Here is a 144,179-nt window from a genome sequence, read left to right on the forward strand (position 1 = left end):
GCATTAAATTTTTGCCTCTGCACCTCCATAGCACAGCATACCAGCTATTGAACCTTTAATACATCTTCATGTAGCATTTACCTATCCTCTGTTGGCCTTCCATCCTGTCACCCATCGAGAGTGACATTAAATCTTCCAGAGGAAGATATACAGTGATGCTCCTCTGAGCTTTCTAGTAACTTGGGACAGCTCCAAAGACACTCCAAAGGAGGGGGTGGATGGTGGGTGGTGGCTTAATACCAGAGTTATTTCTGTTATATTTCACGCAACTTAGAATTTGAGTTCTGATGCATAAACCAGTGAGTTAATGTGCTTCTGGGTCCTTCTAGAGTCAGTTTTTTGAAGACATACACTTATATTTGGAAGATTGATTCTCTCGGAATCCAGAACTTTAATCTCAAGAGACATCTGTATTAAAGTAATTTAATATCAGAGTCATAGGGCTTGTTTACATGGGGAAACTGACCAGCATTGCTACAGCAGAATAGCTTTACTTCAGTGTAACTCCCCCATGTGGACATTGTGCTCTGGAATAAAACTGACCTCATTTTGAAATAATTACTCTTACTAATTGTTCAAGAACAGACTGTCCACAGGAGGGAGTTATGAAGAAATAGCTGTAACAGAATAGTTACAGCTCAGCTGATGAAGTTCATGGGGTAGGAATGCCTTGTGCAAGGGTGGCACAAGATTTACAAGGGTAAAAACACAGTAGTTGCAGTCAGCTCTGCTCTCATCGACAAACTGGGTTGCTAGTGTTAGCTCTTTCTCCTATACAGAGATTTGTAGTTTCCACAGTGCTCTGGGAAACTGCAGCAATTTTACTTTGATAGTGTTCTCCAAATAACTCAATAAATTCAATATAAAATACAGCTTTGTCTCCTCCCTCCCCTTCCCTCCCTCCCCCTTCTTTTCACTTTCTAAATCAAACTTACTTTTGAATACATACTTCTTGGGTGAAAAATAAACTTTTTATTTTCTCTTACTGTGTTCCCGGACCTGCTGGTATTTGTCAGTTCACTGACCCTTCATGCCTCTCATTACCTCTGAATTAAAGAATACCTTCTTGAAAGATCTGTTCACCCTGGTCACCATATGGTCAGCCTTTACCACTAGAAGGGTGGCAGGATGTCTGTTTTTTTTGTTGTTTTTTTTCCCCTGCAAGGGTAAAGAGCTGTTTGCCGATACCACATTCTGTCTGTTTTCTAAAATATTTTTCAGGCATTGCTGATAGCTGCCTGAATTTCAAATGGCTGGAAAAAACGCACAGAGATGCTAAATAAAAGTAAAATTGTAACTTCTCCCATAAAACCTGCAGTTGTAAAATGTTTTGTGACTTTTCAGAAATCATAAGGAATTGAGGTTTTGTGCAGTTTTGTGCAAGCTGTTCTGTAAAGGTGATAGTTGTATGTTTTAGTCCTAGCTCTGCTAAAGAATCAGTATGTGGCTTTAGTGGAATCTTACATGTGCTCCATTTGCTCTCTCTGTGCACATAGACATGCTACAGACATGCTATAAGGCACGTCTTACAGTTGAAACCACCAGGTAACAGGTGCCATGCCACCGCAAGTGCTAAACATTACTTTTTCCTGATAAGTTGTGGGCAGTAATGAGCTTGCTCTTCCAGCTCTTTAAGCCAGTTCAAAGTTAGGTGGTTGCATTGCCATAGAGATGAGTCTGAGTTAATATGCCTCATTTTCCAAGATGTAGCACTGTCCTAACATAGTCACTCACAGTGCACAGTAACCTGGCTACCTCTAGGAGTGTTGGCACAGCAGGCTTGCAGCCAGACAGAATGCACAGTGTAGACATTAAATACAAAGGTTCCTGGGTGAGGATTGCAAGGGATTTGAAGTAGTCGCCCTCACCGAACTTTTTAATTGGGTTTCCGACTTGCAGAAGAGTACTCCTAGCCAGCGTATTGGGAAGGAAGGAGTGAGTGGAGAAGAGGTCTGAAAGTGAAGGAAAAGTTTAACTACAGTTAAAATCAAAACTAACCCAGTAAAAATGAGGTCAGCTGGCTCACTGTTCTGAGTATAGCAACATGGATGTTTCAAAATAGTGATGACTGCTAGTATACAATAAAAGAACCTGCACTAAATCTAGTGACAGAGTCTGTAGTGAAAAGGACAGAACATGCTAAGGTTGAATGATGTTCGTGTGGAATCACAGAAAAGCAGCTAAACCAGATGGTTCCTTTCCCTTCCCTCAACAAATATCCTGTCTCTCTACCTGTGCTATTCCCAATGAACAGAAAAATCAGTGGAATGCTCTCCGCTCTGCAACAGTTCTTTACATATTGAAATATTGCTGTTCCTTCTCCCTTTTTTTCTCTTCACTGGTTTTCTCTTCACTGGAGAAAACAGTTTCAGTTTACTCAGTTTTTCCTCGTAGGTCTTGCTGTGTATATCTCCACTTGTTCTTGTTGCTCTCTTCCAGACTGCTTCCAGCAAGTTCATCTCATTCATGCACTGCACTTGAGGCTTTACCTGTACTTCACCTAGAGGCTGAAGGGCTACTTCATGTATTCTAAGTACTTTTTATATTCTGGTATGGTTTTTATTTGCACTAGTTTTAATGTGAGGAAAGAGAAGTGAGTGTTTTTGCAAATAAACCAAACTTATTCATTCAAATTCAGACTAAGACTCAAAGTGAAAGCGGGGAAATGGGCTAGACCTGGGCTGCTACTGAGCTTAACAGGAGCTGGGAATAAGGAGTTATTTCCTCCCACAGAAGCAATGTAGGAGGAGAACCAGGAAAATGACAGGAGAAAGAGCAGCAAAGTAAAGTGAGATTCTCTCAGCTAAAGGCAACAGAAAGATCAAGCAGCTTTAGATTAAAAAGGTTGTGTCTTGCTGTTAGAGCTACGATTCAGTTGTTTCCTCTAACACAAGACCCATATGCATCATACAGCTGTTAATTCAGATGGGGTGTTTCTAACTTGGATTAGGAGGTAATAGAGGCATGCAGCCCCCAACTGTATCTAGAGAATGACTGTACCATGACTGCTTGCATTCAGATCAGGCAATCTCTCTGAAGTATCACCGTTTAACTGTGCAATGATTAATAAACTTTTTTTGGCTGGCTTGATGTGGAAAGAAGTAGAGAGTAGAGTGAGGATTAAAAAGGGAACTGAAGAAGATCAAGGGAACCAAGTGGTCAAAAGGACTTATCTTTCTTTTCTGTTATGGAAGCACAGTGTATTCATTTTGCCATGACTTTCATGTTTGCATTTTAGCTGAAAAGGGGCCCCTGTATTATCCATGCTGCAACTTTAGCAAAGCTCTTCAGATGTTATGCTACAGGGTCACTGTGGGTACTTTTGTCCAGCACACTCTTTCCAAGGGTTGACTGTGGCAGCATATTTTGCTGCTTTCCTTCGAAACAGTGTCTCAGCAAATATGAAGAAAGTATTAAAAATAAAAGCTATAGAAGGAGCTCAGGTAGAGCAGAGAAATCTTTTAATATGGCCATGAATTGCTGATTTGTAACAACTGAGGCTTTGAGCACTGAAAACTTTTAATGCCCTTATTTCTAATCTAGTGCAATGCCTCTGTGGGAAGTGAACTCTTAAATCTGCACTTACTTCTGACAAGTTGTACTGAGGCATTGAAGAGATTTTTGTAAAGAAGGATGTCAGACAGATCTGTTTCTTCGCCCTGGTTATTGAGTTCCTGAATTCTGAAATTAGTTGTCTACGTGTCCAGTGATACGATACTTTTCAGTCACTGGATAACTACCTCTGCAGAAAGAGGAGAGAACATTATCCCTGTGCTTCCCCGTATGTCCTCATTTCTTGGCAGATTTGAGGAATACTAAAGTCATTACCAGTAGTAAGTGAAGCCCACTAAAATGGGTCACTCACCGCACTGCTGACTGCCCTGTTTCTAACACGTGGCATTGTGGCAGTGTGAAGAATTCCCTGAGGGAGTATTCACTTGAGATTAATTAGTTGGTAGCTGTAACTGCTAAGCCAATATGCATTTAACATTGTTCTTCATTAAACCAAGAGACAGGATGTTCATTAAAAAGAAGAATGTTTCTTCTAAATTAAAAGAAATTGTAAATCAGACCAACTGCTCGCCTGCTAGACTCCTACAGCTGCTGTGCTGGACGTGAGGGGGTTCAGCGGGAAGAGTTTTTGAACTGCAATCAGGTGGTCAGAATAGTCTCCAAGGTCCTGTCCCGAAGTACTGCACTGCAGGTGTTTCAGTAGCAGCAACTCATGTTAAAAGGTGCCTGGATATTAAGAGGAGGAGAGTAGGTACACCATTCATCTGTGTCTCCTTGGACACAGATACTGGCTGACATACAGAGGATCCCTGGGTTTTTTCTCTGACTCCCTGTGCAATTCAAAAAGCAGTCAGCCCTGTGCTTCCTCAGGCCTCTCACCCCTCAGCTTGCTATCTTCTCTAGATATCCCAGTCCAACATGATAACCTGGGACATCTGATTTGGTAGTTATAAAGCAGTTTGCAACTGTGCCCAATTAAAAGCTCCAATGCGAACCTGTCCTCAGAGGGCTGCAAGATCTGATCAAGGGGGTAAAGACTGGGTTTTCTATCCTCTTAGCTTGGCATGTGGAGCTGTTTCTTAAAGAATTTAAACTATGTAATTGAGGCTCTTTGTTTTGTTTTGTGTTTTTCTTGAAACAGGACTAATATGGAAATTTAAAGATCTAAGTGGTCCCTTCTGAAAGTTCCTAACATTGCTATCAGTATCATTCCTTTTTATAAACAGAACTGTTACAGTTCTAAGAAATAAAGTATTCAAAGAATGCACTCATAAAAGATTACGCATACAATGGAATTTTTTAGCCTCAATGGGAACAGAAGGCTTTGTGAGAAGTGTTTGTGTGCAATGAACATAATGTTTAAATCAATTTTTAAGCTATTGCTAATGAAACACCACCCTTTGAATAAGGGGCTACAAGGCATGCGTCTTACAGATGCACAACATATCAGTTCCTGCCCAGCATATCAAGGCCCTAGGGGTTTAGAGTGTGAAACAACTGTTCAAAAAGAACCATGCTAGAAGGGGAGGGGAGCAGGGAAGCAGCCTGAAATGCAGCTTGGCGTGATGTGAGATTTATTCCCGTAGGTCGTGTTTTTCGTAGTTTCATCATATGATTTGGCAATCCTGCAGAGCTGGTGTTAAATACATCATACGGGAGTGCGACAGAGATACTTCTGAGCCTTGGATGAGTGACAGACCTCACAGAAAGGTAGTTACCTGACAGTTCCTATCTGTTCCACTTTTGTAGTCCAGCTTTTGTTTCTGTTGTGGTCTCCAGTCTGTTTCTTCAACCATGTAACCAATCTGAGCACAGCTTCAGGGGTTTCCTTTAGGTGGGGCATGGCTGGTGACACTGCCCCTACTCAGCTTTTTCAATGAACGGGGAGGTTCGGGCATTCTTCAGCCTTTAGCTGCATCCTCCCTTCACATACATTATCTGCTGCTGGAAGTCCTCCAGGCAGATACCCTTCACAACTCAACCCCAGCATCGCTCAAACTTAGCAATACAGCAATACAGTTTAGGATGAACTGGTTATTCTGAAGGGTTCAGTGAATGGTTCAGATGGGTATGTACCTTCCAGCCTATGAGTTGCTTCCAAAACATTTCCTCAGAGAGCTGTGAAAGTTTGTTTCTTGAGTCTGCTATAAGGTTCATTGCCAGACAACATGGGTTCTTGGTCTTGACTGGATAACTCTCAAGCTTAAAATGAAATTTCAGTGTGGGCATGCAAATGTTTCCGTTGCAGACAGACCTTCTCACAAACATCTACAAAACCTTGCCATCGGAAACGTTCTCTTGCACACACAGTTGTTCCTACGAACTTTCATGAATTACAAGCAAAATGAGACACACACAAAAAAGCCACTAAGTAAATTTAGCAGCTCTTTATTCAAGTGCATGTTTAGATCGACTGTTGCACAATAGTTGCCCAGAACTACATGGAGCTGAGTATCTCTGGTATGAATTTATCTCTGGAATTTCCACTGGTTAGCAGAGTTTGGTACATACTCATGTCAGCAAGGATAACCCACTAGAAAATAAGCCACTGGGAAATACTACATCTAGCTAGACCTTTCTTTGGTCTTTTTTTTTTTGGGTGGTGTTTTTGTTTAACTATCACTGCATCTGGTGAGCACATTCAGACTGGGGAGACCAAAAAAAAAATAAAAGCATGGAGAGCAAGTGAGAAGTTCCTGGAATGTTACAAGCTGCTGTGTCACTGGGAATGGCAAGGCGGGCAGGCAGAAAGCTCCTCTCTCCAAAGCTGACACTACAGTGGGAAAATTTGATACTTATTAGGTAGCGAATTGACTGAAGCCATAACTTTGAAGTAAACGTACAGTTGCAAACAAATACTGAATATCCTGGTGCTCTTAATTAATTTCTCTTCCTCTTAATTCTTATACCCTATGCTTTTTAAGATAGGCTTTCTGAACTGTATGCTTTGAAATCTTACCATCCAGATGGCCTTATGTTTTGTAGACCTAAAGGTTACTGTACATTTAAAAACTACTTCAATTATTTTTATTTTAAAGTGATGGTCTCACTTAGACAATAAAACAGATTATTGTCTAATTACAGTTTACAGATGCTACTTGGGATGAAGCAAAGATTACCTTGTATGCATTAACAAGAGAGAAATTATTTCATTCTTCCATCAGCAACAAAGCTAGAGCTGTCCTGAATCCTCAGAGAAAGCAAAGCCTGGTTCCCATGCTGTCCTGTGCACTGTATTTCCCAGAGAATGCTGTCTTGTGGCACATAGAGCTCCTTTAGCCTGCAACTGTATAAGCTGTTGTCTAAAACAAGAGGATGCATTGTCCTTAGAAAGAGCAGCAAAGCCTGAACCGTGAGAATAGAAAACCTCTACCCTCATCCTTCACACATGGACTTCTGCCATTATCAGCATTGCATAAGCGAAGTGCTTCCTTTTCCTCTCCCTTAGAACTGTGCTCTCTGAGAGCTTTTCAAAAGGGGGAAAAAACAAAACCCAAAACTTAAGGGAGGTGTTGAGGGGGTCTAATTTGTATTGACCATGTCTTACCTTTCCTTACCCACCCCTCAAAGGCCTGACTGGGGCGTGAATTAGCCTTAAAATTTACTCATTTCTGGCTGGATTAATGGTTTGGGGCCTGATTCCCAGACCCACTGAAGTAAGCTGAAAGGCTTTCCTTAATTGATCCTCATAAATTAATTCATTAAAGAAGATTACCTCTCCTGACAGTTTAGGTATTCTTAATACGACTATGCTGCATGGTAAGCAACAATTTTTGCTTCATGCCAGACAAAAGTTAAAAAGATTAAAACATTACTCATTCCAGTCGAATGGAGGGAACATGAAACAAAGCAGTAATCCATGCAAACATACCTGCAGGTTTCTGTAAAATTAGAACTTGTGGACCGATCCTCTTGCTACGAGTGCAAACTGAACAGATCCAATGAAATCTGTAGAGTTCTGGTGGTGTGAACAAGCGTAGTTACTTGGTTGAGTGTTGTTCCTCCTCCCCCCTCCACCCAAGTGCTAGTAGCTGTTTCGGTGACCAAAAGAAAAATGTTCTGGTTTTTAACACAAATGTGCATATTTTTTTTTGCCTGGTGTTTTAAAAACCACAACTGAGTTACAATGGTTTTGGGGTGTATCTGCATGGTGATGGTGGCTCCACCCAAACTCCAAGCCACAGGGGCTGGTGACAGCTCAGACTGGCGGCCATTTTGATGCACGGCTGCCATCTGGCAGCTCGGGCACCAAGCCCACGCTAGCGTGGCTGAGCAGCTTCTAGAGCAGCGCGCATCCAGGCGGCTGGAAACGCAGGCAGAGCAAATTCACACTTGTCCGCACCTGAGTGCGGAAACATCCCCTCTGGGGCTTTAACGGCCTCAAAACCTTCGGGTTTCAGCGGAGCATAGCAGCTCATCACGAATAGTTTGCAGCTGCTGTTAGGGGAATCAAAGCACACTGACTTAATTTTCACTTAACATCAACCGCAGGCGGGCTCGCCAGCTTATTAGCAGCGCTTGGCCCACAGAAGGCTGTGAAAAGGGGGCTGCGCTCTGCGGAGCGCCGGTACGCAACGCTGTGGAGTTAACTATTGCCTCCGAAGAGAAACCCGCCGTTCACTGTAGGTGCGGTAGTACGACGTCAGTTACGCTGCACCAAAGCGACATTGGGGAGCAGAGGAGCCGCAGGGGAAGGCCTGGCTGGACTAGAAACCCTTGGCACGTCGGTGGCTCACAAAGCTCCGGTGCCACCCCGCGCAGGCCGGGTCGCCAGTGGGGTTCAAGGCGGCTTTCACGCAGGTGGCTTCATTAGAACTGCGCAGACGCGTGTGGGGCGGTGGTGTGGGGCTGTGTAAGTGAAGCAGGCTTAACTTGTTCCTTCCCCTATCCTTATGCAAGTTGTTTGGTCACGCGTGAAAAGCGTCCTTTCGTACACGCGGGAAGCATTTACGTACACGGCCCCGCCTGCTGCTGAAAGGGCCCGGCCCGAGGCTGCCGGCCGAAAGGGGCAGGGGGGGAAGCGCCGCATCGGGCCACGGGCGGTGAAACGGCGCCCGCGAACGCGGGGGGGGGGGGAGTGTGGGGGGGGTTGGGGTGGACACACGTGCCGGGGGCGGTGTCGCCGCCCCGCCGCGTGATGCCGCCGGCTCCGGGCACCGCGCGCCGCGCACCCCCCACCCGCTGCCGCCGCCGCCGCGTCGCGCACGTGCGGCCGCCGCGGCGCACGTGCGGCCTCCCGCGGCGCCCCGCCAGGTGGCGCCCTACCCCTCCCGCAGGTGCCGCGGCGGCGGTGGAGGGGCCTGGGCTGCCGGGGCGCCGGTACGAGCCCTTCGGAGAGCGTCCGCGAGCTGCCGGGGGCACGCCCCGGGTACAGGCGCCCGACGGGTGGCGGGGGAGCCGCCGGCCCTGCCCCCCGCCTCGCCTTCCTTCCCCCCGCCGGTGAGTCCGGCCCTGGGGGAGGAAGGGCCGAGGAGGATTATCTGCCGCGGGGAAAATTGTTCCGTGTCTAGACGAAGTCATAATGTTGGGGGATCACTACAGGAGCTATTCGCCGTGCTGACGTCTAATCTCCTGGCAGCCTGACTGACGCAGGTCCTGGGGGCGGTCGGAGGGGGCTGGAGAAAGAAAATTTTCAGCTAAACAAAACGTGGCCCTGTCATTCAGGACTAGACGCACCGCAGAAATACGAGTATGTCAGCAAAGCTTTTTCCTGGGAAAGCTTTGAAGAGGGGGGGAAGAGTGACTTTACGTAAGGGCCTGAGGATGGGGGACCAGGTTCAGATCCTTGTTCTGGCTGAATCAAGTCTCTGCTCGGAGCAGGAGCGCAAAACTGAAATGCCCAGTTTAAAAAAAAAAAAGGAATAAAATTTCAAATTTCAAAGTTTCAGGAAGACGTTTTGATAACTTCTGCTTTTATGAAACATCACTTGGCTTTAATTATATCCAAGGCAAATTTTATTTGGTAATCTAGAGGGCTGCCGTCGAATGGAATCCTTGCCCTTCTGTCGGCTCTCATGGCGATTGATGGCATTTTTTCCTCATCATGGTGAGAGGGCTCTGGTTTCTTATCAGGCTGCTATATTTATGTATGTTCCATATCTGTTTTATTATTTGCTAGTTACCATAAAAGCTGAAGTAAATAAAGCTTGATTGCTTGATGGTTGCTTATGTGCAGATGGGATACACTTTTTATAATTTTTAAGAAATATTGTATATGTATAAAACATGTAAGTTTCACTTCACTATTTTAGGTCTAAGGCCCTGAGAGATGCAAGCATTGCCGAACGGTGCAGGCTCTTGTCTCACTTTGCACTAATTTTACAGTGACTGATAAGCACTCTACTGTATTTCTTAGAAAAATCTGAACTTCCCAGAAATGTCTGAGGTATTACAGTGGCAAACCAACTCAGTTTTGCAGACTTTTGATGATTTTGAACTTGATGACAAACACAGATGCAAATGTGTAATGCAATGTCTAATATAGGCTCTCTTTTAGTTTAGTTGATTCCTCTGGTATGTTATTGCAAAATGCTCTTCACAGCTGGGGTTATCTTCCCTGTAACCATTCATAGGTTTGCACTATTAATACATGTTCATCTCTTCCCAGACTAGAGGCTTGAACAAATTCCTGGGGACCCGTCACAATGACTCCCTATAGGGCTGTGAGGAAGTTGCTTCTCTGTGCCTGGTAGTGGGCTCAGCTGTAAAGTGGGAATCGTCGTATTTATCGATGAGAGAGGTCAAGACTTGTCAGTGAAAAAACGTGACTGTAAATTCAAACCTTTAGGAACGGATGAATAGGCCTTATGCTGTCTAGAGAAATAGAATGAAAACCCCACCCTTTTATGGCGACTGATCTTGTTTCTCTGAAGCCTTTTGGAATAGAACTGAAGTATTTCGCATATACAGAAATCTACACAACGGCTATCCAAGCTTGTAAAGTGTCAGATGGGCCAAGCTCACTAAATATGTGCAAGATTCCAAAAGCGCTTTGGAAAATTCTTCTTTTCCTTCCACTGGCAATACTGAAATTTTCATATCCCTGTGTAAAAATGTTTATCATGCATTAAATTATTACTATATGGCATTTATAAAAAATATTTCCTTCCTCTCACTACTCCAAAAAGAAAAATTAACTTTATCTATACACACTAATTTTTACCTTTGAAGCATGCAGCTCACACACTATGAACATTCTCTAATCAAAATACTATGTAAGAACATATGCGATCATGATCAAATTATTTGGCTAACAGTAATTTCTACAGCAGCAGATTAAATAGACTCTTGTTTCCACAGGATTTTTATAATGAGAACAAGGGTGGCGATTATGGTTTTCAGTTAAAAGTACAATTATTTTGTTATTTACCAAGCTGCTGCTTTCAGATACTCATAACTTTCATGGCTTTCAGGCAGAATTATTACGTTCTTGCTTATAGACAAGCAAAAAATTTATCAGGAAACTTTCAACAGAACGTATCAACCCTTTTTAAGTCACACTGGTGCCAAATATTAGAAAACACAGCCACAACGAAGGGTGCTTCTGCTGCTCCTACCGAAACATAAATGTGCATGTGCCTATCTTAATAGTAATTTAGCTGCATATGCTATAACTTGCCTTTTTTGTGGCTCTCACTGAGTCCCAAAACTTTGAAGAATAGGTTTTAAAGTTACGACCACTTGCCTAGATTTTTCAATACCTTATTATTTGCAAGAAGTGTCAAGGACAAAGGAAATACTATGCTTTAGGAGTGTCTCTGTACTTATTTTACCTGGGCACGGCTGGCAAATTGTAAAAAGAAAGGAACAAATACAGCTCTTTTAAAATATATTCCCTATCTTTCATGTGTTTTGATGTTGGTCTTCCTTCTGTAATATTTAGCTTTGATTTTCAGAGTGCAGAGAAATGCTTTTGTGCAATTTAAAGGTTAAAACTCTGACATGTTTTCACAAACACTTTAGGAAAGCTGTGAGTTTTGGTGCTGCTGCTGCTGTACTCAATTAGAAGAACAAGAACAAGTGTTAGGATGAAGGCTCCCAGCTTCTGTTTCCCACTTGGTTATCATCCAGCCATACAAATATTTCCGTAACACAAAAAATAGGCATCCTTTTGGGCTGGTTATTACAACCATTCCACAGGTGGGAGAACTGAAGTTCAGGAAAGGATATGGGTTCACAGGGATATGGGTGAGGAAGGAATCGGCAGCTGAAACAGGATGCGGCTCCAATATAAGCAAAGTTTTAACCCCCCGTATGTTAGCTGTTTCTTTACCCCCAGGCAAATTACTTTGTCAGTCCCTGCTTTCTTACCTGAAAATGGAAAGAAAAAAAGAAGTGATTGAAAGATAATACCACTCAGTTGTTTAATATAAAACTCTTCCTTTGCTTATTAGCCATTTTATTTGTTGACTATATGAAGATGCCTAAGGAAGACACTGTGGTAAATTGTAAGTTAACACATTATATAACACTAAATTCAAGTGCAGAAAGTTTCAGTACAGTCTGTGTCTTTTTCATATGTGGCTCGGTCTTCAGGTTTCAAAGAAATACACAAGCAAGCCAAATTTGAAAAAAATTTTTTTGAGTTTCACACTGAGAAACTTATTCAACCTTTCCAGCAGCTTAGAAAGCCATGCTTTTGAAAGTTTTTATGTAGGTTCCACTTGTATTGACATTATTAAAGTTGTTAATCATTGCTTTTCCTTCTGGTCTGAATTAGAATGCTGCCCTCTCAGACCCTGAAGATTACTGACTGCTGAGCTAGAAGGTGACTCTCTTGAACATTTCTCCTATTTCTTTATTTTCCTTCTGCTGTTTCTCCAGTGTCTCAAAAAATCTTTTTTAGTATACTGTCTCTGCAGGTCCACCCAGTTTGTCCATGGCCTGCAAAAGATAAAGCAGGAGCACTGTAGTGAGAAACTTGTTTCTGGTCTGTCAGTCTGCTGCTTGTGAATTTAGCTACGTATTGAATATGTATGTGCCAGTTTAGTAGCTCCATGAAAGGTTTGGTACCCCACGTATCCTAGGAGAGCTGTCGTAGCCTGTCCCTGCTTCATTTTGGTTGTGCTGCGTGTGTAATTTCATAAATAAACATTTATTCACAGAATGTAAATTTGGCTGAATCATTCTGCATATGTGAATCATTTATTCTTGAACAGAGTAACATTCAGTATTCAGTAACTTAAATATTATATAACCACTTCAAAACTTGTCCATTTGAAGGAAAAAAGAAAATACAATTGTCTTCTGGCCTCTTTCCTTCATTTCCGTAGAAGCCTTCTCAGTTGTGATTCCGCTTTGAAACACAAAAACATTAGCTCCATTTTATTCAACAGAGCTTTAGCTTGTGTTTATCGAAAGCATAGTGGAAAAAAATAGCCTTTTACTGCCTTTTGCTTCTGTTATCATTTAGAGCTAGCACTGCTCTGAAAGAAGGACTCAAGTTATGTTGTGTCACATGCAGCATCAAAGCTGTTTACTAAATTTTTAGCACTTACAACACAGGAGCAAACCCACTGCTAGAGACTTAGCAAGTGTCACTGAGTCACACTAGGAATATTGGTTTGTGTGCCCAGCCTCTCTGGTACTGTCAGCAATATATGAGAAAATAAATATTTCACATAGTTTGCATAGCATGGGCTGTGTTTGCACACTCTGTGAATGATTATGATTAATTGCAAGTCACTGCAGTAAGCAGGGAGCTTCATGGAGACACTAGGGTCCATTTTGCAAAACTGACTGCAGTGACTGCTGGTTGCAGATGTACATATTTGTAGTTGTACGTTTGCACACATGGGGATTTATATTAGGACAATAACAATCAGATGAAAAGCTGCAGTCCTAGACTGTGGAGGGCCTTGTGTGATGTGAGACAGGAAAAGCTGGTAGTTCAGTGGCACAAGCATGATTCACTCAACGCAAGCAACGGTGACCTCTGAAGACGGTAGGGTAACAGGAGGAGGGATTTAAGTATCTGAGTGTTTAAATATAAATTTCCCCATTACTTCTCTTACTTCTTGGAAGTAGTAGTTTGACCATGTAACAAAAGGCTTGTTGATGAAGGATCAGCTTTCCTGTGCTTCCTACCTGGTTTGCCATCGGTTTACTCTGCTCTTACAGAACATGAAAAGCTTGGTAAGTTCAAGGAGATGGGACATTGCTGTTCCCTTCTGTGTCACTGCGAGTACCCCTCTAGGCCTCATGCCTTCATCTTTTTTGAGTTTTCTCACAGAACAGCAACCTGTCAATCAGTTGGGCTTACCCAGCAGGCTCTCGTGTGTTTCTGGTAACTTGTTCTTACCTTGGGCTAACAAATTTGTGACTGAGTGTGAATAAAGAGGCCAATCTGCTTAAGCTGTTTAATTGTAACGACAGGGGCAAGGCATAACATTAGAGAAACAGGATATTAAAATTACGCCAGGTTTGTACATAGTTCACCTTTCCAAGGGCCTGACTTTCCTCTTCCCAGGTTTCCTAATAGGTCAAATTTCCCCTAATTTCTCACATAGAAGAGTCTGATTTCTTAGTCTCAAGACATAATCTTTCTCACTTTCTCTCAAGTGTACTTCTTGAAAAATTCTTGAATCCCTGGATTCCTGCTCTCCCTGCAAGGACTGCTTATCTCTTGGCAAAAACCCTCCAGTTTGTCTACTACAGGTTCTGTTAAAAAAAAAGAAAAAAGGCTCTTGCTTTATGTCTCAGGTGTATGGTGAAGAGTGTTAATCCAGCCCCACCTTCACTTTCCAGCCTGACTGTCCTGCTAGTATATTAGTTCAGTATCTGTATACAGTAAACAACACACTAAGTCAGTACATAGGATACAGGAATTATCATGGGCAGCTCCAAATCGGAGGAGAGGTTTGTTCTCTGCTTTGAGTCAAAAAAAGTAAATGAAGAAAGCAAAATGAAATTATTGGCATTCACTCTCAAAAATAAAGTGAGGAAGGTATAAATACTTAGGTAGAAACAGTTTGCAATTGCTTAGTCTGTGATGTGCCTCCCTGCTATCTTTCAGGCTGAGCATAGGATTTAAAGTATCTAGGTGATTAAAGATCAAGCCTGTTTGAGACCTAAAGGAATTTTGTGCATTTAAGTCCTCTCTGGACACTTTGGGCTATCCTGTCGTGCTATTTTTTTCAGTTCCTAACAGTAGAAAACTGGAATGTAACAGCTTCTGTGAGCTAAACTGTATGTCTGCTATGGTGCTGCTGGGCTCAAAAAAGCAGAGTAGGCCAGATGCATGTCTAATGTGGCTAGGCTCAACGATCCTGAAAATAGGATGTGGTTTGATCCAAAGTGAGAGATACTAGCTTAATTTTCCATCCACAAAAGAGTTCCACTGTTCTGTTTACATTAATTCTCTGAGCCTTCCTCAGCCTGAACACTTGGTACAGTTCTTTGGAAGGGGGTAATTCACCCTCTCCCTTCACAGCATATTTCTCTGCAGACTCTCAGGTCTCCAAGAGCCCCCTCTGATCCCTCTTAGTTTACCTTTGCAGACCTTGGCACTCTGCTAACTATTCTTCCTGGCCAAAAAGTTCTGGATGTGGCTCCCAGCAGGGCCATTCAACACTGCTGTTGAGTCAGGCAAAGGGCTGAATACAAAACATGTGCTGCTCCTGCTCCTTGTTACACAAGCTATGCTTCCTGCCTCCCCGCTGCCCAGCAGAGCTTGCAGTGCAGCTCCTAGTTAAGGAAAGCATCTGAAAAAAAAAAAAAATGCTGTTATCAGCCTAGGACTTTAAAGATGCTCTTTAAGCTGTTCAGCTGTCCCAGAGTCCAGCTTATTTGATCCTCTGCTGCTTCAGTAATAACACCTTCTGTTTCTGGAACCTAATCCAGTTTTGTGTGATCAACCTTAGGAGGCAGGAGTAGATAAGGAATTGGAAAATGTTTTTTGTTCTTCCACTAGGCAATTACCTATTATATTGTGATTTTCCAAAAACGGTGCAGTCTCTATTCCTGAAACAGTATGATACGATATTACAATGTGTACCATGTATACTGTTGTGTAAAATAGTGCTGAGAGCAGTATCCTACTTTTGAAAATGTGGTCTGCTACCCGGCAGAAACTTGATGCTTTTCAAAGGCAAACATTTGAAAAAATATCTTTATGTCATTGTCAGCAAGGTGGTGTATATGTCTTAAAAGATAGGAAGAAACTAACCAAAGGCAAAAGAAATCTCCAAGGTCTTCACAGTTTGAGAGAGCAGAGGTTCATGACTGGTGGTATTCAGGATGCCAAAGAACCAAAGGCCTTCTGCGGGTGAGGCTGAGCACAGTAATGAACCTTGAGCCCTCCACAGCAATCTGGAAGCGATCTCAGGAAGGGAGCACTCCACCTGCTGAGCCCAGTGAAGGGACAAAGCTGCTACAAGCAGCCTCTCTGTAAGGAAGGGAGAACAAAGTTGCAGTGAAGCTCAGGGAAAGGTCCAAAAGACAAAGTGAAGGTGCTGAGGCTAGAAGTGGCCATGTAAAGTGAGGGATGATGGTAGCAGAGAAAAAAAATACCGTGAGATTTTGAACCAAGCATATGACTGGCATTGATAGGAACACTGCAGAGAAGGGGAGGGGGCTCTGCGCAAGATGCACAGCCATGAAATTGAGAACATCTGGCTTTTACGGCTGGCTGTGTGACCATGGCAGAGTCTTCTCCTTGTGTCTGAATTATTCAGCTGTAATCTGGGAGTTTATCTTGTGAGGAGTATTCATATTATTTTGGTATTTGCTTGGTAAGATGTAAGAAATAAATAGTGAAATCTTCAGCAGAAGACTCAGTGAATTTGAGAACTACACTGACAGACACGTAGGTACTATCCTGTCATTGACAATACATTCTTTCATGCAAAAGCAATCGATTGTACTTACTCTGTAGTGCTCTTTATCAACCTTGGTCATTTTAAAGGTATTACATACATTCACAGCTCAGATTCTGTTAAATCATTTCTGAACTTTGCAGCGTTCTTGCTCTAAGCTCATAGGTACAGGGAATATCCTTAATATTTTCCATTGTGTCAGGTGGGGCAGACACTCTTTAAAAAAGCTTTCACTCTGCCATTTCTCCTGCCAACATCTCTGAATGCTGAATGAGCTAAATTTCATATTTAGGAGCCAAAATAAATATTTCTGCCACTTACTGCTCAGTGTTAGTCTGATTCCACTCTAAGCTACAGTAAAGATGTTCCTGGAAAAAGAAATAATTGGCTGATGGTTGTCTTTCAGAATGTATTAGAAAGCTGGATGTATTCTGACCATCAGGAATACAGGATTCAAGTGAAAATAGATCAAGAAGGTTTCTGTAGTGTGTGTCTGTAGATGCCAACACGCTGGGGAGTATTTATTTCAGGTAATATGAGCTGTCTTACAATATAGACAATTAGTTTAGCTCCTTATATAGGCTTTTCGTGTGGTCAGCAGGAGATCAACAGTTGCAGAAGGCAGTTATTCTACTTACCTTTAACATCTATGCTGGGATCTGGTGAATTTCCCTGAAGTGTCTGTCTCCCTTCGTTGACTACAGAGGAGGCCTATACAATCAGCCAAGTCTAGACACCTAAGTCACTTAAGTGACTGCAGTTATCTATGATAAATCCACCTGGTACTGTAAGTATATGTACATATGCAGCCCAGACAACTTGGAGAGCACAGAGAATGTGAAGTGGCGTGACGTGGTGTGGCATAGAGGATTTATTGTTACACACAGTGCACAGACGACTTCCTGTCAGCTGTGGCTTATCCCAAATTTGTCCCATTTCTGCAGCCTAGAACCTTGCCTCCCAAAGTGGAGGATAACTCTGTAACCACATATGCGCCCTTACACATCAGTGACAGCTGTTTCATCTGCTGTGTGATGTAGGAAGTTTGTGTGTATGCTCGGACATTACCAGTCATACCCCAAATTCATGCTAAATTACTATTCGATCACACTGCATCTATTTCAGAAAACAGGTTCTCAGGATGTCACCGTTTTCCACAGACTGTTTCAGGTAGTCTGCTGAAATACTGGCTGCTTTTGCAGATACAAAGTCAGTTGCACAGGATTCTGAGGTAGAGAAAAACTTCCTTCTGAAATAAAACCAAACCAAAATGATGAAAAATTAACCTTATATCTGTAAAATGTCACAATCTGAATTTCTTGCATCTCTGACTTTCCTAGAACTAGAACAAAGTGTTCAATTCCATTAAAATGAGGTATGGTGGACCGTGGCCCTTTAGGGCTTAGGTGGTGGCAAATGCTAAGTAGAACAGGCTGTATCTGGCAGGCAGAGTGATTGTTAGGTAAAAAAAATATTACAGGTCTCTCTCTAGGCAATTTTCCTTGCAGATTTGTTTGATCTGCATTTATGCTGCAAGCCAAGGATTTTGCATAGTGCTGAATACAAGTAAAGGCATACGTTGTACACTGTGGAGGAAAGAAAAAGGAAAGGAAGAACAGGTGCAGAGAGGGGAAATGGACTGTTTAGGTCTCCCCACACCACAGGCTTCAGCATTTTTACCCCACTATTTCTTGCATTCTATATTCAGTGATAAACCAAAACTGTATCTCCTCACAAAGAGAGTAATGTCCAAGCTATGCTATAGCTAGTCCTAGCTACCTCAATATAGCCTGGCCCTCTAGATTCCTCTTCCACTGTATTTTGTACCCTCCCTCAAAAATTCTTCTGGACTGAACAAAAAGCAACTTGTTAGACAACACGTGCTAGTTAAAAGAACAGAGGAAAAACACTGAAGATGCAGGCAGTGTGGTTTTTTTCACAGAACTGGGAGAAATGGCATTGCGTTATCTGGTACTTTTGTTGTAGAGATGAAACAATATGACAAGTTTAGCAATCCCAATTTCATGCTTCAAAATGGCATCAGATCATGTCAGGGGCAGCAAGAGGTGCCAGCCCAGAGGTGGCAAAACAGTAGAGATTTCGTAAGACTTGGTTTTAATTCACGTAAAATGGGCGCTTCCAAAGAAGGCTCAGGGCAAGATTTAAAGACAAAGGAATAACAGCAACATTGGCCTAGGAAACCTACAAGTAGTCAGAAAGTAGGACAAAGACAGCAGTTTGAAGGAACGGCTAAGGTCCCACAGGGTTCACAGCATGCCAAGCAGAGAGTGAGGCACTGGTTTGCTTGTGTATAGATAATTGTGGTGGGTTGACCCTGGCTGGATGCCAGGTGCCCACCAAAGCCGCTCTATCACTCCCCTCTTCAACTGGAGAGGGGAGAGAAAATATAATGAAAGGCTCGTGGGTCAAGATAAGGGCAGGGAGAGCTCATTCACCAATTACCGTCACAGGCAAAACAGACTTGACTTGGGGAAATTAGCTTAATTTATTACCAATCAAATCAGAGTAGGGTAATGAGAAATAAAACCAAATCTTAACACACCTTCCCCTCGCCCCTCCCTTCTTCCCAGGCTTAAATTCACTCCTGATTTTCTCTACCTCCTCCCCCTGAGTGGCGCAGGGGGACAGGGAATGGGGGTTGCCGTCAGTTCATCACACGTCTCTGCCTCTCCTTCCTCCTCAGGGGAGGACTCCTCACACTCTTGCCCTGCTCCAGCGTGGGGTCCCTCCCACGGGAGACAGTCCTCCATGAACTTCTCCAATGAGAGTCCTTCCCGTGGGCTGCAGTTCTTCACGAACTGCTCCAGCGTGGGTCCCTTCCATGGGGTGCAGTCCTTCAGGAACAGACTGCTCTAGCGTGGGTCCCCCATGGGCCACAGGTCCTGCCAGGAGCCTGCTCCAGCACAGGCTTCCCACAGGGTCACAGCCTCCTTGGGGCACATCCCCCTGCTCCGGCGTGGGGCCCTCCCCGGGCTGCAGGTGGGTATCTGCTCCCCCGTGGGCCTCCATGGGTGCAGGGGCACAGCTGCCTCGCCAGGGGCTGCACCAGGGGCTGCAGGGGAATCTCTGCTCCGGTGCCTGGAGCACCTCCTGCCCATCCTTCTTCACTGACCTTGGTGTCTGCAGGGTCGTTCCTCTCACATATTCTCACTCCTCTCTCTGGCTGCAATTGTGCAGGGGTTTTTTTTTCCCCCTTCTTAAATATGTTATCCTAGAGGTACTGCCATTGTCGCTGATGGGCTCAGCTTTGGCCAGTGGTGGGTCCGTCTTGGAGCTGGCTGACAGTGGCTCTGTTGGACATGGGGGGAAGCTTCTAGCAACTTCTCCCAGAAGCCACCCTTGTAGCCCCCCCCCCCCCCCCCAAAAGAAAAAACCTTGCCACGCAAATTCAATGAATAATACTCTTCTCAGTGGCTGATTGAGGGGGTATCTGGTGAGTCTGTCCTCTGGATATAATCATCACCTCAGGGACAGCAACCTACAGTAACTCATTTATAATTATCACCCATTTATAAATACAGGAACCAGGAGTTTGCTAAATGGTGGACATTCAGTTGGAGCTCAGAAGAGCAACCCACAGTGTGAGTTCATTCTCACTTAGTGGCAGAGGGGAGGCAAATGAGCATTCCCACAGAGTGAGAAGTTCTGAAACTGCAGAAAATTCCCTCACCTTAGTCTTCAGGTTTTGGGGGGACAGCCCATTTGTGGTGATCTTTCCCCTCTCCTCCCTCTCCTTCCCAGTTTATCCAGACAAGTACTGCTCATTACAGGCTATTCAAATGCCAAGTTTCTTATTTTGTTGTTTAGCCATCCTTGAATAGTTGTCCTGGAAAAACTTTCTAACAACAGGCAAAATGTTCAGTACGTTTCTTTCTCACACACGTAACTCAGAAGTGTCTCAGTAGATTTTTTGGGTTTGTTTTTTTTTTTTAAAAATGTTCAAAATTGCCTTTGGTCAAATACCAAACAAAGACTAGGCCAAAAAGACTAATATGTTACAAAGTTAAGGTGCTATCATGGAAATTACTTGTTAACCTATGCTAAGATAGGTATTAATGATGTCAACTATAACATGTCAGTATCACAGGTGTGGTTGGTAGCACTATCTGTCAGTCCCTACTCTTCCCATAATAAGACCTTGCTTTTCCTAGCTTTATAACTTTGTCAAACTTACACAGTTTGGGCTGAAAATTTCCATGTCAGGTGTCTGCCCAAGGCTGATTATTTTGGAAAACTCAGTTCAGCCATTTCCAAAAATAAGACTAGAGGAAAATATGTTGGTTCTGACCATGTCTAAAAAGCTGTGGCAAACTTTTCCTTGAAAAGCTCTAGAACTCCAATGCCTTAAGGCACAGATGTAGCATTTTCTGGGGCAATGAGGCTGAAAGCAGAGAGGAAAAGCTTCATGTCAGTAATATAACTTCCATTGTTCCACTCAATGCTGAGCATATATGGACATCAAGTTATAAGCCTCTAAGAGAGCACATTTTGCATGGTCTCTGAAAAGACCTGCTTGAATATAACAGTTTAGTATTGCCAAAATCTGTGTCTGTACAGGCCGTTTTGCACCTTGGGGCTTGGCAAGACTTCCTTTGCAACTACAGATGTATGCTATGTCTCATCTAGGTAAGGGCAAGGAAAAGAGTTGAACCTGTATGGGGGACAAGAGGAAAAGATTCAGAGCAAAGAGGGGAAGAAGAGTACGGCAGAGAGAACAGAACTGCTTGAGCTTGTGACTCAGACAAGGGCAGAAACGGGGAAGTGGACAGGGACCCAATATCTAACAGTTACATGAAATACGAAGGGAGAAATTAGCACTGGTGGAGAAGGAGACTGGAACAGAGGACTGCTGGGAATGAGGAGGCAGATCTGGTGGTAAGACGTTCTTTGAGATATGAACTGGCATTGCTGGGAAAAAGAGACTGAATGAGGCTAATGGAGATGAAGGGGGAAAAAAACACTGAAAGTGGGGCCCATGACAGGTGATGGGAGTAGATAGGGAGCTGAACAAGGAGACGAATGTGAATGATATTCAGATACAGAGCTGGCATGAAGGAATTATCTGTGGCCAGTCAAGGAGACAGGAATAAGGAAAGAAGATCTAAAGGAACAAAACTATGACTTCCTGAACCAGAAGATGGGTGCTAGGTTTGGAGTCCTGAGGAATGGCTTCAGGGAATGGACTACTGGAAGAAGAGAAACTCTGCAGACCTGCCCCTAGACATAAGCAAAATACTTAGGAGAACAAAGTCTATTTACTTGCTGCCTATTTTGCCTATGCCAAAGCCCTGAAAGGTTGGCAGGCTTCTGAAAATGATGGAGGAGGTGGGGTATGCAAGGCAGCATGTTCTTCTCCTAAATCGCTAATCTCCCAGTTTCAGCAGGAGCAGGATGTCCTGCTCTTCAGCACTCACTTCAGCAACTTGACATGGGTCACATCTTTTCTTCCCAGGCCAGCCCTGAACAAGCACCAGCATTATCCCTAGGGTGGCAACAGGCAGATTTTGTCAGGGCCCTAAGCACGTCTTCCTCTTTTCTGTGGGTTTGGCTGCCTGGGCTCAGGATCTGTGGACACTGTGCTTTGCTAGCGCAGTGTCCGCAGCCGGCCTTGAATCAAAGAGAAGCCTTGATGAGGTCGTGCCTGCTTTCCTCAGGAACTGCCTTTAAGCTGAGGGTTTTGCCCTTGGTTCTTGCCTGAGCTCATTGCAGCTATTCCCATGCCTGACCATGTCTCTTGCTCATCCACACCTGCAGACCTGACAGCCTGGCTTGACCTCAGACCTGCCTCATCACCATGGACTTGTCTGGCAGTCTGGGCTCTTGACAGAACCTGGCTACCAGCACCAGACCTGTTCTGCTCCTGTTTGGATGCTGGAGGACGGCACCCTTTCTTGGGCAGGGCACTATGCCTGCTGGCCTTCTGTCACTCCAGCTCCTGGCTCCCCTTCCTTTATGAAGCAGCACTACTCTTGTTACTCCCTGACAGTTTTAAGAAATCTTGAGATGGCTCTGGACATCATGGAGGATGTTAGAGGAAACAGGACTTACGTAAGCACATTCAGGGAAGATAGGCACAGGCTGTGCCCAGACATAGGCTCTTTGAGAGCCTGAGGTGGTACTAATACTGGAGTCTCAATATTCCTCTGCTGTCAGCAACTACCTGTGAAATGCACTAACTTTTCTGATTTCTACCATGAAATGGAAATCCTAGCAGAAATGGAAATACTTCTTTTCCTGTGGAGAATTAATGTTTGTAACACTCTAAAGATACATACTAATGTAAGTTATTATTTTATTGTTGCATGTTAGTTATCCACAATAGGAAATGTGCTGTTCAGATATCTATAGAACAACACCTCTGAACTAGAAATATAAAAACCACACAGCTTAAATAGGGTAGGAAAGTGAACCTGTAAGTAAGGCCTTAATATAGCCAATCCAGCAGCTAAAGCTCGCACATGAGAAGGGAGACCAGTATGCTAAGTGCTGTGTGTTCTTGTCTACAGAAATGCAATCTCAGTAAATAAAACAAAAGATAGGAGGGTAAAAGATGACTGGGAGGTGCAAAGACATGTGAAATAATATCAAACCAGCTGAAAAACTAAATTATAATCCAGGTTTTCTGGCTCACATATGGATCACACTGACAACAGTCAAAGACATGAAAAATGTTATCATCTGAACTATCCGCCATTTTCAGGTGGTCTTTGACCTTTACATTATTAGTTAGTTGTTTTTTGATAGGACAGACTGGGAGTCTGTCTTGAGAGGAATCGGAAGGGAAGGCATTGGGGGTTGTCTTTACAAAAGAGATCAGGGTGCAGAACCATAAAATTACATGCTTTTCATTGCTGGGTAACCCCTTTGGCTTGATTTGACACTTCATTACTATAGTTTCACACCACTGTAGTCATGGCAGTAACACTAACAAAGAACTGGAATTAAGCCTTGGCAGATCAGGAAGGAGTGTTCTGAATGTGGCTAAAATTAACTACATTTCTGAACATTTATCCTAATATTCTAGGGGTAAAATAGTATGTTTTCGTAAAAATTTATCACGTTGACACTTGCTTTACCATTGAAGCAAGTTTTTCAAGTCCTGGTCAAAAATGGAAATGTCACTACTGTATGTCAGCATTCATAAACTTGATTTCGATAGAAACACAATACTGTGTTTATCTCCAATAAATATGAGTGGAGTGCCCAAGGCATTAGTGTCTGGAGTGAATCCTAATATTGTACATTCATATTGTAGTCCATGAAAGTAATTTGTTTCTGGCAGTATATTAGGTGATTATTTTATGCAGTAACCCAGGTTTGACATAAAAAGAGAAAATCTTATTAACAAATCCACAGCATAGTTTGTGTCAACAAGTGCATAGCTGATTTAAAAAAAACCCAACATACCTCTGCTATACACTACTGACATTCAGATGGCCAGTCCTTTTCTGAGTACTGGCAAAATGACTGCTTAGGCGGGTAGGATGTATTTGAAAGAATTAAAGAAATGAAAGAATCAAATTAAAGAAATGAAAGAATTAAATAAAAATAGTGGAGTACAGGAGTGTATAGCAGGTGTTGACTTGTAATACAGGAAGAAGAAACTATAAAGCTGTGTGGTGTGGCATACACAGTTTATAAGTACAGAGGTGGAATATTTTATCTAATGGGAACATCAGGAAAGAATTGCACAGCTAATGAGTGCCAGTGACAACTTTTTTCAAGCTTACTGTTATGTATTTGTTGTGTGTATACTAGCAAAACTACTTCAGGAATGTTTTTTAAAATTGTATTTGCAACTTAAAATAAAAATATTAAGAAATAAATAGAATAGCAGTGATGTTAAAATTCAGAATTGGATTGGAGTTGGTACTTAACCAGATTTTGAAGTATGTGGATTTGAACCACTCAATTTAGAGGCAAAAAACGCCAAACATGAAGCCCCTACCCTCTGAGAAAATTCAAATTAATTCCATAGTGTCTGGCTGAGGCCCAGGCCTATAGTACAGTATTTGCCTGCAAGCATGTACACATAAGGAGAGAGGGGTGAAAGGGAGATCCTGTTTTGTTACACCGGAGATATCTGGGGTAATTCAAGTGGAATAGGAAGAACCATGTATTTACAGCTGCATGACTAAGTGAACAATATGGTCCATGATCTCCAGAGTGTTAAAAAAAAAGAGGGCAGTCTCTTGAAAGTTCTCTCTGCTTTCATACTATTGAAATTATATAACATTTAATAATCCTTTCTTTATTTGCAGACTTATTTGTTAGGTCCAGGAATTATTATTTCTTCTTGGCAACAGCAAATCCATCATTCTCTAATTTCCCCACCTTGGAAATTGCATTTTTTTATTTTATAGTTGGCATCATCCTCAAAAGAAAACAAACAAGCTGCTAGTCAGTGAAAGAAAGGAAAAGAAACATTAAAGAAAGGAAAGGAAAAAAATCTTCAAATCATGTTTAGCCCCATCTGGCCCTAGAAAAACATGGAAATGGGTGATGGAGTACAGTTTCCAGGATGGGCTGCCTTTCAAGGGAAACAAAATCTGGATATTTCTATGTCTAGACCACAGAAGAAAAAATGCTTTGGTGCTAATTAACCCATCAGAAGCTTACAAACCCTGAGTGGTGCTCGGCAACGTATGTAGGGAAGTTAGCAGATTTAAGCTGCCAAAGGAAGTGTGGGAGGGTGCAGCCTGGGAGTCAGGAGATCTGGGTCCTGCCGCTTATGCTACCCCTGGCTTGCTCTTTGATTTTAGGTGCGTCAATAGCTCAGCTTATCTCTGCCTCATTTTTCAACACTGTAGAGTGGGGTTGTGACATTACTCTCCCTCCAAGAGCTCTCTGATATCGGGAGAGGAAAAATGCTGTGAGGCAAGTGCTAGGTCATGCTCTCCTACATGGTATATAATTTGTCTGGCCATTGTCTAAGTAGAAACCACAGTCTGTAAGGTTGTATGCTGTAGTCAGATCTTAAACAGTCACTGAGTAAGCACTCCTTTAGGGCCAGCTATATTGCTAAAAGGGTAATGTGTCTGAAAATAGTCTGAAACCAGGACAATTCCATGCTTCTCTCGCAGTGCACATTTTCCGAGAGGAAAATAGTATGTTTGTTTCTAAAGGAGGTTTAGAGGAATGTACTGATCTTAGCCCCTCAGAAACATATTAATTATGCTTTAGGCTGATTTTTTTAATGACTAAAGCATGTGTACCATGAGCCTGCCCTTAAAAATAGTTTCAGTATGGATGGAAATGAAAAAGTAGAAATGGTATTTCACCCAAGCAGGTGCTGCCTTTTGATTCTTCCCATGCTTCTCAGCCCATCCCTGCAACCACCTGCCATTCTGGTCCTGCTGGTTGTGAACAGTGGAGATCATTCCCATACAACTGCTTTTTGAGTTAACCAAATACGGACTAGAAGACAGAAAAATCCACATTAGCTGCATCAAAGAGAAAATAAAAATCCAGGCCTGCCTGGGTCTGGGAAATAAAGTGGTCGTCTAGTATCTCAGTTTTTACCTCCTGCTCCCTTGTCAGCTCCCTCTAATGCCTTGGCAACCCTCCCACTCCTCCTTTACCACAGCTGCCAGCTCAGGCCTGGCTGTACGGATTTCACTCTCTGCATTACCCCCTTTCCCATTTAGAAACACATGTTCCTCATCTGTTTACGTGCCACCTTTTTTCTGCATTGGGCTGAGCTTTGACAAACTGGGGATTTCAGAAACTGCTAGGGAGGGAAGAGAAATTGGTGAAGGCTTCTTTGGTGATGGCTAAGGGGAACTCTCTGTTAGAGCTTCTAAACTTAGATGAATCTTTAGTAACACAACAAGGTAATTAATGCACACACAGGGAAGGAAATTGGGAGGGAAGGGTCAGCATCTCTGTACCAGGCAGAGAGCAGCTGTGTTGGATCAGAGCATTCTTGTCCCTCTGGATGGACAGTTTTCCCTACAGGACGGCACCGAGGTGGCAGTGTTATCTGCTTGTCAGAGTTGGCGGGGAGAGGAATAAGGGATGGGGAAATACGGGTTAGAGCAGGTGGAAGCAAGAGCCAGAATATGTGCAGTCTTTTTCAGACCTCATGCAGATCCCTTGGCTTTCTGGAATTTGGCATTTCTTCTATGTTTCTAGACATTTCACACTAATAAATTAGTTCATTGTGTTCCTAGCATCTACCTAGCTGATGTTTAGGTTGTCACCCACTGATTGGTAGCTTGAAAAGTGCCCAAACAAAACTTTACAGTCACACCAGGTTGAGATGCCTGTTTAGTGAGAATGCTGGCTTAAATGTTTACATAAGTATTGGTACCTTGAGGTTCTAGATTTGGCTGGTAGGATCTCCTACCATGCTTCTCTCCACTTTCTTCCCCTATATTGCCTCTCTTTTTCTCTTTCCATCTTCCTAAAGTGTATTTTTATCCTTCATCCTGCATCATTTAAATCTGTATTTTCATTCATTCTCATTCTGAATCTCATCTCTCCTTCCTTGTGCCTGCATCCACTCCTACCCATCTTTGTCACTGAATCACAGAGTTGCACCAAGTAGCTGAGGTTGAACCTCTCTGGAGGTCTCTAGTCCAGTCTGCTTGTTCAAAGCAGGGTCAGCTAGAAGAGGCTGATTAGGGCTGTGTCTGGTTGGGTTTTGAATATACCCAAGGATGGAGACTCTGCAAGCTCTCTGGGCACCTGTTCCGATGTCTGACCACTCTCAGAGTAAAAAAAAAATATTTTTCTTACATTTTAATGGAACTTTCTGTATTTCAGTTTGTGCCCATTGCCTCCTGTTCTGTCAGTGCATACCTCTGAGAAGAGTCTGGCTCCCTCTTTTTTCACTCCCTCCCCTCAGGTATTTATACACATTGATAAGATCCCCCATTTGATAAGATCCTCCTCTTTCTTTTTTATTCCCTCATTGGTTATCATATCCCTTATTGGTTATCATATGAAATGTTAAGACAGTGAGAGGGCCACTGCAGTGAAAAAGCCCGAAGAAGTACTGGCTGACTACTGAGATAAGACTGCCTGGAGTCATAAGACTGCGTGTGCTTGGGAGACAAGTGCCCCAAGGCAGAAGGATATTGTCAGGGGAGGAAATAGACAGAGCATGGCCAGGAGCTCTCTCCTGGACTTCTCTGACAGTGGTGACAGGGAGTTGAACTCAGTATTCAGCTCAGTATTGGCTTGAAGCTGGAGAAAGGGAAGCGGTGCCAGAAGAAAGTCTTCTCTGGAGAAAAGGAGCTCTAGACAGAAAGGCAAATAGCTTAGAGGGGAATAGGGTCAGGCATCTTCTCACTTCGCGATTGAGAGAAGAAAGGGACATGGGTTGTTGTTTACATAGAGTAGATTACTGCAGCTATGTGGATGGTGGCAGAAATTTGAAGTTCATATGGGGGACACAGGGAGAATAGTATCCAGATCCTAGAAAATACTGTTGGCAAAACAGTATGCTGGCAAAAAATTGAAGGGAGCTTTGATAACAGAACTTTGATAAAAAGTGGCATTACATGGTGCAGAACACATCGGTGCAACAAGGGTGTCAAACACCAAGCTGCAAAGTTCAGGTTTAATTTAACATCCATTGCTACAGTATATTTTAGCATTTCATTTTCCCTCGTCAAGCTAGTCTCCAGTCTTAAGATATGAGAGTTACTTGCCCTTTCCAAAGACTTTGTAAGTTCATAAGAGGGAAATCTTTAAATCATATCCTGCTAATACTCATGCCAGGAGTGTGAACAAAGTGTGAACTCCAGAGGAGACAGTAATAAGGGAAGTCAAGTCAGCTGACGTTTTAAATCTGGTAAGCAGATTTTTAAAAACATGCTAAGATTTGATAATATGAAGGAAACTTCTTTGAATTTGGAGCTTTGTTATAATTTATTTTAACTCCTGAGTCAAATACAGCATGCCAGCATATCAAACTAAACCTACATAAAGCCAGACTGTCAAATTAATAATGATTTATAACCTGTGAGATTATAAAATTACAATTAAAGAAAATATAAACTTTGAACAGTCCAGCTGTGAGTTCAGCTTTGGTCACTCAGGAAACTAACTTTTGTCCTTATCATTCCAAAAACATTTTCTTGTCTAAATGGGAAACGTTTATTTTAGATTAAGATTCAAGTGTATAACTTCATAGGGGAAAATGCAAATATTTTGTTATTCTTTGTAGACAGATGGTCTTTCCACTCTTCTCCAAATATAATGTGTATGCATTTGTAGTATGTATATATTCCCAATGTAAACCCTCACAAAGTTAGGTCTTCTGTCAAATAAAAGTACTAACTTCAGCCCACATTTCCTCCACTGAAGATTGTGCTAACAACTGATTTTTGGTTCAATAGCTGAATATTTAAAAAGTCAGATCTGAATTGAATTTTCTATTCCTGCCCAATGTGAATAAGTGACAGGGTTTTTGTAGGTCAAATTAACATTTTGACATTTAAAAAGAACAGGTAAGTGGAGATGAATGACTAGACTTGAGGAATGTGGACAAAACCAGTGAAGAGGCTTTTGGGCTCTGAGATAAAAAAAGAGTATTCTCCCTTTTGGCTTTTTCTTCGCTTTTTGTACAGCTGTCACAGAATGCAGCATTCTGTTAATGCTCAAATGAAATGTCCTGTGTGCAGGAAAATACTTATTTTCCCCAGTTTTTCCTCTAAAGTAAAGAAAGTAAACAAAAAAATTGGTTCACTCTAATATTTAAAAAATTTTCTGTCAAATGAAAAGCAATTATTTGCTCATTCCTACTGACTAGCTTCTTATAATTTGAGTGGAAGTAAGAAGATCCACCAAGCAACAGCAGTCAGTAGTAATTTCCCAGCTATGTACAGAGAGCTAATACTTGATTTTGGGTTGATTTGAAGCAGCTCATCATTCCCACAAAATGCCCCATGACCTATTAACTTCTAATTTCTTTTTTCTCTGAAAAAAAATGTTACACTAAGCTATATAATTATGCAGCATCATGCCTGTTAATGTTTTATATCATTATTATAGAACATGGTGCTATATTTTATAATAATATATTGCTCCTTCTTCCCAAATACTTTAATATTAAGTAGTCATAGTGAAATTAAGCAGGCTATGTTAAAAAAGTTAAGTTATGTCATGTGATGTTGAAAAATACCATATTTTGCTCCTTTAGCATCATTCTGTTAAGTAAATAAAAAGGTGAACAATTTCTTTCACATAGCAACTCTGCTCATAAATCTGTTTTAGGGACATGTTTGTGTAGGTTTATCATTTCCTGAAAGATGAAAGCACATCACGGAAGAATTTGGAAAAGGCAGATTAGAGACCTTTTAAATAGTTTGGTAAGTGGAATTCTAATTTGGTGATTCCTACTAATTCCATTGGAACCAAATTTCATTAGAAGTAGAAATAGGCAGATTGTGTGCAAAAAATATTTTGAATATCTGTTTAAACAAAATACAAAATTTTACACAGAAATTATGATGGCCCCTATTGGTTTTCCACCAGTATTTGTACAAACCAAGAAATTTAGTGTGGAGACTGCTGAACAACATAATGAATTGTGGATATACATGTGTTTTAAAATTCTCATCAGAAGTATTCAGATCCCACTTTCACATGCGTTTGGAAGGGTTATCTGTTCAAGCAGTGAGGTGAAACCATGTGACTCGCGCAACCATCACATAGGAGGAATGAAAATGTAAAGCAGTAGTTATTTCAAATATGCTGTGACCAGGTTACAGGTCAACAGTAGTTTGCCTAACCTATTTCATGACATTGAAGGTCTCTACAACCTGTGAACAGACAAAAAGTGCTAACTTAGTTGAATTCATAGTCCATTGTGAATAGTTACATCTGAATGAAGACCAATGTTTGGCCTCATCTGTGCAGGTGGATAAAATCATGCTGGAAACCATTGCTGCTTACTTCCTGTTTATAAACTTAGGTCCTTCGTGTAGTACTGATTTTCCTCTGTTACACATGTCTCTACAGAGGTGTTGCAGTTACTTTGTGAACTACTGAAACTGGGTTGGCCAATTTCTTAGCATTCCAGGACTAGCTAGTATTTATACTTCTCCCATGTTTTCCTGAGTGCTAATGTCTATTTTTCAGTTTTACTTGTAGCCCATCATCGTACTGTACAAGAATCATTTAAGTCACATTAACATCGGCAGCGGTTTAGAGGTTGATAGGATACAGTCCTGTTGAAATGGTTTTATGCCTTCAGTAGTGTGGTCCAGCCATTTTGCATCTCACCATATGATGTCCAGCTGTTTCTTTCCCTTACACTGCTATTCACATTCATTTTCCCTTTGTGATGTAATGGAGTGACATTTATATGAGCAAAAAATTCTTTACATAGCCATGGCTATGTAAAATCACCATGTTGTAGTTCATAGGTAGCAGCCCTGCTGTAAGATGCTTTAGAAACATGCAGATACTACAGTGGGATTTCACTACACTAATGACTGCACTGTTCAGGATCTTTGCCATTCTGCTTGAATAGCTACTTTTGCCATTTTTTCTGGCTTTCTGGGGGTTCAGGAGAGAAAGACAGCATGCAGAGGGACTCAAAGGACTAAAGTCAAAATGACTTCCAGTCCTGATTCACTTGGAGTCTGCGAGGATGCTCAGCTGATGTTGCCATTACAGTTCCTGAGGCACACTCAGTGCAGTGTTGTGGAATCAGCTGTATTAAGATAGTTATCTAGTTCTAAAGGCAATTTTAAGCATCTGAATTTAGGTTTTGTTTATAATATCAAAAAGCAAAAAAAGTGCACTGCTTGTAGAGAAATAGACACTGCAGAGCAAATTCCCAGATGGTTATTTATCACTCAGCATGCTGAGGGTTTGCATGGGCATTTCTGCCTTCGAAACATTTGTTTTGGAAACTCTTGCCCCATTGTGAAACACAGAAAAGGACATATTCCTGTTCCTCATTATTGCATATCCTTTGGCATTGCTATTGATATTGCTTGAGTGCCACAATGTGGCTGGTGCCCTTCTATCATGAGGGAAAATACTTCTGGCTTCAAATGCTGTGTCACATGTTTTCTCAGTGGTCAAACTACTCTTTCTCTCTCACCCTCTCATTTGTATTTGTTGTTTGGGCTTTCTTTGTAGCCTCTCAGTAACACCAGTATTCTTACAAAAACAAGAGTGAGGTCCCGGGCTGCTTGAGGCAACTAGAAGTTTTGCTTAGATGTCAAAGAATGCATGAAAAAGGACTTTTCCACATAGGGAGAAGTCCTGATAAAGTGCAATTATTTTTGTTCCTGTTATGACTGTAGGGTAAGATTCTTTCTGGATCTCCTGTGGGACTGGGATAGTGCAATGGAAAAAGCAAAGAATTATGGTGAGATTTTTTTAAAAATGTCTTGCTCTGTTAATGTTGAGGAGGCCAAAATAGGTATGTGGTCAGCCTGAGGAGGTTTGTGCTTGAATTATTAAGGCTTCTGAAAAAAGGAAACTGAGATCTGATACCTGCATAGCATCTCACAGAGATTGTGGATCTGACAAAGACACGTGTAACATTTTGCTACTCTTGTGACACAGTGCCACATCTCTGGTGGCCTGTGACCTGCCATATCTGTTATATCTCAGCAGACTTTTTGGTAAGCGTGGTTATTAGAGATGCCAAGTTGGCTGTCTGTGAAGCTGATCTGAATCAGAAAGACATGGGTTTTCTTGAATTCCTTGTGGGGCATTACTGAGCTCTTGTGTGTAAAACCTGTAGGATCACTAACTCTAGGTCTGCTCAGGCTCCTGTGGAGTACTGTACCAAAATGGACCCCAGACACAAGATGTCTGTCACAGCTGGAATTTTCTTAAAATCTTGAAGACCTTTTTTTTGTTTGTTTGTTTGCTTTAATTTGGGGTTTGTTTAGTTCTGGGCTTTATTAGAACTCCAGATAGGGTTTGTAGCTCTTATTTCCAAAAATCCAAACTATGCCCTACAGTGATTATTTTGCAAGATAAAAGCCATATAAGGTAATTAAAATAAAATTATAATAAAAATAATAAACCCCAAGTACTTTTATTTCTCTTTGGCTTATGACAATATATAAAAAAGCACATTCACCTTTATGTAACTATACTTAAATGTGACAGATGTGCAGGGAGTGGTAATGGTATCTTGTCTGACTGACTAAACGGTTCACTTCATTTGGACATGGAGTAAATGAAAACAGTTTTGGCCCAAGATGAAAATGGTTAGAACACAGACTGATCTGTTGCCTCTTCCGCAACAGGATGTTACTAATAAAAACCAACAGTGAGTATTACTCAACATTGCATATTCACAAATATTGGTTAAATAATTTTAGTTCCCATTAAAATGTGCCTTTGACATCATAACACATTCATTGGAATTCATCAGTAAATAAACCACTTACATGTGATTAAGCAAGCCTACAGGAATGTCAGTCTACCTTTCATCATATTTTAGATTTTCCATAATGACATTTTGGCAAGTAAACTTGATTTTTGTCTCCATAATTAATGCACTTTGAGATGATGAAAGGCATACCAAAATCTCTGATGGGAGCAGTCAGACTTCCCCTGTTTAACCAGCCAGCTCCATAACAGATTGAGGACAACTCCCAGATCCAGGGTCTCTCTGTTCTGGTGGAGGCTCACAGCGCAGGTCTTAACTATCATGGCTTATACTCACTTCAGAGTTTACTTTGATGGCCATTTTGATGAAATCCAATATTGAGCCTATATGACTGTTTTTATTCCCCTTTTCAGCAAAGTTTGCCAATCATAGCAAAATACACATCTGACTATTCAGAAAGGCCTGTAAGTCTTCCTAGAGGTTGTAGGTGTATCACGGACACACATTCCTGCAAGGAGTGCTGCATTCGGTCTCATCAGGAATGTCTGCTGTTGCAGCAGGACGAGGAATTGCAGAAAACGGCTGTTACTTGAGAGAACAGACCAGCACCTGACATTAACCACACAGAACTAGGTGAACAAAAGCAACCAAGCAATGCACTAAGAGACAAGGATGCAGAGACATTTCATAAATCTGTAATTCAAAAAACAGTTCAGCACACATTCTAGGCTGACATTCAGGTGAACTTATTGTATTCAAACCTTTTCCTCTCTCTTCATCTGTGCCTTTGTAGGGTTGCATTCAGCAACCACCAGAATAAACAAATGGTTGAGGTAATAAAATATCTTGGAGTAAGCTCATCGTGTAAAGGAACTGCTGATGCTTAGTCTCTGAGAGTGTTGAGAGAACAGAAGATTGTTGATGGGTTGGAGGAAGACACAGGATGCCTGTTGAGTATATTGCTTCCTATTCAAGTTCTCAGCTGGATGCCAATATCAGGAATGTACTTTTTCATTTGGCCAGGAGAGTCAGTCTTTTTTTCTTCTGCAAGTGGTTGTTGGCATGTGAACCTGAAATCAAAAGAAATAAAATGGAAGAAGCCAAGTACTTCATGTAAGATTCAAAAAATAGTGTTAGAGACACGTACAGCATTATACAGTTACAATACTTTAGCAGTATTCTTATGATACAATAGAGAAAAATAACCGGCCCACACAGTTACCAACTCTATATCTATTGCTGGGATTTGGTGGAAGAAGTGCAGTTATCCATCAGCATCCTCATTCTGCTTCCATTGAAGTCATATGGAGTTTTGCCAATGGTGGAAGAACAGGATCTGGGAGCCTATAGATGAGGAAAAGACAGCACTTGAAAAGTTTTCTCAGCATGTTAATTGGATAAGACCCACTGTTTAAAGGGCAGTGGGTGGCCCAGGAGGAGGAGTTTCAGAGAAGAGATAGAAAGTGGATTCAAATAATTTGGGGGAAAAGGTCTTGTATAAGAGGAAAGACTAAGCTTTTGATGGACATGGTATGTCTGATCTTTCTGTTGACTAGTGACGGTGGAAGGTCCCACAGAAAGAAAGTCAGTAATGAAGTCTAGGTTTGAGTTTTTAAGTGTGGTGTTTCACAAGGTGTTGGTATCGGAGAGATGCACCAAACAAATGAAAACAGATTTGGATGGCCAATTGATGTTCGTAGCTGTTGGCCCAAAGGAGCCAGACCTGAAGTGAGGGTGGAGGAAGATAGGTGCCTTGGAGACAGGAAAAGCACTTTTGTTCATATATCATGGGTTTAGGAAGAATAACTTTCAATCCTTGTAGACTAAGTCAGGTGACATTGTCTCCTTGGTCTCCTATTAAATCCTTCCAAGAGGAGTGCACATCAGTACTCTGCGTAGCTCTGTCTCAGTATTGACAAATCACCAAGTCGGTTTCCCTGTTGTCATTCCCAGGACTATGTGCAAGACCTGTTGCAAGCATTTGGAAAGTTGGCATCTTATCATTCTCCCTGCTCAGTGGAAAGAGATGCTGTAGTTATCCTGAGGAAGGGGTACAGTCAGGGAAAGGGGGTATGTGAGGACCGTTCACACATAAACTAGGAACAAGACGGAAGAATGAGCTTGACTATTCAACCATCTTCATTGACTTCCATTGGGGGGTCTGCTGAGAACATCAAGAATGGTGGCATATCAATTTAGGATATGGTTTTTTTCCACTTGCAAATGACAATTGCCGAAAAGGATATATAGCTCAGGAATTTATCAAAGCCACATTAAATTTTTCTTGTCTGTGATCCATAAAGGCATCAGGAACATGCCTGCTGGATACACAAACTATAGTTTCACTAGTCTCCACATAGTAGTCAAAACACTATAGATAAGGACATGGAGACCTGAACAAGTCTGGTCTTTGCAGCACTGTTGTCACCATCAAAAAAAATCCACTAAATTCACTTCAGATCCTGTAGGAGAAATCATGGATAGACTGTATGCATGCAGTTTGTACATCTTAACTGCTATTGCCTTCTTACCTTGATAAAAATGGGCAATTGACTACAAGTACAGGCACCAACATACTTGAATCTATCCAATACCATCACGATGGGCATGAGTATAGGTGTGTAGGACAACGTATGCACAGAGAGAGACTGACTCCTGGAGCACCAGCATTAGTCATATGGAAAGAGACCTGAGGGTGCTGAGTATAACAGTGGCAGCCTTTGAGAAAGCAGAAAGACAGGGGTACTTGCGTAGTGTAGTAGCATTATACTGGCAGCCAGAAAAACTGACAGATTTGAAGTCCTACTCTGCCATTCTTCTCTCTGAATGCTTGGATACACTACCCGACCCTTACATCTCATTTTGTAGAAAACATAAAAATATCTGTTGTTTCTGCAACCTTTGTATTTCTGGTTTGGGAATCCTGAGAAAAGTGGATACAAGTTAATATGCTTTGGTTTGAGGTGGGTCTGAAACTGCTGTTTTAACAGTCAATCCCCTTAAAAAAAAAAACAAAACCAAAACCAACACCTCATCCACACTGGGCTATTGGCTTCAAACATCTTCAGCCATGCAGTGAATTAGAGTGCAGAGGCCAATATCATAGCTTGAATCCTTTCTGGTTTCAACCAGGGTTCTGATGGCAAGACCAAGGTCTGAAACCTAAGCACTCTGCTTTTCTGATGTTTTTCTTTAGTTCTTTCCATATTGATTGATTTCACTTTATGCATGTCCACTGGCAAGGATTCAAGGGAAGATAATCAAAAGACAGAACAGGCACTGGTGCTGCATTATCCTTCCCAGATTAAAATGCTTGGAAATAGCAATATATATTACCACTTGCAACAGGACAAGGTCAGAGCACAGGATACAAACTACACTCTTTATAGAAATACTATATGAGGACACAAAGCTATGTGCTAACAGCAGAAACTCCTAATTCACCTTTTATATCCCTTTTAGCATTCACAGAGTGGGATACAGTGGAGTTTTATCTACCAGAAGAGCTAAATTAAGTGACAATCTAGTATTTCTGAATGACCGCATGCCCTTCATTAAACCGACGGATCATCAAAGACGTCTGTGTGTATCATCCTGTTATATTTATCTGCCAAGAAGCTTGGCCAATATATTTGTCAGTTTTATAATGGAAAATCAGTTTGTGTATGGTAAAGAACTTATGTTTTCTTCTTACCAAATTTTTAACATTTACGATGAAATGGTATGCATCTCATCTACAAGCTAGGGATCAACCACTATTGGATAGATGAGCATAAGAAAAAAATTGGAAGGAACTTCTGTTCCACTGCTATCTCCCTTTGGGATCCTTCCAGCAAACACATATTTAAGCACTTCTATAAACCTACCGTCTCAGAAGAAATATCAACACCAATTGCATTTCATCCTCTTTTACAACCTGATAATTGTATGTGCTTTTTCTGGGACTCATGAAGCTCCATTGCAAATTGTAGTCACTGTTTTATATTGCTTGATGGCTTTTCCAATTAGCCCTGGTTAAATCTGATATTAGCACTGTGTATGAACTGCAAATGGGGATATACATATTTCATACTGTGTATGAAGCTTGTTAAAGAGCACAGGCTTGCAATACTTATTGCAGTGTTGGAAAAATCCTATCTTACCCCAAAGAATATGGGAAATGCTTTTTCTATGAAGTCTCTTAGCTGTCTAGGTTTAGATGCACAATGATGCCACACAGTTAAGGCAAGACTGAGCATGAGAAATGTTCTCTGTTCTTCACAAACATACCTCCTTCTTGAAAGCCGTTTGCTCTGTGGAAGATAAGAGAGCTTTTGTGATTTTGCCCACAAGTTTACCATACTACTTAAGAGCTGCAATGGCTGCCTGAGGAGTAAGTTCCTAAACTTACTGATTTGCAGGTATACACGCTGATCAGGGAGAAGGGTTATGAGAGTGAGAGTGAAGGCCACATCCTGCTGCTCTTGGTGATGTCCTGTACTGAGCACGTACTCTGTTCAGCTGTCACAGAAGTGGCTGCACAGACACACAGCACACATCATCAGACCAGAACTGTGTTCACTTCTGCAAGGAGACCAAAATTAGCAACGTAATCCTGGTTTGGTCAGATTGTATGGATGATTTCAGGCTTCTCTCAGTTTAGTTCTCTTGCTTTCTGTAAAGGTTCAGCAACATAAGCTGGAGTGAAGCAGAAATAAATCACAATCCACAGCTTTCATTTGTTTCCACAAGCAAATTTAAGTGCTTTTGAATTCTGATGCTGCAGCAGGTGTCCTGCAAATAGTACAGAGGGCTATGCTAGTGTGAGAATCACTGGCAAGTGCTCTCTTCTTAATGTCTTCTTCTGTACATCTACATCTGAGGAACTGTGCTATAAACAGCATGGCTTTCATACAGAGTAATTCTCTTCACGCCAGCTGTGCAGAACATGCCTTTATGCACATAAAGTTTCACACACACAGACAACTCAAGGTGGATTAAAAATTGTTCAGGATATTCCTTTAAAAAAATATAATATTCTGCAGACTCCAGAGAAGCAGTTCAGTGGCCCTAAGTTCGCAGTCTGAAAGTAAACAGATACTGAGTAATTTTCACTACGGTACTCAATTTAGCATGTCCAGTATTGACAGAAAAAATTACGTAGTCTCCCTGAAGACACTCTTATGTGTGTAATGAAAGTACTACAACTAACACAATGGTATAATGACCTAGAGTGTAGCCTCATGTACCCTGTTTTTTTATCTGAACCCCCCTTTTCTGTAAGAATTTTAGAAGCATGCATCCACTACATTTTCAGTGGAGATCCATGCAAACACAGTATCCAACTGCATGTATGTGTTCTTTGGTTCACATATAAAGCATATGAATTTGGATTAATTGTTTTTGTTGCCTGGGTAACTTCCACATGCATTGTTGTTTTGTGAGGTCTGAGAGGAGGAGTTGCTGAGGGAAAACTAGAGGCAATATGGTGTAAATGTGTCTTATAAAGTCATATTGCAAAAAAATTATGTGCCAAACAGCAAGTACCTTGAAGCCAAGCTTAGCTTTAAGTACATGAATAGTTTTTCATACAAAGTGACTAATGTCTGGTCTTACATGAGAGAGAAGAAAAAAGATGGACCCCAAGCTAGTAGCTAATTTTTGCTTTTTAACCTAGAATACTTATTCAGATATGAAGCCTGCTAACTGTACCCCACCTTCAATATTTGGCTGAAAACACTGATGAGCACTGTGAGTAGGAAGTTTTATGCCAAGCAAGCCAGCCACAGCTTAAGTAAAAAGGAACTTTAGAATGGGATAAGTGAAAACAGACACTAATACTGTTTCAGTCTCCGCTTCAGAGCCGTGTGGTTCTCCAGGAATTGTAAGAAAGACACTATATATGACCTTATTGCAAATCAAGTACTGTGATTAAATGAGTAATAACTTCAAGGCATTTATTTTTCTGTGAGGATGAAAAAGAACCTCGTAAAAAAGAAAATTCACACACTTGATAAGGTGAGGGGAAAGCCTGTCACTTGACTAGAATTGTGATGACTTTCTGTTGGACTTTACAATGGCTTTGATTTTTGCTTTTGCAATGAATTAAGTAAGAGGAAATTTGATTTGGACTTTCCAAGTTGCACTGCCAGAGACTTATGACAAAAACAGATTTTCAGGAACCCATTTGAAGGAAGTATATTCCACTGGATCTGTAGGACTTCCATGCTCTGAGAGACCAGCATTTGTTGAAATAATGGGAACATTGACTCTTCCCTGGTCCAACAGGGGGCCTACTTATAGATCCCATTCTGGGAGATTCAGTGCTTACCTGTGAGAGCCAGACAAATGCCTGGAAGCCAGCACAAATTAACAAACACACACAGTTTACACAGGAAGATGCATTTACTCTTCTTGTTTTAAGTTAATTTCCTGGCCAAATAGTGTATGGAAACAGCAAAATTTAATCAAAACTGAAGGATAGCAGGGAATGCTGGCTAGCAGGTTTAAGGGTCTGTACTTACCTGCTTGTTATGGGGCTTATATTGGCAGATGTATTTCCCCTGATCTAGATTCTAAGTTTTGTTCAGCCAGCCAGGAAGCAGAGACATACAGTAATATTAGGCACATGGAGTAAGAAGGGACTGTAATTTTATTGTCGTAAAATGCAAACTTTTCTATCCTTTCCTTTTCTGACGTAAGGTGACAGCTGTTCAAATTTTAGGGGAGAGAGGGAGTTTGAGCTTCATGCTTTACTGCAAGATTCACTCATTATCACAAGACATATCTCATACTCTGGTATCACTTAGCAGGTCAGCGCTATGGTTTTTCAGGGACCTCTCTCCACACTAGATGGAGCTGACTGGCATTTGATGTTGGCCAAGTGCTGCTCATGTAACTCTTACAAGAATTATTCCTCTGAACTACATAAACTGGGGCCAATAGCTTCTTACTGGCCCCAGGTGAGGCTGATCTGTTTTTTATATATCTGCTTTAGCTGTGGTGAGAGAAACCATAGTGCCTTGGCTAAAATGTCTCTCCTGTGCGCTAACCACTCTAATAATTTTCAGCGGTAGGATTTAAGGATACACTGTTTTCTTGAGAGGAGTGGGTCAGTGAAGTTTTGCCATTCCAGGGTAGCCAGATGGTATGCAGAGACTACTTCATTTTTGTCACTGCTGACTCCCTCTGTAAGAATGAAATTCCTTAATAGCTTCCTGCATGCAACTACAGAGGGAGAAATCAAGTTTCTGAGATGACCCACTCACAGTCCTAAGAATGAAGAGCATCTCCCCAGTGGTTTCATTCCTGTGTACTAGTTACTTTACTGTATGTCCCACTGCTTAGGGTATGTGCTGGGTACTAGAACAGAGGCTGTGTTAGAAATAAAACAGATTTTTTCTGGAATATTCCTGCAACACAAGAGTTTTCTTAACGTGTGTTTCTGTTCTCTGTGTCTCCCAGGACACTCAGTAGACTTCTTTTATGTCAGTAAGCCCCATCTGTTTTTCCTCTTCAACTGCTGTGTGATGGAGGGATTCTTTGGGTTGGTCCCATTTGGATGATCCTTCAGCTGTGTTCAGGTTTAGGTTTCCCAGGGCACATGTTCTAGGCTCATACTTCTGTCTGCTCTAAATACTTTTATCTTCTTTTGTGCATAAACAAAAAGATAAGGAAACATTTAGCTCTCACAGATACTGGAATTTGTTGCAAATGCATTCCACTTAATACCTAATGCATTTCTAAGTGATTAGATTTAAAAATCTAAGAAGATTTTTAGTTGTCTGTGTATCTGATAGATTTCCAGGTTGCATGTTCATCTGTTAAGATGGAAATAACATTTGAGCTGGAGAGTCCTACTTGTAGGTTTTCAATGACAAAAAAAAGTGCTTCTAAGCCTACAAACACAGCTGGTGCGTTGCCAATTTGTGGCATTATTTTCTTCTAGACTGAAATTCTCACTCATGCAGATTATTGCCATCAATTAAAAACTGACTCACTCCTTGAATTCCTTTGCTTTTTAAAGTAATGGTCGGCTTGGGATTTCTGAGGTTTTCATCAGATTTGTCTTTATTTTGTCATTACTAATTGTTTTTTTCTAAGTCTTTACAATCTTTTATTTCTGACTTGCATGTAAATTGAGCTTAGAAAGGCCATGCCATCCACAAAAAATGCATAATGCATTGCTGTGATGCTTGTTATGTAGAGTCATTATACTGTTTTTTATATAGTCTTTTATTACATGCAAAGCTGTTAAATGCCCACCTCTTCAGTTCAAGGTTTCCTAAGAGATCCCTTTATAAGTCTCTATTTTCATTTGAATTAACCTTGCCAAATTTGAACTGTTTATACTGATATTTTCCATGTCTGTCTTAGCCTGAATTTTTTGTTTTAATGTTTCCGATTAAATAGTACAGATGTTTCCAAGAACAAGATTAGGGAAAACTGCATTGTTTTTCTCCATTGTTGATTTTTTTCATAAGTCCATCAGGAATCTCTAGAGTCTTTCATTTTATGGAGCAAAGATTTGAAGCATTAGGATAAGGGGAAAGCCATGAGGAGGAGGTGCAAGAAGAAATGAGATGGAATCAAGCCCTAAGGGATCAAACGGTCTATCTAAACAATGCTCGCCTCCTGAATGTTGTTTTGAACCCATGAGTCCCAAGTGTTTCCTTTCCTTTGCTCTCTGCAATTGGTTTTGAGATGTTTTGGAAAATGATTATCACCACCTTTTAGGGGCATGGTGATGTCACTTGGGCAGTCTTCATTCTGGCATTTCCTGCTTTATTTAATGCTTGGGATTATAACTAACATGATTTTAACCTTTTTTTCCTTTTGTATGGGTATGCATGTATCATGAGGGTATTCCAAATGCAATTAATGCAATGCAAAGTTGAGGAAAGAAATGCACTTCCATAGAGAGCTCGTATTTTAGTGCAAGGGCTGATGCAACGTCGGAAGAACAGTAGTGCAGAAGGTGTCAAGGGCAATACAAAGCTTAACAAAAGAGGAATATAAAATAATTGTTATTTATTAATATAAAGCTACTACTTAGCTATAGACTCTGTCTAGGGAAAATGGAAGACTGAAAATAGGGCTCATATGGGGACTTGTTTTCAGATGGCTCTTACCAACATAATAGTTTGTAATGTCATGTGTAAATAAAACTTTCTAATTCCTGCATCCATCTCTGATAAAAAAATTTGATTTCTTTTTTAAGCTTTGACTTATGCTGACTTATGCTGACTTATGCTAAGATAACAAACCTCAGTATGTATTATTTTCATAGAGGACATTTTCTTACATTGAATTTTCAGTCTTTACAGAACACATAAAGAGTCATTATTCCTCTGCAGTCAGAGACTTTATATCTTGCAACATATCACATATTCTAGTCAACAGAATACCGCTGTTTTCTGCAGAGGTTGGTATTTTTCCCTGGCAACTGTGCATGACACACATGGTTCAGTCTTGCACCCTTCACTAATTAGAGTCTTCTTCCAAAATAAATGTCAAAGCATTAGCCAGGAAAAAAATAAGATGCTACGTATGTGGGGGGAACCCCTGCTCTGTAGTTCAATTTTTAGGAGAAATAGTGTAATGGAAAAGAAATTTGTCAAAGAAAAATGTTTCACAGATCTAAACAGATCAATAATACAGGGACAACTCAGGGTGCTTTTTGCTTTTTTTTTTTAAAGGCCAGGAACTTTATTGTTGTTATACACCTCTGCTAATACTTTCTGCATCCTTGGCTCGCATAGTCCCATATGCCTGCGGGGAAGACCTGGTGCCTAGAAAACATTTCCCCTTCATGTAGTCCAGCATTTTCACAGATCTGCATTGCCACAAAGCATAGCCAAAGATCAGTGAAACTTGTATTTCCTGCGAGGAAGATCTCTGAGTCTGGAAACGGTTCAGAAACACATGGAGGCCAGAGTTCACATCTATTGAACACAATTTACCAAGTCAGATAGCCAGACAGGACCTGCAGCCCTACCAGCATCAGACTGCTACCCAAACCAGTTGTGTCCCACAGTGGCAGTAGAGCAGCTGTTCTCAAAGTTGCCCAGCCTAAGGATAGACTGTCTAGATACAATGAAAGGGACAAGCCTGAAAAGCCCAAAAGAAGGAAAGAGAAAAGGCTGGGAAGAAGGCTTATTGGGAAAGACAAGGCGGAAGGCAGGAAGATTGAGGAGACACAGCAAAGACTCTGTAATGGCCCAAGAAAAAAACATAGAATCACATCATGCATGTGCAGATCTAGACCAAATTAACCTTGCCTTTGACATTTCCCAATTTTTTACTTTTTGACTCTATTATTTGTTTTAAAAGGGTTTTTGTTTGTTTGTTTTTTTTTTTTTTTAAATTTGGAACTATACACAAATGTATAGAATGAATCAAACTTTCAATAGAGTGTGTGGAAGGTGTATGTTCCTTTGGGTTGACATGCTTGTACATGCAAGTCATATCTGTGATATGCATTTTCAAATGGAAGATTTGAATGGATGTAAAATGGCAGAGGTGGAAGATAATGTGATTTCTTGTGATTTCAGCAGAAATGTATCTTTTTTTGTACATCTACACGTTCTTCTCCATGCTCTGCAAAAGGATAAAATAGGCTGAAAATATGTTAAAAAAACCCTCTAGTGTGGCAAGCAGGAAAGGTTTCTGAGCACAATGGTTAAGCATAACTCGCCATCTGAAAGAGAATGTACTTTGGTAAAAAAGCACAATGGGGATAGTTTGGAAGTGGAGGAGAAGACAAGCTATTAGGGCCATCCTGCTTGCTACTTCTGTCTTGTCCATCTGGCATGGACCATGGTTAATTTCAAGTCTCAAAATACTAAGACACAGACACATCCTGTAGAGCTTCCTTGCATAACCTGCTGTTGCTCTGCTCTTGCTCTGGTTGAGTAACTGAGAAAAGACAGAGAGGTAAGGAGTGTTCCTGCTTATCTCCAGGTCAGTTCTTTTGCCTGTTTTTGTATTGGTTTAACTAGCTAGCTAGATGGGCTAAGAATGTAACTCATCAGAGAGTTCAAAATCATAGGGCAGTTTTTGCTTTTGAATCAAATTTATCTATTTGGCTCAGAATGCTATATGTCTATTACAGGGATCAAGATAAAATGCAAGCCCATTCACTCCTCCCTTTTCCTTCTGTCTCTTTTTTTTTCTTTGAAACTTGCTAAAATGAATACCAGACGGTATCCTTTGACAAACGGGTAAAGCTTCCTGTGGGACGTTTCAGAAGCAGTTCTCAAGTTCTCATGGGAAAATCAGATTGCAAATGAGCAACAGTCCACATAGAGTTTAGTGTTTAAATAAATTCTTATCTTTTTGTCTTAACATTAGCAACTATCAATAACAATAAGTTGTTAAAACAATGTGAAGAATTTAGGACTGAAACTATTTGTTCATAGGGAATAATTTTTATTTGATTTGTTGTAGTGTGCAGGTACCATTAGTGAGTGAATGAAATCTGGAATTTGCAAAGGGAAATGGGTGCCAAATACCCATTTTGGTGAGATTTGAATACCTTAAACTCAATTTGAAATTCCCAGCCACAGTTCTTAAATATGTTGGTTTAGACTATAAATGTTAAAAGATACTCCAAATTTTTTAAGAAAGTTGTATTCCTCTAAAGTGATAAAGGATCTGAGTGTAGGATAGTAACATGAGTTCCTTTCAGATGTTTTTCCCCCACACATTTGCACTCTGGAGAATAGGGCTGTCTAAGCCCCAGATTCTTCCCTCCTCCAATCCAAGCAGTCCCCACTCCCTTCTTCCAGATGAATATACAAGACTTCACATCCAGGCTTTTTTGCCGTCCATCAACTCATGACAGACAGTCATGACTAGTGTGCCCTAAATGTCATGTAAATGTTAGTCTTAATCAGGCAGCCAAATACAATATTGTGCTACAGCTAAAAATGAATTAGAGAACCTGCCACGCACACTTTTAAAAATTTCCCTAGAAAGGAAGGTTTAGGGAAAGTTCAAATACATAGAATACGTAGAATGTAGTGATAACAGGATATGCCTTTTGTTAACTGAAAAAATGAGGAAGAGTCAACATCCGAAAGAAATTACACCTGTTTAAAATGTTATGGCAGAAGGGAATCCATTGATACTGGGTAAGAAGGCCTACCTGTCTGTTCTCCCTGGGGAACATGAAAACAGGATAAAAAAAAAAAAAACCCAACCCAAACCATCTCCATAGCACAATATAGGAAATTAAGAAGGCTCAACATCTCAAGGCACTGCGAAAAAAGAAAAGAAGTAGCAGGGAAAGCCGTTGCCATCATTTCACTTCCACATTATCAATAACTCTGTTTCACAAAAATTGGCCACAACCACCTTTTCTTTATCCTTACCCTTTGCCACAGTGTTAGTGATGAGTGGTTGGCCCCTTTTATAGTTGAGCTACCACTGTAGCAATTAAAGCATTCTCTGTTTCTTAATGGTCTATACTGAACTTTGCAAACATCTAAGAAAGCTATCCTATAAATAATTACACTATATTCTGAGCAACCCGATAGTTATCTAAAGGGGCAGGCTTTCTCGTGGTTAGCAATTCCCAGTTCCTCCTCCAAAAAGTGACAGCAAAAATGACACTGAGGGTCCTTGATTGTGTCTCATTAATTTCAAGGTCAAAGCTCCAACTGACTGGTTACTGAATATGGTTTTCCCTTTGTTCCCCATACTCAGTTCCAAATGCTTGCTTTGTATGGCACGCGTGACACTTTAGCCTTAGTGAGAGTTGTTACTCGTGTGGTGTGATGCCTTTCACTTGTATTCCAGTCAAATCTAGCTGATTTTGGTTTGTTATTATGTTCTCACTTTATGTTCTCCTGCTGCATTGATAATTAGGTGATGTTCAGTATGTTTGCTAACAGCTTTTCCTAGCTCTGTGGATATCACTATTCTTTGCAAACTGTTTTGGGGGTGGAGCTCAACAGCCTTGCTCTGATTATAATCTGAAGGTTTTTGAGGACGTTTGTCATTTTTTTGTATGTTCAATACAGACTGAAATATATTATCCTGTTAGCTGTCTGAATGCATACCCCTTTTTTAATGGCATTTAACCAAATAGCTAACCGTATCATCTTACAATTAGTTTCTTGTAGGAAAAATGAGAATTAACAAAGTTATTTCATTTTGTAAGGAAAGTCAATATCCCTTTTAAAATGCCAGCAATTAGGCAATAAAAAGTTCCTACATGTTATTTCCATTTGGAGAAACAACCTGATGATGGTAGGGTACACATGTGATGCAGTCCTGCTTATGCATAAAGGATGTACACAAATCATGTTCATCTGACTGTATTTGAACAAAAGCAGTTACTTGGCCTGCAGCTCCACGCCTGTCCTTCTGGCAAGCCGCAATCTAAGAAGCTGGTGCTTTGCCATGCTGTTTGTCTCCTTCTTTCTGTTTTTCTCCTTGCTGTTTACAGTACACACCTAGGGCCAAATCCATCTCCAAATCCTGATAGTTTCTTTTGTTTTCTTGCTTAATAGAAGGGCACTGAACCTTCTCTGCTTTTGCCTGAGTATAAGTGGCCCTTCCCAGTTGATTAATTATAGGGAGTTTTGTGATTTCCTTTAAATCACAGATCTATCAAGTAGTGTCTCATCAACTACTGGTATTCTGGACAATTGTGAAAGGTTTTGCCTATCAATTTCTTTCTGAAGCTCAGACTGAAAAGTATTTTAGATTTTCTAAATGTTTCGGTTGACTTCCCACAAGATAAAAAGAATTTTAACACTTTTAATATCTCTTCAGTATCATGTAATTCCAGGAGGAAAATCAGATTCCAAGCCAGGATCTCTTACAAATAATTTGTTGCCTTTCGGTCAAAGAGTTGTTTTGGGATTTCAGCAGTCAAAGGAGCTAATCATCCAGCTCACTTAGCCTGGGAATAAACTCACCCTCACTTTTTCTCTGCCTGGCTTTAATGGTGTTAGAGATACAATGGCAAAAGGCAGGTTTGTTTACAGGTCCTTTTAACATGAATTGATGGTACAAAAGGCTATAGCTCTGGTAACACTTCAGTGCATCGCATTTGTAGTATATTGGCAAAACTGACAACTCTCATGAAACTACTAGATCTGTATTTGCTTAATTCAAGCTGTGATAAAGTTAACTCCATCACAGTATAGTCCTCCCAGGCAACAACTGATAAAACAAGTCTTTACAAAGTTCAAAGCACCTATGTTTTACTGAAAAGTACTTATTTTTTACTGATGTTGGCATTAAAAATACTTAGTTTTTACTTGATTCAAGTTCCTCGATGTAAGTAACATTGACATTAGGTTGAGAATGTGTTGCTTTTGTTTGAGGAAAGGTGGGAAAGAGATAAGAAAACTCACCCAGTATTAATTTGGCAATCCATATTTGAAGTCTGGGTACAAATATTGACTGCTTCCTGTTGCTTGCTACCTATACTGTACCTCTGACTAAGAAGTACTCTTATCTGAGGTTTTTTATGTGATGCATGCAATCACGTGTAATCATAACTTTCCTCTACGTATTTTGCGAGTGTTTTCACTGTTTCTAATACAGACCTAAAACTCATCCTTCTTTCAGCTGATACATTCAGAGGATTGCCTTTTGCCTTGGATGTATGATGTAGGAATGAAAGCTAGCTTCATCCACCGTCTTGCTGGGCAGTGGGTGTTCAGTCTATTTTGTCCTATAGTCCTGCCAGTAGCGATCATGGACCTTCATTGCCCTCCTAAGAAGATTTCAAAAAACAATACTCCAGAAGCAATTCAGAGCCACTATGGGCCTAATTCCTAGTTTATCTAGGGGGATTTTATTCTTCTTTGGTAGAGTGAAGGGCCACAGAAAATCCATGTAAGTTAAAATCACTTTAAGGCTTCTTCATACTGCCTGAGCAGTGTCAAAATATTTGGGACTGGATTCTCACATGCCTCATAGCTCTTAGGAATCAAGTAACTTTTCTGCTTTCTCTGCCTGAATGAGAAGATGGTGCAGCTATGTAGACTAAAGATATACCAGGATGCTTTTCGTAGTAAAGTATGAGAACTTGCACTTACATGTGGGTCTGCAGCTGGCTGCAGTCAGCCACATCCCTCCCACTTCTGACCTTGGTGTCTAGTTGATACTGTTTTGTAGTTAGAAATACAGAAGACACTCAGTAAGGTGAAGCAATGAATCCTGAGTCTGGCCAGTTTCTCCCGGGTCCTCTTTTTCTTCTTTCTTACCATTCTGCTATAGGTCCTGCTCTACTAGCATGATCTTGAGCCAGGCCTTTCTACCTCATATGATAATCCCAGCACTGCAGTATGATACCTGTCTTTGTCCTCACTAGGGAGGACAAAGCATAAGGGGTTTGCCTTATGCTAAACTCCACTTACCTCTGATCCCTTGTTCTTGGATTCTGACTAGTCATGGGCCACAATACTTGACTCTGCCTGTAGACCTGGACTCTTCGTGCCTTACAGCATGGTGGAGCTGTCAATGTTTGCTTGTCTTGTGGTTGTTCCATTACATCAGCCACAAAGTTATGCAATAGCTAAAAAGATGAAGAAATGTCAAAGAAAAAATCTCCTTGGAGCTCTGCATGAGTGTCTCATCTAGACATCAAAACAATCTACAGAGAATAACACCCATTAACTGCTGTCAGTGAAGCAGAAGCAGGAGCTGCACTTGTTCCTCCTGCTAAAAAGCAAGAACAACATCCCTTTGCTCTTGCATGTATAACTGGCACAGCAGTAGTTCTATTAGTTTTTCCTTTGCCCACCTGTGTCCATATTGCACTTCTTTCTTGGCATACAGAAATGGCGTGGCAGTTGCATTCAGAAGATGTTATACAACTGGATTCACAACAAGGAGACGCATCAGCTATGTTTTCTCCTGAGAGTATTTTTTTTCAAATTGTAACTTCCTTTTCATCTTTGACTCCTAATCCTTCTGCTGCATAAAAGCCTTGACAAGGCTTGAGAAAGACTTGTGTGTTCTGGTGTAGGAGCTAGGAGGATGTTATCTGATTGGCAAAATAAGCTGACAGCAGAGTATCTCATTGCAGGATCCTCATCACCTAACACCTTTACCATACACAGCAATTGTTAATACACAGTACAAATGAGATTTGTGAACCTCTCTTATAGGATCCTTCTGGATGCAGTGATATTTTATGTGAGGTTTAGTGTGAGGGACTGTGAAAACTACAGCAGTGCTTTCCCTGCACTTTGAGGAGACCCCAGTTTGCTTGTGAAGTTCAGTTCAAGGTACAGCATTTATTATAGAGGCCTGTTTCTGATGGCACAAGCACATACCATGAGTCCCACTGAGTGGGCCAAAGATCATCCATAATAATCTCTTAGGAACTGATAGCTAGATGAAAATTAGTTTCCAAAACAGAAAGGTCTTGCTGTTACTTAATACACTTTTAGCACAGAGGGGCATTTGTTAACATGTGAGTCTTTGGCAGTAACTTCTTAACCGCCTTTTCCTGAACCTCTCGCAGTCAGAGTTGCTTTCTCAAGCTAAAGCTAAATTACTTATGAGCACACAAACATAGTTATTTTGTTAATGCTTTGGATATTAGTGTGAATGATACCATGGCCCTAAGCAAATTTCTCTTTGGGTTTTAGAATTGTGAAGGAACAATAAGACCAATGATTTAAAAAGGGGTTAGTTATTGTAATTCTTATGTTGTGACTTTGCAGAGCTTGCTATTTTTACCAACTAAAACGCAGTGAAATTCTCAAAAGCAGTTTAAAATAATAAACTTGTCTTAAGTCAAGAACAGATCCTGTCAACCTATTGGCTCCCACTTCTGTTTTGAAAGGAGCACTGCTGTACCAGCAGCCATTCTTCTGGTATGAGTTTCCCATGGGTTTTCACTGTGGGCAATCTGTAAGTTTTGACAGATCTTAGACAGTGACATTATTGGAATTAACAGCTTCTGAAGGAGTCCTGTGGAACAACGTTTACATTCTTTACACCTTGTATGACAGATTAGCATAAAATCTTTACCTCCTAAGAGTAGCTGTTCTCCTCATTCCAGCAGAAGTCACTGAGAAAGGGGAGAGAAGGTTAAAAAAAAATCCCCATTTCAGACTATGTTGTTTTTTTTCCAAGAAGTGACATGGTCTATAAGAATTTGGGTAATGCATGTACATGGTTCCTTGCCTTTATATCGAGAATTTATGTAGGATGAAAACCAAAATACGCAGCATCTGTGTGAAGAATGTATGCTTGTCCTGGGGAGTTTTGACACAGAAGGAATCTGCAGCAGTGTGTGACATGGTACCTGTGGGCTCGCCCTGCAGTGCGTGCTTCCCCAGAGGGTGTTTAGCTGCTGTTGCAGTGCTCCTTGGACTGTCTTCTTGGACCGTAACAGCTTTACCACAAACAAATCTGACAATAAAGTAAGCCATTTGGATGTATAGGTGCCCCATGGTGGAGGGCCACCAAGCAGCTTAGCAAAAATGCTTTGCATACAGAATGGTAAACAAATCCTGGAAATACGAGCATAAAGGATGGTCTCCCAACAAAGTTTGCTGTGGGTCCATGGAGGGAGGACCACATGCATCTGAAGCACTGCAGCCCTATTCCTGGATCTAACCTGTTGGTTACTACCTTGTTGCATCCCTGTCAGGAATAGGGAGCATAGGAACCTCAGCAACGTACTACCCAGAATGTAGGATGTCATCTAGAAACTGGGATATCATCTGTACTACCGAAAAACCTCCCTCCATCTTCTTCCTGCCTGGAACAAATGGCATCCTATCACAACTGACTCACTGTTCCCCTCCAGTACAGCTCTCTAGAGGATGGTGGTCAAAATGGCTTGCAGATTTTACTTCGTGTCAGTGGTGCTATATCAGACTTCATACAGAAAGATTGCTGTCCCTGACTACTAGAGATGCAGCTCAGGCTTAGGGCCAGATGGAATCTCTTTGTTTCAGTCTGCACCATTAGTGGGGCTTCAGGCTGAACTGTACCCTCACAGACATGTGTCAACTCTTTTTTCCTTCGTCAGGTTGCAAACAGGTTCAAGGTACCTGGCTTGGGGAATTACTCCCAGCATGATATACGAAAAAGAAAGAAACCACAGAAAAATGTGCATGTACATACAGCAAATCTGCTTAGAAAGAGGAGATCCATCAAAAACATAAAACCACACAGTGACAACTTTTAAGCCACTTTTCAGCATAGACCTACAATATCCATTGCCCTTGTTCATTCTGGGATCAGGCCAGCTATGGTGACCAGAGCAGGCTGGCTGGGGGTATGGATTCATCGATTCTTTTCCAGAGCTGTAGTCAATCCTCTGGATCCATTTTAAGGCAACAGCAATAGCAATACCCATGTATTTGAACAGAATATTTGGATTAGATCCCAAATGAGCTCAGCCAAGTCAATTAGCATCTTTGCTATGTCTCATCTGTATTTGGTTCAGTAATACTTTTTATACATGGCATCTGGGAGTGGTGATTAATGATCAGAATGTGTTCTTGAAATTCTTGAATGAAAGCTGCTACATCAGTACAATGTCTAAATATTTTAATGAGTTTGTCATTTTTCCTCTCAGTGCCAGTATTTCGTACATTGTAAACTCTTCAGCACAGCATGAAACTCCAATCCCATTAAATTTTATTGAGCGACTTAATAAAAATGAGTTAAGTTCCAAAAAGAGAAAAAACTTAAGTATGAGCAAAAAGAATAGTTTTGTAAGCCTGTTGTGGGTCCATGCAAGGATGCCTGGGTGCGTATGGAGCCCTTCTTACTCCATTGGTGCAGGCTACCCCTTCTTGGCACATAAGTGTTAGTCACAAAGAAATAACTACAGAAGATCTTCTTATTTCTTGTGCGGCTTGTATTATAGCAGCAGTTTATATTTGCACAGGCAAACCTGCATTAGAAAGCACTCCATGTGCCCAAAGCCTGACTTGCAAAGAGAGAAATCGAAGGCAAGGAATGTTAAGTGACTTTCTGGCTCCATTGCTGAGGTTGCCAGAGGAATTGTCAGCATTCCCAATACGGTAATGGCTTTTGCCATGGGAGTATTTTGTGGCAGGGAATTGGTCTGAGGCTACTGAGTCCATATTAAGTCATCTGGTAGTATGCTGAGCAAATTCAATAGATTTGGGGCCAGTAACCTACAGACAAATAGAAGTAGTGCTCCCAAGTTCAAGTGCAATATTTACCTTTTGGAAGACTCTGTATCTCCTTACATGCTTCTAAAATAATGCTGAGTAAGTAACAAAAAGGTGTTCATAGGTATGAGCCTTTCCTAATTGGGTTTCATCTATTTTTAATATTTAAACAATCTTTTCTCATTGTTGCTTCTCCTAACCTGTAAGGTCACAGAACCTGTGGGCTTCTTTGCTCATAATGATAGCCCATGATACTTGGAGAGAGGCAGAAACAGCTAAAAATAGTGAAACTCTCCTCTACTCAGCCCCCTAGGAAAATATTTTGATAAGCCCAGGCAGCAAGCAGAACGGCTTGAAAAGGAAAGTAAGACATACCTCTCTGAATCTGAACAAACCTTAGGAAAGCATGGCTTAAGAAATAGACTACATTTAAGCTTTTATTTTATATGAATCAATTTGCCTATCCAATGTAAAACACATGTCATAATCCACTCAGGTAATAGGAACAAGGGAAAAAAATTTCTTTCTGTGATCTTGCTGCTTTCTCTGCACCCAGATGTGACCCTGGCAAATGATCAGAGACTTGCTTTACATTTTGTTGGTCAGCAGTATACGTCAGTAAGGCTGCCAGGGAGCTGCTGTTTTTTCTTCTTGCATTTCCACACTGAGACAGAATTATCTGGACCACAGGGTGTCCACAAAACAACAACAAAAAAATCAATTTTATATGGAGGTGGCAAAAAAGAATACACTGTGGCTCAGATTATCCAGATACTCATGATTTTTGGGTGCCTTACCCTTATGAGGAGTAGTATGATAACACTAAGGAAGAGGAAGGGGTTAGAAACCAGGGAGCTAATTTTCTGGGATTATGCACTATTTCAAGTTGTATTTCAAGACCATCTGACTTCAGTATCTAGCTTAAATGCTGTGCCCATTGGAAATTCGGTGCCTGCAACATGGTTAAAACTGTCAGTTTCTGATCGCTTCTGCAAACCCTGTCCCACAGTTTTTGGTGCAGTAGCAAAGGTGCTTTGCAGCCCCTTGTATGTGTGGCAACACCACCACAGTAAGAATTTTTGTACTTGGGTCATTTAGGTGGCATTTTATTAGCAAATCCTCTTCTTGTAAATTTAGGGCAACTTCCAGTGTTATAGCTGAAAGCCTGTCTTTACAAAATCATGACTAACTACATGCATGTCAGTTCTGTGAATCACATGCGGTTTTTTCCATGGTTTATAAAGTGCTTATAAAAAAAAAAACCCAAACACAAGCTATTTCTCAGAATAATTCATCATGAGTACAGTGAGCAAGAGCTTATCTGCAAGTTAGTGCCCTCATCTTTCAGGCCTTCCTTGAGAAAACTTGCTGTTCTATAATTCAGGTCGAAGCTGGATAATGGCTTACCCATCAGGAAAACATAAAGCATCATATGTTTCAGTGAGGTTTTGGAAAGCACCCCTTTCCTGTGTGCTTTATGTTCTATTCACCAAGGAGCTCATGTAACCAGATATCAGGCCATATGCTGGAATCTGACTGTACTAATGTAGCAAGCAAATGGCTGTCAGAGTGCAGGCACTGTATTCAAAACCCTATAACACAACCAAAAAACCCCAACCCAACCAAACAAAAAACAATGACCCAAACTCCTGACTTCTATCACAGTATTCTAAGGACATTTTTCAAGAGGACTGTTTTCCAACAGAGAGAACTGGAACACATATTGAAAACTCAAGTCAGTATATTTTGGTGAAGGCTGAAGTGAATTTTGATATCTGCCGTTGACCCTGACACTGAGTCCTCTCACTAACTTCAATTGCATACTGGTTTCTTCACCTGGTTTCTTATCTGTTAAATGTGAAGCATGCTTTCAATGAGGTCACTCTAACACTTAGGTGTTTTTAAGGATAAAATTTAAGTGCTAAGTATTGCATATTCAGTAGGAAATTGAATCACAAAGTGGTCTTAAAATACTTTTGACTGCATAGAAATAGCTAAGAGTTCCCACTAGGAGAGTATTCCATAGGTCATGGTTCTTATTTTGATCGTGGCACATACAGAAAAGTCATCATCATGTGTTCACAAATGCTGTAATTTACTGGAGCACTTGTATTGGGCTGGTACATTCTGTGTTTGGTCAGACAGCTCATCTAGGATTACATACCTTTTCTATAGTCTAGGTCGGTATGGGAGAAGCATGCTTAATGGGTTGGTCAAAGTGAGGGACCTACACAAGATGGATCAGAAAAAGCAGCATGCACTTCCTAGCATGTTTGGAAAAGACCTGGAGTAGAAAAAGCAGAGCTCTAGCCTACCTTTCCAAGAATTCTGAATGTCAAGTGAAGCCTGGAGCTAGAAAAACATTTTAATAACAGCCAGCCTGTTATACGCATGAAGCTGGTATTTTACAGGGCATTAAATATTTTTGCCATATTTGTAGTCATTTTCTCTTGTTGGTGCCAATTCAAATACATGCTTCATTTTCTGATCTTTGTTGCTTCTGACCAGCTCCCTGTTCATAGCTTTCCTAGCCTGCAGTTCTTAGGGGCATCTCATTTTTTACTTAATTTTCCTCTTGATACTTCACTAATTTGTTTTCCATAACATCTAGATCCTTTTGAAGTTACTGGTTTCATCTGTACTTTTTTTCTGTTCTCTTTCTTTCTGGTCTCTAGTCACTTTTCATCACTTCCATTCATTTATTATGTTTTTTCTTATTAACTTTGTTTTCTATTTTTGCCTTGTGGAATCTGTATTTATGCCCTAACCTCTCTCATTTAGTATTTTTCTATTCTGTCTAAGGAAAATACAGTCACAAGATAAAAGGGCACTTCTGTCTCACACATTCCTCTCCCAGGAGACCAGGATTGTTCCCATCAGTGCAGGGTCTGACTTGTTCCTTGCTGAGGTCAATTATATACCAAATTTTCAAGCCCAGTTTTCAATCCCTGAAACAGAAGGAACAAATCTCATCTCAAGTATGATTTTTTGGTAATGATATAAAATTAGTTTGAGATGGTCATCTCAGATAATTAGTTGGTTAGTGATTGATTAAGGTGAGTAAAGGAAAACGAGTGGAAACTAAGGGATGATCTAGAGGAGTAATAGCCAAGAAAGCTGTTGCCAAATAGCTGTTATTTCCCTGGTGTCCACATGGACACTTGCCTTCTAATTTCATTAAGTTTTGAATGGAAACTGTTTTGCTACTGTGAAGATTTTGAAGCTGTGGTGGAAGCAGATTTTTATTTTTGCCTACTGAAATGGACAGCTTTGTGTCTCTAATCTTGCTGTCAGAAGGGCCAAAACATTTAAATTTTTGCTAATTCAGCAAACTTCATCTCTGCATGTATACTGAAACAAGTGTACCTGAACCCACTCAGTAACTTCCCTTATTCATGTAAATTTAAGCACACAAACTTGAAACATTCAGCCCAAAAGCTCAATACTAACATGAAACCCCTTAGCTTTTCATTCTTTCTCTTAGCCAATGTGCTACAAATTTTTCTGTCCTATAGACAGAAGTGAAGACTGTAAGAACTCCCCCTTCAAAACAATGCAGAAGGCAGATGCAGCAGCACACTCATCATCTCCAGTCTTGGGCATTTTAAACGTCGGCCCTCTTGTTGCAGGGTGAAGGCAAGCACAGTGCAGCCATCACCTCTTGTATAAGATTGTAAGGGCAGAAAGCAAAGAACTGTTCCCATTCCCTGACAGAGTGGATGGGAGAGGGAACTCTTTGCAATACACAGAAATAGTAAGCCGGGCGGTACTGCCACTGTTGCAATTGCTTTTCCTCAGTTCTGGACTAACTAACCATAAGGCTGACAGTTGCATGGGAGAGTTAGCATGAATTATGAAGTGCACGGAGCCCTTATACAATGTTCTTGCCAAGACTTGCCTGATAACTTCCAACCTACATACATACAATAATGCCTTGTGACACAGGGAAAAAATATATATGAAAATGCTGTCTCTCCCTTAAAAAAAAAAACGTTTTAAAAAGGAATATGGAGTATTTGAGAAGAGCTCAGCCAGGACTGCTGAACACAATGTCTCACAGGAGAGCTCCCGTCCTGTTCATACCTCCTGACTGGGAGCCCGCACATGCCTGGAGCTCCTTTGCTATAAAGGCACACAGAAGATCCCAGCGTGGCTACTCCAGCTGAAGCTGCAGGCAGGCAGCCAGTCTGCCCTTCTGTTGCACCAGCAAGGGCATTCTGCATCTCTCTGTGTTTAGATGAATCTTGTTTCAAATGAATTGGAAGTTGCAGTTATAGCTACCTGAAATGATAGGATAGAATTTTTGTTGTTTTTTCCCTTTCTGGTAAGGGGGGAATTTCTGCTTGCTTTAATTTGTTACTCAAAAAAATATACTGATAGCTCTATATAACGATGGGAACAGACTGTAATGATAACTCCATCTGCTGCATTTGAGTGTCCTTTACCCAGAGCCCGACACTGCCCCAGAGCAGCAAAGTCTGCATGTGCAAGCAAATAAGAGAAAACTCTCATGGATTTATCTAAGAGCAACGTCCTGTAATTCCTAGCAGAGTGAACATTATGCTGGTAACAAAAACCTTAGTAATTAAGGAGTCCTTAGGATTTTTATACAGAAATAGCTATGTTGGCAGATGTGGCCCTTCAGATTTTCTGTACAGAAGACGTTATACTTCTGAAAATACAGAATCTGGGGTCAGGAAGCATTCAGGCTGGATAAGAAGATGAAACAAACGTTGGCATTTGAATAGTAAATAATACAGTACAGGAATGACATCTCACCCAAGTTAAACTTAGGAGACGCAGTTTTCAGAAGGCTGTTGCAATTGCAACCTTGCTGAATAGTGGTTTATTTTCTGTGTATTTGAGCAATAAGAGGGTTTATTAATCACTCACATCTATATTTAGGTTGATGGTATTTGGTTTGGGTTTTTTTTTTTTTTAAGGTATGAGCACCTACACTTACATGAGTGAGGTCCATGTAGCATGCATAATTTAATGCCTGACATTGTCTTAGAAGTATGGAAAACTATTTTTAAAAGGCAATAATTAACATTTTATTTGAGGAAAAACTTGGAAAGAGCATAGTGGTTCTCTTTCTTATAGGATAAAAGTCCTGTGATTGGCTTTTTAATTTTGTCATAGCAAAAGCAAAATGTAACAGCTGAGAATTTGTTAAGCAGAACACAGCTGCCAAAATCCAGTTCTGATAAATCTAGAATCAGCTAGCCAACTTGAGATCTAACTGCCCTCATCATGTATATGTAATTTAGAACTGTTAACAAAAAAACCCCTGAGAATTCAGGTCTGTAATTTATCCGGTTGCCCAATGCTAATAATGACGATGACTGAAGATACTTATATCTCCTTTTGGTGTATCTGCATATTATTCAGTTGTCACAAATCATCCGACTGTATTTCTTGTAATTCTGGTTATCTGAAAACATGAAGTAATGTTCAAAGAATTCAGAATGACAGTGATTCCATGTGGCCCAGGAAACTGATTTACCATCACCAATGTTATACGGAGGGGGAAGGAAATTGCATTAAAAGTATGTAAGGGAGAAAGTACATGAAAAGGGAAAATGTTGCCTGTGTTTAGAAAGAACGAAAAATCTAATGTACATCTCTCTGTGCAGTCATTACTGCAGTCTCAGTAAAACCTGAAACATTTTCAGAACTGCAAGGATTGGAGTTTTATTGGCACCACTGCAAATGCACATACAAGGACTCACTTGTAAATGTCAGTGTTTTTTCTGGGAAATAACCTACATCTGCAGATATTTTAAAGAGCACCGACAGAAGGTTGTTGCTTAAACTTCATCTATAATATTTAAATGCCAGATCCTGAAATAAGTGCAACAGTAGACAGAATGCTCTAATTCAGGTTGCTCCTCCTCTCATGTTGAATTCAGGGAGAGATGAACATACTCACAACTTTAAGATGAACCCTGGAATAGAGTTTATGGGGAGGAAAAAAATGCATTTCTCTGATTTGTGTCAGACTCTGTGCCAAGACTAGGGAGATGCTTAAGTATGAAGATGTTAATGGACATAAAAGATCAAAATTCATAAGCAATTAAAAGAATCCTGTTGCATCTGGTTCTGACTTTAGGCATGCATAGAAGGTGTCTGATCAAACATCTCCTAGAATACGTGTTTTCTAAGTATAACCTAAGACTGTTCGTGTTGACAGACGTACTGCCCTTGAGAGGTGCTGAAAGCCCCTGGGACTTGAAGAATATCCTGAATTTCCACTGTCTTCAGTAAGAGGAGAAGAAGATACTCAGCACCAGGTAGGAAGTAAGAGACACCTGATTTACTGTACAAAAAATGAGAAATCTTGAGATGTATCAGGGGGGCTTGCATTCCAAAGTCTTGCAAGTCCTTGTGAATTCAAAATGAATTTTCATTTTTCCTTAGGTAAAGAATCTTAGGAATATGCCTGTCATCAAGCTCTGAATTAAATATGTCTTATGATAGTCTCATTGTATCGGTATTAGATTACTTTCTTGGCTTTCCATGTCTTCATGATGGTGCCAATTATTCCTTCTAATTCCACCACATATTTTAATTTAATAGCCTGTATTAGCTGAAGTGCAGTGATTGGAGTATAGAGAAGTAAAATTCCTGCATTTTACTCTTGCTGCTCTTTTTACCCCATATATGTACTACAGCTAGTATCACTGCTGACATTTATAGTAGTCATGGTGTATTGCTCCAGATATTGGAACATTTCCAGCAGGGAAGCATGCTGCATATCTGATCCTATTCCTAGTAAAGGATGTGGAATTGCACCAACATAAATACTGATATAAGTTCTCTCAAATAAGGGCATCTGACAGACAGCAAATATTTCTTTTGTTTGTGGAAGGAAGTAAAGCTCAGAGAGGGTGTTAGGATTTCTGAATCTAGTTTTGGCTGTGTATCTACAAGAATCATCTCTCACAAAGTATGAATTATGTACCAGGTATAAAAAGTTGTGCCAGGCTTTAGGAGCCTGGCAGAGAGTAGCACAGAACATATTTAAAGCACTGGCAATTAGTCAGCTAATGACAAAACATGTTTAGGTGTTAATGAGAACTCTTTGGTTGTGGCCTAGCTAGGATGCAGTTAATCCACCAGTAGTTCTATACTTTGTCTTTCCTGTGGAACTGTTGTCCAAAACTGATGCTGCTGTAGACGTCCATTGTAAGGCCCTACCCTAACTATGCTTTTGTTTAGTGAACAGATTGCCTGAGAGCAGAAGTCTAGGTGACCCTAACTAAGTTATACAATATGCGTTTGTTTAGTTAACAGATGTCCAAGAGCAGAAGTCTAGGTGATGTATTACTGACTTGATTAGTAAACCATGAAAAGTTGCTTAAGATCTGCCAAGAAGGAAATTAGGGGAAGGGTAATTCTGGCAGGGGGAGATCGCAACCACCAACTCATAAGCCCCCTACCTCAATTATACCCCAGACTCAAATTGAAGGACAACTGAGCATGCTCACTAATTTAAATACTAGACAAAGAGATTTTCACCCATCATAGCACTGCATATGTATTAGGGAAAGAAATATGGTAATGAATGTGTATAAATAGATGCTAACTTGATGATTTGGTGTGCTAGCTTTGTGGAATTAGCACCAGCACCCGTCTCTGCACAGAAATGAAATAAAACAGTACCTCGTCTCAATGTGTGAAGATTGGCTTATTGCACACTGAGTAAACGAGCCCTATTTGGGACAAGAGAACCAAGTTGCTGAGATCCCAAAACAGAAATGGATTTTCAGAAAGGCAGTTACATACAGTTGAAACCACAGCATGGTAAAGAGTTAGCCAGACAAAAAGCCCAGCAATCTCATGCTGGTGAGAGAAATAAATACATAACCTAAATACCTAACAAGTGGAAAATTATGTTGTTTAAATTATTAATCTGTATGTCTCAGAGAGATGTGGTAGTGTGGTAGCTCTTTAGTAGAGGATGGGAAGTGGACACAGAGGTCTCAGATCGTCTTGACTGAGCCCTTAAATTCTGCAAGCCAAGCTGGAAGTCTAGGTATCATGTCAGCTCTTGCAATGACGTGGGAGGGCACAGCAGGAGGAGAGGACACAGCAGAAGCTAAATGATGGTGTATCAAAAGCTAAAGTCAGACACAGAGGGAGCAGAGTGAACAGCTGTCTGGCACTGAGAGAAGTTGGTGTTGGTTTTCTTTTTTTTTTTTTCCCTGCTAGTATGAATGCCAAATGTCAGAGACAGTGAATGTAAGGGTTATTGTCTATGGCTACTCCCATGTTCCTGAATGTGCAAGTAAATACTAATTAAGGATAAATGCTTAAGACCTGGAAGTGAACTAGTGATTCTTTGGTTAGTAGTGATTCTTTGGCAAGTAGCTGATACTTTGCCTCTTCACAGTAGAAACAGTGGAGGAAATGTTGCTCTGTCCTGCAATCTGGCCTCTCTTCATATACCTTCCAAACAGTCCGTGAGAACAAAAGGCCAGGCCTACAAACAGAAAAGCTGCTTTTGCATATCATCACTACTGATAAAAATAAACAAAGCCTGCTCTCACTTCACTCCTGCCACAAAAGCCTTATGGGTGTTTTCCATATGACAGAGTTTATAGCGCACATACATAAAAACTTAGCACCTGATTTTTGAAATGCAGGTAGCAAGAAATAAGTTTGCACATTTTTGACCATAGTAAGTCTCTGAGACACTTCATAAAGAGTCTCCAGTGAGATGATTCACAGTACCATAACAGAAACCTTCCGCTGAGCCCCTCAGGGAATTCAAAACTGCACTGACAGTAATGAACTGTATCGTTCCCTGTGGGTTGTCACTTCTTCCTGAGAGATCGCTGTCCCTGGTGACTTTTCTCCAGGTTTTCCAGGCAAACTCTCTTCCACACAGTATGTGGTTACTGAAAGCTGTCCTCAGATAGTCTGCAGGATTTCCCAAGCAGGCATTCCTGAAACTGAACTGGGATTACCGAATAGCTAATTTGAGAGCCCAGCTACAGTTTAAAATAAATTCAGTCCTGTCCTCGATGCTTCCAATTTTAACTTTTACACTCAAGTGGTATAAATTATTGTACCACAGCCTACTAGCTGAGCCTCTTGTCATGCAACTTTCTGGCACTTAAAAAAATAAAATAAAAAGGTTGTAAAGAACCATCACAGAACATCAGGAAACTGTGTTTCTCAGAGCTCCACAGCGTGCAGGTGTGGGAGCGCAGCATACCCTGTCCTACCCAGCCAGCAACAGATGCCAGCTGATGAGGAACATGTCCTTGGCATTATACCTAGGCTGCTGTTTTAAACGTAATGGTAGGTGGCTGGTAACTGTGACCAGATCTGACCAGCTCAGAAGTGACAGAGCAAAAGCACTGAGTTAGGCGTCTGTGAATAAGGTGGATCAAGTCACCTGTTTGGTTAAAAGAGAAGGTGGGTCAGTGCAGCTCTGGGTTGGAGACTGTGCTACAAAGTGACTAACCTCTATATTGCCTGAATGAGAAGTGAGCAACCTGTGTTTATCTGTCTTTACACCTGATTACACCACAGGGCAAAATGCAGGACAGGCCTCTTTCGCACCCTCTCCCCTTGCCCACGATCCTCAAAGGCCAGATGTGGCCCGACCTTTGCTCTGTGTGGGATATGTCTGGAAGGCAACCAAAGAGAGCTGGAGCTCTGGCATTCTGCTGTCCTGGTTCTGCTGTGGGCTGGTGGGGATGTAAACAAGGGTGGGGAAGGGGAGAGCTTCCGCCAGCTGCCAATCCAGTCTCAGGAAGGCGGGAAGCCGGAGAGCCGAAAACATTACAGCATTGTCTTTTGGAATTGACTGAACATGTGCAAAATCACAGTCCTAATGATAAACACTGTAATAAATACTGGCAGGACATGAACCCAGCCTCTGCAAAGGCTTCTTTTTTTAAATAATTATAAAAGCAGCTGAAATCACATTTTTCTTTATCACATCTTTAAAGTTTGTTATCCTGCACCCCTCTCTAGATTGCCGTATGGTGAAAGAAGTGGCTCTTAGAACTGTTTTCTGTAGAACTGTAGTAGACATGAATACCAAACAACTTCACAAAACCACTAAATATTTGGCAACCTTCTAGTCTACTGTAATTTTTAAAAAATGTTCAAGACAAATGTTTATGTTGAAGGAGGAAGAAATCCCCAGGATAGAGCTGTCAATGAATGGATAATTTCAGCTTTCCTATATAACCCTGTTTTATAAGCAATGCTTCATAAAGAGTGAATACTCTTCTAATTAAACTTTTCTAAAACCTTAAAAAGCGTTTGAATTTTGAGTGGATGCTGCTCTGGCTTTTCTGGCATGTTACATACAGGACGTCTGGCCAATTCTCCAGTCTTCTCTCAGATATGTTACCGATCCAAAATATTTTCACCAGACACCCTGAAAAGGAATCACAAGTTTGCCAATTTCCATTTCATGTATCTTCCTTTGAAAATTACAGCTCATGAGCACTGGCGATTTGATTGCTCAATGTCCAAACTTAACTCATTGGAATAAAGTAACAACAAAGATGCAAAAGATGATGCCTGGCCTCTATGAGACAAAATTGCTTACCAAAAAAAAAAAAAAAGTTGTTATTTCCAACTCAGAAGTTAGGCCTGGGGGGATTGGTGCTCTTAAACCATTGATGAAGTACAGATCAACAATCACCAGTAGGCCTTCATCAGCAAAGCTATTGCATTATTCCACTGACATTTCCCTGAACCTGCTCAGGTCTCCTAAGCAAAAAAGCAATTCTCAGTGTCTTTACACTGTGTAATTTTCAATTTTCTCAATTCTCTGAGCTCCAAGTCAGCACTTTTTTGAGAAACATATATGTCAGAAGAAAAGTTCTCAACAAAGGTCTCATATTCTGATTTCCTTGGACTTTACAGCAAGATTTCAAATGCTGTTGAAACTGCCAAAAAAGAAAAATGTGTGTTATAGTATTACAGATGATAACATAGTCCAGTCTGGGTTTTTTCCTTCTAACCAGTGCTGTGAGAGCTTAAGCGATGTTATTTCACTAGGCCAGGAAGTCTAGGCCAGAACTTCATTAAAATACAGCTGAAATGGCCTGTTACATGAACTGGGCTCCACAAGGGAGTACTTGGGAGTTTGGCAATGTAATGGTCCTGCAAGTTGGTTCATTGTTCACTAAAGCTGTAGCCTGTGGCTTGAACATCTCTTGTCCTCTGGAAAGGGATAATCTTACCTAGATGCCAAATAAGGTGTCTGGTCCTCATATCAAAAAGATCTGCTCTGGGTCAAGTAAAAGGCTTAAACTCCATACCTATCATCCTTCCTGCCCCAGTTCATTGAAGACAAATGCTGATCCACCACCCCAGCCCATTGCATCCTAAGGAGTTTGTCCTTGCCGGTTCCAAGCTGGGGCTACACATTCAGGCCACCTCTTCTCCCTCCAGAAAATGTCCTGGATGGAAGGAATATGGAAAATGGAAAAGAGCTGTGGCTTTAGTAGTGAATCCCATGGGATATATGATGCTATGGTAGTCTGACTCTGGAGGATAAAGGTCCAGCTGATGTTACTAGAAACACTCCAGGAAGCTGGTAAGGGTGATAGCTAGGCCAGGTCCAGTACTCCAAGTATGATTGCTCAGAATTAGGGGATATTTAGAGCTGAAGCCCAAGGAGGGACCGTTTAAGGAACGAGCTGAGATTTGTAGAACTGGGGAGTGAAGTGACAGTTGTTTAGAAGAGTACCACAATATAACCAAAGCCCCGAAGTTCCTGAAGTTCAGACTTTGGCTGAGATATTTTGTCCAAACTCATACTTTGAAGGTGCTGCAAATCCCATGTAACTGTAGTCAGTGAGAGTTTCAGGAGCTGGGTATTCTAGGGAAATCCCTGCTAGGCAGACCAGCCACAATTTGCAGGAAGTGATACAAGAAGATGAAATACCCATAGAGCTGAAAGGTTTATCAGGTCAGGAGGGCACTCTCTGGGTTTGTGTATGGTGGTAGCCTGGCTGCCTCTGACGTTCCTGAGCTCTTGCACCAACCCAGTTCTTCTTGAAGCCTGCAAACTTTTTCTCAATCCTTGCTCAGTGTAATGTAGCCGCCCCATCAAGAAGCCCAGGCAGGAATTGATAGGGAGTGTATGGGTGATTTCCAGTGAATGATATCCAAACATGCTCTGAATAGTAAGCTTTACATAGTGGATATTGTACTTGAAGGGGAATAATATGACGGCTAGTGAGGGAGGGACTGCAAGCCCATGGGCAATCATCCAGAATTGTAAAGGAAGGGTATCTTTTACAGTACTTTATATCAGTTTATAAATATCATCAGAGGGTTAAAGTAACTGCTTACAGACAGATCATAAAAATAAAGGAACCCTGAGGGGTTCCAGGAGCAGCTGTAATGGTGGGAACATAGTATTTTTTATTTGTAATTGGATACAGTCTACGTTAGTTGTGCAGCAGCCTCTCCATTTTGTGCAGTATGAAATGGGAGGGGACAGTGTCACTTCTGGCTGTGTCATCCCAGCAAGTGCTCTGTTTTCAATAAAGGGCTTCAGTTCTAAAGAGTATCAGCTCGGCACATTTCACTGAGAAAAAATAAGACATTACTTTAAAATGTTAAAAGCTGTTATTGCCAAAACATGGTCTAGAGAACGGTAACAGGCTCTGTGTTCAGAGCAAGAGCAAGATGGATATCCCATGTCCAGCTCTCTCCTTTTTTTCTGCCAGCATCAATTTGTGCAAGATGAGTGGATGAAAAATTATGGAAGTCAAGTATGGGCAAATTTTTTATCTGGTTCCAGGTGGCCCAGCTCTTTTCCAGCTGGTGACAGATTCTTTGGCCCGGCTACTTTGAGCTGACAGCCTGTAGCCCTCTTTGCACGGCTATTGGTACCTGCACAGCAGTGGAGGGTCTTGCCATGTCCCTATCCTGGCCAGCACGCAGGGCTGAGCTTCCTTTTCCTCACAGGGCTGGCACACACAGGCAGGATCAGGCCACCCAATTGAAAAGAAAAAAACAACAAATACCCAAATTATATAGGGGATTGTTACAGATTGCCTGGCTGGGGGCTTTGCAGCTGCTAGTAAGTGTTACTGCTTCTCAGGAGGCTTGCACTGCCTTTACCAAGGTGTTTCGTAAGTAAAAGTCATGGGGTCTATTTAATACAAATTGGATTATTTCTCCACCAAAGCGCAGAACAGACGGATTGTCCTTTCGGCCTCCTGGGTTGTTTCTGCCGCCGCGCAGCCGCCTGCAGGCCTGTGCTGTGGGTGAGTGCCAGCAGAGCACTGGGGGGGATGGCCGAGGGCCCCGGGCGCCGCCACTGCCCCAGGCCCCACCGCCGCCCCGGGCTCCCCCATCGCCCCAGGCCCCCCCACAGCCCCGGGCCCCACCATCGCCCCAGGCCCCACCATCGCCCCGGGCCCCACCGTGGCCCCAGGCCCCACCATCGCCCCGGGCCCCACCATCACCCCGGGCCCCACCGTGGCCCCGGGCCCCACCATCGCCCCAGGCCCCACCATCGCCCCAGGCCCCACCATCGCCCCAGGCCCCGCCGCCGGTCTTCCCCGGCCGCCCTCTGCCGGCTGCCTGCCGGGCTGCCTGCGCTTTGGCCGTCGCGGTACCCTGCTGCTCGTTAGCCATCAAGGGGAAAATTACATGTTATGGGAAGGGCAGATGAGAGTCGGTGACCCTAAACCACCAAGCAAAGGGTTTTAAAGGGGTTTTTAAAGCCAGAGCTTCCAAGCGCACACCCTGAAGTTAAACATTCAAATCCGTGTTTTAGGCATCAAAATAAACAGGGGTCTGATTTTTAAGAGGTGTGGAACAACTCGGGTTTTCCACCCAATTCCCCAGAGGCTGTAAATTTGTTCATTTCCTCTAAAAATCTGGCAGCCTCTTTACATCTTTAGGAATGGAGTTGCAGTCCCAGTAATCCAGGGAAGCCTGAGAGCGTCCCTCAAAACTTTGCCGAGCAAGGAACTGAGGGCTGAAATCCAGAAAAAAAATGAGGCCCCTAGTCTGAAACACAGCAGGAATCTGGGTGCCTGTGTTCAGGAGCAAGACAAAAACAAGCAAGGAAAAAGAAAACCCAAAAAGCAGGTCCTCTCTATTTGGTCACTTTCTGGCCTTGCCAGTCTTGTGTGGCTTTCCTCAGCATTGCAGTTTCCACATCACAGCTAGATCCTTGGGGGTGAGAGTGCTACCTTGGGAGAGGACAGAAGTGGGGTCAAACCTCCCGGATCCGTGGGGCTTCTCCTTTCTGAGCCTGTGTTCCTTCCTGCGATAGGAAACAAAGCACTGTTCTTACCTTTGTCCATCTTTTTTTCTAAAGAAAACAATAGCAGTAACCCCAGGTGCCAAAAGGGACCGATCACGTGGCTAAAACCATGAGACTTCTGCTCTTCTCACATAATTATGTAAGTGGCGGGACTGTAGCGACTCTTCTCTTTTGATCATTTCTGTTCATTCGGCTTAGGCAGCTCTTGCTCAGCACACTCTTTCTTCTTACTTGTGTTCCTGTGCACTTAACTTTTCACCGTTTGCTGAGTAAAGAACTCACTTGGGGCTATGAATTCCTGTCCTGAAAACTCGGTGCCTAAAAATCATGTCAGCAACTACATTCCCCTGTAGAACAGATCCTGTGACCAGGAGTCCTAACACCTAATTGTCACCATCTGAAAGGCAGTTGCATAGTCTAAAATGCTTCCCTAGATCCTCTGAGTTCATTTGCGAGAGGCGGAGGCCCCTGCTAAGGGCAATTCTGGCCAGTTATCTCAGATACCTTTCTGTTGTAAAGGATAAATTGACCCCAGGTCATCACTCCCACCACTGACAGTAGAGGAAACCTAGATGACTAAGTTGGATCAGATACCTGATTGTTGGGTGGTTTAAAGTCAAGTGCTGTAATTCCATCCCCAGGGTCTGACAGGAATTTCCGCTATAAGCAAGAAGCCCATTAGTTCAGAACATCTAAGGAGGGCAGACCTGCCTGCCATCCTGAAGACAACTGTCAGTTGTCACAGTGAGAGTCATTAAAAAAGCAGTGTGTGGATGGAGCTAGGACAAGCATTTCCAACCAGCATAGCATCTCTCCTTGCACATCGTTGTTCAAGGCAGTAGGGAAGAGTTCAAGTCATCCGTGCTCCAGGAAGATGAATTCACACTGGAAGACATCTAGAGGAGAGTTGGTAATTAAAATGAGAAGTGAGGAACCTGTTTTATGGGGAAAGATTAGAAGAGTTGGGTTAGTTTGGCTTAGTGAGATTAATTCTGAGAGTAGAATATGATTCTTTTCACATACAGAACATTATGGAAAGGGAAGATTTATTTAAGTTAAATTAGAACATTGGTAGAAGCACAAATTGGTATTAAGAGATCACAAATAAATGCAGCATGTTTCTAAAACTTGCTTTGTCCCACAAAATTTGGCATATCTCTTCACAGCATTTATGCTGCAGCAATCGGGGAAAGACAATGCTTGCTAGGATATGTTACAACCCCATCTGAGTTTCTCTCCTTCCTTCCATCTCTCCTCAACATGAAAATCAATGAAAAGGGTTGTATAATGTGAGAAGCCTGCAAAAAAACCCCTCCAAATATATTGGCTACAAGTCTTCTTTTGGAGACATGATTATTCTTACCACTTAAAGAAAAAAATAGCCTTGTGATAGCCTTTGGAGTCATGAGTATTGACCCTAGTGACTGATATATCTGGCATTAGCAATCTTGGTCCAGCTGGAATGCATGCTTATTTTCTTATTGGCTATCCAAGTCTTGAATGAGCAAAAGGTGATATTTTCTTGATAAAATTACCCCAGCTCAAAGGCAGTTTTAGGGTCAGAACCCCTGGGAGGGAGCCCTTCTAGGAGGAGATATGTTACCTCCTTTGCTAACTAGATTGATCAGGTTGATTGCTGATATTCCCATGGAATTGCTGATGCTCCCTTGGATATTTTTGTGTTAGACAAAACGTGATCATTTGCCAAGGAAAGCTAGGTCACTTCTTAAATCCTCAGCGCATACTCCTCGGCTGTTGGCCATTTGGGGTTTTCTCTTATCAGTAATACTCTTAAATATCTCGGTTGATAAGACTTTATTCTCAAAACTAATTTACAGCCAATTACAGATGATGCCTCCATTTGTCATTTATTGATTTGGTGTTACAGACAGTGTTTCATTTCTCCTTTTAATTTTTAGTAACCCAGAAAGGCAGCCATTACACATACTTCATCTGTCCATGCCCTGTGTCACAGCCAAACTGAGAGATGCTGAGCAATGCTGGCACAATCCCCTTCTAGAAAGGGGATATGAGGAAATCAAGGTTGACACAGTTTGCATATCAATGTGACAGAAAAGGAAGTAAGGTGAAAGGGCATTATCCATTCCTATTAGCTCCTGACATCCCTTTCCTGATACATTTCACCTGCTGTGTTTATGTCTAATGGGTTATACTCAGAAGATGTGTGCAGATGAGAAGAGCTGCACAAAGAATAATGTTTGCAAGACTTCAAGAAATCAAATTGGAATTAAATTTCTGCAAGGTGAGCAGATGAAGCCAGGAAAAAGCATAAATCATATGGACCTTAATTCTGCTTTCTGGGGGAGAAAACAAATTGAAAACACACTTTTATTTTATTTTCCTAAACTAAAAGTTGCTTAGAGCTACACTGCTGAGCAACATTCTCCTGTCTACTGCCCCTGTGTTAACACAGGGAGAAACTACAGTTCCTACAGTTAAATTGGTGGAGTTATTCTGGCTTCCTGCCAAGGGGAGAGTTTGGCCCCAGTAAGCATAATTTCACCAGAGCAGTCAAGGAAGCACAGGATGAAGGCACGTGGTGAAAAGTGTGCTAGTTAAACCCACCACTCGGTAAGTTTTTTATTCTTAAGAGTATGACTTCAAGGTGGGTGTCAGTGCTGCGGATTGTGCAAATGGTGGGGTTAGGATCTAGGAACTGTGGGTGGGCAAGCGCCGCATGGTGATGATGGCTGAGGCCCGCAGGTGTGCTGGATCTGGTTTCCCACAGGGACTGAGAAAGCTGCCCACTGCCTGAGCAGAAATAGTGTGAGAGCTAGGCTGGCAGCTGTCCACAGAGAAACCAAGGCAGAGAAAGACCTTCATAAATGTTGCCAACAGCAGCATCAAACTTGCTAAACCTTGGGTTTTTGTACCACTGCAGAAGATAATGGTCTTATATAGCATTCCTCTAATTCTGTAGCATTTGAGGCTTGGGATGCACTTGCTCTGGTGAGACATGAGTGAAACTTCAAGCAGTGGGAGCATCACTGAGTTGGGCCTTTACTCCACAGCAGATTCATGAGCCTTGCATGATGAATGTGGAAGGATGAAGTATATTATCCACATGCAATAATAAAAATGTATCATCAGCCATGGAAATCTTTTGAAAAACTTATTAGTTTGGGTAATAGGTGTCAGATAATGAAAATATATTAATATAGTATTTACATACTACCATCTCTTAAAAAAATTTAGTTGTACTTTAATAATCCTTTTGCAAAAATGCAGTGAATAATGGGGATGTGACAGACTGTCTTACATTTAGGTTACACATGCAGAATATCCCACCGTTATATTGTATCCAGTATAGTATTAAGTATTGGCTTGCCAATGTGACGCCCATCTACAAGAAGGGCCAGAAGGAGGACCCGGGAAACTACAGGCCTGTCAGCCTGACCTCAGTGCCGGAAAAGATTATGGAGAGGTTCGTATTGAGTGAACTCAACAAGCAAGTGCAGGTCAACCAGGGGATCAGGCCCAGTTCATGAAAGGCAGGTCCTGCTTGACCAACCTGATCTCCTCTTATGACCTGGTGACCCACCTGGTAAATGATAGAAAGGCTGTGGATGTCATTTACCTGGACTTTAGCAAAGCTTTTGACACTGTCTCCCACAATATTCTCCTTGGGAAGCTGGCAGCTCATGGCTTGGACAGGCATAGTCTTCACTGGGTAAAAAACTGGTTGGGTGGCTGAGCCCAGAGAGTTGTGGTGAATGGAGTTAAGTCCAGTTGGCAGCCGGTCATGAGCAGTGTTCCCCAGGGCTCTGTTTTGGGGCCAGTCTTGTTCAATATCTTTATCGATGATCTGGATGAGGGGATTGAGCGTGCCCTCAGTAAGTTTGCAGATGACACCAAACTGGGTGGGAGTGTTGATCTGCTGGAGTGTCGGATGGCCCTGCAGAGGAACCTGGACAGGCTGGATCGATGGGCCGAAGCCAACTGTATGAGGTTTAACAAGGCCAAGTGCTGGGTCCTGCACTTGGGTCACAACAACCCCATGCAGCGCTACAGGCTTGGGGAAGAGTGGCTGGAAAGCTGCCTGGCCGAAAAGGACCTGGGGGTGTTGGTCGACAGCCGGCTGAACATGAGCCAGCAGTGTGCCCAGGTGGCCAAGAAGGCCAACAGCATCCTGGCTTGTATCAGGAATAGTGTGGCCAGCAGGAGAAGAGAGGTGATTGTCCCTCTCTACTCAGCACTGGTGAGGCCGCACCTGGAATACTGTGTCCAGTTTTGGGCCCCTCAATACAAGAAAGATATTGAGGTGCTGGAGTGTGTTCAGAGAAGGGCAACAAGGCTGGTGAAGGGTCTGGAGCACAGGCCTTATGAGGAGCAGCTGAGGGAACTGGGGTTGTTTAGCTTAGAGAAGAGGAGGCTGAGGGGAGACCTTATCGCTCTCTACAGCTACCTAAAAGGAGGTTGTAGTGAGGTGGGTGTTGGTCTCTTCTCCCATGTAGTTAGCGATAGGACGAGAGGAAATGGGCTTAAGCTGCGCCAGGGGAGGTTTAGGTTGGAAATCAGGAAAAATTTCTTTATAGAAAGGGTGGTCAAGAATTGGAAGAGGCTGCCCAGAGAGGTGGTGGAGTCACCATCCCTGGAAGTGTTCAAAAAACGGGTAGATGTGGCACTTTGGGACATGGTTTAGTCTAGTCTACCCTTGATTGGTTTAGTGTGGGCTTGGTAGTGTAGGTTAATGGTTGGACTGGATGATCTTAAAGGTCTTTTCCAACCTAAACGATTCTATGATTCTATGATTCTATGATTCTATATGTTTAACACAATTCCCCATATACCATGGCGTGCCAGACGTAAAAGGTGCCCACCTTAACAGAGCATTTTGGTGTTAAGTTGAACTTCCCTGCAAGACAAGAGTAGGTGAAATTACATTATTTCTACCTTATTTTCCTAGGTGTCTTGGAGCAGTTTCCTCTTGGAAGCCCATGGAATTGTCTTCTCTTTTGATCAGCTTTCTTCTTCTAGTATCTCTGACTGAAACCTTTCTAGGTGTCTCCAGCCTCCTGGTATCAGCTTTTTCTCTTATTAGACAACTAGTTAAAACTCTGTTGCAATTCCAGGTTACTTTTGGTCTCTACGCCTGTCTGTCTTAGAGCCGTGCCAAATATCACCGATGGATTTAGCCACTAACTTTCTCTGAAGCCATTTCGTAAAGGGCCCAATGGGACCCCAGTAGCTGAACCTCCCACAGTTGCTCTTCCAGCTCTGGTGCCACCCCATCAACTTCAGGTCTCTCTCAGGCAGGCAGTAAGGGAAGATGCTGATACAATGAGCATAGATACAAAGATACTGCATCCTCATGGCCCCTGCCATGCCTCCTGGATACTGTTCGCAGTCGAGAAAGAGATCACTAATCTTTGCTAGGCTTAGCACTGAAGTGGCTCTAGTTTCTGGACACTGTAACTGTTAGCTTGATATGCTTCCATTCACTGCTTCCCTTTCTGCATCATCTGTATCCAGGGATACTGGGTACTGCACTAAGTCTAGCACCATGGCTTTAACTATTCCCCAAAACTGCAATAAAAATGAAACAATACAGCCCATACTTTGATGTTTCTTTCTAACTAAATCCATGAAAACATGGCTTTTACCAGCTCTGGAAATTTTCCCAACAGCCTTCCTCATAAAATGCAATATTTAGTTGACTAATGATGACAGCATTTTAAAAACGCTTTTCAGAAAAATGTGAGGAAGTGGAATGTATTTTCCCATCAGTACAATTAATTTCCAGGTGCCTAGAGATGAACTTTGTCTGTATGAACCAGGGTCATGAATGGACACCTAAGGAAATGAGGAATTCATGCATTTATTGATCAAAATATATTAAAAAAAGCATTCTTTTCTAGTGGGCCAAAAAAGGCTTGAGAGGCAGACAAAGCAAATAATTCCACTCATTCCTTCAAGACAAAATATAGATCAGTGCAGACATTGTGCTGAACAGAAAGTTCTCCAGAAATATTTCAGGATAATGGTTTTGCAGCATTCTCTCCAGTACAGGCTCTCCATGCTCATTGAGTTAATGTTTTAGATTGATACTATGAATTATTGATATTTGCAAATTTTATTCTCCATAGATGCTGCACTGAATTTCTAGGATCTTCCACAGCCCAGACTTTGGCCATGTATTTCTTTCAACCTTGAAAGAGAACGGATGACAGCTCTGGGAAGCTGTCCTCTAACAGGCACAACATACACACCCACAAAGACTTTTTGGTGAGACAGCTGGCAGCACTAAACTGTGCTGTGTTGATCAATTTGTAGAATCTATCCCAAGACATGGACACAGCAGAGACAGTTCAAGAAATGGGTGGTACATGTTGAGGACAAGGCATAATAAACAAGGAAGATAAGTTGATTCAACAGATGTCTGAACCCCCCTCCCCTCCCTCTGCAGGTAGGATTCCTTTTTAATGCTCCAGGTTTAAATCAGAAAGGCTCATTTTGTCAGAGCCCCTTGAATGTGGAGTGACTCTGGTCACGCTTGCTTTGTTACAATATATAAGTTTGCTGTTGGTATTACTCCCAATTAATGACAGTCTGTGCGAAATCTTGACTTCAAGCCATATGACTTCATGATCAGGCAAAATGCTTTTGATCTCATTCAGTAGCAACTCATCTCAGAAATAATTTCCACACTGTATTCTGCATGATCACACTATCTGTTAGATCCATTTTTACGTCTCACAAATGGTTGACAATATGCCACAGGAAAAAAATACACCAAATCTGGATATATCTAGGTAATAATAAAAGAATCAGTCATGATGTGATACATGGTTCATATTGGTATGACTTTTACATAATAACTGATTAAGAGGACTTCAAGAAGAATATCCATGAAGAGGATACAAATTAAATCATTTTTGTTAACCAGTTGTGCTGCTGAAAGGGACACTAAGGAACCCTACTTGTAATAGATCTCCCAAAAAACTGTGAAACCATCTCTGCCACAATAAAAATACATACGTCAGAGAAGGAAAAGGTGTTTATTTTAGAGAGAGATGTAAGCCCTAGCCCTTCAGAGATTTTCATCTGGAGAAAATCTTGACAAAGTCATCCTGAAAGGCCATGCCAAAACTAAGAGTAAAATCCAGATCTCACAATCCCCATGACAACAGTATTGTACATCCTCTTATGCACTTTTAGTAGGTGGCTTCTGCCTATTACCTTGATGATAACTGGGCACTTGAAAACTCAGTAGAGAGAAGGTGGTCAGACAGTCATTGCTCGAAACATATTAGGAGCGTGTCTGTACTAAGAGTGAGAGAGCTTGTTAAAAGATCTGAAAGTGATGATGCAGTTGATGTTTTACTTGAGTCAGTTCTGGAAGAAAGAATCCTCCCATGGCAAGCACAGCAGTTCTCAATTGGTCTCTGAAAGCCCTCCACAAAAAGTTTTTATCTTGCAGTTTAATTGTCACTTCAATTGTCACTTTTGCAAGAGTGCAAGAATGAGTGTCTTCTGAATATGAGAATGTGTACTTATATGATGTATAAGTACTACTATATGATGTATAAGTACTACTGCTGGAACCACTGTTTCTATTGCTGCTACTAAGAAGGTGTGTTAAAATTCGTTGATCAAAAAACCCACATCTGCCTATAGCTGATGCTGTAAAGTCCAGCTATCAAAAATCACTATCCTTGAAATCCAGCTTCGCTGAAGGGGAGGCAGACTGAAATGCTGTTTCCAGAGGGGCTCCTGTCATCTGCATAGGCCCTTTTCTTTTCCTAGGTTGTTTTAATACAGCCAGCGTTTTTCATGTCACTTTCATGTGACAGATGGCAAATAGCATGATAGTGACATCTTAATAGTTTTATATCAGATAAGCAAGGGGGTTATGGGCAGAACTTGTGGCTTGGTGCTGTTCCACACAAATTGCAGTATATGGCTAAAATGCTGTATTTTCCTGCACTAGCTTTAGCTGCTTGTATCAGTTAATTAACAGGTTCTACGTAAAATGTTTCTGATTGTTTTCTCTGTCATCTAGCTTTTTCTTAAGGTATTAGCAATACCTAGCTTGTGTATAGTGCTTTAATCAGCAGGCCTTGTGGTCCTTTGCTGAGAGATCCATGTCATTTGCTCTGAGAAATGGAGGTATATTAGGAGTGAGGCAGTTGCACATCAGGCGATGAAGACAGCAATTCAGTATTCTGTTTTAATAAAGTTGGCACCATCCTTTCTGTCCATTGGAAGGTGAGAGAGTTTCTGTGTTGAAATATCATAGAAGACCTATGATTAAAGGTTGCAGTAGAATGTATGCATGCAGGAGGGCCACATTCATGCTGATCGAGCAGCACTTCATTCTGACATTCCCTCACATTTTAGTGCTTGATTTTGTTGTCCTAATAGTGTTCTTCCTGGATATTTTCTTTAATCAAAAGTTCTACATACATACTGCACCATGTTTTCCTAGTTTAAATCCACTCAAGTGAACTATAAAAGCATAAAACTGGAGCAATAAAGTGGTATATTGGGCCTAGACTGTATAAACAAATCTTTGTTTTGATGTTAGTGAGTGATAAACCAGCACTCAGAGTAAGTTTCAAAATATCATTTGGTTATTAGGCAAAGTACCACTGATAACTAACTAGAGACTTCTGAACTTTTTCATAATATGAAGTATCTCTTGATAGAAACTCCAGTTCAGGAAAATGTTACAGTATGTTCTTAAGTCCCACAGAAGACAAAGCACATCCTTTTCTGAACCAGGGCCAGAGGGATTGCCTTATTTCCTCTTGCCCTCCCATTCACAATCGCATAATGTCTCTGTACCAACTCAAAAATTGTATACGTGGAAAAATGTGTGGGTTCTATTACAGGCAGTTATGGATAAGTGGTTCTGTCCGTTCTGAAATAAATTAATCATCCTGTCTACGTTTGTTCTTTGTTTCATCTGCTTATCCCATCTGTTCTCTTCCTCACTCTCTTCCAGCTCCCTCTGTTTTAGCAGAGTTTCTCAGTTCAACTGAGATCAGAAGTTGGCTCAGCATGTGTTTGCAAATTCTACTGTATGTGTCTTAACATGGTTTTGTTCAGGGGTTTGTATTTTTCTTGTAAAAATGTTTTTCTCTAAAAATGGATGCAAGTCCCAGGCCTTATGGCCTCCCTTTTGTGGGAAGTTGTAACATTTCCCGCTATGGGTGGTCAAGTGAGGCAGTGTTAACAGAAACCTGACTGATGGAGTCTCTCCGTGCTCAATACCATTCAGCTTCCAGTTTTGTGGGCAAGACCTGCTCGACAGAGAGCCACGTTTAGGGAGCAGAATGTGGGGCCTTTGTGAGGCAGGGCTTAGAGACCTTATGCCCCTCTCAGCTCCTACTCTAGCGCTCCACCCCAGAGTGAACTTTGCACCACATCAAGTGCTTTGTATATACTCTTGAGAATACGGCCAGATGTGGCAGTTTTATTTGTTTTGCTTAGGTATACATACCCTATTCATGTAGCTCTGAATACAAACACTCATCAAAGTAGATTAAATAGACTAATGCCATCCATAATAAAACAAACCTTCTAAGTCAGTGTTTTCATGACATTTCTAATTCAAACATTTCTGTATGGCTTAACCTGTACAATAAGCAACCAGTTTGCTTCTTTTCTTCATCTGCTATGACAGAATCTTCAATATAAAGAAAAATGTAGCAAACCAAATATGTCATGATTCACTTGAAACATGATTTAACGTTTCTGAAGGGCCACGCATTTCTGCCCTGCTTCACTGTCCTTGCTAAAAAAACCCTAGCTTGCTGCACATGCATGATATTTGAGAACTGTTGTAGGTTTGTAGAACAACTTGATGTGTTCCAGAACCGAGCACACTCATAACAGTCATGTGCAAAGCCACAACTCTTACTGATGCATTTGGAAAGCAGAAAGTTTTCCAGTGCAACTGAAGGATCCAATTCTGCTCTTCATTATGCTGCCGAAAAGTGAGAGTAACTCCACTTGAAATCAGCAAAATTGTTACACTGGATTAATATAAAAATCAGACATGGGTTTCTAGACGTAACGTTTTTCAGTTTTAACCGTAAGACCATGAGAAAAAACCTTGAAGGTTGCAACTCTTTTGTTTCTTGCCTGATCCCTCTCTTCAGCCAGTTGGCCTTCAATTCATCCAGTCTCTCGGAGGCAGCCAGTACCGATTTAATTCTGTCATTACATTCATTACTCTTGACTATTCCTTTTTATCCCACATTGTCCAGCACATATCCCTTCTGAATTTGGTTCAGTGGGTTTCCTCTTCCATGCTGTTTGTTACTGGCAGTTGTGTTATTAACAGAGAGAGAAAGAAGCTCCATGCTATAAGTTCCTATACATAGTCTAGAATAATTTTGAGTTGCCATTACTGTCCTAACCCTAGAAACCCTAGCCTGGCTTGGCAGCACAGCCCAGCTAGTGATCACTAGGAGCTGGGAACCATCTGACCGTGCTCTGTGGGGCAAGAGCCCTCAGAGATCGTAGCTACTAGAAAATCAAGGGTTTTACTAAGTATGTGTGAAATGTATGTTTTAAAAAAGCTTTCACAAAGACAGCAAAAAGGACTCCTGGCAGGAGTGCCCCTTCCCCTGCCAAATTTTATATACATGCTTTAAAGCATTAAACAAATTGCATACAAGAAATGGTCTCAATTTTTTATATGTGGGCAAAACTCATATTTCCCTAACTTTCTTCTCAGAAACAACTGAACCATGACTCTTGAAATTTAAAAACACATGAATAACAACAGCCTGGAGCAAACACCAGGCATGGAAAATTTCAACTGAACTTGTAAAATTTTAACTAAGTTATAACAGGGTCTTATAGTATGAAATGTCAAAAAGTCTCTTAATAACAATAGAATAATGGTGAAGCAACTCCAGTATTTCTATGGAGGGTTGATCAGGGAATGAATAACATCACAGGAGGAATAAATGGAAATAAACAAATGGTGGCTAGTAATAGGTAGCACACACAAGCTATAGGAGTTGTAGAAAAGTTTAGAAAGCACTTCAGTGTCTGCTTTTCTTAATATATTCTTTTCTCATCATAAGAAATGTTAGTGGCAGATTTAATAACCTTTAACCTCATCTTTCCTACAGTAAGAAAAATATAAAACACACTGGAATGTTGCAAAGTGATGATAAAGTGAGGAATGCTTTCTAACATCCAACTCTTTTCATGCGTGAGGAATAATATGTTGGGTGATCTTTTGACTTTGTCATTCCAGTCTGGTATTTTTGTAAACCAGGCTAATGTATGGCAGTTAACTCTGTGGCAGCCACTCCCATTGCAGTGGTGTAAGATCCCATTTCTCCCATCCATGGCAAAGAAAACTTTCCACTGCAGGAAACAAAACTACCTGTAAATCAACCTTTCTGATGCATCGTAACGTATGGTTTGTTAGATATGGATGACACTACTAGCATACATCTGGGCCATAGCACAGATAAAGCTTTCTGAAACCCTGTCTTGCACTTGGTTTTTCCATGTATTTCACCCACACTGGATGCATTCTCTTTTCTACTGCTGAAACATGAAGAACAGATTCCCGTTCTTTTCTCTCCAAAAGGAGTTTTGCATCAGAGCAAAAAATAACTAGTAGTTCACAAAGATGAATAGGCCCCAGCTGAAGTTCTTTGTCTAACAGCTTACAGGTAGTCTTTCCTTCTGAGGAGCAAAGTGTGTTAGCAATAAAGATGGGGTAACCATTTCCTGTCATGGTCTATACTATACCCACACTGTGGCTTATGAAAGGTCATCAGTCCCTGGGGCTCTCAGTCCTGAACCTACCAAAACCACTGAATTTCCCTGTTTCTTGGGACCTGCTCTTGCCTAGGATTTGGGAGTAACTCTTTACGCAGATTCTTGGTCTCTCTTGTTATCTATCTGCCGTGCAGATGGTTTGTATGGATATATACAAATGAGACACTTTGGCCTTCTCATTAGGCAGTTCTTGGGTAGAATAAAATAACCTGGGACAGCTGTACACCTTCTTTCTCACCTGTTCTTGGAAGAGCTATTTGTGTCTTTAGGGGATTATCTGCTCAGGCTGGTCCCTTCCAACCATTCTGTTCCGTTGGCCAAATTTGCTCCCTTATCCTATACTATGGGTTTTCCCCCAGATCCTAGAGATTTATCTTAATAGACAAAAAAAGGCAGTAACACAAGACTCTGTGCAAGCAGCTTTAAATCCAGCTGGACCTCAGAATAGACACTGGTGCAACTTTCAGCATTTTCAGCAGTAATCAGAATCAGTTAGAACATACAACAATAGAAAAAAAAATGTATTTTCTTCTCTTGAAATAGAAAGGATTAAGTCCCAGTCCACACAGGGTACAGTCCTTTAGGCAGCATTGCCTGTCTGAAAGTCTTTATGAAAGTGGAGCTTTGTGGTATGCCAAATGCAGAACATTCTGAAAAAAGAGTAGAAAAGCATATTCCAAGGAAAGGAATGTAGTTATATTTAATTCCCTGAGAATATTTCTCTAGGTTTGGGCTTAATTTGTCCTCCAATATACTTTTCCCCAAAAGGCTTAATTTAATTTCATACTGTCTCTTTAACATGAAACAGTGGAATCCATCATAATATTTTCCCACTTGCCAAGATTCTAAATGTGCGCATTTATTGAACAAGGTAAAACCAGATTGCTTTCTAGTTGGGCAGCAGACATGGCAGATATGTCTTCAGAAACTCACTGGTAAATGGCTCGGACCCTCTGAATCCTGCATGGTCTAGCATGCAAGATGTTGGGAGGAGAGCCAATGACACTCTAAAGAGTATTTATCAACAGAGATATCTTTCAAAAAAATTGGTTCATTTTCACTACGGTTGATGTGCTACTGACCTAGCCAGACATGACACAATACATTTCAACCCATCTTCCAGCCAAGACATGTTAATTATCTGCTGATTTATTTATACTATGATTATTATTTTTTTACAATTGGACATGTTCTCACAAAAGACCATACTTACTGGATATCAGTCAGTGTTGTTTTTTCCCACCCTCAACTGGAAAGCTGCATTTTCTGTGAAATATTTTAGTGCATTTTCAACCTGATCTAATTTTGATGGCAGAGGGACAGTATCTTTTTCATTGTGTTTTTTGTTGTATAACAAAAATCCTACAAGGAGCATCAAGTGGCCAACACAGTAATGGCTGCACACAGTCATTATTAGTAATCACTACCATTTCAGGAACTGATATCCTTAAGGACTACGTTCTATTTTACTCAAGGAAAAAAGTCAGGGGAAAGGACTGTGACTATTACTTTAAAAAAAAAAAGCCACAGTAAATTTAGTATAAGCAAAAATTACCATCTTGATTTCAAGCATTGCTTCATCAAATTATTCATCTGTGCTTATTATTAATTTGTGCTTGTTTCTGCCTAAGGAAAAAATGGCTTCTTGCAGTAGAGTTTCTGTGTATACGCTCCTTCTTTTTCACATCCTTTTAAAGCCTGAGGCCTTGCTTTTGGTTTCACTTACATTTGGGTTTTACTCTAGCCAGCTAATTTAAAGAAATGTACATCTGCTGTTAATGGGTCACATTTGCCTCTGTGCACCAGGAACAGCAAGCAGCCATTAATCCAGGATAACTTGTTATTTAACCCAGATTTACAGCTGCGTATTGTCAGTGGACTTCCCCTCTCAGCTTGGTTGTGCTGCAGCAGTGTTTTTCAAAGTGAAGGTCATGGTCCCCTTGAGGGCTGTGGAAAGGATCAAAGAGTGCATTGGAAGTTGCAGGAGAAGTGGTGTTAATCACTAGCAGCCCCAGCTGTGGTTCCACCAGTTTTGCTTTGACTGCGGCAATGGTGCGAGTAGTCATCCTGTCCTTCCTTTTGGCTGTCAGCTCGTCTCTTGCACACCAGCCTCTGGGTGGCTCCAGTATGTGCCTGTGGAACCAGATCAAGGGGTCGACCTGGCTGATTAAATCCTCCGCCAAGCAAACGTGCACTCGGTCACAGCCACATCTTTTTGCAAGCCCAGTTCACCATACAGACACAAAATACAAAAGTGCCTGTTGGCTTCATGCAGGCTGCAGCACAGGGTAAGAACAAGCAGCTCTGCAGAGGGGAGTGCACAAGCTGTGGACACCAGTTTAAACAATATAGCCACCAACTGGGAGCGTGTAGCGTCAGATCATTCAGAGTGGGGCAGCTGTAACTACTTCCTGCAGTTTTTAGACTAGCCAGGAAACTACAAATTGTCTTTAATTGCAGACAGTTTGTCTGCATGGAAGATGTGAGCATTTAACTAATACAACATATATGAGCAGACATTCTGGGTCAAACTAATGTTCTTATTAGCACGGTATCCTGCCTCCAACATGAGCCAAGATGTGTACAAAGAAAGCACTTTTCCCAAATAACCTCCCTGCTGCCAGTCACTCGCAGCTCAGGGGCTTTCTGAGCTACATGTGGTTGAATTTAGCAATCCTCAGTGGATTTTTCTTCTATGAATTTCTATTCCCCTGAACCCATGTAAAATGTTAGTATCTGCAATGTCCAAAGACAGTTTATGCCTTCATGTAGTAATTGCAGCAAGTCCTTGCTTCTCTGCCCTGGAGGAAATGAGCTGCAGCTCACTCATGGAGTCACAGCAAGACAGATGAACCAAAAGGGGTGGATGGGATTGCCACAGTTCCAAAAGGTTAAAGAAAACGCTTTTTATTCAGAAGAAGTAACCCGATCAGTGTGTACATGAGTAGTCTCTTCAAGAATTTAAGAGACTGATCCTTTAGCTGATGGGCATTGGTTTGTCTTTACAGACTTCAACAGCAGCAAATTGCAATTGAGCTTAGCTTTGTAAGTGGCCATCTACTGGCTTGTAACATCTGCTTTTGCTGCTGGGGGTGTTCTGGGGGAGGGAACTGAACAGCAATAAATAATAATTTGCTCCATGCATGTTCGTCACAAAATCAGAAAGTGAATAGCTTAGATTGGCATACGATGAGTCATTTATTAGCTAAACAGTGGCAGAGCTCTCTGGTCATTGATCAAATATTTCAATATCCAGAATTCAGTGTTTGATTTTTGCTCATTGGATCAAAGCAAAACCCTGCCAACTTAATTTCTGCCAAGGATCCATCAAGCTTTTGTGCTGATCACATGTTGCAACAAATTGTACAAATTCTTTGTGATGGTGCATTTGTCTCTGTCTAACAATGACTATTAACCGGATAGGTATACAGTACAAGCATAAAACCTGTCCCATTTAGCTTCCAGTTTCTGTAAGTTGTTGATTTGGTTTACCAGATATTGGTTGAAGTTACATCTTCAGCAGAATGTGTACGACCTTTCCTTTTGGTAAACTCACATCGCAGCCTCCATTCCTAGCTCACAGTAGCAAAAATGTGCCCTTCAGAGGCTCATTTATTTTCTCTTACAGAGTGTGTCTAAGACTGTGAAAAACAGCAGTAACCTACACGTCACCCTTGAGGACAGAAGCTGGGAAAGCTCAGAAATACCAAGCCAATGATTTCTAAGTGCATCTGATCTGTGACATGATAGATGTGCATGTACAATGAGTATCAGAGAGGAAACATGGACTGTAACATGCATGTCAGAAGGTGCTGTGGGTTAATCCTGGCAGGCCACTCAGCCCCATGCAGATGCTCGCTCACTCCCCCTGCAGCAGGATGAGGAAGAGAATTGGGAGGACAGAAGTGAGAAAACTTGTGGGTTGAGGCAAAGACAGTTTACTAATGCAGTTGTGTGTGCAAGCAAAGCAAAATAAGGAATTAATTTGCTGCTTCCCATGGCAGGCAGGTGTTCAGCCATCTCCAGGAAAGCAGGGCTCCATCACGCGTAATGGTGACTTGGGAAATCAAACACCATAACTCCAAACGTCCCCCTTTCCTCCTTCTTCCCTCAGCTTTTATTGCTGAGCATGACGTCATACAGTCTGGGATACCCCTTCAGTCAGTTGGGGTCAGCTGTCCCAGCTGTGTCCGCTCCCAACTTCTTTCACACCCCCAGCCTGCTCGCTGGCAGGGCAGGGTGAGAAACAGAAAAGGCCTTGACACTGCATAAGCACTGTTCAGCAACAGCTAAAACATCCCTGTATTCTCAAGGCTGTTTTCATCACATATCCTAAACATAGCACCATAGGAGCTGCTATGAAGAAAACTAACTCAGTACAAAAAGTCTGTATTTTCTCTGTACACTGGGCTGGGAATGCGTTGATTTGCACATCATCACTTAGCAGTTGTAGCGTTTGACCACTGGGAGGTCAGTACATACCCTAAACATTAAGGAGAAAATAAAACAAAAAAGTCAGTAACTAGTGTTGGGTAAAAGCCATGGAAGTATTAAGATGTTATCTTCACCACTTACCTTTTATCATCCAAGTTAACTAGCTGCTTCCTTAGCTTCACCAATACTTCCTGTCAGTGTTCAGAGAAAGGCTCCTGGAGGGATTGATCCAGAGCATTGATGCTCTGAATTGCTCTTGGAAGAGCTGCTCTGTCTGCTCTCACCAGAGAGAGAACCTAGGAAGGCCTTTGGCCTGCTATTTTAGGTGCATAGAATTGGATGGCTTTTTCCCCCTTTTTCAGGGGGTCTAAGTGACTAAAAATCAGAGAGATTCAGTCTCCATATTGATTTAAGCATTTTCAAAATTGTATGTGTGTTTCCAGTATGATATATTTGAATTTAATCTGTGTTGTACTTCCGTATTTAACAGCTCTCCAGTCTCTTTGTTTAATTAATATACAACATGCTTCAGCAAGATACCTCAGAGTCCTGTAGTAGTGCTCTTAATCTGTGTAATGATAAGGCTGACAGTGGACTAGGGCACTGGATTAGAACTAAAAAGACATAAGTTCTGTTTCCAGCTCTGCTGCTAACCTACTGGAGGATAGCAGAAACGTTGCTGTCCTAGCAGTGCTCACTTTGGCTTTCTTGCATGTAGAATTGGGATAAGAAGAGTGCAACCATAACCCTCAGTGAAATGTATTGATGGAAAATTGAGATAATAAATTTTACTCTAAGGTTTAGCATTGTGGACTATTTGCATAGGCTCTCTAATCAATCAGATCTAGGATAACTCCTCAGCTCTACGCTCCAGGTACTCCTCTGGCTGCATCCTGATTCCCAGGGATACACACTGTCACACCTCCTCATTAGAAATGCAGGGAACCGTGTGTGTGAGGGGATCAGAGCCAGGTCACCAGGCTGAGCAGTCAAGGTACCAGGACTGTGAAGTGTCTCATGGAACATACCTGATACAGGTATTGACTGCTGTGAGCATGTGTGCTAACTACACGCATGCACACACACTGAGTGTACACACGTATTAACACCTAGCTAAGGCTAGTTGGGTCCAGAGATCAAGACCTCTGCATTTTCCCAACTGCCTTTGTTAGGGGATGAAAAGAAGGGATGCAATTAAAGTCGTCTTTTTCATTGGCAGCTGTAGTGGTACTTCGTTACTGTTGAAGTACACCTGTGGCACAGAGAATGTGTTCGGGAAATACCTGACATACTATCTTCAGGGTGGCAGCGCCTGAGGTTATCTTGAAATCTTGCAGATGTGAATGATGTAGCTATGACATAGCTGCTGTGAGCAGCCCTTTGCCTGTTGGGTTGCACACAAAAAATGCCAGCATCCCCTGCTGTAGCAAACAGCTGTCCTTTTGGTAAGGGTTGCATAATAGCAGGAAGCTGTTATAACCTCTGGGACCCTGTTCATTCAGATTGTGGGCTCTGAAGAGCAGTGCACTTGAAAGGGCACAATGGTAACAAACCTTTTGGATGCTAAAAAATAATGTCTATGTACTGAAGGCAAATGTCACTTCATATTTTTACTGCCCCCAGTCCTCTCAGTCTCCCTCACAGATGATGTCTAACTTCTAAAACCTAAAGAACTTGCAAAATTTTCTTTTAATCATAGACCTTTTCTTTCAGTCATACTAACCCAGGATATTTCCGATGTGTTCATTTGCTCTAAACTGCATTGACCTGAGGTGTAAGACAGGCAATAAGCAGATCTGAACTAATGGCAGATTTCAGATCCAGTGTCTTACCAGAGCTAGACATGGAAGCTTCCCAGCTCTCTATGAGATATTTGATGGCACTCTGAAATCTCTAAAAACTTAGAGAAGGAGTTTATGAAAAAAAGAAATTCTTGAATTTTTTTAGAATTTTCTAAGCTGTGTTAACTGCGGACTCTATCTCTGTTTGAGATCTGTAGTAGCTGTAGGTAAGAGAATAAGAAAATTTAAAAACCTCAGCACACTTCCTGTACATTTTCCTTCAAAATGCACAATAATCTTTGTTCAAACATACAGAATACTTGATGGTCAGCCTGATAAGTTGTAGATTTTAGCTGTACCTGTTTAAGATAATTCACATAACTCACATGAGGTTTGACAACTTCTAAATAGAGTTGGGAGAATAATGGTTTTTTTACTCTGTGCCTGAGTGGGAAAAGTTGAAGAAATATTATTTAGATTCAATTTGGAGGGCTCAGAAAAATAGAAACAACAGACAGGTGTTTCTGGATCACTCCAAATGTCTCATTTACTCTGAAATAAAACATTTGGATTCATTTGTCATCATTGTTGTTTTTTAACAAGCTTTTTGTCCTTCCTTACTTATAAGGTAGGTCTTTCTAATGGAAAAAGGACATTTTAAAACCAGAAGTAAATATGTCAAAGCAGACCACTCTGGATCTCCTTAGACAAATATTTCATACAAAGACAACTGGGGAAATAACCTTTAGTCTTCAAAACTCTTTCAGTTCGTCTTGGCACAAATTTTGGACTGTTTCACTGCCTCCAGAGCTCCATTTCTTCTACCACATCTACCGTCACTGAAAAAAAGAAAAAAAACAACCCAAAAAGAAAAAAGAAAAAAAAAAAGCCCAACTCTGTTCAGAATAAACCCATCCAAATTCATGCCAGGAAACAGGAAAACCCTTTTGCCTTATCACTATGTTCTGAAAACCTGCTCATGCCGGTACTATATGCTGTAATGATGTAGATTCATTACAGCAGTTGTTTAAATTGCTTCATCTTGGTCTACACTCCTGGCTACCTTTGAGCAAATCTGCAGCACTTCTGCATACACAGGGGACCTGCTCCATATGATGACCCAAAGGATCTAACCAGCTTCTCTGAAACTACAGAAGTGTTTGTGCAGGAGTAGGCAGCTGCTGCCTTGCACACAGGGTCCACAAAGAACTTAGCCAGAGCTTTGCATCATGGCTGATAGCATCAGCTAGTCTGATCCAATACCTACCTATCTGCTGAAATCAATGACTTTGAATTAAATGTAGTGAAGGGAAGCACAGTAGGACAATAACATGCTGCAAAAGAAGCCAGCCTTGGACTAAGGGCAACGGTGAATGTTTTGCAGGAGGAATACAGCAGCACTTCTGGGAAGATCCATTCCACAGGAAAATTCTAGGGTGACTGGCACCAGCTCGTTAGGATGACAGTCTGTCTGGGAGAGGACAGACCACAGCCCATGCAACTAGCTATTACTGCTGAAACAAATCAGTTTGTTGTTATCACTAAATACTGTATCACAAATGTTTCTTAAATTCTATCCTTACAGGTCCAGTTCCTAAAATTGCATGATGTCTTCAGCTACTTTTTATGGCCAATAGGAAGTGCGTGCTAGACTTGCCATATTCATGCTCTCCCATTTGAAGAGGTTGCTCCATGTGTGTGGAATGGAGGAAGTGGATAGGAAAGATGGGGATTTCTAGGATACTTACTACTTTCTTGAGCCCTTATTAAGCATGTGCACATGGTGCATCTCCTTCATCTCTTGCCTTAAGACGTGGGTTTTACACTTCATTTACAAAGCCTTAAAAAACCCCAAGAGAATCAAAAAAAGCAGATGTGGAGCTTGACTGAAAGAACTCAGAAACAATAATACTTTTTCTCAAGTCTGATTATCTTCATTTTACTCGCATAATGAAATGAGAAAACATGTTTTGAAATAGAATTATTCGGAGTCAGACTAGATGCAGGATGTGTCATTCATCTGAGATGTAGAAACTTCCTGACTTATTTAGGAAAACATTGCTTTAAAGGGAGTTCCTCAGAAGAAAGCAATTAAATGTCATTTAGAAAAAAAAGCATATTGCGGCATAAATGATGAAATACGATTGCAAAATGTATAGCTTTCTCTCCTGGATTTATTTTTTCTGGTTGGACCTTCTCCACAGACCTGGACATATCCTGAACAGCAACGGCTAATCTTACTGAAATGTGGGAAAGTTTTTAGTGGTTTTGGGTGTGGGAAAATACCTACCAAAAGGACAACTTCTTGCTGCTCAAATCAGACTTACAGAGTTCTGATCTGACTCAAATTCCCAAGGATGAAAAACAAGTGCATTGGAAGCCCATAAAAATCAACAGCAGTCTTTCTTTTTACTTCACTGACCTTTAAAAATGACTTTGAGGTTGAAATCCTGCCCTCACTAACTTCAGCAGTTCTTGGATGAGGTCCACATAAAAGTGTTTACTACCTCTGGAGCATTTCTTCAAAATATGGGGAGCTTCCCTGTATTTGCCATATGCCAACCCCATTGGCAAAGTGGAACCAGAACTCAGACAACTTTACATTGGATCAAATGTATTTATTGATGAAAGTACTTTGAGCAGTCCTGGTGAATGCCTGCATCCTTCCTAAGAAAATCTTGCAGATGCTGAGGGTTTTTTTTCCCTATGCTTGATTCTGCCTAAGGAATTTCTGCCCTCCTCTTCCATGGGGCTCTGTGCAGGCACAGCAATCGACACGGCTCCCTGCTCCTCACAGGTCAGGGCTCCTGGCTGTGGGTTGGAAAGGTGTGATGTTTTAAAAGGTGCTACACTACCCTCTGACCTGTTTTTTTCTCCTTTAGGGGTGGGAGTAAAAACCTGGATACTTTTCCTAACAGCCAATTATTGTATTAAAAAAATGAGAGACTGAAGACTACATTTTCTTCCTTACGTTTAAGTGAAGTACTGTCTACCCATAAACAACTACAGTGGCAAACAAACAAACAAAAAAAAATCTGTGCATATACTTTTGTTAGGTTGATTCCTCACTGCTTTTGTGGCTACTACAGAGACTGTCCTTTTTCTGGTTTCAATATTGAAGCTGTACTTCAAAAATGTAGTAAGGTACTAAATATAAAAGCAGAAATGTGTCAGCCTCAGCCCTCCACTCACTTGATCCCCACTAGCTGCGACAGTGGTTCATACGCTTCAAGTGGTTGCGGTTAAAAACGCTTTTATTTCTATCTAAAGTTACCACCAATAACACAGGGCCCTCTACCAGCACTGTTGCAGGGTACAAGTTCTTGGAAGCCATAATAACAGGATTGTTTCTCTTCCTGCTTGTATGATCATTTTAACCTTAATTATAGCTCTTCATTTATTAAAATAAATAACTCAGGAATATAATAAGTTTTAAATTCCAGCTGTTCAAACAGTCTTTTTATTTCCTTTGTGTGCATGGTTTGGTGGGCAATTTATTGTATCAATTTTCCTTTTTTTTTTTTTAAACTAAGAAATGTGCAATATATTTTCCAGATATGCTTGGGAACTATGTATGGAACCACCACTGGTTCAGTGCAAGGCCATAATGAAAAATGAACTTTGCCCTTTTTTTAATAGCACAAGTGATGTATGATGTGCATTGATTTCTGATTTGGACAATGATTTACAAAGTATGCTTGAGACTGCCAGTGTGCAGCTTAATATTCCACCTGTCCCTCGCTCTTCCCTTTGTGAATTACTTGCTTGCCCCTTTTCCCTGAACTTGGCTTAAATACTTACTAGTGTCCTCTGTGCCTTCTCCCAAAGGGTAACTACTATTTGTCCTTGAGATAAACACCACACTCCATTTAACAGCCTCCTTTGTGCTAAGAAACTCTATTTCCTACATCAGACAGCTTACAGTGAATGGGTGGGTGTAGATTCAAGGCCAATCCCTCCCCATCCTACTCCAGTGAAGCGAAAGGAGGGCTTCCTTGTTCCCATCCTCTAAAGGAAGAGGCAAGAGGGCAGAGAGGGTCTGGCCTCAAATTGTCCTCAGTCGCTCTGTTAGTCCTGAGGAGATGCAGGGAAGGGGAGGCAACTTGCAGCAGCAGAGAGATTCAGCAGTGTTGGTTGGTGTCCAGGGATGATTCAGAACACAAGTTACAAAAATCTGCTTAGGAGCTGTTTATGATTTTAAAACTTTTTTATACATTATTAACTCAGACTGGAAGGACAATAGGATCACTGAATCCAAATGGGGTCTTTAAAAAGGAATTGTCTTTCTTTTGTAGTTTTGTGTCCTTTCTTGTTATCACACCATCTCATACATCAAACCAAGCTAATGACTTCCTTGCATTCAGTGCTGCAAAACATAATGACGCACAGTCCCAGCTGTAAGAAGATAAGAGACAAAGGAAACAATATTTTGCATCTACTAGGGAAATGGGACACAGAAATATGAATGCCTTGATTTTCATTAGCATTTAAAGTTGGCAGTACATTTGTCTGGTCTTAAAGTGGATATAGATCACTTTAAAACCCCACTTTAGTACTGGAATAGTGTAAAATGTCCTGTAAATCAAACTAAGCATAGGGTCTTCTGCCCATTTGTCTTCTGACCACAGACACTGTAAAACTCTAATGTGGTCAAGAAAGCCTGCAGCTTTCCTGCACATTGACAGGTTTAAACAATCAGAACGAGTGCATATAAGGTCTGCTTCAGCTAGCTTATATATGTGAACGCCAGTTGCCTAATTATGACTGTAAAAGCTTCCCATATCCTAAAAATGTCAAAGCCTGTATCATTCACCCCAAATCACCCTGGAATTCTGAGTCAAATTTGTGAAAGGAGCCAATGAGTTCTGCTTCAGGATTTTAAAAATCAGATGTGTTTCATTTTGAAAGCAAAAAGAAAATCCTTGTGAAGTTGTGGTTCCTCACAGGACTACCCTCTCAACCTCTGACTCTCCTGATTTTCTCTGCATGGTATTCTCCTTCACACAGACTAATTGTCAGCACATTCTGAGTGTCATCCATCTTCCAGCATACTATAAGATGCTTGCAGAGGAAAACATACTATTATTGTGAAAGATAATGTGCTGTTCCACGGGAGATACTTGGTGGAAGGAAGAAGGAAATAAAGTTGGTCTGAAGCAATAGCTGAACATTTGCAGACTCTGTTTTGCACATTTGCACAGCCTGCAAAACAGGAGAAGTCCCAGCAAGTTTCAGTTATATTGGCTCTCCTATATTATGCACCCCGTGGTCTAGACAGGTCTGATCCACAGTTCACGAGGAGTCATACTGGGAGAGACTAGATTAAAGGCAAGGAACAAAAAGAGGCAAAGGGAAGAGAGGAAGCTTTCCTAGCTTTTGATGAGGAATGATGAGGAATTTACCTGACCTAGTTAAAGCCATCCCTGCTCACTGCAGGGGGGTTGGGCTAGGATCTCTAATGGTCCCTTCTAACCCAAAGCATTCTATGATTCTATGCTTCTAATGTCTAATATGAATCATAAAAGCTGCCCTGTCTTCAGAAATGTTTGCTTGAAGCTCCAAATCCTGATAATGCTTCATGAAAAATATTTTAAGCCGTCTATCTAGAGGCAATTGTGTGTGTGTCTGTGTGTATGTTGTGTGGTCTGTATTTTAGTTCCTCACCTTGGAACAGAAGTTCTTTTTTATGTTTATGAAGAACTACTCATATGGTAATGATACTGGTGTTACAAGCAATGTCCTGAAATGCTTGTAACGTAAAACAGAAGCTAAAATGTCCAAATATCAAGACGGGCAGAGGGCTTGTCTGGAAAAATTTAGAAAGTTGCTCTGAATAATGTCTAAGAAAAGATCCCCTTTCCACTTAGACAGTAAATAAACTAGAATGAAAACAACTGCTGTCCACAGGTATGGCAAAAATAACTGACTCCTGTGACAACCATGAACAGATGCATGAGGAAACTTTCTTCCCAGGGTTTGCAAAGCACTGCTTTAGGGCATCAAAAAGCTTTGCAGCCCGGACTGATTGCTGATGTTCTACTGAATACCACACACACACTACCAACCACCAGGGAAGTCAGGGATAAAGTGATTTTGTCTGAATCCCTTCCCCTGACTGCTTTGCACACATCAGCACACATCCAGTCCCATGCAGGACTTTCCAAATTGCAATCACACATTGTACTTCCCCTGAAATGTGCAAGCCATCTGCCACAACTCTGTTTGGTTTTGAGCCATTTCTTTATGAATAGGTGCTTATCAGTTTCTTTTGTTATTATTTGTACTTTGAGGTAGGCGATGGGGAGTCCAAGACCACCAATGCTGTCTTCGTCTGTCCAGATGCATACAGAATTATTTTCTATAAATAATGCAAGAAGTTTCTGAAAAATGTATTCCTATTTATATTTCTGTTGGATTTTTTATTAGTTCTGGCTTGTGTATTTATTTTTTAATGTGTCAATAAATAAGAATAGTGAAGTATTGTAAGTATATTATGACAAAAGTGCTAATAACTTCAAATAAAAAAATCTGGTTTATAAAAAAGGGTGAAGACAGAGTTTATGATTCACTATAAATGTATGCTAATGTTTGAGAACCAATGTTTTTAGCAAATGTTCTGAAGTATGTGAAGTACTAGTAAGCAGTACCTTTTTCCCCCTGTGGATGGCTGAGATGGCCATCATTGATATATGGGAGGCAAAAGGACAGTTTTGTTTTGTTTTCTTCTGTTTTCTTTTGTGTTGGTTTTGAAGAAAACCCTGCTGAAGAAATGGCCTTTTTATTCCTTTGACCTGCATGAGCTGAGGACTTGGTCTGCTCTCCCATAAAGAATTCCATAGCCAGTAATTCTAATCCCCAAATCACTCCCCCTGAACACTGCCTAAAAGCCAAAATATGTCTGTCTTTTCACATATTGTCCCAGTGGAGCACAGCTGCTCTGTGGGTTGTGGACAGAAAGGTGATCTGATGCACACTTCCTTTGTGCATGCATATGAATATATGCATCTACACTACTTTTTTCCACAGGAATTATCCTGAACATAGTAGAAAGATAAATATGCTATTCTCTCACAAAATGGAATAAATAGATAACCTGGAGTATTAGTTTGATAGAAGTATCTCTCACTTCCCTTTGAAGGTCGCAGGTTTATGTATGTGTGTGAAATAAGATGTAAAATCAAAGAATCATAAAATAATTTGGAGTTGGAAGGGACCTGTAGAGCAGGGACAATTTTAAAGTTATTTCAGGTTGCTAATTACCTCACCTGATCCAGTTTTAAATACCTCCAAAGGCAGAGAACCCACAACCTCCTTGGGCAGTTTCTTCATATGCTTCCATATTTTAAATGGGAATCTCCATAGTATTTTCACAGTGAATCTAACCTTTCACATCCATTAGCAGAAGAACACAGTTCAGCTCCTTGTCCAGTTAATTCAGATTTTCCTTTTTCAGAAGACTTCAGAGTAAGGGAACATGTTGGGCATACCAGTGTTTAATAAATAGTCACACAGATAGGAAGGCAGTAGACACAACCTCTAGGCTTAAGTACCACTAGTCAGACAGACTGATTCTAGAAAATACCTTTCCAAAAGTCTTTGGAATTTTTAAAGCAAATTGTAATTTGCTTTTCACAAAAAATTGAAAGTGTTCAGTTCATTTGGGGCCCACTTGCCAGGAATATTTTAGTAAATGAACTTCTTTTGAAAAGAAAAGAAAATTACTCACAGGAAATGAATTTAGAAGTTTTAGCCAGAAACCTGAACCTGAGTTTTAAATTTATCCCATGACCATAATGCTCTGTTCAAAGAAATAAAATGTTGTATGCTTGCAACTGACAGCAGTGCAAACAAATGACAAACTGAGACTCAGTAAGTAATGAGTAAGTTCAGGAAGATGGCATCCTTTCTGTGAATACCTTTCAAGCAGAAAAAGCAGCAATATGGCCAAGCTCAATACTTGTAACACTTTTTCATACCCCTGTTACATGGGTGCAGTCTGGACAACATGTTATTTTAGAAAATTACAAAACCAGGTTGGCTGCTTGGGAAAAGGGTCATCCAAGTTTCTCAGTGTTTCTTTCTTAGCCTATGTTGTTTGCACCACTTCTAACACTAATCACTAGGAAAATCTCTGCTATATACACAAAATTTGCAATGATCTTGTCCTGAATGGAGGCAGTTCCTGTAATGGTGTCCAGAAAATAAGTGAGTTTTACCCAGTGACCAATCCCAAATGCAGGCTGCTCTGCTGTACCAAACCACTGCTGTTCACTTTTTTCCAAATAGTTTGCAGGAGGGAAAAAAAATGCTTTGAAATGTTTGGCAGCACTTTAAAATCACTAAGGTCAATTCTTATATGTCTACCCATAAAGCCAGATGCCTTAGGATCATGAATGCAGTTTACGGATATCTGAGAGGCAAGAGGAAAGTATAACTGATGCTTTTTTCTCTCATCTCATTTGAAATGTTCTTTTGCATGTCTGCATAAATTTTGAGGAGATGATTTTAAAGCATGGTATCATTTAAGGAAGAGAAGGAAGCACCTCTCCTACTGTAGCAGGCCAGAATGCCACCCAGTCCATCCTGTGAATGGGCATGAAGTACTGGGTTTTTAACTTATCAAACATCTAGGAGTAAATGTTATTGTTTTCCTCCTTGGACAAGTGTGTTTCTTTCTCATGAAGACAAAAGAGGAGAAAGACAAAGCCAAATTTTCTGTCAGATTGCATTTAAGTTGGTTTTGAATTGAGATCTTGAAAGACTGCAAATGTTTAAAATACTGAGCGGAGTATAGATACAGGCCTGATAAAGTTACACTAATGCAAAGTTCTGGACTGTATCATGCAGTGTCACCACCTGGATGTGGCTATGCTTTCTTTCCAGACAGAACTGATAGTACATGTAGGAGTCAGCACCCAAGCACGTAGCAGTGCAGTATCACATGTAACTTTGGGACTAAAATTGAAGAGTAAATAGAGAAAGTGTACGGTGGCATGATGGAATTACCCACACTGGCATCCATGCAGCACATGAAGGCTATAAAATCCATGATAGTATGATGTAGCTTGTTTTATCTAGCTGGGTATAGGACTTTGTTATATGGTGTGTGAGTATACAGTATGGCAGAGTTTGGGGCTTTATGTCTTATCCATAAAGATGCCTGTAAGTTTGCAAAAAATAGTGATATTTAAATAATACCAAAGCCTTGCTGTTCTTTCTTTTTTCACAAACAGACAGATGTACTAAAACCTGCAGGAGAAGCAATAAAAATGAGAGAAATTTCCGCAGGTGTTTTGCCAGAGGCCTGTGTGCATTACAACTCCACCTGTGTTTCTCTAATCCAAAATAATATGATGTCCTCCTTAATAACCCAAAATTAGAACCAGAGTGGCAGACAACAGGGGAGATCAGTGGGAGAAAAGTAACCTGGGTCACGTTTAGATGCTGACCTTAGATCTGTGACTTTAGATCTAAGAGTACTCTTAATGAGGACTTCATAAATAATAATGTTTCATGAACAGCATTTCTATGCATTTGCATTCTTTATCTCATAAAATTCCCCACAATAACTTCAGCTCTGTCCATGTTATCTCTGATATTTCCCTTGGAAAGAAACAGCGTTGCTGTGACCAGTCTGGGGCTATATATATTATCAGTGAGTATGTATGTACTCTTTGGCAAGGTTGCTCCAGTTAAATCGTATTGATAAGGGCTGAGTTCTGCCTGCATTCTCTCAGAGTCTCTCTTCTATCCAGCAGCATTTGACACCAGTTGAAGGAACTTCATTACCTACTTCTCTTTGAAACTTGGTTGAAATCAATCACAAAACTCAAGTGATTGAGCTGGGCAGACAAGACTCATAGACAACACTTTTATGTAAGTCACATTTCCTTACAAAACCAGGCAAACCCCCCAAATTTTGTCAGTTTCTGGGCTTGCAAGAAGACAACTGAATTAAGTTCTAAATGTGTTCAGCTGAAGGCATGGCTTGGCATCAGCATATGTATAAAAAGTGGTCTTGTTTACAGTGGTCTCAAAAGTTTTAATGCTGACCCCATAAATGTCCTTTCACACTGTCATGACTCTCCTCTTTTAATTTGAAATTTCCCTGCCTATGAAATTAGAGCGATATAGAGGAGTAGCAGCTCAAGATTGTGACAGCCAAGAGGTGAAAACTTTATGGATTTTCTTACTAAAATAGTGGGGCATGTATGAGTGAATTAATTCTTAATGAAAAGATTACCCTTCCTGTTCAGAAAACATTTCGTGCAAGGTAATATAGTCCAGGCAGGAAGAACTTTGAGTCTTTTTCATCGACATAATTTTTACAGACTCTAAAAAAATCTAAGCTGATGTTCCAGACTAGAAAAATCAGTGTCCTCACACATGCTGAAATTTGGGTGTCTATGTCCAGAACTGCTGAGCTTAGAGTGTGTTGGAAGCTTCAGGCAGCTTCCACTTTTTCCCCAGGCCAAAAAGTTTGGACAGGTTCAGAAAGGTATCAGATCTCCAAAAGTAAAGATCTTTAAGTTGTAAGTTTACATGTGGCTTGTTTTAAACTCTGCTGCTACATCCTGTAAAACATACTAGGACTGCTGTTACTTCTTTATTGGCTTGTAAAACTTTATCATCTCTCCCAAATCCACAAGAGCACCATTTACTAAGCTACTAGTTCCTATTTCCCAAAAGACATCAGATACCTATAAGGAAAATTTAGGCTGTTACTACCCACTGATATGTGCTGAAACAGTCTGTATGTTTGCAATGAGATGATCATTATAAAGTTGATTACCTGGGGACTGCTAGGGTTGTTTCTGATGGCTTGGATGCATAATGGAGGGAGAAATTCAAGCTAACACAGGCTTACCTAATCTTTAGGTAAGGATTTTGATGAGTGATAAATCCAGGCCAGCTGACTTCACATACCTTCCCTAGGTTTAGCTAACAAAGTTAAGCTTTCACAGTACTAAAGTACTCGTGTGACTACTGCCTGATTCACTAGTGCTGGTGAATGCACTGCTAGAAAACAGCACCGGGAAATTCCCTGGCTGAGGAGGTGAGATACAGCAGCACAGGCTGAAAAGGGATGTATCAGCTGGACAGCTGACATAGCCCGGGGGTTGATCCTGAAAATGGCTTTGCTTTTAACAGCAAATATGATCCAAAGCAGGTAGGAGTTTAAACTAGTTGGTGGGGCAAAGGGAATTACTATTCCTACTGTTGGGAGGTCAGCTGTCCAATGGCAGTAGTTTTGGATTTATCAATCAATTTGCTAACCTGTTAGCATCTAAACTTCCTCCAGGTACCTCCTTTTAAGGCTATATTGTCAGCCTTTTGAAAATGGTCTTTGTTGCATTCTGGAGGAAGCTTTAGGAAGTAGAATACAGGCCAAATGTTTTAGCAGCAGAGAGATGTGGAAAGTGTGGGTTCTTTTGCCAAACCTTCTTGGCTCTTCTGTGCTGAATTTGACTCATTTGTCTTATGTTTTGACCTCTGACATTGTTCTTTAGGGGCCTGTATTGCATATACTTAAGTTGCTGGTGCGGCTGAAGACTCAGTCACAGCAAAAATGTAACGGCTTACTCATCAGGGATGTCAGGTTTTCAAGATCCAACTTATATTTTAGTAGCCAACACCTTTCTTAGCTGCAATTGTGCATCTCTTGGGCCTGATGTACAAAGGCAGCAAACATTATCATAAAATGAATTTTTCCGTTCTTTTCAATGTGGACAGAAATGGTGAATGGACTTCATTAAACTTTTAAATCTCCCAGTCTCTTTTATAGCGTGATTCTCGTTAAAATGTTGTGAAAGTTCTATTCACCAAAAATAATAATAGTAATTTTTATTCCTTTTAACACCTTTCTTCCCATGGTGCTTCAGAGACTGATAAACTAGATGTAACGGGTAACCACAACTGAAATGCAGCCAATTCTGAGGTGAAACACAGCAGCTATAAAATGGCAAACAATAACATTTCAAAATGGGTTAGGAGAGGACAGGAGGAGTAATAGTATATGCAAGTGAAAATTATGGGGGAATGTAAGAATACAAAGCAGGAATTTGGTCAGTACATACCGTATTTAAAGCTCATACTAAAAATAAGAATTGCAGGGGGAGGGTTAGTAGCTGAATGTTCTTTTGATCCTTCATTCAGCTTGTTGCCAAGCGCGTTCAGTGTGTGATAAAAGCAACTGAAATGTTTGACCAAAATGTGAAACATTATGATTTTCTTTCACATCATGCCTATTACTAGGAAATTATAATTATTTTTACCAGTAAGAGCTGTTCTAAGCAAAATAAATAGCTACCCAGGAAGAGAAATAGGCATAGGGAGGATCCAGCAAGTTCAAGCCAAGGAGCACTCTGTGTTGGTTGGCTCTCTTATTCGCCTTCACGCCTTGTCCACGGAGAGAGAGATGTGACACTAGCTTGATGACACTAGGGCACCAGAGTGTCCTGATGGCTTTCTATGTTATCCCTCAGTATTCTGTAAGGAAAATGAGGTATCCAACCACCCACAATTTAATTTGCAGCTGTTATTGTAAGAGGCCCTAGACCTAAGGCATCTCTCAGTAAACGCTGCCTTGTCTGTGTTCTCTTCTATCCATTCTCATGATTTCCATGCAGTACCTCTGGGGCAACATAAACAGCTCTCTAGTCAGACTACGAAAACTCCCATTTGCCCAACCGCCTCATGGAAGTGCATTAGTTTTAATTATTTTCAGCAAGGTAATATTGGGGTTTGGACAATGTAGGCCCAACTGTGTTACTAGTCTTTTCCTGGCAATTTTTCTTTATCCGCTTATCGCATTTTTGAGGCAATGCTTAGCAGCCCCTGGTGCAGAGCTCCATGGTGCCAGCCCCTGTACAAATGTCCAGCTCACAGGTGCTGTCGGTCAGTATGTCTGTTCCAACAGACACAGCAAACTTTCCACTGGCAAAGGAAGCTGGTCATGGCAGCTAAATAATACCATGTACAGCAAAATCTTGACTTCAGGTTGAGATAAGACACCCCAGCGTGGTACATCCATCTCGCCTAGGTCTGGTTCAGCAATAGAAGCAGACCTGTACCCCAAGCAGTTTTCCCTGAACAGCTCAGGGCACTAAGCCCAAGCGAAGGCAAAGCCCCAGAGAAGGGAGACCAGGGCTGGGCGGAGCCGCCTGCCTCCCACATCTACTCCCCACCTGCCTCTGCTGTCTGGGGGAGCCCAGTAGGCACCCTATTGGGAGGAATATTGGTAATTCCTATGGTTAATTTCTCTCCTTCTCCTGTCCACTGGGCTGGTGTTGTCTCTGGAAGCTGGAGGAACACCTCCAGAGCTAGCTGGGGAGGGAGGGTGAAGATGGGAACTGCTCTACTGTTGATACAGGGTTGAATTTTGCCTGGGCTGAGGACAGAAAAGGAATTTTTGGCTTTGTTCCTCCCCTCCATTATTAGGACAACAAAATTTGATTTTACATATGTTGCTAGGAAGTCTGGAACTAGCTTTCTGTAAGCAGTAGAGCTTTATGTCTTTTTAAGTCCCTGATGTTGTTTTGCTCTCCCAAAAGAAAGCTGGCTTGGTGTGTAGCCTGAAATTCAGATGGATACTCCATGTTGTTAAAATTATTTTGCTGTTAGTCCAGCTAAAATGTGAGGGAGCAATCTAGCGATTGGACACATATTAGACCCTTCTGATAGCCATCATAGCCTCCAAACCCAGATGTCTCAGACCAAATTGTCTAGCAGATGAACATTCATTTCACGGGAAAAGCATGCTGCTCAGTCTGTGTAGTAGGTGTGATGGGAAATATGCTGTATTGGTGTCCAGCTAGCACAAAGGCCAACTTAGTTCTCTTTGCTGCATTGACATTCTTCAGCTTCTTTTCCACATTTTTTCTGTTTGTTCAGACAATCTGAATCTCAAAATGATGGAAGGATGCCTGCAGCCTCCTGGGTAAACTGGTGCTGTTGGCAGTTCAGCCAAACACTTTGCTATAGCTTAAGACTCCACCAGAAATCCAAAGAACTCAAATGTCCGTACACTCCAGCCCAAGCAGACAGTGTGTAAATGTTTAGTCTGAGGTATTTTATTATCTTGTTTCTCTTCTATTTGAGAACCAACATTTAACCTGTCCTCCTGTCCTGGATTTTTACTTTTTTTTTTTTTTTTCTCTTCAGTGTTTGAAAAATATAATGAAGTCAGTTTGCTGAACCTGTGTCCTCCTAGTCTCAGTGAAAGAATAAAAATTTTAAAATTCTCTAGGTTGAGGGGGTGGGAAATTATTGCTATGGACTCTGCTTCTGTGAAATCCATTATTTGGGGGGGAGGGGAGTCCCTCAGGCAGAATGTTTTCAGAAAAATGTTTGGGGTTTTTTTAATTGTTGAGGATTTTATTCAATATGGACAAGAGAAAACGTTCTTCCATGAAATGTGGGAGAGGTTTCAATGTAAGGGGCAGCTGGGAAACATCAAAGATCAAATTAAAACCTTCTGAACTGGATTTTTCATGGTGGTTGGTGATTATTACTTATTGCAGTATATGTTAAATTGTCTTTGCTCACTCCTGATGATTTAGCTTAGAAAGGTTTGAGCAGTGGAATTGATTCCACTTGGAAAGAGGGTCCCAGACTTCAGCATAAGACATATCTTTCTGGTCAAGTATTTTCTGCCTTTCCTGGCTGCAAGTTTTTCTTACAATGAGATGGCTGGAAAGGAAGATCTCATTGTTATTTATTGCAGAGATTATGTGGGTGCTATTTTTTAGTTTTACAAGGTGACATAATGATGTCTGTCTTAAAATAAATGCTTTTTGAGAACTTCATTTTCACAGACATTTTAGATCAAACCCAGCTGAATCACTGGGCCAGCAGCCACCCCAAATAATTGAGGCCATTAATTTCAGGAGAATGACTTCAATGTCCAGTTTGCCCAGGAAGAGGAAGATTCAAGATTAGTCACCTAAGTTAGGATGTTGAGTTGTTATTTAGGTTATTCAATTCACTTAAGGTGAATTAACTCAATGCCAGTATAATTGGAGTACCCAGCCACGTACCAGGGATCCAGTGAACCAAACCTCATTTGTCCATTTTCATCTACAGTGCATCTTCATATTTTATGGTTGTGGTGACCAATAGTACCAAAGCTTATGAGCTTTTAGACTTATTTGAATGTAAATATTATCGAGAGATCTGAAGGAGAGGAGCAGACTCCTCATTTAGTAGATTGCTGTGCTATAGCTGCTAGTGAAAAGAAAGGATCTTCAGCAGCATAGGTTGTGATGTTCACCAAGTCATTTATTCAGTACTGACTTTGGGACTAGAGACCAGCAATTTGAGTCACTCATAGCCTTTATCCTGCTCTTCATCCATCCAAGTTCACTTTGCTGGGAGGTAAGATTTGACAAATGCTTCAGCAGTATTGTTTGTTAAGTCGGTATTCAACAAGTTGGGCAGAACTGCAACAACTTATAACCATGAAGTCTTAAAACCAGCATGAAAATATTTTAAAGCTTCCACCAAGGTGGGTGATTTCTCTGTTCACTAAAAATTCCCTATGGTATAAGAACAGGCAGGATTAAGATTTAAGATTAAACCAGGCTTGCTAGAGATAAGCCTGGGGGTGGCATGCCAGTGTTTGAGGGAAGGTGTGCTAGCGAGGTCCTTCGGTCTGCTGTCTCAGTGGAGGTGGGGGATGGAGATCCATGTGGCAGCAAAGACGCAAGCATTTTTGATGTGTTAGAAACCATGGAAGCACCTGAGAATGGGAGTAGAAGCCCTAATTCCTACGTGACCGAAAAGGTGGCGGGATCAATAGCCCACTGAAGTGCATCTACATCCATGCACACAGCATGGGCAACAAATAGGAGCTGGAAGCCATTGTGCAGCAGGAAAACTATGATATAGTTGCCATCATGGAAACATGGTGGGATTACTTGCACAACTGGAGTGCTGCGATGGATGGCTATAAACTCTTCAGAAGGGATAGGTAAGGAAGGAGAGGCAGTGGGGTAGCCCTCTATGTTAGGGAGTGTTTTGATTGTCTGGAGCTTAATGATGGTGATGATAGGGTTGAGTGTTTATGAGTAAGAATCAGGGGGAAGGCCAGCAAGGCAGATATCATGGTGAGAGTCTGTTATAGACCACCCAACCAGGATGAAGAGGCAGACAAAATATTCTGTAAGCAGCTGGGAGAAGTCTCACAATCGCTAGCCCTTGTTCTCGTGGGGAACTTCAACTTACCAGATGCCTGCTGGAAAGACATCACAGTGGAGAGGGAAGAGTCTAGGTGGTGTCTGTAGTGTGAGGAAGATAGCTTCCTGACACAGCTGGTGAGTGAGCCAACAAGGGAAGGTGCCCCACTGGACCTGTTGTTTGTGAGCAGAGAAGGACTTGTGGGTGATGTGATGGTTGGAGGCCATCTGGGGCACTGTGATCACGAAATTGATAAGAGTTTTTGGTTCTTGGAGAAGTAAGGAGTGGGGTCAGCAGAACTGCTACCTTGGACTTCCAGAGGGCAGACTTTGGCCTGTTTAGGAGCCTGGTTGGCAGGCCCTTGGGAGGCAGTCCTGAAGGGCAAAGGAGTCCAGGAAGCCTGGACATTCTTCAAGAAGGAAATCTTAAAGGCGCAGGAGCAGGCCATCCCCATGTGCCAAAAGATGAGCCTGTGGGTGAGAAGACCAGCCTGGCTGAACAGAGAGCTTTGTCTGGAACTCAGGAAAAAAAGGAGAGTTTATGACCTTTGGAAGAAGGGGCAGGCAACTCAGGAGGACTACAAGGATGTCATGAGGTTACGCAGGGAGAAAATTAGAAGGGCCAAAGCCCAACTAGAACTTAATGTGGCTACTGCCATAAAAGACAATAAAAAAATGTTTATATAAATACATTAGCAACAAAAGGAGGGCTAAGGAGTCTCTCCGTCCTTTATTGGATGTGGGGGGAAACACAGTGACAAAGGACAAGGAAAAGGCCAAGGTACTCAATGCCTTCTTTGCCTCAGTCTTTAATGGCAAGACCAGTTGTTCTCCGGGTACCCAGCCCCCTGAGCTAGAAGACAGGGACAGGGAGCAGAATGAAGCCTCCATAATCCAAGCGGAAATGGTTAACAACCTGCTACTCCACTTAGACACACAAAAGTCTATGGGGCCAGATGGGATCCACCGAAGGGTACTGAGGGAGCTGGCAGAGGAGCTCACCAAGCCACTTTCCCTCATTTATTAGCAGTCCTGGCTAACGAGGGAGGTCCCAGTTGACTGGAAGTCAGCAAACGTAACACCCATCTACAAGAAGGGCCAGAAGGAGGATCTGGGGAACTACAGGCCTGTCGGTCTGACCTCGGTGCCAGGGAAGGTTATGGAGCAGGTCATCTTGAGTGCCATCATGTGGCATGTACAGGACAACCAGGTGATCAGGCCCAGTTGGTGGGGGTTTATGAAAGGCAGGTCCTACTTGACTAACCCGATCTCCTTCTATGACAAGGTGACCTGCTTAGTGGATGAGGGAAAGGCTGTGGATGTTGTCTACTTAGTAAAGCCTTTGACACTGTTTCCCACAGCATTCTCCTGGAGAAACTGGCTGCTCATGGCTTGGATGGGCGTACTCTTCGCTAGGTAAAAAACTGGCTGGATGGCTGGGCCCAAAGAGTTGTGGTGAATGGAGTTAAAGCCAGTTGGCAGCTGGTCACAAGTGGCGTTTCCCAGGGCTCAGTACTGGGGCCAGTTCTGCTTAGTATCTTTATCAATGATCTGGGTGAGGGGATTGAGTGCACCCTCAGTAAGTTTGCAGATGACACCAAGCTGTGTGGGAGTGTCGATCTGCTGGAGGGTAGGAAGGCTCTACAGAGGGACCTGGACAGGCTGGATCAAGGGTCTGAGGCCAACTGTATGAGGTTTAACAAGGCCAAGTGCTGGGTCCTGCACTTGGGTCACAACAACCCCATGCAACACTACAGGCTTGGGGAAGAGTGGCTGGAAAGCTGCCTGGCCGAAAAGGATCTAGGGGTGTTCGTTGACAGCCAGCTGAACATGAGCCAGCAGTGTGCCCAGGTGGCCAAGAAGGCCAACAGCATCCTGGCTTGTATCAGGAATAGTGTGGCCAGCAGGAGCAGGGAGGCGATTGTTCCCCTCTACTTGGCGCTGGTGAGGCCGCACCTGGAATACTGTGTCCAGTTTTGGGCCCCTCAATACAAGAAGGACATTGAGGTGCTGGAGTGTGTTCAGAGAAGGACAACAAAGCTGGTGAAGGGTCTGGAGCACAGGCCTTATGAGGAGCAGCTGAGGGAACTGGGGTTGTTTAGCTTAGAGAAGAGGAGGCTGAGGGGAGACCTTATCGCTCTCTACAACTCCCTGAAAGGAGGCTGTAGTGAGGTGGGTGTTGGTCTCTTCTCCCATGTAGTTAGTGATAGGACGAGAGGAAATGGGCTGAAGCTGCGCCAGGGGAGGTTTAGATTGGATATTAGGAAAAATTTCTTTACAGAAAGGGTGGTCAAGCAGTGGAACAGGCTGCCCAGGGAAGTGGTTGAGTCCCCATCCCTGGAGGATGTTTAAAAGATGTGTAGTTGTGGTGCTTAGGGACACGGTTTAGTGGTGGACTTGGCAATGCTAGGTTAACAGTTGGACTTGATGATCTTAAAGGTCTTTTCAAACCAAAACGATTCTATGATTCTAAGAACATGAGCTTTTTACTTTTATGTTTATAAATAGGACAGTTCTTCCTTGTTGCTCAAAACCTTTATTCCTTATTCCGCTAAGCCTTATTCCTCTTGTCATTGTACAAACCTATCTCCATTACTTTACTTAGCAGTAACACAGAGGCTTTGTGACACAGGGGTGTTTTTCAGGCAGGGTAGGAAAATTCACAGGCTAAGTACTGCTCTGTTGGGTTGAAACAGAAAGCTATTTAACTTTGTTCCCATGTCACATGATGCAGGAGCATGAGCCAGAGGTTTAAAGGGGGTGCTAAAGCCTTTCTTGCTACCCTCACTAAGTAAATCCATGCTGCCAGCTTCTACTGTCAAGATGGGTTACATTGCTTTAGTGTACTTATTTAAGTATTGACCCAAAGGTCTACTAAAGCCAGTGGGCTCTCCATGTAGCCTTCAAGAGAAAGAAAACTTAAAAAAAAAAAAAAAAAAAAAAATTTGCTCTTCTTTCCATACAAACCCAGGCAAATATTAGAAAATTGTTTTGTGAATTTTCATTCAAAATTTTAACTGGATGCTTAATACAAAAGCAATCAAGATAGTTCTCTGCCTTGTTCTACCCAACATATGGACAAAACTTCTTATAAAGTGAGACTTTGTTAGTCCTTCATCTGTAATTATATAGGAGCTTCAGAAATTGAATCCTGCCCCCCACAGTTGTAATGGCTTTCCTTATGATCTGAGAGTTAGGACATATGGCTGTGCATCTGGAAACTTTTTCTACTTATCTCCAAGATCTTAGTACAAATGATACTAACAGGTGACCAACCATGGAAATTATGATGCTTGGACTGTGTCTTTGAAAAGGATGTTTTGAGTGATGCATGGTTATAATTTTCCAGATTGCATTCAGATGTCAGAACTGGCAGTTGCTTCCCCAAACAGCAGGTGTTCAAGCTGACAGACAAGATGGTAATAATAACCAACAGAAAATTTTATGAGGAATTCTATATAGCACAATATCCATGTTTGACTACATGCAGAGTCATTAGGCAGTGAAAGTTTTATTAAATCCGCAGTCTGACAATAACAGAGACTGAATTCAGTCACTGAATTTGAGGAAAGTCAGTAAGAAATGTGTATGAATGCTCCCTTATTCCTTATTAAAATGACAAAGACTTTCCCAGTGTGATATTTACCCCAGGGCTGTTCCGTGTGAGCACCCCTGTAAGCACCCCTGAGACAATTATCTGTCCTAGCTCCTGGGATTGTCTCACTGCAAACTAAAGTGAAGAAAAAGATAGCAATAATATATGAACTGTGTCCCTGAAAAGTTCTGAGACATAGACAAGGGTACCAGAGGCAAATTCACAATTTGATGTATTTTTAACCAGAATAAGGCTACATCAAGGTATTCAAAACCTTTTGTATTACAGCTCACATAGAAATGTCATGGGATAGTCTAGAAAGAATCAACACAGTATTTCAATGCAAACTTGGCAGAACAACCACAAAAGAAGTGTTTAATAAAAAAAAAAAAAAAAAAAAAAAGGATGTCTCTGTTTTCAGACTGTAGAAAAGATACAGGACTTCTTCTAAACTGCTGGATGATCCTTCTGACAGACCTGTGCTCCTATCCTGACACGTACATACTAATTTAAAATATACGTTGTTGAAATTTCTTCCAGGACAACGTTAAGCTAAAAAGATGGGTAATCCAAAGAAAATGTGCTTGCGGTCCAAAATGCCTGTTGTTTCCTCACTTCAAATATTGACATTTGTCTGGGTGCTTCTCGTTGTTTAGGTTGTCCACAGACCAATTTAACTGAGGCCGGCTTGCCAAGAAATAGGACTTGTCTCAGTAGGAAATTTCATAATCATTACCACTCTTCAGTGTACACTTTCTGTCTCATTTCTTTTTTTTTTTTTATTGTAATCAATCAGTGTAACTTACAAATCGATGAAGCTTGCTACCTGAATGTCACCATGCCACACTGTTCTGCCTTCACAGCGATGTTAAGTACACCATTTTTTCTACATTTATTTTTCACTTAACGTTTAGGTATGCATTACTAGATCAATATTGTTCAAAGATCTGTTCACTAGTATGTTACTTCAGGCATTTAATTCACTGCTATGTGCTTGGTGTCAGAGAAAGCCATTAAAGGAAACATGTCACACCTCTATAGTCATCACAGATCTATAGTCAGACAGAAAGTAGTTTTCATTCTAGAAAAATGTTTCTTTCAGTCTAGTTTTCACTCTTTGAATGGTTGAAAGATCTTGGGAGAAGGCAAATTCTTGTAAAGACTTGCTAATCTTAAAATGTGCCTTAATCTGTCCTTATTGTGTTGTAACTTTTGCTTTAGAATTACTTAACAAATTACTTTATAATTCCTATAGTTACGTTGTCATTTCAAGGGGCAGCTTAATGGTACAGGAGAATAGAGATAGCGAGGGAAAATCTGATTTGATTCCAGAAAAAGAAATTCACAGTGAAGGAGATCAAACACTGGAACAAAATGCCCAAAGAAATATTAAAATCTTCATCCTTGGAAGTATTCTAGATTTGGCTGGATATGATCCTGAGCAACCTGCTCTAACTTCAAAGACTGATCCACTTTCAAGCGGGTACTTGGACTAGATGACCTCCAGACGTCCCTTCCAACCTAAATCATTCTCAGATTCTAAGAATATTCTGCTCTTTTGTCAATAGTCTGTTAAGCAAGTGCTAGTGTACAAAGGCGTATAAAACCTGAAATTTTTATGGACAGCAATAATATTATAATAGTAAAATTTTCCCTCTGAATATCACTTACAGTGACACAAAATATTTCACCAAGTTACCATAGACTGAATTCACCGCCATTTGTACCAGGGAGGTCACTACTGTCTCTCCCTGGTTAATGGGCCTACCTCCTTTTTCCTTTTGACAAAAATAAAGCATCAGCCTCCACCTTCCCCTGATTTTTTGCTGGCACTTTGCCAACTAAAATAGCATAGATGAACATCCTAATGAATGGTTCATTCCACCTCCCAGCAGTGGAAGAATCTTCCCTACTGCATGCTGATAGTGCTTTTCCTTGTCTCATTTTAAATCTCCCAAATGACAGGGTTTCCACTACTGCATTTGCCAATCTGATTATTAAACAACAGAGAGCTCAATCTCATGAAGTTTTCCCTAATCCCAACCTAAGTTTTCTCCTCTTATCTTTTCCTGTTTAATCTTATTTCTATCTCACATATTATACTAATATACTTGTCTCACTCCTTGTGTCTAAATATTTTTCATTCTTTTAGCAGCTTATATGTTATCACCTTCATTTTCCTCTAGGTATTGCTCTTCCCAGCCATTTTTTGCTTCTCTGAAGTCTTGCCGTCTTTTTGATCACTGGGCATGTGGAAATAAGCAGCGCCTTCAAAGCCCACATGTACTGGAGCCAAGAAGAATTTAGGTTATTTTTCCCTTGCTCTGTGATGAGGTACCCCTGCAAAAACATGACAGAAGTGCATTTAACTTTCCTTTCCTGAATTTATATTACAGTGCAGCTGTAGAAATTTATCATCCACTGTCCCCATCAGGACTCCTTCAGCATTGCTGCCTCCCCATGGAATAGTCCCACTGTGTAGGTGTGCTCTGGGATGTCAGAGATGATCCTTTAAGACAGGTTGTTAAAATTACTGGGTTCATATTTCTCATTGGAAAAACAGAAACGGAGGATAAATGTAGTGAAATGCTCTATATGCACTGAAACCAGCCAAGCCATGGGATCTGGCTCCAGAATAGCCTTCCTTTCAACATGTTTAAAATATTAATAGATAATACCTACATGCCATGCAACTGTATGAAAGCACAGACTATGCAGAGTTTGTCATGCAGCTCTTAACTCACATAATGTGTTATAAAAAGGCCATCTGATCAACATGGGACCAAATGAGAAGTACTTCAAGCATGTGAAGCAAACAAGTGGAGAAAGGGAGAAGAGAATCAAACTCAGTGTGGGAAGGAGGAGGAGGGAGCAGGCCAAGGAAATGGTAATTCCCCAATGTAAATACCCTATATAGCTCTCCCACTCAAAGTTCACATAATAAACTAACAGCTATCCAAATTCTCATTCCCTTTACTCCTGCCAATCTCCACTCCATCCAACTCCAACCCTGAGGAGGCCTGCTGAGAATGGGTCTCTGTGTGTGTGCACAAAAGGACCACTTGTACCTGCTTATCTTTTGGGTATGTTCTTCGTTCAACACTACCAGGAATACATTTCTGTTTAGCTGGAAAAAGAACATGTTCTATTTCACATTGAACCTCCCTTGAGGGAAAAGCAAACAAGTGTGTTTAAATTGCAAGAAGAAAAAGTTCACCAATTCAAAATAGGCTGATGGGTCTCTAAACTCAAAACAGAAGCATGGGAGGTTTGCCCACCGGTACAAAGACGTGAGTCTGAATCACCAGAGGAGGAGGCCAGCATGCCAGCAAAGCTCTCCCTTCACTACATCAGGAAAAATCAGGGGCCCTGTGTTAACTGACAATTCATCAGTCTCTGACAGTAATCCACCCACAGGCAAGAGCGCTGTGCATCTATATTTCTACATCGGCTGCGGTGAGCCACGCAGGCAGTCTTGCAAACATACAAATATTCAGCCCACTCCCCAGGGGATGTTACCACACAGTCTGACCTGTAAGACATTGAACCCAGTGTGCATCATTTAGATCCCCATCTGTATCTGCTTCTGTATCATGAAACTTGACTGTAGAATCTATTAGATAAAACAGCCTTTATTAAGCCTCTAAATAATAGCTGTGCTGCAGTAATAAGCCAGTCACATCTGTCAAAAGCTGTACTCAGTTCAAAACAGTACTTTTACTTCCAACTTTTTAACAGAGACCAGCTTCTAAATATGATATCTTTTTGCTAGTGTTTCTGGAAGTCAACCTTTCTGACTGTTTTTCTTTGGCATCTACTATTCCAGTGAAGAATTATTTTAATAAATTTATATACAGTTGGTTGTTTTTTCATCTCACAGTTGTTAGAAAAGCAACACTTATGAATTGGTCAGTGTTTCCAATATATTCCAGTGTGCATCTCCAAAGTTAAAGCAATATTTTTTTTTTTTTTTAATTTGGGCACATCTTAGGAACAACACAAATTTTCACTTTAGCCTGACTGTGGGCTCTGTCCTGCCATGTGTTTTCCAGCAAGGTTTGCACTGGCTTCTTTGCTTGTCCTTTGTGCTGATAGCAAAATGGCTTCCTCTCAGTGGGCAAAAGGGTTATGGCCTTTTTGCTCTGTCTGGCATCTGCTCAGAAATTAAAAGCCCATGAAATTGAGGGACTGGTTTCATAGAGATGTACCAGAGCTCTAAACCAGGCTACTGGACTCTGCAGCAGAAAATATACTAAGCAAGCTTTTTAGAAAAACTTCTGCTCATGCTGCATGCTGCATCTCTCAGTTTGGGAGGGGGGAAGAGCACCATTAGATACTCTAAATGAACCTGTTTTTCAGGATTTTACAGATTCTGAAAAGGGTCCCCTTTAAAAATATACCAAAGTAGGAAATTCCATTCTAACAGGTTTTTTTGAACAGCCATTGTCTTTCTGTCTCTCTTTTCTCTGTACCTGTTCAATATTACCAGCTTGTTCTAATAATCCTTTTCTTCAGCTGTGTAATTTCCACACATAACATCTAAACATCAAGTGAAAAGATGCTGATCTTAAAACAGGACCTTAAAAAGATGCTTCTGTCTTTACCTCTAATATCTCTGTGATGAGGAGTAGGCATCCTAGTTATTGACATAGATATGAATGGACATATATTTTATTTGCAAAACTATAATCTGAAAATACTCATTAGATTTTTATTGAGGAGTTATTTTTATTTTCTTGAGAGATTTTTTTGGCAAAAAGATAATTATCTAAAGATAAAAATCTTATTATGGCAGGATTTTCCCATAGGATAGAATCATAGAATGCTTTGGGTTGGAAGGGACCTTGAGAGGTCATCTAGCCCAACCCCCTGCAGTGAGCAGGGACAGCTTTAACTAGATCAGGTTGCTCAGAGCCCCATCCAACCTGACCTTGAATGTTTCTAGGGATGGGGCCTCCACTACCGCTATGGGCAACCTGTTCCAGTGCTTCACCACCCTCATTGTAAAAAATTTCTTCCTTATATCCAGTCTAAATCTATCCTCCTTTAGTTTAAAACCATTACTCCTTGTCCTGTCACAACAGGCCTTGTTAAAAAGATTGCCCCCATCTTTCCTATAGGCCACCTTTAAGTACTGAAAGGCTGCAGTAAGGTCTCCCCACAGCCTTCTCTTCTCCAGGCTGAACAACCCCGACTCTCTCAGCCTGTCCTCGTAGGAGAGGTGCTCCAGCCCTCAGCTCATTTTTGTGGCCCTCCTCTGGACCCACTCCAACAGGTCCATGTCCTCCTTGTGCTGAGGGCCCCAGAGCTGGATGCAGTGCTCCGGGGAGGTCTCACCAGAGCAGAGTAGAGGGGCAGAATCACCTCCCTCAACCTGCTGGCCACGCTGCTTTTGATGCGGCCCAGGATTCGGTTGGCTTTCTGGGCTTCAAGCGCACGTTGCCGGCTCATGTCCAGCTTTTCATCCACCAGTACCCCCAAGTCCTTCTTGGCAGGGCTGCTCTCAATCCCTTCATCCCCCAGCCTGTACTGATATTGAGGGTTGCCCTGTCCCAGGTGCATGACCTTGCACTTGGCCTTGTTGAACCTCATGAGGTTCACACAGGCCCACCTCTCCAGCTTGTCCAGGTCCCTTTGGATGACATCTCATCCTTCTGGCATGTCAACTGCACCACTCAGCTTGGTGTCATCTGCAAACTTGCTGAGGGTGCACTCAATCCCACTATGTCATTGATGAAGATGTTAAACAGCACTGGTCCCAGTACAGACCCCTGAGGGACCCCACTTGTCACTGGTCTCCATGTGGGCATCGAGCCATTAACCACTACCGTCTGGATGTGACCATCTAACCAATTCCTTATCCACTGAACAGTCCACCCATCAAAACCATATCTCCCCAATTTAGAGAGAGGGATGTTGTGGGGAACTGAGTCGAATGCTTTACAGAAGTCCAAATAGATGACATCCGTTGCTTTTCCCTTGTCCACTGATGCAGTCACTCCTTCATAGAAAGCCACTAGGTTGGTCAGGCAGGACTTGCCCTTGGGGAATCTGTGCTGGCTGTCTCGAATTACCTCCCTGTCCTCCATGTGCTTGAGCATAGCTTCTAGGAGGATCTGCTCCATGATCTTCCCAGGCACAGAGGTGAGGCTGACAGGTCGGTAGTTCCCAGGGTCCTCCTTTCTTCTCTTTTTAAAAATGGGCACAACATTCCCCTTCTTCCAGTCAGCAGGGACTTCACCTGACTGCCATGACTATTCAAGTATCATGGAGAGTGCCTTGGCAACTACATCAGCCAATTCCCTCGGGACTCTGGGATGCATCTCATCAGGTCCCATAGACTTGTGTACATTCAGGTTCCTCAGGTGGTCTCAAACCTGATCTTCCCTTACAGTGGGAGGGGCTTTACCCCTCTGGTCCCCATCTTGCAGTCCGTCGACTTGGGAGGGGCGAGGAGAGAGGTTGCTGGTGAAGACTGAGGCAAAAAAGTTGTTGAGTACCTCAGCCTTCTCCTCGTCTGTTGATACTAGGTTGCCATTCTTGTTCATCGGGGGGGCTATGCTTTCTTTAACCTTCCTTTTCTGGCTGACATACCTGTAGAAGCCCTTCTTATTATTCTCTACATCCCTTGCCAAATTCAGCTCCAGCTGTGCCTTGGCCTTCCTGACCCCCTCCCTACACAACCGGGCAGCTTCCCTCTACTCTTCCCAGGACACCTGTCCCTGCTTCCACTGCCTGTGCAGTTCCCTCTTGCTCTTTAGTTTGACCAGCATGTCTCGACTCAGCCATGCTGGTCTCCTCCCTTCCTTGCCTGTTTTCTTATACCTGGGAACTGAGAGTATCCTTAAAGATCTGCCAGCTCTGTTCCATTCCCCTGTCCCTGAGGACCGTTTCCCAGGGGGTCCTTCTGACTAACTCCTTGAAGAGCTGGAAGTTTGCTTTCCTAAAATTTAGGGTCCTGACTGTACTCCTCGCTTTTCCCATGTCCCTCAGGAGTGTGAACTCCACCAACGCATGATCACTGCAGCCCAGGCTGCCTCTAGTCTTGACATCACCGATGAGCTCACTTGCATTGGTGACCATCAGGTCCAGTATCGCATCCCCTTGGGTAGGGGTGTCTGTTACCTGGCTTAGGAAGTTATCTTCAATGCATTCTAGGAATCTAGGAATCTAGGATGTATGCTCTGTTTTAGTTTTTACTAATCGTTGTCCTTTTGCCAAAGGAAGGTGAAATACCTGCAGTTCATTGTCAGGGAGCAACAAGGATTGGCGGCTCCCTAAGGCTTGGGATGCTGGGCATGGCGGAGGCTCATCAGGCCTTGGTCCATCCCACTGCCCCTAGCCATGGAGCAGGCCAGGCTGGGGAGCAGTTGGGGACAGCCCCAGCCCTGGGCATTGGGTGCCTCTGTGGTGATACAGCAGGTCCAAGGCCAGGCTGGAAATGTAAGCCAGTGAGTCAGGGTCTGGATCAGGTCTGATGAGGGTAACCAGGGCCAGACATAGCCCGGTGATCACCAGACACATCCATCGTGATGGGCAGGCACGAGGTCAACCCATGGGTCAGGGTCTGGATCAGTGGGGTCCATGGGCAGACATAGGCTGAGATGTGGTGGGGGCCATAGCTCAGGCTCAGGGCAAGCAGAGCCTCAGCTTGGAGCAGCTCCCGCGGGAAGGGGGGTCAGCCCTGGCTGATCCCTCCTCATGATCGCCAAAGGAAGGGGCCAGCCCTCAGCTGTGTTACCTTTAAGTCAGCCCTGGGCCCCTACAGCCAAACCTACAGGAGAAAAGATGCTGTCACGGTGCTTACATTCTTTTTTTTATAAATATTTGAAAACAGTAATTTTAGAGACCACAAAGATGTCTGTTTCTAGTAGAGACTGTTTATTATTATTCATAGAAGATCTAAGACAACATAGCCACCTTGATGTTTTTTTCAAGGGTGGCAAAATTCAAAGACTTCCAATTGCCTACAGTGCTTCTCCATGCAGTACCAAGAGACATAACATGCAGGGATTGTGCTGTCCTAAGGATAGCCAATCTGTATTCCACAGATCTTTTTAAAGAAAAGGTATCTGAGGGGTCACAGGGAGAGGATGAGAGGAGCTGAGTGATGTGGCCAGGCTAAAACTATAGAGATTGTTCAAAATTGACCATAAGGAGGATACTAAGATTCTACTTTACTACAGTTTAACAACCTCAGCATAACTTACTGGATACAGCAGGCCCTTTCCCCCTCTCAGTGTCTGCACTGAATTCCCAATTAGACCTTTTCTTGGATAAAACCAGTAAGATCAGTATCAGGGATTTGATTCCCTACCATCTTTTGTAAGGGACACAAACTGACATTCAGCTGGACTCTTTGCAGCTGGGAAGCCCCACCTTGTTCTTCATAATTTCTTTAGTGCAACAGAAAGGGTAACCATCTGCCCATATAACCATGAAACAGGGATTTCACACACAGATATTGAACTTGAAAGGATATTGATCAATAGTGACATTAGCAATTTAGTGCTTGTTGCAGCACCAGGCTCTTTGCTGTGTTGAACACCTACCATCAAAATTTTCTCAAATACTTAAACAGAGATCAGGTCCTAAAATAAAACAGAAACCCAACTGTGCTGTCCCAGTCAGCCTCTGTTCCGTCCTTAGAAATGAGCTCGTTCTTTCTCAAATTATATTCTCACTTCTCCCTGTTGAAAACTTTTCCATTGTGAACTCAGACAAGTAGTTTAAAATTATCTCTTCTGCCCAGCAATGACCTGTTATGCACAGTCTGGCTGTAGCACGGGGACAAAAATCTCTTTTTCAGGATCAGCAAATGTAATCTTCTTTTCTCACCCAATGCCATATCTTTTTATCAAATTGGTGGGGGGCAATAGAAAGAAAACTATTTATTCAGGCTTTTGCATTGTATTATCAATATAGCAGGAGACCTGTAAAGCTTAACTCCTGAGAGGTTTGCCAAAAGTACCCTTAAAGAAAAAGTGAAAGAACTAATTATGCTGTATCATTCTGGAAATAAAGAGGCTCTGTGTTGCAGTAATATGGCATCCCTATAGACCTGGCGATAATATTATTTATGGTAATAAAATCTAGTTCTTATTTGGCATTGTTTCTGACTTGGTCTCTAAGTGTTTCACAAACCAAGTCTCTCATCTCCATTTTGCAGATGGAATAACTGAGATACAGACTGTAAACTGCCTGCAAAGGATTACCCCAAACACTAGCAGTAGAGCCAGGATCAGAATTTGAGACTTGTGGCCACTACCCGTTGCACAGAGCACGAAGCCATGCTGCCCCTGCAAGGGCACTGACACCAGCATGGGAGAGCACCACATGACAGGGGTGATTTCTTTGGAGTGGATTTTGGAGAAGCACTCTGCTCTTCCTCCAGTCAGCCACAGTTCTACTACTGGAGTCAGAGGGAGCTGAGTTTTAGATTGTGAGGTTTTTTAAGAAACCCTATGTTTAGTACATCTTATGTGTAGCAGCAGCTATTATTAGAGTACCTGTTTGCCTTATTCACCGTGAGTCCCACATGATTATATCTCTGCAGCTGAAAGCCCCTTCTGAACTCCACTTTGGGATGAAGTAGCTGCTCTGCAGGCTGTTAGAGTCTCCACACTTGGAGATAATACACCAAACCTATTATACCAGCAACTTATGGCTTACAGAGCCATAATTTTCTTGTGTAATAATCAATAAATATTTGGTCTGTCCAGTTGTTGTCCTGCTTCCAAAAAGGCAGATGGTTAGCTTCAGAGTGCCTTGGGTTTTCCTCCTGGCTGCAAAGTAGCCTGAATCTTCACTAATATGGGAAGCCCAGAGCCCCAGTGGCGTACCAACTAGCAGGTTTCAAAATGCGAGAGAGGGGAAGACCTTTGAAGCTCTTAAATGTCTTGTCTCCTACTGACAATGTCCAATACATCCCCTCCTCTCTGCTAAAAAGAAGTCCCCACTGCATCCTCTAAAAATAGGGATAACAAAAGCATTCAATGCAAAATAATTGCTACTAATAAGAAACTGCCTCCCTTTTATTCACTGCAATTTGAAGAGCTGCAGCCTTCTTTTCAGTCTTGAAGGAGGTCATTTTTAAATTACCTCTATCCTGACATTTTGCATTTTGGGGCTAATTATGTAAGGAAAGATGAATGGCTGTATCAGATTGAATTGAGTTGAACTCTAGCTAGTCCAGGATCCTGCAACCAAAAGTGACTGAAACCAGATGCCTAGAGAAGAGCATCAGAAGGGGGCAACTTCACACTAATACAATGACAGCATAGTGATGTTTTCTAGAAATCTGCAATTCAGAGACTATTTGAAGCAGAGATGATAACTGTGCTTAAGTTCTGTCAGGAAAAAGGGAGCATCAGTTGAGGAGACATTGGGTCTAGGTCTAGTGCAGTCACATGATGAGTACATGCATTTTTTGGATGCCATATTGCTTTCTGTTTAATTCACTTTTTTTTTTCTGCAGCTCACATAACTTTGTGAATTATTTTTCAAAAAGCCCATTCTTGCTACTTGGCCACAGTAGAGAATTTTTAATACAGCGTGAAGAGTATGTCTGCTCTGACGTCGCCTAACTCAGAAGTATTTTCCTTTTCACTGCATGTCTACCTACTAGCACTGTTTCCGAAAGATGCCAAAATCAAATTCTGTATGTTTCATGTTTAAGTCATTACCAAACATCTTTTGAAAAGGACAAATCCTAATGGGAAACAAACATCTTCCTTTATTGTAAATTCTTATCACTATGGTTTGTTTTTTTTTTTCAGGAGGACACTTGCATGTTTTGCAAATTATGTACTATAATCTGGAATACTACAGGGACTCCTCCTTTTTTTCTTCATAACAAGACCTGCAACTGCTTCTTCAAGTTGCTGAACAACTCATCCACTAAAATTGGGACAGTATGTTAAAGTTAATGATGTGCTATATAATTAACTTCCTGGTTTACCTGACCAAAACCAGAGTCTAGTGGTAATGTGCCCCCTATCTAAACAATCTCATTAGACTAGTGGCATTCCTTGGAGGAAAATCTCCATTCAGCTTACATCTGTAGGAGTGATATGTATTAAAAGCTTAATGTTAAGAAGGAAGTGGAACTATATTTACAATATAGAAGTTACAATTCTGATTCTCAGCAAGTTAATTTATTGTGATTTCAGGTAATAAATTGTGCTCATACGCCATTATGGTTAAGTTTTCTCTTACGTGCACTGACAGGCTAGTATATCAGTATGCATCATTACTTATATAGTACCAACAATTAAAATTCCACTAACGTTAAAGTGAATAACGTCTGTAACTCTTGAATGATGAAACTCTAAAGCAGATAAATATGTGACAAGACACTGGACCAAAGACTTGGCATCAGGAATATGTGGGGAGTTACTCTAGAACATGAATGAAGAAAGAATAACTTTGAAGAAGTAGATTTTCAAGGACATGAAAGTGTGTATTTTGTGGAGCCTCAGAAAGCAGGTATTGCTGGGAATTATACAAGAGATTTGGATTGCTCTAAGAGACCTTGTGTTGCAGCATACCTAAACGAGAAAAATGTTGTTTTCATTACTGCTGAAGAAACAGTGTCTGTTCTAATGTATATACAGAAAGGCTGTATGCCATTTGGGATACAGTGCTATCACTGTCCTAAGTTCACTGAAGTCACCAAGGGACTAAGGTGTACAATAAGTTAGTTCTGTCTAACCCAATGGCAACCCCACTGTTCCCCTACTGCTAGAGACCTTATCTCAGGCTTTAGTCCGTATGTAAAATGCACATGTATCTTTCTTATCATTTTGCTACATGAAACTCTCCCCTACATCTACTCAGTGAAAGCTGTTTACAGTGCAATTTGAGTTCTCACATATTTCTTTGTTGTACCTCCTGAGACACATGGCACAGGAGGTGAGAAATGAAAATGTCTGTGTTAATATGGCTTAACACCTCAAGGCAGCTATGGTAGCCGAAACGTCCTCTGGTATTAATAAGAGGCTTTGTATTTCTACCTTATGGCGCTCTGTACAGCCATGCTCCTGCTTAGTAGCATGGTGAAACTAAATATAGTGGGACCACCATGTACAGATATGACAAATCTCATGCTGCTGGTATGAGACTGAGACACTCGTCTGTCTGTCTCCCACGCCCCAGCCTCAGCTTCTGCAGCTTCTTCCTTTGCCACACAGCATGTCTCCTCCCTTGGCTGCACATGGGATGCTGAGCTCTGAACACAGAGAGAAATGTGCTGTGCTGAAGCTTGAGCTGCCCATCCCAGCCAGGCCCCTTGCCTCATCTTCCCCGACCCCGCTCCTATTACGTGGCCCAGCACGCACAGTGGCACTGCAGCGTACGGGCGCGCGGCTCTGGCATATAGAATAACTTGAGAGCAACAGTGAGAGGCCGAGGCAAGGCCCACTCTGGTCCCTTTACTTTGACAATGACTTCTCATTTCTCCTGTTTTCCCTTGGATTCACCACCATCCTAGGAAGAGTAAAGTCCCTTCCCAGGACAGTCAGGGTCTTCTCTAAGGTTCATTCATTTGTCTACTTTAGAGGATGTTCTTTTCCCTGCCACAGTGATCCTCCCAGGCTGCCTGGCCGTTTGGCTCCGTATGAAGGACTTGGAGACTTCCTGCTGCTACAGCTCAGGAAGACTAATGCCCTCCCGACAACTGAAAATGTTAAAAACACAAATACAACTATTCTTTCAGTTCTCATTTGGGTGCTTTGATTTCAAAAATATTATTTTCATAGCTGCCTTTTTAATATTACTCATTACCTTCCTGGCTGCTTTGCACATTGTTTTCCTTTTCACTTAAGATGTATTGCTTACACTGGGAGAAGCTGTGTGGCCAATGGTTTGAGAACAAGGCCAGATGGCAGGAGTTCCCGCATCCAGCATCCAGTTTGCCACTGATACTACATGTGGCCTTGGGCAAGTTGTCTAGTAGCACTGCATATCAGGTCCCCTATGCATTTGTAAAAGGAGTAGAAACAGTAAGATCTAGCCTATGGTGATATTCTGACTGTGTCTCAAAGATTGCAGTGAGCATACAGTGCCCAGTGCTTTGCAGGAGCTAAGTGCTTTTGACAGTGGCAATAGCAGAAAATGGGACCCTGATGTCCCACAACATCACTGCCTTACCAGGGCAGTTGTGTTTGCGCACTCCAGCAGACCCATCTGCCTCTGTGTTGTTAGTGGATTTAATCTGAATATGTAGCATGGAAAAGAGGGTGTAAGAAGAAAGTAGAGTAAGTAGGGGGTAAGGAGAATGCTGGCCTCCTTCTCACCAGCATCATTCTCCCTAGAGGAAATCAAAGAAACATGAGTTTTGCAGACACTAGCTTCTTAGTGTAAATGCTTTCTGTGGTAAGCTTGATTACAGCTGTTGTTGGATACCTGTGCTTAGGCTTCACATATTTTTTTCCAGTGGAATAATTCTGTAAGTATAAAATTAGAGATGTTCGTTATTTTTCTTGGAAGATTTTTTTTCATAATAAAACTAAAAAGTTTTCTAACTGCAACATAACCAGAAGCCAGATTGGTCTATGCAGTCCTGCTGAATTTTTTTCACTGAAGTTGCCTTCGAATGTGAAGAGTGTGGTGGGGAGCTGGTAAGTGTTTGGCAAGTGCTACCAAGCAAGTGTCTTCTGCTTGAACACAGCAGGTTTTTAACCTGAGGCATAATGTTTTCCATTGAGTATTATCCCAAAGTTCAAGTGACTCACAGAAATGAGCAGGTCATTTTACACATAGAGAACTAGTCTGCAAAGATTATTGAGTAAGACACTTTCTTTTGTATCTTCAATTAAAGAAGTGTATTCTTCCTTTTGGTTGTAAATTGTTCCACAGCACTCAGATCTGTATAGCTGCTAACCAAAAGTCACTGAGTAAATTTAAGTTTCTCAGCACAAGCATGGCTTAAAGATTAGGTTTACAACCGAATTATTTTCCAAAAGAACCAGTCAGCCACTCCCCAGAAGTATGTGTTGTAGTCCATGAAGTTTTATTAAAACACATAACCTGCTTAAAAATGGTAACCTGCTATTTCTACTTGAAACTAAAGGAAAAAGTATGAATAACTATAGGTGATTTTTTTATAAGGAGAGTTTCCTTCAAACATGATTATCAGAAAAATAGTTTAAGGAAACACTTTCTGTTGTTACATGTTATTCATGCAAAGCAATGTATTATGATTGGGTTTATTAAACATTGATCAGAAGGATAAGCCAGGGAGCCAGGGAATTCTCTGTGATAGCTTTCCTATGGACTGTTTGCTCAGGTGTAGGAAAGGCAGTGCTGATGTTTCAAAAACACAATTCCCTGTTTCAGAAAGAACGAAAAAAACAATAGTTACATCAGGTCCCACTGCTCACATTGCTTATTCTCCTGTAGAAGCACCTGTATTTAAAATCCACTCTGTGTGTTATCCCCATGGTGAAGCCAGGAGAATTATTATTGGCAACATTTTCAAGTCTTAGATGCCTAGATTTAAGCATCTAAATATGTGGCTTGATTTTTGAAGTACTGAACACACACACATGCACACAGACATACACACACATTTTATTGAAGTCAGCTGGAGAAGCTGGGTCATAAGCATTTTTGAAAATCAGGCCACTTATTTAACTGGCCAAATATGGATTTATGAGCCTAACTTCAGACACACCCAAGTCTAGTCATAGTCTCTCACAGATACCAGTATATTGTCCCAGCACTACGTGTCCTACACACTTCAGACTGACTAATTTTTAAGTCCCATTCCAGAGCCACACTTCTTAAAATTAGGCTGGATGCAAAGAAAATTGTTTGGGAGAATTCTTTCCATAAATTAAACTCAAGGATTATTATTATTTTAATTCTAGGAGGGAAAGGATATTATCTTTCCTCTGCAGTAACTGGAACCTAAATATTGTAGCCTTACTGTTAGCTTGTGAGAATTAGAACATCAGGCTAATTTATTGCCCGGTTTTCTCTTTTGCTTCTTTTGAATATTACAGTGCCTAGTGAAATCAGTGGGGAAACTTGTGATTATTGTTTATAAAGAGCAAGGGGATCTCCAAATAGCCCTTTCTGTGCCACTGCAGCATTGTAATTACACACTGCTTTGTACTCCAGGCTTGGGACAAAAATGCAACCTTACCCCAGGGGCATTAAAATTGAGCACTGAAACCCATTTTACTAAAATTTTCCTGTGAAAACTGAGGTCAACAAGGTGCAATTCTGTTGATTAGCACCTGAGCTGGTGTTTGTCTACAGTGCGAGTTCACGCAAACCTTGGGAGGGCAGAGTTTTCGCAGAGCCTCAGAGGTTTGCTTTCAGATCTTCTTTTGTGTCATAAAATCTGTGTCATAAAATTTCTGTCAGGAAAGTGTAGAAAAGTATTGCAATCACTGCACAGCTCTCATACAGTTCAAGTATATTCAATGAACTGTTTGTATCCCAGTTAACAGCACAAAATTGACAAAAGTGACCCGAAGAAAGAATTCTTTGAGTCCTGGTTTGTTTGATTTTTAGCTTCAAGGCTTCTTCCTTCATCTAGCATCACACCAGCTGCTAATTCTGTTCACCAAGCATTGGTGTGAAGCATTTCCTTTACTGATAACTTGACTTTGTTCCCCAAACCTGCTCAGCGCAGAACAAATTCAATTTTTATTTCTCCCTCAGTGGGAGGATCTGTGTGTTCTCAAAAAGTAGCATAGTTCATAGTCGAAGGTGGTCCAGAAAACATACATGCACAAATAGATTTGTCTGTTTTGATTTGGCAAGATATTTTATGGTTTAGTTTACTCTCTCAGGTACCCTTAGACCACCTTTTCTCTTACACTTTAGTGTCTTTGTAATGGAGTATCACCACCAAGGCTGGAGTTAAACAAAACAACTCAGTGGGAGGTAAGAGCGCTCAACCATGTAAAACCTAACATTATTTTGATTCCTAACATTATCTTTTAGAAACCAATTTCTAAAAAAAATTGCCTCTGAGCTGGAAAAGACACAAAGACTATTTTAATAAAATCTGATAGCAAGGTCAGTTGAAAGATACAAAGTCATCCTGGACAAGCATAACTATCTTTTTTCGTCTTTCATATTACAAAAGTTATAAATGTAGGATGGATTCAGCCCTTTTGAATCTTTACAGAGTACAAATCTGTTATTTGGGATGGTATTAGTCTAGATTCGTACTAGTTAATGGAACGGAATTGTGCACTTTATGTTTCACGAACAAAGCGCAAATTCAGCTGTCACGACTAATTCAGTTGAAGCTTGTTTGTTCTCTCCTTTTCTTTTCTCTCTCCCATTACCACAGAGAAGCTCTTCAATGCAGAGGGCACCACAGGGCTGAAGCCAGCTGGACCAGAACTTTTGATGGGATCTGAAATGATTCTTCTCCCCTGCCCAAGACAACTTTGTTTCCTCTGCCTTTTCAGCACATAATTTATAAAGCATGGTCTAAAATTACCCGAGTGCTGAAAAAATAAGAACTAAAATGCAAACCAAAGAAAGATTTCCAATGACTGACTCCACACAGAAAAACATCTAAGTGAATGTCAACAGTGTTGTATGGGCAAGCTCCTCAAAATGACCTAATTTGCTTTATAGAAGAGTTCAAATATTGTCAAATCCATTTTTGTTACTAAAAGTTCCCAGAAACATACATTTCATATAGAACTTCCATTGATATTCATTTTGCTCCACTGCAGGATGGGTTTCCCTGCTATTATTTCTATTGTCCAACTTTATCTTTCTCATCCTCTTCTGCAGTACCTCGCTTCCTAGATGCTCCTTACCACCTCCATAAACAATGAGTGACAGACTAAGTGGAGACAGATTAGTAGCTGCTCTAGTCTCAGAAAAGGAATAGCAGGAGAAACTAAATTTAGCTCTGGGAATAATAGAAGTAGAAAAATAAGAGACGAACAGTTCCAAGTGAAGAGTGAAATGCACATGCCAAGACCACAAAGGAAAACTGGGAAATCTTTTTCTCCAGACACCCAGTAACAGAAGCTTCAGTCAACAGCAGTGGGAGATTCCCAGTTCACTTAAACAGCAATAGTGTCAGGGCCCAACTTTCTGGACAAAATATCACAACGTGTAAAAAGGTGCTTTTCACAAGTAGAGGAATTGTTCCTCTCGCACAGTCTTGAAAACAAAGGGTGAGAGAGAGAAAGCTGTAATATTGAATAAAGGGACTAGGGCGCAGGCAGGTACAAAATGTTTGGCTGGCTGGCTAATAATGACTTTTTGCTTCTAGATGTATAAATGCCCTATCCTTTAGCTTCCTACCATGATTCAGTTCCCTCTTCTTTGCCTGCATCAGTTCACTCTCCATTCAGTGTCATCACCCTGCTACTTCCTTATGGTTGTCCTGTCTTGTCCACAAGAATATTGAGATAGTAAGTATGTCATCTGCTTAGCTCCTTGCTTAGAAAGCCAGAGGTCTTGAAGAAAGTAAGGTGCCCTGTACAGGGAGTATACTCCACAGTGAAGAGGTGAAGGGGAAGAAGTGAACTTGACAGAGTGATGCTGATGGCAATCTGCAAAGAGTACAGGAAACTAAGGGTGATACAATCAGACAGAAGCATGGGTACGTGCAGAGTATGAAAGTCAAATTACTTTGATTTTTTTTCACTCATGCAAACAATTAATTTATCGGTGTAAGGTTACCTCTGGTACTTTCCATCACATAAACAGGCTGTCTCACAGTCTGGGAATGATCTGGGAATCATCTGAAAAGTAGATCATTTGAAATAATTGTGCCAACCCTGGACAGTGAAGCAATAAGAAAATTTAGATTTGTGAGGAAGGGAGGGTTTTGAGCTAGTCACACTATAAAAAGATATTAAACAATGACCAAAAAATGCAAAGGAATTGGAGATTGTGTCAGAAGATGAGATGTAAGAAAGGCCATTTGAGGTGAGAAGCAAATCAACATGTTCCTAAGATCTGGAAGGGTATAATGAACAATGTATGTTGCTGTCTTAACCACAGCAGGATTTTCAGTCCCTGGCTACCTTCATCAATAAGGATCCCACTAAAAAGAAAGAAAATTTCCCATCAGATGTTTTTGGCAGCAGGTCAGAGGTTATTCAGTCATAGGGACCTGTGGGTCACATGCAGTACAAAGCCATCTATGACATTAGCAGGACAGGGATTTTGTTGTGGTGGTTTTCTTATTAATTGCTCTCAAAAAAAATGTACAAAATTAAGTGTAACTTTTATTTAGACAGTAACATATACATGCACACAGGCAGGATTGTGTGAAGAGGTGTTGGACTGATGTGGCATAACTCAGGATTTGGGGGGCAAGGTTGGTTACATGTTTCCATGTTCACTATTAGGAGAAGTAGAATTGGTAATAGATGCGCCACTTATGGGCACACTAGGTTTGGTACAAACACAGAGCAAAAAAGGGTTCCTTCTCCAAAAAGCATTAAAGCTTTGGGTTTTGTCCAGTTATAATATAGAAGTTTTTTGAACACATTTGAAGTTAGCCAAGCTAAAGCATGTTTCTCACAGGCTTAGCAGCTTGAGTTTTCTAAAGTGACCTTGGACAGAGTGTTAATGTAAATTTACCCTACTTCACTCCCCTCTTACACAGTGGTGTGGTAGAAAGATGCTTCTTACCATCATTAAAAACTAGGCACATAAAACTGTCAGCCTGTCGGTATATTTACCAAAGTCTGGTCTTCAGCAATACAGTATTGATTTGAATCCTGAATGCAAATATGGGTGAATTGAACACATTTTTCTTATGCATGTGAAGAAAATTAGAAACCTTTAAATTAAACTATATATAACAATAGACCAAATGAGCCTATACTGTTTTACTGAACCATCTCATGTTGATCATGCTAAAACTTCTGGATATATTCTTGTATGAATTTGGTTTTCCAAAGAACAGCTATTTACCTGAACTGCTCTTATTCAGAGGCTTTAACTCATACAGTGCTTGGTCCGTTTCAGAAGTCATTAAGAAGCATATGAATCTGAAGTTTCCTTAGTTTCCACAATAGTAGCAACCAAAAAACTCAGAAATCGCAAAGGGCACCAGCTTCTCTCTGTCTTTGCCAAATTCAGAGAGGGTCCACCACTGTTCCAATATTTTTTTCAGCATCTCTGGGCTGATGTCATCCTGTGAGATGGTAATGAGGAAAGGATTTTCTCTATCCCATAATGCAGCCTAGCATGGTAGGATTGAGGTGAGATGTATTTAGGTCCCTTTTAACACTGGAGCTTCATCTGCACTTGGGAATAATTTAGTAAAGGGATTTGCTTGATCTGCTTCTATGAAATGGAGTGCTTCAAGGATCACATTCTTTTTGGGAGAGCCGTGATACCAATCTTCAGCATAGACATTGCAGCAGATTGCATGCGGAAGTCAGATATGTGGCAAAGGGGTGTTGTTGTGCACACCAGTCGAAAATACGTCTACTTGTCAGGCGAAAAGAGGCCTCACTTCCCCCATGTGTGCTTTGTCAGTAAAAGAATAGTTGAAATTGTTGATGCTCTATGAAAATGTGAAGTTACTGCCTGTAAGATGTCAAAGTTAATGCCTGTTTGAAAGGACGCCAGAAAATCTGTATGTTTCAGTCTTAGGCTGCATATGAATTTGTTGACAAATTTGTAAAACACATGGCTGATGGTGTTTTGTCAGCTGTGAATCCTGTAGATACATGATTACATCCTGGCCCCACTAAAGTTGGAGTTTGGGAGTTTTGGCCATTTGCTTAGAGACAGAGCCGTAGCACCAGCGAATCATGACTTACAAGGGGTTTTGAGATAGCACAAATTAGTGTTCACAACAGAAACACAATTCTGTCCCACCCCTGCTCCTTATTCAGCCTCTCCTGCGGTGCAACATTATACAATCCCTACTCGTACATCTTCCTGCACTTCTTGCAGGAATTTTTGTGTGCTTTAAGGGTGTCAGGCAAATGGTTCTGAAACCAATTCTCCTTTGACTTAGCATTGTTTTAGAAGAGTATTACTATGTAAGCATGAACAGAATTTGTCCTTATTTACAGGTGATCAGGCCTAGTAGATAAACTACACTTGAGTTACACCGCACTCCAGTAAAGCCAGTGGAGTTGCATCAGTGTAGCTGAGAAATGAATGTTCATTTATTATTGCCGCAAGGGCTGCCTCCAATCATTGTTTTCATCTGCTGCTGCCTCTGAGCCACCAGCTTTTTCTGCCTGAGAATGTTTGAATCCCTTGTTTTGCTCACCACCTAAACTGTATCCAATGGGCAACACATTTCCCTCAGATATTTAATATTGATTAGGTAACTGAATTTAAATTTTAGAGCTATGAAAGTTTGGAAACATCTGCAGACATTGAATAAAGTCTGTTTTCTCTTCCACAGTCTGCGAACAGCTGGAATCCTCAGCCTGAAAAGCCTTCTTTGTTTCCCAGGTTTCCATTACACATTTTTGTACCACACATGCAAACTATCCAGGCCTGTGAAGGAGGGACAATTCTTATTTTTGTGAAAGATGTTTGCCATTTTCCATTCTGTGCTCTTCAGACCTCTCCTTGTCCAATAAATGTTAAGCTGTTAAAAACATTCCTGTTTTTCCCTCTGCAGCTATATTTTTAGTACAGATACTGGGCCAAAGTTTGGTTTTGCACCAAATTTAATCCTGTCACACACAATTAACTTCAGCAGGGTTTCTCTAGATTTGTATTGAGGCATGACACAAACTTACTTGTTGTTACTCTCTCCCATGGAAGCTGTAGAACAAATAGGTCATGTATTAACTATGGTACCCGCTAATAATTTTATCAGTAGCATTGGTGAAGAGCTGTATGTTCCTTTTTTCCCCCTCATATGTGTAAACATAAAGTATGTTAGGTGAAGATTTATAGACCTTACTCTGCAATCTTTTATTAAGCATAATTCTCATCTTTATATGTGACTTCACTGATGTTCCTCTAATTTTCCATGATTACACCTATCAAAAACTGGTCTTCAATGGCATGCTGGGCATGTTGTTAGTGTATGAAATTCTTCTGTAATTAAAATGTTGCATAGATAACATTCGGTTTTGAGTATTCATCAGTAGTCTGACCCTAAATCCTTGGAATAATAACAGTGTCTGGTCAATGTCTGTCTGATTTTGTCAAAGGCACCAGAATTCTTTTCAACAGGTAGTACTTGGTTAAGGAATCATTGAGTATAGATAGAAATGTCTATGAAACTGAGTGATCCTCAATTCCTAGAGTTATATGACAATATTTTCAAACCTGGTACTAAAATCAAGATTGAGTTACAATATGTAGATATTCGTTGTCCCTGCAATACTACACTCAAAGAAAAAGAGAGGGACTGTAGAAGGTTGTTTAGTCTACCGTTTACCAAGGGCAGGACGAACTATACTGTACTATACTGTACTGTACTATACTATATTATACTATACTATACTTTCAGCTATTCCTGACAGAAAAAAATCCAGCTTGATACTAAAAATGTTCCACGAAAACTCTGTTGCTTTCCCATGCCATGTGTTCCAAGCTGAAATAACTTGATGCTTTGAAAAGTTTTCCTGTCTTCTCTGAATCTCCACCTTTTTTCCTGCTACAGTGCACTGTGGAGAACAGCATATGCATCTCTTTGCAACAACTTCTTGCTTTTTGGAGATCGTGCCTTCAAAACATTTTTGAATAGACAGACAAAAAGATTGTGATAATCAAAGCATTTTGACTGAAATGCAGAGCAACCTGGGTTCAAAGAACTGCTTTTTGGTGACTGTGTCCAATGATACTTGAAAAGACCTGGAACAAATATAAGTAGAGCATTTCTCTGTGCCATGCTTTTAGTCAGCCTTCTGCACAATCTGGAGAAGTTACCAACTCTAGATTGACTAGAAGGAGATTTTTTTAAGGACAGACTGATCAGGATCACGTGGACAGCAATGTGCAAAACTGGTATTGAAAACTGCCTAAAAATCATGCATCTGATTAACAGAGAGGGAGATCAAAAGTAGTCCTATGACTAGGGATATTGATTAACTAAGATATGTAAATTTTTTTGGAATGACACTACCAGAAGGAAAATGAGAATAGCATACACTAATGGTTGAACTAGTTAAAAGACAAGTTTTCTGGACGTTAAATCTACTTCCACTGAGGGCCCAGGTTAAGGACAGGGTCCTGAGGGTTTTTTATCACTGTGGAAATAATTTTTGCAGAAACACATTTCCACTAAACCCTCACCTTTCAACCTGGGTACACAATCCCTGAATGGAATTGACTGCTCATAGAATAAGTTCAAGCACAGATTTTAAAGGCAAAGCTCTTTCATTATTTTTAAGTGGATATGTCGTATTAACATCACATTTGTCCTGCCCTTTCAGGAGTATGAGATACCTCATTTCAAAGCGAACTTTTCAAAAAGACTCCTGTGCTAGATATTTACATCAATTTAATTTCCTAAAACGTCCTCCTCTTATTTCTAGGTATTCTGTCCCCTCTACTTCTTTACATTGACTGTATTTTTCTTGGTCATGAACAGAAATGTGACATCTCTGGATTTTATTTAATTCCAGTCAAGACAAGAAGAGCACAGGAGCTCAAATAAATTATAACTCTGAATAATACTAGTTATAAAAGAATGCCAAAGCTTCTTGGCGACCACATTTGTCAGCCAGAGCCAGAGAACCAGAAACTAATGTCTAGTAAAAGATGTCAGATTCAATTCTTGTTGCCAACGCCTGGCAAGAAAAATCTGCTCAATAGATGGTTTACCTCATGTGACCCAGTTGGCATTCAGAACAAGGATGCCTAATCATCAGAAAGGTAGTGCAGGTAAATTATAAGGAAAGCATGTAGTGCTTCCCACACATCCTGTTTCTTGCATACTATTGTTCTCGGGATTTTAACACTAGGCATTTATTTATCCATAACAGTACTGTCAGGGGGTTATAGGAACCTCAGTCTGCTTAAAATAGTGAAATATTTTGGATTTGAATCATTGCTGGCAGTCGATGCTAGCCCAGTGGATTCAAGAGAGCTTCTGCTCTTCTTCACTGACACTATATCTCTTTGACTTCATTTTCACAATGGAGTGAAATTGTCAAGTCCCTGTATTTCTGTGAAAAGAGTAAACTTTCTTTCCCTTTGGCTTCCCCACTTCTAAATGAGACATGTTTTTCCTGGTTTGCTATCTCCTGAAAGTGATTTAAATTCCACAGACTCTTGAGGGGAGTTCTTTCTCTCTCCCCAAAGCCACAGGTACCTGGGCAAGAAAGTGGTTTAATTTGTTGCTCTGGTCAAGGCATGTATGTGTAACAATATTCATCTAAGGGAAAAAGGCCAGGGAAGGATGGTAGCCCACCTTTTGTAAACACAAACAAGGCTGATGATTCTTGTGATAGCCAGCCAATGCACGAGTGACCCTGTTGCATTTTAATGGATGTCTGCAAAGATTATGTACTCTCTGCCTGGTAACTGCAATGCTGAATATTACCACCCAAGGACCATAGAGTGGGACCTGCCTGGGGCTGGCTGCTTCTGGCCATGAAGAAGGTCAAGAGAAGAGGGAGCTAGAATACAGTTTCTTGCTCTGCCACTGTTGCCATAGAAAAGGGTTGGATAGAGATGGCAGTTTAGACATGCATAAGCCTCAAAGCACAGCATAAGCTGCAAGTGTGTGTCTTTCATCAACCAACACAGGCACACCAAGCAATAGGTCCATGGCTGCATTGTCATTTCCCAACACTTCATTGACCTAGGCAACTGCCTATGTGGCCTATAGCACAGCCAGCTCTGAAGCTGAGCAATCAAAGCCATATATTGAATTGTACAGTGTTATTTTAAGGGTCAGAACACATGATTTCTGTCAAATACATGAAGCAGAGCTAGCCACTTTTCAGCTCTTGTTCCAAAAAGTTGGGAGATTGTGTGCTAAATTTTTGTGGCCTATTGGAGCTATTATTGCTCAGCCCAGAAGTAGCCTTGAGTAGGTCCTCACCTGTACTGACTGTGATGGAATGGCGTGAAGCAAAAATGGCCAGCAAGTTTATCTGATTAGTGGCTAATTGGCAGTAACAAGAGCTCATATCCCAGAACTGTGACACCAGCACCAAAGCGACATCTCTGAGAGTATGCCTTAGATGACCCAATAAAGTAGAGATGGTATTTTAAAAATGTCGTTTCCCTCAGGCTATATTGAAGCTATTCCCTGCACAATAAACTCAGCGCGCACAAACTGTCACAGCTCAGCAAAAACATGCTCCCCCAAAAAAGTCTGAAAGCAAACTAACTCTCATCTTCCCTACTTACACCTGAATGGATCTCTGTCAGGCACTCCATTACCTTAACAGCTTGATCCTAGTGAGGCCAATCAGATGCAGTTGGCTATTTTTAAAAAGCGGGTACCAGCACATCTGTCTTGCCCTCCTTGACAAAAGAAGGAAAATAAAGTGCAAAGAAAAATTCCTGGACCCTTGGTAAAGGAACAAGACAAGCAGGTTGAAATTTATGCCTACTTACCATAGAAAACCCAAATAATGTGAATACCACCTGAATTCCCTGAATAGCATTTCATTAACATTCCAAGACAGCTCTACAAAGCCAAGAGATCAAATCAAAGCAAGAAAAGCATACCCAAAATGAAGCAGAACTCAAGTTTGACCAGTTCACACTGACTGGCAAAATGTTAATCAAGACCAAGTTGCTCAGTGCTTGCATTAATCAGCAGGGTACCATTCAGGAGATCATTTCTCTATGATGCCCCAAATGTGCTCTGCTTTGGTATCAGCAGCTTCTGTGGTCATCAGGGAGGCCAGTCCACATTAAGGCTGCCCAGCACATTTAGTCCAGCTGGCTGGAGACATGCCATTTAAAAAAAAAAGTTTTCAGTGCTGCTTGCAGTGTTCACGCCTGACAAGGTTTCTGACTGACCATGCAACTCCCAGATAGCAAAGACACAGTTTTCAGTTTATAAAATCTGATGAATAAGCTGTCCCCTGGGGTTTGGCAGGGCTTACTAACTGCCTGAGATCTGCTGTAACTTTCTCCACTTGGCCTAAACTCTCTGAGATGGGATGCCTGAAAGTTACACAACTAAAAGCCATCTTTAACCACTCAAAAGAGCAGACTTGTTTTAGAGACTCTGAAAGCTACAATTCCAGCAGGAGCATATGGGAACAGTTGCCCTCAAAATCAGGCCATTGTCATAAGTGAGTGCTTTAGGCACATAAGTCTGGAAAAAAAAGGCCAGTAAACTGAACGGTATCATTGGTGAATGACCTATCAGTGGCATTCAGTCGAAAGCTTGGAGATAGCAGTTTGGATTTCATTCATTAAGATTTGCGTGCGACTATTTTTCCCATCTGCTGTTTAAGGAATATTATGGAACAACAGTGAGAACATTTTTTTTAGTTTGGGTTCTGTGCCTTGAGTGCATTTTTTATGAAGCATGTGTTTGGCTAATAGTTGCAATTTCATCTTAGCGGCCTCTTTGATGACATGCGTTTTTGAAACAGATGCTTGTGCTGATGGAGTGACATATTCCAGGGTTAAGTGGGCCCTCCAAGACATAGCTTTGACTGCCTGCTGCTGGGGTCACTAAACTATTTTAGTGGTTTTATTTTAGCTCCCTGAATGACACCCCTTCTGATGGTTTTAGCCTTCAGCCACATTCTTTTGCTTCCTAAGAGACTTTTCCTGACTTTACCATGCTTGCAGAGGACAGTCTTCTAACAATGTAGTCCTGACTAGTTTTCTTTTTTTCAGAGGCATTATAATTAACCATATCCATGGGTTACATGTTGGTCTGCCTGCCAAAAACCAATACACAGCAGCAAGTGAATATTTTTAGTCAAATCCTTACAAGCCAGAGTTACCCCCTAGTTTGCAGCCCTCTCTCATGAACAGATGCACACTTCTCCATTCAGCACTTAAGGAAGCTTGCAAGAGAAGAGCAGTCCAGCTGCCTACTTAAAGTCTCCTGGGACTGGTGTTCAACTCACAGTTTATCAAGGCTGTATTCTTATGTTTCTTGCTTTGTCATTTGATCTCTCAGTGCTTCAGATCCCTCTCTGTATAATGAGAGTACTACAGCCTCCCTCAGCACACAGTCTGTTGTTTTAAGGTGTAACTTTTCAAGGACTGGGAGGCACTCTAATAATATGGTAGGAAGTACCATAATTTCACTCCTGTCTACAAACCAGTCTCTCTATGGTTATGTACCTCCCACTTCTAAGCAAGCTTGCTCCTAAGGAGTCAAAAGTGTCATTCAGAATCAGTGGTTGTCTCTCTTCAAGGCTTCAAGGAAACCTCACTATTTGCCCTCCAGGTATTTGCCTATTCCTCTTCAAGTTCACCTTTCAGGTTGTGTTGTATGAGAATAAGATAAGAGCAGGTCCATGTAAGTCTGAGGTCCTTGTCATTGACCCCTTTGTCACAGTGTACAAGTACTTTATAGTCCCTAGGACAGCTACCCTTACTTCACTGCTGTAAAGTAGGTAACAGCTAGTACCCCTTTCACAGGTACCACTCCCTACCTCTTATGAGGTGCTTTTTGGCAGTAGCTCTAGAGGAGCACTAAAACCCAGTTTCCTTGTTTTTCAAAGGAAACAAAGAAAAGAGTACAGATCAAGTGCATAATGCCCTTTTTTAGCTCTGAAGTGAGATTTAGATAGAGTTTAGGAGCCAAGTCCAGGTGTGGAATCTGACATTGTTAAGCACTCACACCCTCTAGCTTTGCCAAGAAAGGGTCTTCCAAGTGCTAAACGGGTGTTTCTGCATATACTCAGGACAGCTTCTAATTTGGCAAGGCTCCTCCACCCCTAGATCTCCTGTTCAAGAGTTTAATCTGATGTCTCTGGTAATTCCTACCCCAGCCTTCTAATACAGTCTAATTCAGTTATCATTTGTAAACTGGTTTTGGTAGGATTTATGTATTGCAGGTCAAGCCAACTTGTAGTGTTAATGATGCTACTGTAGGAGCATTAGCAGATTTCCAGGGTTTACTCCTGAGCAGTTCATCTAGTTTACCTGGAATTCTTGAAAAAAACCATATATTTCTTCTACTCACAGTTGATGTGCAGACATCATTTTGGCTACACCAAAACATCTGGATCTCCTGAAGACGTTTCCAGTATGTTCTCACCAGACAGGCATTACTTCCTGCAGGGCAAAAATACTACTGATTAATTTGTCCTTATGCAAGGCAACAAGTATTTACTGGGAAGCAGAAACCACCCTATCTGCACCAGAGAAGACATAAGTAGCATAGATTTGGAAGAGGATGAGCATACATTTGTAGAAATGGCAGGTTTTGAGATCTAGGAGGCATGGTGCTTTGCATCAGTGCTTCAGGAGATGGAAATGAGGGGTCAGATAAGAAATGGAGGCATTATATTCTGGTTCCCTATAACAAGCAATAATATCTGATATTCAGGCTACCCTATATTGGTTAAGTATGGTGATCAATAAACTACAGCAATAGATTAAAGACTCTGGCAGTTTGAAATTCACTCCATTTATTTAACGAATGAGCAGAAGATATTCTTAGTCCCAGCACCTGCTATTGAATTCCCCTGCTTTTCTGTGGTTTTACTATTACATTTTCCAATTTTAAAAGAAGTGAAGCAGACTGGACACAAGATATTTTCAAACACCCAAGGTAAATAAACTGCAAAAATATTAAGAAAATTATATGTAATTTTCTGTAAGAGCAAAGTGAACAATAATAAATTAAGAAAGGATTCTGACAAGAAAGGTAAAAAGTTGAATGGTGTGCCTTTAAAACAAATGTCCAAAATGTCCACTGAATCCTCATGGGTGGAATCTTTCTGTGTTGCTTCAACACAGAATATGGAATATGAATCAATTTTAATTTATGCATTAGATTAATTACACATTTTTAATGTGAATCAGATCTCTCAGGTTCTGTACTTACAAAAATCACCTTTATTGGTTCCCATATGAGAGCTTGGTGCCAAGACCACCCAGTGACATGGCTTTACTTTGAAGGATGGAGGAAACTGTGTAGTCTTAAATTCTCATGCAAATGCTGATTCTCAAATTCCTAACTTACCAAATAGGAAGATGGAAACTCATAGCACATTACAATAAAAACACCCTTTGCACCTACAAGAGAAAAAGTAATTTGTGAGGTTCTCTTTTGGGTTTCCCTATGCTTCCCTGGGATGTCCCCAAAAGGGAACAAAAGAGCTCTTATCTTAAAGGCAATTATCACACATCCACTACTTCCAGCCCAGGGCATTATGTAGGTGCTTAAGAAGCTGCATCATTGAAACTATTCTCTGTTCTGGAAGGGAAAGACCTAAAATGGGAAAGGCAGCCAGTACCATGTTAAACTACTTAAGAGGTCAAACAAAATCTGACTGCAGCCAGCAATGTTTGGATTTTTCCTTTGGCTCAGAGAACAAGCGGTAAATCATCCAGCAAATGTGTACTCTACAAGGGGTCAGAGGAAAAAACATCTGCCCATACTGGGCAGCCACTACAGTCCCCTCTTGTTGCCAAGTTCCTAAAAAGTGCCCAGAAGCACCTAGTCTGATGCACCAGATCTCCTGCCTCTTCCTGGGCTGGTGGGTTTGCGTCCATGCCAGACCCTTGTGCATTAAACGTGACATGAAATATGCAGAAAGAAGGGGAAGCGCACTCATGAAGCATTTGCTTATCTTTCTCCTGACAAGGCTGCACTTCTTATGTTAAGTTTTTAATCCCAGCTTGAAGGGAATTGTGGAAACCTTGAGAGGGAGAAAGAGCTCCTCACTCCTTTGCTGGTTTGCGTCCAGCCCGCAGGCTTAAAACCCAAGTATGTTCCAGCCTTACCCTCATGACAATTTGTCTACTTGTAAGAAAGGAGATAAGATTCCCAGGTCAGCAGAGAGCATAAAAACAGCCCGCTTCCACTGCATTCAGTCTCAGTAGAAAAGGCAGCAAAGCAGGAGGTGGTGAAACCTCCCTGGAGAGCATGGAAGCATAGGAAAAGTGCATGGCATAGGGAGGGGTGGTTGCATTAACATTTCCTGACCCATGTTTTTCCTGTGAATATATATTAAAATATGTACATAGAATTTGTGTCTGTGTATTTATCAGTGTCCAAAGCTACCAAAAGTACAGGATTTGTCAGTAACAACAGGGATGGACTTTTAACAAAATCAGCTGTTCTGAGATACACTGAAGAGTCATTTCATAGATAGGAAATTTTTTTTCACTTTCATATTCCTGCAGCTCTACTGCTTCTTGGGCTGATTTCTGACAGGGTAAAGCAAACAAATATAAGAAGAATGGCACGGTCCACTAAGCATGCTGAACTTTAGAGATACCTGCACTCATGACATTTTTAGTGTTTCAATGTGGTCTGAGATGGCAGTAATCTGCAAAAGGGATGGAAATGATTTCTTGTTTTTCTCTGAATGTGTTATCTACCAACCTGACTTTACTGAAAAGAATTTAGATTGGAGCCGGCCTGGGTATTTGCCTAATACATTGGCTTCCTGCCATCACCTTGAGCTTTTTTTTTTTCCCCCTAGGCATAGAAAAACTCAGCAGTCCGCTTAAAAATGAAGAAGTCGTGACACCTAGCGGTGAGTTAGACACCGATAACTTATATTTCCTACAGAATTCACACTTATTTTCCATAGGCACATTGTTCTTGGTCGGATTGTAACGTGGGAGGTGCAGGCATTACCCTCATGACTCTAGACATCCAGGCAGCCCCTCAGTTCTTTTACAGTCCCATGCAATTTGTGTGTGTGTGTGTGTTTTGTTGCTTCAGACTCCTGTGCCTCTCTACAGAAGGCTGCATTTGTTAAGGCCCAAAGTGCAGCCCGTGGTCATGCTCCTTATTGAACATGACATTAAAAGAGCCATTTATACTGAGATCAGGTTAAGTGCTTTGACTTTGGGGAGAAAGGAAGCATGGTGGAATCCTGGTGTAAGACCAAGTGGGAATTTCAGACTTTTTTTTCTTGTCAAGTACTTATTCATCAAGGCTGTTGGCTGTTTTTAGAGGGTGACTCAAAAATGTATTGTATGGCATGCAGCAAATTCCTGGCAGGCAGTTTAAACTGACTCAGTTGCTGGCAAATTCTTTTGCTTTTGAAGACTACTCAGAGTTTGCCTTGGTCAGCAGCAGTCAAAAGTACGTACTGGCTGTGATACCATGACAAGAAGTTGCACTGAAAAGCGGTAAACCAGTCTAGACATGTGCAAAAAGAGTTACACGGTCTTTCCAAACAGTGGCAAGCCTTGGAGATGAGGTTTGGTTGGTTGTTTTTTTTTTTTTTTCAGGGAAGCAGAACAGTGTTGAGTTGCGCTAGTGGTAACCAGACTGCAATCACCAAGTGGCAAGCTTTCTTGGCCTGCTGAGCTAGCTGGTTGGGGACCTGCCATTTTTTATCACAAGAATGAGCTTCAGTGCAAGAAATTTCAAGTCAAAACATCACTGTATGTTGTTCGGGAAGCTGGGTGCATGCTTCTTTGTATCTGTAAGAGCTGTTAGCAGTGCAGCCTCCCAGTTTCATGTCCATATTTGTGCATGCTATATCGAGCATACTTTCCATTGCCTTCAATGAGACCAACTCCTTCCTCCTCCTCTGTCTTTCAGAAGAGATGCATGATAAAATTGCATGTTGTAACCAAGAAATGGAAACTAGATTACTTGAATATACATGATTTTCTTCATCTAAAGATTTATTTTACCGCATGTCCACATGCATTAGTACCTGTAACTTCCCCAGTTTGCTGTCTTGGGTATAATTAACACTTCTACCACCAGAGTGTCTGGATATAAGGCAAGTGAATATAAAAACATCAGTTCTGTCCAAAATGTTCCAGTTTCCATCCCTTGAATCATCAGCATGTGACCTATTCTGTGCCAATATTAATAACCATTACTCATGGCTTTCAAACAACTCAAACTATTTAAAATTAATTCTGTTTACAGTACCTTCTAGAGGAAGTATTTTGTAAAAGCAAATAACTCAAACTGACTAGTGGCTACCCACAAAATATGACTATCCAGTAACAAAATGAATCATTTAGAACTAGTTGGCAAGGGATGGACATATTGTTGGAGAAAGTATCAAATGGAGATCAAATCCAGCAACTGGGAGTCCTGGGTTCTCTTTCCACTGTACCGTACATTCCCCATGCTGCTCTGACATAGGCAGGCCTAACTGCAGTGGTGTAGGCAGCTACTAGCCCCAGTCATCCCAAATCACACAGTTTACTTTGTTACACTGGGCTGTAAGCTGTAGGGCTGAAGTTAAGTGCCCTGTTCAGCTGTCACTCCTAGAAACACTTAGAGTCATGAGTTGGAGCCCATAGGTATGCTAGTTTATGCTTTGCCTTTGTTTTTCCCTCTGTAAAATGGAGGTGGCCACCAACTGATGCATGACAAGCTTTTCTGAAGTCCCTGGTATGGGCCAAGGCTAGTATTACTTAAGTCTTCACTGGCAGTGATGCCACTGCCATTGCTGAAGAGAAATAACACAAAATGGAAAAGCAATACTAATGCTGGCAGCCTTATAAGCTGAAATATGTAATGCAGTCATGGACAGAACAGTGCAGCATCTGCCAGAGCAGAAAGTTAGGTTCTGCTAAATCCTTGGGTGCCACTTGTTCCGTTTTGTGTCTGCTATTGTTGCTACAGACTCTAAGCAGCACCAAAACAGTCACAAACAGAAATAAATCTTTCTTCTTCTAGCCTCTCTCTAGGAGAAATAGCTTGACAGGTTTATAAGGGAAGGGAAGTTGCACACTACTTAATGTGGCTGTGCTAGCCTCTGAGGCAGAGTTTTTGGAGTGCCAAATAGCAGACGTGACTTTGGGCTGTATGTCCAGCAATGATGATGTGTTTGATCATTCCCATGCCAGGCAGGACTGTCTGCTGCAGTCTGTGTAACACGTGTACACTAGAACCTCTGCTATCTCTTGCTCTTGCATTTTCATGATTCCCCTACTGACAGATGGGACACAACAGGGGCTTTGAGGTATAAAGTAGCTGTCAAAGACGGCACTGGAGGAGTAAATATCTAGGCAGTATTCACTCGCATAGGACTTTGAATACTCAGCTAGGCTGTGCTTTTTAAGCTAGTCTCTGTACTGAGTGCAGAGGTGATAGGGACAGTGAATCCCAGTGTATCAGACTCACTTGCATGGCTAAGCCTGCAATCACAGAAGCACACAATGGTTAGGGTGAGAAGGGACCTCTGGAGACTATCTAGTCCAAACCTCCTGTTCAAAGTAGACTCAGCTAGAACAGACTGCTCAGGACCATACTCAGCAGGGTTTGAATATCTCCAAGGACAGAGACTCATAACGTCTGGGCAACCTGCTCCAGTCCTGAATCACCCTTGCGGTAAAAAAAATAAGGGGTTCTGATGTTTAAATTGAATTTCTTGTGTTTCAGTTTGTGCCCATTGCCTCTTGTCCGTCCACTGGATCCCAATGAGAACAGTCTGGCTCTATTTTCTTTACACCCACCATATCAGGTATTCATACCTATTATTAAGAATTCCCTCTGATCCTTCTCTTCCCAAGGGTAAACAGTCCCAGCCCTCAGCCTTTCCTACTATGTCAGATGCTCCAACCTGTTTGTCATTTTTGTGGCCCTTCACTGGACTGGCTCCAGTATGTTCATGTCTCTCTTGTACTGAGGAGCCCAGCATTGGACCCAGCACTCCAGATGTGGCCTCACCAGGGCTGAGTGGAGGGGAAGAATCACCTCCTTTTACCTACTTGCCACTCTCTTCCTTATGCAGCCACAGACACTCTTGGCCACCTCTGCTGCAAAAGCACATTGCTGGCTCATGTTCAACTTCCTGTCCACCAGGACACCGGGGTCTGCTCTCTGATGTCTAGTTCCATGTTAACGGCGAGTTCCAGCTGTAGCTTTCTTCAGCTTCCCAGATTTAATGGCTTGAATTTCTCTCTAATACATAGATGAACACGCCTGGTCTGTTGAATAGCATGGACTGTTTCTGCATCAATGCTATTTAATTATCCAGTAGCACTGAGAGGTCTAAAAAGGCCTCCAGGCTGTTGACCAGTTTAGCAGACTGGCTGCATACTTAACTGCCTAGAGCAAACAGAAGCAGCAGCAAGTTATTGTGTTTTCTGTTGAACCAGGGTAATGACATAAACTTTGATGGCATCCTAACAACTGCAGAAATAGCTTGAATTGAGGGAGGGGCTGCTTTTCGTAGTAGTCTGGTGGCTGTCCTTCTTGTGGTCCAAACAATGACATGTTCTTTGCATACACATTTGGGCCACATCTCAGGCCTACATTTCTCAGCCCTACAGCGGAAAGGAAAACTCACCCGTTCCCTAGTAATGGAGTGAAATCCTTCTACAAAAACACAACTGCATTCTCCAAAGAGCAACAAAAGGGGACATAGTGGGTTAACACTCCAAAACCCGGAAATACCCCTAACCAACACTCTATTGCATCACATAACCTAGATTTCAGTTGAGAATTTGGGTGTTGTTTTAGATAACAAAATGCAACATGTGTTCGTCATTAATCTTCTTGAACATTTGTTTGGCCAGAAACTGTCTCTGGTCAACCTACTTATGTAAACAGGTCTATGCTTCAGACAGAAGTGGTAAGATGTTATTCCAAGTACTTTCATTATAGGGACTCTCTCCTTAACTCTAACGAGATACACTTAATGACAGCCTTGGTATTGGTGGCTGTACTCCAAAGACTTTTATGTTCAGTTTAAATTTCAAAATTAAATAAAAATTTATCTTGCATCAAAGAGGAAAAATATTACCTCTGAAAAAATCTACCATTTGTCCTTACTCTATTTGAGGTTTCAATGTCAAACACTTTTGCATCTGGCTTGCAAAGAACGGAAAAGCTTTTTCTTCTTTCATTACCAAAAGGCAGATGCTGCATTCATTGCAGCTGAACACCCTGGAGAAGTTTCCAATCATCTTTTAATTTTTTACAGGTATAGGATCATATACAAACATGAGAGAAAAAAAATGAGAAAAATAAGCTTTGCTTATTTAAGGAATGTAAATGCTGCATTGTATTTGCCTCAGCTAGTTCTGGGCACAATTGGTGTATTTCATTTATGTTTGAAAATGTAGTCACATAAACTATCAAAAATTTTACTTGCAGAATATTGATGGAGTAAATTAAAACATACAATTTCCTACAAGCTCTTGATCCCCATAGTTGGTCTCTTCATGCCTTTTTGTTTCAGAACAAAACAAGAACAAGCAAACAGCTTCAGTCCTGCCAGTCCAGGGGCAGTGCGTGAGTGGGGAACAAAGGCTCTCCCGGAGCTGTGATCACTGCAGCTACTTACTGGCTGTGAACCTTACCCAAACTTCCTTGTCTCCATTTCCTCATTTGTAAAATGTAAAATATATCTAAGAACTAGCCAAGAGCTGTATACTTACTCACTGCTGAGGAAGTTAGTTCTTCACAATCAAAAAGACTTAATGCTTTGATTGCTTGAAGGTTAATCCAAGGCTTTAAACTGTCTGATAGGAATCATGTCCAGATACAAGGAGCCCCAAGTTTGCAACAAACACAGCCATTAGAAATATTTATCATTGAGTTAGAGCATTGAAGAGGATTAGTTTCAACTGTGCCAATTCCAGAACACAGTATCTTAATTGCATTACATATTTTGGACATTGTCCTGACATGCTTCTGAAGATTGTGGAGATACAGAACTCTGGAGATACGGTTTTGTTTTGGTTTTTTTTTTTTAAATCTGGAATTCAGTTTACCCATGACAATTGTTTTAAGAATTTCTTACAAAGTCCTGCATTCAGTAGCTGGGAAAATGGTACAGAAAAGACTGTGTTGATAGACATACAGAGTAATAAGGAAAGGACAGAAGCTAGAAGGAACAGAGTAAGGGAAAAAAAGATAACTGCACTGTCTCTTAATATTTCAAATGCCTGGAGGGGTGAGAAGAAAATAGAGTTACTTTTGTAGGTGGAAAGAGAATTTGGTAGCTATAGAAAGGTGACAGCTGCTATAAATGATATGGCAGGTGCTGCTGCTTCTTCTCCCTCCTCTTGGTAGAAATGTTCCCCTCAGCAGACATGCTGCCATTCATCTGCATTTTAATGGTTTCAATGCATTTTAAAGCCAGATCTGCAGATCTCCAGAGCTTGCAGCTGAAGAATCAGAAATGCTGACAAACTAAATGACCAGAAGTCAGGCAACCCCTTCCAATTCCAAAAGTATTAATGCCAGTCCTTTTCCATTTGCACTTCTGTCCTGGTATACTGAACTGAACAGTTACAAGTCTTCAATATACTAGTTTTTTCTGCCAAGTATTGTTCTGCAGCCCCTTCATTTATTCAGTTTGGCCTGCCACACTGCTGTCATGGCAAAGTTTCATTTAGAGATAGTATCCCATTAGTATCTGCAAGTGATTGAGATCCATAGAAGTCTAGATTGGTTGTCTGGAGTTGTCGAAAAATGCAAAAATCCATTGTAGCCTGTTACATAAACTTGTTTTGAAAGCAAAAAGAAATTAGAAGCAGATAGGTTGGCTAGTATGAAACAGATAGGTTAAAACAATTGTGACAGTGAGTATTTACAGCATTGAAGTCATGCAATGATTACAACAAAGAGAAAAATGGGAGGGAATTTTTGTAGCTGAAATCACCAAAATGTGTCTTCAGTAATGCTCATGGAATGTGGTTGTCAGCTGGCATGTTATTTATCTGAGGGTCACTGAACAGAGGCGAAAACTGACTGGGAAGAGCTAATGTCATCATGGCTGTCATCCTAGTTTATCTCAGAGGGATCCATCGTTACATTAACATGCTTCCAATAGAAGCCTGCTCTGATGCTAAACCTGGATTTTGGCTGGATTTACTCAGTGAGAAAAACTCACCTGGGAGCCCTCATTTCCTGAGTCACAGCTCTGGAGCACATTCACTATCTGAATAGCTTTGCTGACAAGAATGTTAAAGGTGCCAGCAAGTAAGGGCTTGAGCAATTTTTTTCTAAAATAGACAGCTTCAAGGCTCCCTCTTATGATTTGAAAACTCAGTCTTCCAGGAGTCAGTATTCCTAGACTTCAAATATATGTAGAAGTTTAAGAAGGCAAACAGAGCCAAACACTTCCAAGTCTGCAGTCAAGATAATTTTGTTTTGATACTGCCAAAATGTAACTTTTAGATTGTGGGGTTTTTTATACTTTCGTTCCAAAACCAACTTCAGATTTCCTATTTTTCCTTCTCAGGTGGTATTATTTCCTTTCTCCTCTTCATTCCATCAATCTCCAATTTCCATCCTAAGGAAAATCATGACTGTGAAAAGCTCCATAGTTCAGCAACATGGGAAGAGTGGAATCGTCATGAAAGGTAAACTAATGTTGTAGAAATGGGCTGGAAGAATCTGGATTACTTGGAAATAGGATCTTAGCCATTAACAAACTTCTCTGTAATGGAAGGAGAAGTAAGCCGGGCAATGACCAGTTACTTTACATATTCTTGGTTTTCTCTTAAGTATGATACATTTTCTTCATGTTCTGCTCTGTAATGGATAAAATTTAAACTACCATGATCTTCATACCAAGCCTACAGCTGGAAAATTGGGTAAGTCTGCCAGCTGCTCTGGGTGTTACTGTTTCAATAAGTGGAGATCTACAACATGTTTATTAACTTTCCGTTAGTTTCTGTCTAATTTATGAGGGAACCAAAAGAGTTACATAATTTTAGAAGGGAATTGGATGGAGTATTTACCTAAAGTAGTACTGACTGTCCTGCAAAAACCTGAAGTGATGTCAAACACAGACCAAGCAGACTGGGCCTGAAACTGTTTACAAAGTGATTGCAATTCAGGTGGAGGTTTGAAGTGGTCAGTGCTCAAAGTGGTCTTGGTACGAGACACAGTGTGGGGAAGGAATTAGTTTTCTCTTCCATAATGGGAGTTATGTGAATTTATTTCACATTTATTCTGTACAGAGTAAAAATATAAAAACACTTGATGCTGTATTTCTAAGGACCTAAACCACTGCCCATTTCTGAGTATCTTCTGAGTGCTCAAGTTGCCTGAAATCTGACTATGCATACAGCTTTTGCAAATGGGCCTGTCTCTCCTATGGCCCTCTCTCTTAGTGATCCAAACCAAAATCCTGTTTTGCTGTCCCTGTTTTGAGGACATTTCCATGTTAATATCTGAATTTTGCCACATGATCTTGCCCACAGAGGCAGACAGCCATGTCTGTCTACTGTTCGTAGTAGGCACTTTTTCAGTTCCCAGGAGCTGTGCCTGTGCTCAGAGGGAGCAGCCACACTGCTCTCAAACTGTGTTCACGGTCACACTGAGGAAACACCCTCTTGGCAGCTGCCCAGTTCTTTGTTCCTCCCTTCAGTCTAAAATAAATGTCATTGAAAGTGTCTCATTCCTCTTTGTGTATGCAAAGACCATAAGAACACTTACAAGTCAATCTCTTTCAGATACTGCATACAAAATCAGAGGAAATAACAACGTTTGGGCCTTTCAAGAAAATCCAAAGTGTCCAGATTTCTTTGGCAGACATTCCCACTTTGTTTTTCCAGGCTGAGAAGCATGGAAGTACCCTTTCCACCTCTGTCCACCTCCCTGTCACTCACAAGTTCAGGGATGATGATGCTTGTCCTCAGAGATAAAATTTAGAAGTGAATGGAAAAATATGTCCATCTGACCCAAAGGGGAACGGCCTCCTCTACCTGCTACTGTCTTCCTCCACATGTTTTGTCTTCTTTCTGCAGGTGAAGTGACTCACTACATTCTTCTGCCATTTACTTATCTTCTGTTTTCTCTGTGTGCACAGCAAATCTCTGATGCTCGTGGGACTGTTCCAAGTTCAATAAAATTTCATTTTCTGAAGGTTATAAGATTCCTCAAACTCCAGTTGAGATATAGAGCCAGAGGGGGTCCAGTTTGCATAAAATCAAAGCTCTGCCACAGGCAAGTGACACATGTAGCTCATTAATAAAGTTCTCAATCTGAAAGTGTTATTTCCTATGTGGGAAAAGTCAGCTTAACTGACTATAAACTGTTGCTGAAATTTTAGCTGGAATTATACACACAGTCCTGGCAGGCGTAAGCAGAAAATATTTGCACAGACATCCATTGTCTTGACCCACAGACAGAGTGCAAACAAACACTGATGGGAAAATTAAATTAGGAGTACAGGATATTGTCCTTCATTCTCTGCATTCAGGCTACTCAGATGGCAGAATCTGAAATTTATATGGCATTTTAATTGGTCATAAACAAACTCAAAATGATTCCAAGGTTGGATCTGAACAGATTTCATACATGAATATTTAATATTCATAATGTTTGCCAGAAGGATGTCTCTGAATGTTGAAACTTTGCATTCATCTGCAAAACAAGGAAAATAACAGAGGTGACAGTGGAAGCTTATGGAGAGTACCCTATTAACACACTTCATGTGCTCCTCTGTGTTGTGCTATCGTGATACAGAAAACAGCTGAAGTGTTTACTTTTTCACCAAAAATATGGATGATTCTTTTTTTCTCTTTAATTTTTGTATCTGTATCAGCCTCCATGCATTAAGTTAAATCCAGTATGGCAAAGGAATTTAGCACTATGAAAAAAAGGTTTTAGCCTTTTGGAATGGAAAAGTTGGGGAGAAAAATTTATTTCGGAAAACCTGACACAGCAAATAAAATAAAAAATGAGGGTTAATGTAAGCATTCGTTTTGTCCCAGCTATCAGTATTTCGGTTAGTGTTTGGTTTAAAACCTTTTTTTGACATTTTAAAATATATGTGCATTTCAAATTTAAAAAAAAAAAAAATTCTTTTTAAATGTTCAAATGAAACATACATGAGTAGGATTAAACAATGGCATGCTATTTACCAGCCTCACAAACAGTTAAAAATTGTGAATTCTTGCTCGCTTTGTTTTCTTTACAGCAAATAATTGTATTCAGTCTGAAAAAGTAATCTGTAAAGGGATCACAGAAGTATTATCTTACCCTTCATCAGATGCCTGTTAACACCTGCCCCTCTCCAAAACCAACCAGAAGGCACAAATCCAATATCCATCCCCAAGTCCACTCCCTATCCTACCCCAACAGAACTGGCAGCATCACATTTGTCCAGATCCTCCTTTCCAGCCATACTGAAATGAATAGTAATTCACCTTTCTTCATGTCAATCTTCATCTCAGTTTTATGGAAACCCATGTTGAACATGGAGCAATTACTGAAGACCTAAAGCAAATCCCAATTTAAAATCTTGTCCAGATTCTTATTAATGCCACAGTTTCTGTCACATACTACATACCTGATCTTCATGATTGAAAAGCTCAACAGTGAGATGGGAATTATTGGTCTCACAGAACCCAGCAACAGAACAAGCTTTTCAGACTTTGTTTACCTAAAACATAGCACCAACCATTGCTCTCCTCTCAGTAAAAACCTTACGTGCCCATGCAGAAAGCATACAACCTTCCTAGCAGTAGCTTTCATCCTGTCCTACAGAACTGAAAGACTTCAATAATAAGCTGACCTCTGCAGCCCCTGCTTTCCTGAACTGCACTTTTAACATTAAGTCCAAATTTCTTCCTAAATTCCAAAAAGATCTTCTCCTGTGTTTGAACCACTCCTTGTTCTAGGCCTCAATGCCCTGCAAGAAACCACACTAACATTTGAATTTTGCTGCACAGATCCCTAGCTCCAAATTCAGTCCTACCGGTCACCATATCCAAAACCCATTCAACTTTTCCTGCTGTGGTATTGATCATCCATTACTCACAGGTAGGACCAGCCACAACCTGTTAGGATCCTGCAAGAAACGGAGTATCTAAATTCAGCTTTCTTTACCTTAAAACTAACCACAATTTAGCCAATAAACAAAATAAAAACCCACCAACTCAGACACCCTAAAAATTAAGTTTAGAGAGAAGCACACAGCTTGCTACAAATAATAGCCCACATGCTATTCCCACAGGACTTACTAGGTCCACCTATTAACTTTCTCTTCTAGCCTCCCCTTTCCTGGACCATAACATAAGCATTAATGATAAGGACGTTTTCTAAATACAATACTGGTCTGTATTACAGAGTTCATACGACAATGACTGACTTCTCTGATACCAAAGTTTGCTCTTCTGCCTTAGCTTCTTAAGGAATTAATGTAAAGCCAAGACCTTAAACCATCTTTTACCAGACCTGTGATCCTAAGCCATGCTAACAGTTAATGCTTTAGCATCCTTAGCCCAGTTACTGTTTTCTGTCACAGGATGAATTATACATTATTTATTGCTAAGAGAACTAGTCCTGAAACTGGAACCTGAGGCTTGGCAGGATCCAGCAACAGGCATCTTTACTTTCCAAAGGGAAACCAGATATCCAAATACGGCCTTCACTTGCAGGTAACCTTACTCACC

The sequence above is a fragment of the Pelecanus crispus genome, chromosome 1, assembly GCF_030463565.1.
Source record: "Pelecanus crispus isolate bPelCri1 chromosome 1, bPelCri1.pri, whole genome shotgun sequence".
Taxonomy (NCBI): domain Eukaryota; kingdom Metazoa; phylum Chordata; class Aves; order Pelecaniformes; family Pelecanidae; genus Pelecanus; species Pelecanus crispus.